General features: G+C 36.1%; 2 protein-coding genes across 2 annotated transcripts; both read right to left on the bottom strand.

Moving 5' to 3' along the window:
- Nucleotides 1-7,361: 7,361 nt before the first annotated feature.
- On the bottom strand, nucleotides 7,362-12,017 carry LOC132550378 (uncharacterized). The gene is made up of 3 exons (XM_060214437.1): nucleotides 11,744-12,017; nucleotides 7,867-8,606; nucleotides 7,362-7,671 (listed from the first exon to the last, which is right to left on the bottom strand). The coding sequence occupies exons 1-2, from the start codon at nucleotides 11,963-11,965 to the stop codon at nucleotides 8,181-8,183; spliced, it is 648 nt and encodes a 215-aa protein (XP_060070420.1). The 5' UTR covers nucleotides 11,966-12,017; the 3' UTR covers nucleotides 7,362-7,671; nucleotides 7,867-8,180.
- Nucleotides 12,018-48,684: 36,667 nt separating this feature from the next.
- LOC132550380 (rho GTPase-activating protein syd-1-like) lies at nucleotides 48,685-137,837 on the bottom strand. The gene is made up of 6 exons (XM_060214440.1): nucleotides 137,763-137,837; nucleotides 99,566-101,141; nucleotides 58,667-59,797; nucleotides 51,204-51,364; nucleotides 49,921-50,122; nucleotides 48,685-48,785 (listed from the first exon to the last, which is right to left on the bottom strand). The coding sequence occupies exons 1-6, from the start codon at nucleotides 137,835-137,837 to the stop codon at nucleotides 48,685-48,687; spliced, it is 3,246 nt and encodes a 1,081-aa protein (XP_060070423.1).
- Between the last annotated feature and the right edge of the window lie 6,342 nt (nucleotides 137,838-144,179).

Genomic DNA, 144,179 nt, shown 5'->3' with positions numbered 1-144,179 from the left:
AAAGATGTTCTTATTATACTCGCCTTCATTGATACTAAAACTGAAATCAATTATCGTATGTTCGAAATAACCATCAGAGTTAAATTGTATTTTTTAAAATTATAACCATAAGAAGAGAAATGGTCTGGAAAGGTTATCGATTTTTATAAAGCTGTTACCACTTATGTACATATAGGTTAAACTTGATCGTGCAGGAGGTCTCGTTCTCAAATACACTATCTACGTAGGTGGAAATAAACCCGAAAACATCGTCAATATCGTGAGTTGGCAAATCTTTATCAAAATAAACAGGAATTGATGAATTCGGTTTTAATATCATACTGTGTTTGTTTTGAACTGGTAGTTACATTTCTACAATTGTACTCGGTGACATTTTAAGGACGAGTGAGAGAATGTGTATCCAAATTTCATGTAATGCCAAAGAACTCAGTTGTTTATCATTACTAAACATAACTACTAACTCCCTTTTTCAAAATGCATATTTTAATGTGTTTAAGTGAGATAAGGATGAATATTCCACAAACGGACATTTAAATGTTGCACTTACGTAAATAAAAAGTAACAGGATTGTAAAACATAATCAACATCTCATTCAGTTTCTGTTTATCTACACTGTCCCGTCCGACACTTCCAAGCATCGAGCACTCGAGGTAGAAGTAGAGGACAGACTTGGATTTTCTATACCGAAAATAACGAAAAGGTGAACGTTCGGTAAACGTTTCAACTATGAAATATGCAGGATGACGTCTCGGGCAAGATTATTTCATTCGTTTAGCTTCAAGCGAAACAAACTATTCAATTTCGCATCTAAAAGCATTTTTGTAGGTTATACTTTAGCAAGAAATGGTTAGAAGATTGTAATGAAAAGGAATACACTGCTGTACATAAATACACGTGAAAGTTAAATGGTAACAAAATTAATTAATAAATTATGTAAATGTCATATATTAACATGATAATGTTGGTAAAACATTATGATATTGAGTCATGTATTAATTAGTCAGCTGTTTGTTTTTTATAATGTTCATTTCATGAGTCAACACGTGCACCAGATCACACAGTAAAACATTTCATTAATTTTGAACGTCCGTTTGATTATCGGAGCATTCTTAATTCAATTAATATATTTATTTATTTAAACTGCTCTTCACAGCCAAGAAGAAAGCGCTACTGTTTAATGATTTATTCAAGTTATTTATTTAATTGCATGAAGATACAACTAATTAATAGATAAGTTTAGTGTAATAACGTCCGTGCCATAGATATGTGTGAATAATTATCTGTTATCTTGTCAAAAGTATACAAAGGATAAACAAATGAATAGCACCATTCGATACAAACTTAGAATTAGATAGAATAGAGACAAGCGATGAATAAAACGGTTCGTTCGTCTAGATATAGCAAATGATGCTATGAGCTTCATTTTTAAAACTGTATGAAATCAAAATTGATCAAAGGAAATGTCAAAATCTAGACAATAAATTTCCAAATTTTCATATATCTGACAGTTTTCAAAGAATGTCAAGTACATATGTATATTCTGAACCGTGCGGCTATTCAAATAAGCGCGGCATGTAGGTTACGGCAAACCTCGGGGAATAGACTTACATATGTATTATGTATTATCAATGACTGTACATTATGTATATCATCTATACATGATAAATTACTTTCCAAATCGTACTTTCCATAACGTAAGTTTCTACAAAGTTTTCCATTTTGTCAAGTCACATGGTAATTGTACAACAGCAAACTAACCAAAATGTTGCATTTCCAAGATTAAAGTATAAAAGATCGCAGTGGTATGATGTAAACGTCTCATTTTTTCTCAGTACGTCCATACAGCACTCTAGTTTACAAATAAAGCTGACGTAATCAACTACAACCAAGCTCTCTCTCATTCTGGTACTCTAGACGTCAATATTCTACATATCTATTCAGTCACATTTCATATAAATATATCTGTAGTATCAGCTACAATAATATGTTATATATATATATAAAACAAAAACAAAAAACTGCCACTTTAGCCTGTAATATGTTTAGGATTTTTATCGATAATCTCTCACCCACAAGACACTCCTTCTCATATACTTTTTAATCCGTAAAACTATTAATCCCCCTAAGTTGAGTAACCTTAATAATCCTGGTATAATCTTAGCTACAACATTACACCGGGGACGTTTAAGTCGTAACATTACATACTTAACATTCTTAGCGAGGAATGCTTTAATAGCAGAATTGATGTCGTGTAACATATGTGTTACAAATCATCGCACTGTGTTATATGAGTAATCTATCATACAAAATATTCCTTATTAACGTCTCCAGTCGGGGCTATGTGTCTGGCCTTATATAATAGTCAAGATATTTGGTTCCGATTTTATGTCAGATGTAAAAATCAATGTCTCAACATCAGACCTTATCAACAAAACATTATACAAGCTCCTTTCCTTATTACTCATAAGAAACGTTATGATATTTAAGTGCATTATAACAAAGGAAATGAGATAAAAATATCCATGTGACAAGGTAAAATAGCAAAAATAGTAATAGTGTACCAGTACAGTAGGGAAATGGGTTGTTCCTGACAGGTAAGCGTTACCTGCAGTTCTTGTCACGTAAATCGGGATGTTTTCTGTAGAAAACACTGGATAGTCATTATGATAATGATAAAAGCAGGATTCTTCTACTCAGAAGTTACATTGTACATCTTGTCAGGGTTATAAAAGGTGTTATACATCATGTATGTGTTATGTATGTGTTATGTATCATGTATGTGTTATGTATCGTGTATGTCTTATGTATCATGTATGTGTTATGTATCATGTATGTGTCATGTATGTGTAATGTGTTATGCATTATGTATGTGTTATGTATCATGTATGTGTTATGTATCATGTATGTGTAATGTGTTATGCATTATGTATGTGTTATATATCATGTATGTGTTATGTATCGTGTATGTGTTATGTATCGTGTATGTGTTATGTATGTGTTATGCATTATGTATGTGTTATGTATCGTGTATGTGTTATGTATCATGTATGTGTCATGTATGTGTAATGTGTTATGTATGTGTTATGCATTATGTATGTGTTATGTATCGTGTATGTGTTATGTATCATGTATGTGTCATGTATGTGTAATGTGTTATGTATGTGTTATGCATTATGTATGTGTTATATGTCATGTATGTGTTATGTATCATGTATGTATTATGCATTATGTGTAATATTATATGTTTTATATCAGCTATGTAATATTTGCACACTTTGAATCCATGTATATATTCAAACATCACCCATGTATTCATAACACTGAACAAACAATTTGTAGTGATAATCACGAAATACGAACTGTTCGTCCCCGTTACGGACATCAATACCTGTGTATGGTAATGTGATTATACAATAAAACCCTTTTCTACCTGTATTTATGTTACTGGTATATGAATAGAATTAGAAAATAAAGAAAATGTATACGTTCATACGTTAATTTGTTTCTCAAACAGTTTTATACCTTATAATTATTGGAAACCACCTGTCTGTTGCGACTGATATTTTTTCTAACTTGACTGTGTAGGACACTGTACCGCGTTGACAGAAACGTCGGCTAAAACTTTGCTTTTTCATCGCCAGATTACAATACAAAACATTTGAGTGACACATATCACAGTACAAAGTAATAAAACACAGGTTATCTTTACAGATATATAAGTGATATCTAGCCGATATCGGCATTGCAGACACTGTTATTAAAGTACGATATTTAAACAGATTAGTGTAGTAATGTTACCTTATCAGATACGTAAAAGCGAACGCCGGTATCAAAGTATTACAAAACTGTCTTAGCTAATAAAACCTGAATATCCGGTATTTGCATTAACAATAAAAAAAATCAAATGAATTCAAAAGAGGAAAATTCGGTTAAACGGATGTAATTTCACTTCTTATATCATTAAAAATCTGTACAGTCACAGAGAAAATGAACCTCGTCTTAAATTTGATCAAAATTACAAATATTATACAGGCTCGATATGTCTCTATGGAAAGGGGCAGACAACTTGTCCGGGGTCGGGATAAGGCACTTCTGTAACATCTTTGTATAGTGGACGTAACATAATGATCGGGAAGGAAATCTTTCTTAAAGCTTCGATCAGTTTGTAATTTGTTGCCATTCGTTCCTTTATCTAAAATTAAACAAGGATTCATCATGTATACATAGGTCGCTACGTAACAAGAAAAAGTCGAGACATGTCTTTGTACAGGTGTGTAGTCATTACTACAGAATTATAATGAAGACAGACAGTTGTACCATTGTGTCATGGTTTTGATGATAAGAGACAACTTGTGTCGTCTTAACTCTATTTACTTTTCCTCTGTATTTACATATCCTTTCAATATATGTGATACATCAGAGAAGGATTTGCCTGAGGTAAATATTTGAGACATTCCAGTAATTGGTTTTTCGATCGGACAACCTTTATTGTTAGTGGAATAAATGTTTTGTTACGTCAGTTTTCTAAAGGTGCGAAAGTTTTACCTGTAACGTAATAAAGACAGGTATATATTATACAGGTAAGATTTGTTTATGAAATACCTACTTGATCTACAAGGTATAGGGCCAATATATTTGTTGATGTGAGCTTAACCTGTAAATATTTAATTACGTATATGTGACAACGAGGTGTTATCTTTTATGAAGTACAAATGACATTTACTCAACCCTCAGTAGAAAAGGCAGCTGTTATCACTAATTAAGTAGAAATTCCATTATCTCAAAATTAAATAATGGGACAGGTAGTACCATCCCAGCCGCTACTGAATGTATTAAGTATTTCTCTCCGGCAGACGACACATTCCGCGGGAAAGGGATTGCCGAGAGTAGGTTTAGTGAAACCTCACATTACACGGATGATATCATTGTGGGTAATTGTGTAGAACTTTTGAACAGACAAGTGCAAATTAAGGCACACATTTCACCCGCAAACAGGAAACTTAAAACCAACAAATATTTGTAATTTTAGATAAATTTCATAGAAGTCACGACGAACCTTCCTTTTTTCAAGTGAACGACGGGGTTTGCCTTTGAGGCAAACATATATCGATAAACCTTCAAACAGGACGGAAAGAATTTGTCATTAAAATTTACATAGAACCATGAAATTTAAAACAGAACACACATGTATATTCATGTTTGTGTTTCCAGAGAAGGCCATCAACTGATACCGTTTTATACAATAGTGAAGTATATCCAAAAGATCAGTTTGTCCGCTGGTTTTATACACGTACTTTAAAAGTGGCGTGTTCTTACTTCTTCTCTTTTTGTTACCTACATCTATTTTCTTTTTTTTGCACCGACAAAAAAGCGATAATTTAACACCAAAAGCAGACACAGATTTCAAATTGTGTTTGCATTGCTGAAGTAGAATCCGCTGATATTGCTGTCTCGTGGGTGATCAAAGCATATTTTGTCTGGTTTTACTCGTCTGTATCAAAGTTTAGTGTATGTTGACGGGATGTGTAACGTAGGGGAAGTGTTTTCGATTGGATTAACAGATATGTAAATATTTCTCGTCCTGTTGATAATTTACTTAACTGTTTCCGTTTTATTCAGTCCTTTAAGATGTAACTGTCACGTCAAAATGTTCCGGACGCTTCGTTAGATGCTAATGAAGTACCATAAAATATTTAACGTTTACATTATGTCCTTTTAATAAGGATGAAAATATACGATTTCTTTAGGAAGTCTTACAAGTTACGATGAAAAATTGAGGAGTGAATTTCTTAATCTATGACAATGATGATACAGAATTGCCGGACATCTCCGTTCGATAATGTTATTTAAAATTGCGTCTGATGGTTATCAAAGCATGCATGCACTTCTCAAAACTGCATATCATGATCGAGTGATATTACATGTGTGAATTAAAAAAAATACAACCAGCTCATGAATTGTTATTGCATAATAACGTTTGATAAACACTTTCTTGTGTAAAAAAATTGATAAGATCTTATCTCATGCAAATAGAAAGACGACTATTATAATTTTCAAGGATGAATCATCAAGACCGAAAGTTGTACAATAAACATCAGGTGCACCTGCAAGCGGATGTCGTGAAAATGCACTGCACGAGTTGTCATAGACTCCAAAGAAAAATTATTTCACCCTAAAAAAATATAATAATGATAATTACGACCTTCTGTCAGCGTTATAATGTGTGTATCCAAATGAAATGTCCTTTATAACCACTCTGATATCCGCTGACAAGTAATTCTCGAGTGGAATCATTTCTAAAGCTATATTTTATTCTACCGAGTCAGAAATGTGAAACTAATTTTCGACGGTTAATTTGAAATTCACAATTATGGTTTACTGCAGAATGATTTTTTCTTTGGTTAGTAAACCATGTACAGGTAAGCCTCCTGGAGATGCGTTAGACCGGTTTAGGACAGTTGATCTTATCGAGTGATAGTATGTGTGCTTGTCTGAACAAAAATACTGAAGTTGTTTTATATGTTGTAATATCGTCATTTCTCAATAGTTTTCTGGTGTTTGAAGATTTTTTCTAGAAGAACAGTATTATATATATATATATATATATCGTTCAGAGCAAGTAATGTGTGATGTTGAGGTGTCGGCCGAGAGCCATCATCTCCCTAGGACATGGCCATTAATTATTGTATACATTCTAGTCCAGGGGAGCCAAATATGTCATCGAGGTTAACGTTTAAAGGTCAACTACCTGTGTGATATCTAGTATAGATTCATTACTACATACACATATTGCTAAACAAAGCACTATATGATACATGTAAGATTTTATAACAGATCTTAAAACTAACATTCAAACAACTTATTTCAAAACTGTCTAGTATTAAAAACTAAAATCCTGCTCAGCGTTGACGCATCAATTTTGCGGATTTTTCGAGTTTGGCAAAATAAGAAATGAAGTAAATCTGGTTTTGTGAACAGAAAAAAAATGCATCGTACATGGTGATTGGTTTAACTTGGAACTAAATTCCTTAATATGTGTAAAGTCACCATGTATCGTAATATAGATATATACACGTGACATTGTACACAATTATATCATATGTTATGTGCCCTAAGTGCAAACTGACACACCAATGTATTGTTTAATGGAAGTTGTGTTTTAAGGAACCATTATCGTGTATCTTTTTACAAATATTAACATAATTTACTTACATTATTTGTAGTAAAAACAATTAAGACAAAATGTAAAGTTATTTATAGTTTATTTCAATAAATAAAAATGTCATCGGCTTGTAACATAACAAAGACTAGTGTAATTTATCATAATTTAACAAGAACACATTTTCAAATCCATGTCTCAAATAATATTGCTAAGAATCTTTCCATGAAAGCCATTGTCATTGATTACATATTAAATGTATAGCACCGTAGTTTATGTAAATTGTCTTTTACAAAATGTTGTGAAGTCCACAGACAATGTTACTGTCACAATAAGTGGTCCGAAGAAATCGTAACCATGCTTCTGGAAGAGTCATTTTTGATCAGTTGCTTGGAATGGAGATCTAAACGTATCGTTATCATTGGTTGATTGGTATGCCATTGTAAAAGCGCCATTTCCATTGGACGATCGTCACAGCTAGATGACCAATCAGAAAGATGTTAACTTCATAACTGCAAATACAAAAAGAGAAGTATTGTTAGAAATGATTATGAGATCAGATGAAGTTACTTTTTTTCTGGAACACATTTATTTATCAATTTATTTATTTGTTTATTTATTTATTTAAGCACTAATTTAATCATTGTTACAATTCTAACATGAATTAAAGAATCCGTGTAGACAGGTTTGATGAAATCAATATGTACCTCATTACTCTTTGAGAAGAACACCGTCGTCTGGGTGACGTACGTCCGGTCAGGCGATATTTGTGTTAAATTGATTCAAGTTGTTGTTCTGCTAAATGTGTAACATTTAGTTTTTCAAGACTATCATGTTCTTCGTCTTTAATCTTTGTGTACTTTGGATTTCAGCGATACATTATGAATCACAATGTTTGTCTATTGATAGCACTTTCGTCGTTGCGGTACCGTCCCAATATTGCGTCGTGTCCGATATCGTGTATGTCGGTCAAGGCCAGAAACGGAAGTACCCGAGGTTTGTCTAGCATTATGACCTTGACCTATATCGTGACTTCTATATCTGTCTGGTAACAGTCCGACTCGTCATAGCCGGAGTCTATAGAACTCTGTGCACCGTGAATAATCTGAGGCTTTTTCACATCCGCTTGAGATTCACTGGAACAACCGTCCTTCACTCGTAAACATTCCATCCCGCGCACTCTGCTGGTGAGATTGGTGTTGCGTTTGCCATTGTCACTGACAGTCAAGCATGTGTATTTCATGTTGGATGGTTTATGTAGCTCTTCATCTGAATCATATAAGTCCATATCAGAAAAGGAATCACGACTTCCTTCCAAATCCTCATTACTTTGACAAAGAGATTCCTTACTAACGCCATATAGTCGCCTCGACTTGATATCCTCTATTGTCTCGTTCAAGGTCAGCAGCTGTTTCATCAAGGACAAATCCTGGTCCATAAGAGAAGCCTGGAAATAAAGAATTCATTTTATAATTTCTTGTTATTTATTTCTGAGTCACTTCAGTGTTTGTATCATTTAAGAAAGAAATATTACGTGACAATGTAATTACCACCAATTTGACTACAGTATTAAAAGTTCATTACCAAAGGTCAGTCTCGTTCCCATACGACAACATTTGAAATAGAATAGGATGGGAACGAGGATGAGTAATCAGATGATGGCCACCCCCTACTTCGCTTTTAGTACTTAATGACACAGACTAACAGAATCAGCGAAAAGACTGATGCCGCATTGATAGAAGATGGATCTACCATGATTCGGCAAAATAAACAAGATTTTAATGACTTTAGCCTCCTACAGTAAGTCGTATAAAGCATTATCGTCGTAAGCATAAAACTCATTCCATCTGCGCGGTATTTAAACTCGAATCTGTTGTGATTCGTCTAGAATAAACAACAATATGTCTGTGTATACCTCCCACCTATATAGAGGTTTAATCTCATTATACTTGTTCACTCGAGTTTGAAGATTCTGATAACGAAGGTATACTGTTGACATGGACGGTCTAAACGCATTCCAATGCTCAGACCAAGCGTTGATGGTTTAAAACATGTATTTGTAAGCGATTTTATTGGCGTAATCTACATAATATTTCAATCACGCTAACACAACCTGTGGTTTGGAGGGCCCCCTGCTAAGAAGCAACAAATGAATTATTGTATACACAGTGAGCCTTATCAAAGTAAAGAATCCCAAGTGCTCGTGTTATATCTCGGAAGTGGGTTTGTTTAGTGTGATAACTACTGCAATAGGATAATACAATAAGTCTTTCAGTAGAGTTCTCTCGCCAACACCACAGGACTAGATTTTTCATATAAATGTAGTCAAGTTCGTTTTGTTTTGTTTTAATTGCAAACAATTGAATTCGCGTTTCAAATAATCAAGAATTTTAATGTTGTTCACGTGACTGGATAAGCATTCAAGGTATTACCTTTATGACCTTGCACCGGGAAAGACAAATCACGGAATTCAAGATTTAAAATAGCCCCGAAAGTGATAATAAAACTTTATATCTAAACTTGGGAGGAAGTTTTTATGGTGTCCACCTGTGGCTCGCGTGATGTGGGTATCGGGAAGCGACAGGTATACCGTAGAGCGTCACACTGACAATAATAGATACCCGTCCTATCGTATGTCACAAGATGCAACATGGCATAAAATTGAATCAGCTTTATTTCTTTACGTAGAAGATAATTTGACGTGACGGGATGGAGGTTTTCACACCAGTCTGAAAAGCCATGCAAAGAATTTCCCAATTTATTTTCAAGTGAATCTAAATGCAAATAGCGTGACTTTAGAACAAGGCCACCTGCCAACCAATAGGATGTACACCATATCCTGTATATATATCCAATATATCCTAAAATCGGTCGGGTAGACAAAATCGAGAACATCTGTTTGCAACTAAAGATAGATTAAAGAGATGGAATATTTGTTAGCGCTCACGCGTGCAAGATTAAAACATTAGTGTCCGTGCTATAGAATATCATCTAATCTCAAAAAATCACCACGAAACAGGCAATGACATGAACACCTGCTTGACCAGTGGGACAAGCATTGCACACCTGGACATTTGCATGAAATCGCAATCAGACCTCAGACAGGTAACAAGACAACCCAGGCATTATCTGATTGTCTCATCTCCATAACATCGTCAGGTTGTCGCGGTGGCTATATCACCTGTAGCGGTATAGGTCCACGTAATTATATAATATCCTAGATAGAAGTTTGGATTAATTATCGGCCAGCGCCTTGCGGACTTAGGACAAGTAGCCGAGGGAAATGTACGACATATTGTTCTTCCTACCAAAGTCGTAAAGCTTACTTTCGACAGGGAAATGTGGATTTAATCCCATCGTTAGTGTCGAGGCTATTAAGACCGCACTTGTTTATGATTATTGTTACATGTTTACTAATAATAGGTCTAACTTTTAATGTGTTTGTGTACAGGAATGTGAAATAACACACAAATCTCGTCTCGACAGGTTTTAAGACCTAGTTTCTACAGAGTTGACTGTTAACCGTTAATGTCCATACCATTTAAACCAAAACTAATATTTACCAAACTTAGACTAGAATTAAAACGTCACACACCAAGAAGAACAAACAAAACAAATAACTATATATACCAAATCGATTCAAAGACTTGCTAAATTGATATTTCGCCAAAAACGTGCATTTTTTTCTCGTTACCTGCATACAGAAACGGATTATGACTATACTGTATTGGTCAAACGAGACCTTTTGATAACAGATTGTGAAGGAAGTTTGAGTTTTTGTTATTTGAGTAATAGGACAGATGTTGTTTACAATATCTACACGTATTAACCCTCAGCTTTGATCAAGTTTGATTTTCAGTGAAATATTTTATCAGTAAATCACTATAACAAGATAGGAACATATACGTCATTTTGACGGCAGGTCTCAAAAAATTTATTTCAATCCTGCTCATTATCAACCAGGTCATGTGCTGAACGTACTTAGTGTATGTTTCAGTGGCACTGTTAGAGGCAGATGTTTAACATGAGTTAAGGATCAAATGAAAAAAATATCGGTATAGCTATTTTGGGAAACTCATTTTTGTAACATAATATCTAAATTTAAATAGACGATTGTTAGTTATGTGTTCGTAAATAGATATTTATCATCAAATATACAGGTATTCCCGTCTTTGATTTGATATCGTACAAAGGCTCGACGAGAACACAACACACTTCAGACAGATATAATATTTCAAAGATCTAAATATAATGATGTTTATACACGACCAGTAAAACGACAGATAATCGTGTGACATCTGTATTCAATATAACATCACAAATAAATCTGGTCTATATTATAAGATCAAATTTAAACCGAGATTTTAATCTTTTTTTTTTCTAAATTCAGATATAAAAATGTTTTTTGTATCAAAGAACTTTTTCACCGATTGAATTTGAAGAATCAATGGGTACAAATCTCATTAATAACGAGGAAAATTTTGTTTCTTAAAATTAAACGACTCTTTTAACATAAGTACAGACCTTAAGCAGTGTTAGTACTTGAAAAAAACGGATGAATATGATATTATATAAAATGCTCACCATTTCTCGCCTGAGTTTGTCCATCGCAGACTCTATGGGCGACGACGGTTGCTGTGACTGTGGTCTCCGTTGTTTCATGGCACGATCTGATTTTGTTCTGATTTGATCTTTCAGAACTTCTGTTGCTTTCACTCGCTTGATATAAAACTCCCTACACGCATTGGAGAATTCTATAGAAGCTGTATATTTGTCCGAACTGGACATGGCCACGGATCCTTCCATGACTGTTATGTCCGAAGTTTGATTCAAACTGTCCAGAAAAAAGCACTGTCACCACGTTAAAGTCCCAACAATTGAAATTGATGAGTCACAGATATCTATCAGAGATATATCAACAACTTATATCCAAAGGCAAGTGTTGGAGATTCCCAACTAAGATTGTCCTACTCTGTTAATAGGAAACTGTTCACGGTTGAGCAACTTCTCTTTGAAAAGGTAGACCAGCACTCTGTTGGACTGCTAAAATGTATCTGAGGCCTTTCTATACTCTGTCCTTCTTATATACCGTGTGTATATACACGGTAACACTTACACATCGTATATATATACGGACAGGGAATGTCACCTATGCTATAAATGAATATTGACCCCGTGACAAAACGACGATCGCTGATTGGTTGAAATAGTTTTACTTGAACGTAACGTTAAGTATGCGTTAAGTGTCAAACTGTACATAGTATTTAGCACTAGTTTGGTTGAATTTGCCTTTAGCCTGTATAACATACCGGACATTTTGCCTTTGTAATATAAACTATCTTTAATTAACAGGTACAATACAGGTGTGTTGGACATAGACACCAGTGAAAAAAGTCACTCAACTTTAATTGTATATCAATGTAGTGTCAAAGCTTTGAAGTTTCTGTGAACAAACGCCAAACTTTGATGTAGAATCTACTTGATTTAAATATTCTCTGTAAAAGTAACCGAAATTCTTACTTTAAAAATCAAAGGATTAGGTAATTTACATACATATTGTATACACAAATGTTACATGATATCCGTAGCATTTTCATTCTGAAAAGCATAAAACACCATGAAATGGTTACTAGGAGACAGAAAAAAGTGGACATTTTACCACATGCACGAGAACATAATTTTCTGTAACAATATGTTTACAATATAGTTTAAACGTACAGAAAGTCGATGAAGTTATTTGCAACTTCAGGTAAAAAGTGTACCATGAATATAAAAAGCCATTTTAGAGACCAATGCTTTAGCAATAAAATTTAGACGCTATGTTACATGAATCATATTTAGATACAAAATATAGATGTTTGTCTGTTTTATCTAAAAAAAAAAAGAAAAGATATTAGAAATATTTGGAATTGCATTTATCATTCCTATCGTTTATCTCTGATCTTTATGCTGACTTTTAAATGTGATTCCGAGATAAACAGAATACAGAACAGACAGCAGACAGTGTCAGAATCTGTATAATTGTTATGTCACTTAATATCGTACAAACTTTAAACAGTGCGTCTTATATCGTGGTCTTATCGTGTGAAGTGTCCCCACTTAGCTCTCACACCGATATCATCAGAGACACATCCGATATAACATTGCCGAGATATTTATAAAGTTTATTACTACCATTTCCTGTAACGGGGTATGATTCGTGATTTACGGTTCCGTTTTCACGCGCCATCGATATGCATCCTATTATTCGTGTGCAAGTCGTGCATGACAAACGACAGAGCGTAGCCGAGATGAAATCCAAAAATGTATTGGACATTTGAATATTTCATGAGAGATGTTGAATTGATTGACAGTAATTTCTAACAATTCACAACTCAGGTAGTGCATGCACGTATGATACATTGATTTTCTCCCAAGACATCTACATACGAGTCAACGAGGCTCTCTTCTTGACAAAAAAAAAAAAAAAAAAATGCGGACTTCAATTTTCTGACTTGGAGACTTTTTAAACGGTGAAGATCTATATATCTTAATCCCGATGTCGGTAGTATCACACATTACACAAATAACACATCTTAATAAAGCATTATTTACAACATTGGTCAAATTAATAGAATCCGACTTATTCAAAACTATTTATAATTTCTATCCCTTAAATACACAGTCATCAACTGATGTGAAAACTTGTAGAATGAGACTAAGATTGTCATTTCAACAGGAACTGAATTTATTTGTCAATGATTGACAGTTGTGAAGATAATTAATCGTTTTTCAATTTATCCGATGTTTCTATTTATATTGCGTGACTTGCTTTTTTCACAGAAATATATACATGTACCAAATTAAAATGTTACTATAAGTGTATTAGTTGAAATATAAAATAACAATGAAAACTTCATGTTTAGAATTACATATGTATATAATAAAAAATTAGTCTGGCAGGTTTGCTTTAATGTTCATAATTGATTAATCTGGATCAATTTGAACTAATTGTTAATGCCATATTTTTCTGAAATAAATTGAAAAGTATTTAAACCCAAAGACTGCATGGCTGACGAGCATATATATATATATATTCGTATATAGTACTCCATGTTTTGACACCAGTGATGAAACAGAAAACATATCTGCAGATAAAGTTAAGTTAGCTTGAAATGAAACCTTCAATGATTTTCACTGCGTACAAAAGAATGGTTGTAAGTTGGAGAGAGATTATTTGTATAGACTCATGTGTTATTTAGTTCTAAAAGCATTTGTAAAATTGGAGATCGTTAAGTATCATTATCTCAGTGTAAGTGTACCTTTAATACAAAGCAGGTGATATTTATCACAAGTCGGTCTTAACATCATAACAGTTTATATACGGAAGTTAGTGTTGAAAAATAGGATACAAGTGTTAAAATACCTGCATACGATACCAATTTAGACATATTTTTTGAAATGTCAAATTATACAAAATGTACAGACAGTGTCATAAGTATATAATTAGTCGTCCCGATTTTTGTATCGCCTCTCAATATGAATGGGTGTTACGCATAACCACAAACACGTATGTAATACTAACAGCATATTCTCATGTCTGGGACAATTACACGAGCATTCTGCCAACAATTCGGCCGACTCAAGTCTATACCACTAATTCAGCAGGTCCCTTGTGTTTGTGACGTGTCAGATTAATGGTTAGAGCAATATGAATGAATCATGAATGCACCCTGTTGAAAACCGTGTGAATTTCCGATAAATCCTTAAACAATTGATTTCTTGTGTCATGTGCCTAATAATAGCTTCCATTCAATATGGAATAAAAACAACATAATTAAAAATATAGTAAGCTCGTGCGAGTATTATTGATAATCGTTGAAGCGAGAAAAGTAACTGTGCCTCTTGTTTTTGTATAGGTATTGTTGTCAGGACGCACCTTTCTATCACATATACTTTCTACTTATGTGTATTTTTTTCCTGATCAGACAAATTTGGAGTATAATATTAATGTCCAACTATTAAGTACATTTGTGTATGAATCACAGATAGACTTGGAGGTGACATACAGGCCCTTTGTACAGGTTCAATGACCTAGGAAGTGTTACAATAGTGACCTTTGTATATACATTATTGGACAAAGGTTGGCAAAAAGAAATCAATGTCCCCATTTTGGACCGACTGTTGAGTATACTGTGAAGTACAGACAAAGGTTACTATCTTCTCATTGTTTCAATAGATATGAAAAACATAACAATGTACCGATACATCTACCCCTCCCCCCTTCCCCAGTACATCATCGGGAACTATTAATAAAACTTTAACCCCTAGAAATCAATTATCAATCTCTGTCATTCGCCTACACGGACATTTATATTGAATCTACAACATTCAGACGCCCCTTCCTCATTCTTTTCCCTGTCATAGCGGTTTATCGAGATACAAACATGTAGGAAATTTCCAATCATTCCGATCCACCGTTGGTGGGAAGTTAATACTTGTCAAGTGACGTCATTTTTTATATTTCTTTTTCTTTTAATGAATACAAGATATACATGTAAGTTAACAATATCTAATAGACTGAAGGTATATATCAGCTTAATTTCTGTGATTTGTTTTTATAAGTCGGTTAGTTGTAGAAACAAAGAAACGCGATAAACCTGTACAGTTTTTACCGAGTTTGTCCATCAAACTAATATTTGTAGAGGTATACTGGGATAATTGCTGATGTTATTACCCAAAATCTCTCTGTTGTTTATTTATTTACTTAAAATCCGGTTATACTACTTAAACGATTTACCATAACTACCAAATATTGTTTTAGTATGTACACAGCTTTTCATTCAAATCGACAGTAACAGTTTGATACGAAAGGTAAACACATTTTTATAGCTCATGGGATTATCGTATTTGTTGTGTTATTTTACTATGTATAAAACAGGACGCCATATTACCGGTCTATGCTGGTGATGATATCATACTAAATTTACCTTGAGGCAGTGAAAATTTTCATTGATCATCTTTCCATATGTTACCTATATCATGAGTCACATAACGACATCCTGTTACAGCTAGTAATACTACTTCAAGATGTATCGACATGATCATACAACCACACAATGTACTTTAAATATCATTCTCACACCCCTCCATCGTCCACCCATCAGTCACAAACAGAAACTTACACAGGCTTTATACGGCCGATGTGATTTGATCTTGCTTATCGATGCTAACAGCCAACTTAAATTTTCTTTCAAATCCCATATATCTCCTTCCTTAATTTCGCATTCCTCCAAATGTATTACTGATAACCCATATCGCTATAAACATCTGATTTATCTTAACATATTCCATATATTTCTGCTCTTTGGTGTGGCCACACCAGCCAGCTAACCCTACAACAAAAATGGGATCTTTAATTTTCCTTTCCTTTATGGTTACATACCATTTGCCACTGATTCGCTATCCCAGGGTCTTCAGACGGATAGGCTGCTGAACAGATCGTTCGCAATCGTCGCCAAGTTGATGCCAAACTATGCATTCGACATTTTACACCATGGCAGGTACTATATTGGACTAAAGAAACACTTACCCCTCCGGAGCAAAAGGTTGCGTAATATTTTCTATATCGCCATCGTTTTCGGTTTTTTTTTCTTCTAGATCTATGTTTAAGTTTTAATATTGTTTTTACTCATTTAAGCTAGTTTTATACAGGTTTTCCGAGTTTGCCTTGTATCTTAAGCTTCTCCCCACATCCAGACCCAGACTTTGATATAGTGCCGATCATACAAAATTTACATGTTTCACACACATACTGTAACTAAACTGTATAAAATAATGCTGGTCACTTTCATATCTAAATAGCAAGCTGTAAAATACAAGCACATTATGATAAATCTAAAACTTGCCCAGATAAACAAACTATGACCATTTTTTGTCATAAGCCAAGGAATCTACAGTACCCACTACGCGTAAGAACCCTGTGGATAACTGTTAAACTTTATAAATTAATCATTGGTTTGTGTTCATTCGAATGTACCAGTAAATTGTCTCCAGGTTGATTCATATGATTCACTCTTTTCTTTCTAAACGGACATGTCAGATAAATTCTGACTAATTCTGGGTGATCATTATGAAATGATTACATTTCAAATAAAAATGCCAACAATTGCAGTCTTCTTCACCAAAAATGCGTCATAACATTTCTTTATGATTGATGTATTTACAAATGTCAAGTGAAATAAACTGAAGTATTACAACGTATCGAAACATTACCATATTGATACGGTATCGATTGTAGATTGTTGATGATATTCAACAAAATCGATCAAATATTGATTGACATACCATTTTCTTATACAGGTCACTTTTCAGTCAAATTTGAAATTTTAACCGTTTTTATGAGGTTTTAAGATCCAAAACATGAAAGTTTTGATACTAGACAGGAGAAAATATTACAATTTCAACTAATTTTTTATGTTGACTTTTTTTTTTCAAGTTGCATACAGTGTAAATTAACCTTGCATTATATCAATACAATTTTTCTTTGTAAGCTATACATTAGAAACTGCCTTTGTTATAAAAATTCCAAGAATTTTGAAGTGTATCTTTATATAGTATCGTGTTGTGGACATTTTTCATTCGCCTATCTATAAAATTTATCTATGGACGGGAAATTCCTATCTACCTGTATTATTACACCATATGTCATCGCTGCGACGATGACTCATTACCCGGTGGTATTATCCCACCCTGTGATCCGGTTTAACGATAACCCTTAATTAGTGTACACTCGCTAAGATTTATCATAGATAGGGGCCGTAACTCCAGACACGTGGGTTTGCACTTAAATATTTATCTTCACCTGTTTGTTTATGAGTAATAACGTTTGTTTACTCCTAGATAGAACTTTATCATTAATACGCGCCCGTGTTTTTGTTGATTATGAAATCGTATCATAATGTTCATCATACGATGAAGATCAATTTCTGTTTTGATGATGAAATATTGACTAAGGGAACAAAATTTGATAAGTTGAATTTTGATATAGAAGTATATGAAGTTGCTTTCTATTTTACGACAGACCTCGGTTTAATTTACTACCTAAGATAAGGTTATAAATCTATGTCTATAGAAAATTAACGTGTGTCATAATCTCCTTTACATATTGAACCTGTATAAAAGATGACATGCACGTAAGAAAAGGAATATTGAAGATGCTTTGTGATAGCCATTGTTAACTTAGGTCTCACTCAAACAATCCGTCTTATTTATTCGCTATACTCTTTTTCTGTCGTCAGTAAAGTTCAACCTTTGGTTGTGTCGATTTTTGCCCCTTTTCCCATTTTACATATCCATCTTCCCTTCCTGTCAACTCTCTTTTTTCTCCATTGTACTGTTGACTCCATCCTTTACCATGACTTTTTTCTTCCCTTCAGTCTCTCACTCTTTCTCTCTCCCTCACCCCTTTCATTTTTCCCTACCACTGTTCCGAGTAACACTTTTGAAACCATTATTATCACAGGTTGATGTAAAACTCTCATTTAAACCCCATAACACTTCAATTTATCACTCATATCTACGATAATTTTGTTGCTTTATCAACATTCACTAAATATTGGTCCATACTTTGAAGTCAATTGGTTTAAATGGACATCTATAACTACTGTAAATTACATACCAGAATATTCACCTCAATTATAGACACATGTTCGTAAATAATCTAAACTTTATACATGTGAATCATAATTGACCTTGACTTCTTGTCAACATATTTATATCGTCAAAATTTACAAACATTTGGCTCCAGTGTGTATTTCCTGTTTTACCTTGACAAACACAAAGAAAAATATCTTTAGACATTATGATATCACAGACGAAATGAATGCGGTGACTTCAGAACTTTGATGGGCACATTTAATACGTAATTTATTACATAATTTAAAATCAACCCAACGGTAATGAGATCATAAATCTCCGTTAGATATGAAGGATGATATCTTACACATGATACAATAATAACCAAAAAATATTAATAAATCTACTTGTTGAATAATAAGATGTAGGTTTGTTAACGGTAATTTAATCAAAGAGGTAGGAAAACAAATACTTTTGCGTCTCAGAATGTAAACTACGTGTGTTTCGCAATAATTATCATATTTCGATATTTAAATGGCTATCTATACAAACGAAATCATGCCATTCAGCGGTGGTGAAAAAGTGTACCGGAAGTGTATTGATGTAACGTCACCACATGTGGCACCGCCAAGTTATATATAACCTCTGGTATCCCGTTTATTAAGCATTAACGTATCTGTTACAAATACCTCACATGACTAGGACCATGCTAATATTAATTCTAAAACGTTAAAACAAAATCTGAGGCATAGTGTTGTTTGCTATCTCTTAAATTAAAAAAAATGGATGCATTTTACATGAAATTAGTAATATAAGAAGACATTTTGGATAAACTGCCACGAAATCTTCAGGTATAAAGACCGATAGCAATGTGGATCTCTATTTTCCGTTCTGGAATATATCTCATTATAAAAGGATGCAATTTATCAACTATGAACTGTCCATTTTACCCAAGGGTCTAGAAACTGATATTTTTGGAAAGGAAACGTTTAAATTTCGATTGATAATTGAAACATTAAAAGCTCTTCATCAGGTCATAAAATACAATATATATATTGATTTAGTATAAGTATCTAGACATATTTTTTTATATTTAATCAAATTTCATTTTAGAAGAAAACCTATTGCCCGGAGTTAAGATTTTCCATCGGTCGAAACTAGGCGCCAGTATTTTGACACGATAAATATCGTAGCAAATTCACTACCTATCCACTTTTTCAAACCAATTTTCGTTTTTTTTTCACGCCATCATAATTATTTGATAACTGCGTGTCAATATTTGTGTCATCCATTTTAAAGGTAATCGATTTCAATCGTGATGTCTCTGGTCTATCCGTCAATCAAAAGTCTCATGTACCTGGTACATGTTCGTGTGGTCCAGTTTCACCTCGGGGTTAAAAATAAATCTACCACAGACAGTTTATAATAAAGTATGGTAAGTTTGTGAAAACTGACAGTAGCGAGATTACGCTGATTTTGATGATGTTATCGATGTTATCATCTCGGTTGATTAACCTGCCGTGTCTACATTGTCAAAGCTGTGAAAAAAACATACAAAAAGACCATCAAGGAACGTTGATATCATTAAAAAAAAATAATTTGATATTTTGAAACAATATATGTGTCGTTTTCTGTGGATACAGCTGTCAGATTTCTCGGTACATGTACTATTGTTTACATGTTTATCGTTACTCATTCATCAACTTCATCCTTTCCTGATTTCCTCATCTGTGTATTCAATAAAACTGATATTCACGGATTTCCTCATTCCTATCATTGACGTCATCTCTACATTTCATCTCTTCGTACCTATCATAAAGTTGCTAGTACTGTTTGATATTTTTAGAGTATGATAACTTAATTCCTGTTCTAAATAAAAACAGATTCATTAGCTAACTGCAATCAATAATTATTAGTTAAATAGACTGTACCAAGACTAAAAATAAATTCAGAGAATACATTTACAATACCATAAAAGGAAGCTTTCTAATAGGTATTAAAGCTCGCTCAGCAACTATCACAGGTTAGTCTCTCAAACAGAAAAGGGAACAACACACGTTGTAATAAAAAGTACAATGTAATAAGTTTGATAAATATTAAAGCAAATTAATCTCAATTCAAACGTTCTTCTTACAGCGAAAAATGAACAGATAGTGTGAACAGGATGTACAGGCATTATATATGTCACCATTTCCAGAAATGTTTCTTCATTGAAATGGTTGCGTTTCGTTATTAAAGTGAAACTATTTCTTTATTGAAATGGTTCTGTTTCTTCATTGAAATGGTCCTGATTCTTTATTGAAATGGTCCTGTTTCTTTATTGAAATGGTCCTGTTTCTTTATTGAAATGGTCCTGTTTCTTTATTGAAATGGTTCTGTTTCTTTATTGAAATGGTCCTGTTTCTTTATTGAAATGGTTCTGTTTCTTCATTGACTGTTTAATTGTTAGTGTTTATTCAAACGTTACAAGACAACCACATCGATGGGTCCAATCTGACCGAGTTGAAAAATTTGCGGTATTTGAGCCTAAGGTACATTGAAATGCCTGATACACATAATAGAGGACAGGAAGAACTATCTACATGTGTATCAATCGAGTTAATTTGTGTATCATATTATTTATCTACGTCATATATCAAATTATCAAACCAAATCTCGAATGACCGGATGTGGACAACACTGAGGAGAACTGTAACAATCACGATATCAGATCATTGGTGACAGCCCGGAATTCGTCAGAAATTCCACTCAAACGCGTTATGTAACGAACTCATAGCATACTTCTTCATTTTCTTTTTGATAAAATTTAATTTTAATTGTAGTACATTCTCAATCGGTTTGGACCAGGTACTTGTGGCATAAAATGCATTTCTCTGCACGTTGGACTCTCAGGGTTTTTTTCAATGAAAAATATATCATTTGACCTCAGAATGGTCACATGATAGGGAACAAAAAGAAGAAATTGTATTGATACAATAAAACGCTTCCTTTGAAGTCCGAAGAACAAACAATATTTGTGTAAAGACGCATCCCCCTACCCCGGAACACAGGCAAGTATTGATCTGAGTTGACAAGAAGGAAGTTCAGCTGATTAACTGTTCATTGTGAGATTGTGGTCAACGATCGTAGCTAGTGGTCGGACACCTATCTACGGGTGATAGATGTACAGACAGTTTTATGAATAAATCAACCTTATCCGCCCACCATGTACGGTCTATTTGATCGTCCTTCCGATACTTACTCCTCTGAAGAGGTGATAGACACGTGCTAATGACCTAAAGGACCCACAAGTAGACTGGAAAAAGTCAAACACCAGCTTAACCCCAAAACATGGACATTTTCAACATGCCCGATTTCGTTATATTTAATGCCAAAAAATTACGTGAGAACATTTAAAATGTAAATATGAAAATTCTTCAATATTATTTTATGTTTTATTGACGTGAAAAGTGTCATACTCACGCTTAGAGTCATTTTTTCAGCTGACAATATGGCTAATGAAAGGGGTGACGAAACGACAGCCTGTAGTACTGCTTAATTGTAATCTTCACACCTTTTGTAAGTAGCAACATATTTTCATGGCATCATGTATTGCAATTACACTCATTTAATACCGTGTCATGATGTTATCGAAAGTGTGTCGTATTGTACAAATGATAAAGATAACCAGACCTGCGCTTCACCTGTCGAGATTGATATAACCCCCCTTAGGTCACAAAAGTCGGGTAACTCACATCGGGTGGATGTCACGTCGGTTCAGGCTTGTCAGAGAGAAAATGTCAATGACTGCAAACACCTGCGGAAAGCAGAAGAAGATCGAGTGTCCTCCAGCGACGAATCGCGGACATAATGATCTCCGTAACCCGAGACATGTCTGCAAAATTGGATTCTGGCAATTCTGTTTGTCACCCAGGATTATCTCCCTTGATAATGCTACATGTATTTACAATCACAGTCACTGTAAGTATGCTTTGAAAAAAAGACTGGTCATAGAAAGGACACTGACTTTGATTTCAATATACATGAATAAAAACAACATTGTATCAAATTTTAAAAAAAACAGATACCATATCCCCTTAAGGTAAATACCTTTAATACGAGTACCGAATCAGGAGCCGTGTGTAATTTAAAACTACCACAGACGCCGAAATTATATTCTGTGTTGTATATTTATTATTCGGAAAAGGTCGAAAGTTCGTATAATTTTATCTGATGTCGATTCCCTACATAGGGTCATGTAGCTTCTGAGAATGCTATACTCCAATGACCTATAGGTCTTTTTAAACTTATACCGTTCCTGTCTGTGTTCGGCAAACTGGGAAGAGAAACGGTCGATGTTGACCTTCTGCATGACATTTTACACCAGTTGCCATGAGTAGCATTCGACGGGCCTCCCGAATGTTAATCATTGAAGTAGCTACCAGCTATTAAAATTGAATTTTATATCATACAAAGTTTTATTGGTGTTTTTAACAATCTCTCTCGGCGGCTTGTTAAACTTGGTACATAAGATGGATATAAAATCAAAGTTAGCTTACATTTAGGATTTCAATGAAATGATATAATTAAATGTAAGAATCTTATGTTTTACTTCAAATGTATCAGTGTAACGTTAGCATTTTTATAAGATTTTTTATTTAATACTTTTGTCACAGTCAACTCGTGCTGATCGAATGAGAACAATGCACTCTGTAAAACAATACATTGGTAACAAAATAAATGCATCGATTTTGAAGAAAATATTGACAATGATGTATATACGATGATGGACTCATTATTGGCAGTGATTAAAAATTGATTAACTACATAAGTTTGGTAGATGTTTAACACCTGACAGATCAGCAGATATGTCGTGAGTACTGTGGCATCAGCACAATGTGTCATTCATGAACAGTTGCTGATGATCTTGCAATTTTAAGAAAACGTCGTTATTGTCTGCACAAAATCTACATACATTTAATTTGTTTTATGTCAATTAATAACATTACCTCTACAGTTGAGTCTATCTATTGTTCAGTACACTGTCCTGATTCGTTTTTCAGATGACATGATCACACTACAATCGTCTATACTTTTACTATGTGTAGAACGCTCTTTAAGCGGTTTAACATCTTATTGACGATATCGTAGTCATCATTTATATTTATTTATTCTCTATGACCGTACATCCTAAAATACCTTGCAGGTTACAACATATATCTGACGACATAGCGTTAAACAACCATCCTTATTTCATCACTCTAACTGCTGCCGAAACTGGTCGGGTGGCGCAGTGGTAACGCACTCGCCTTTCACCTAGCCGACCGGGGTTCGATTCCCGGAACGGACGTGAAAAGGTAAGGGGTCACCTGCCATCTGGGTTTTCCCCGGGTACTCCGGTTTCCTCCCACAATAAGATCCCTCGCGCGCTTACATCCGGGCCAACAAGAGTGATTAGCATAAGTTAACATAACTTGTTTCGCAATTGTTGTAAAATAAATAAAGTTTATATCAAACTACAAAAGAGGAATGCTCTAATATTCAATTTAATTACATTAATAAGAGTAGAGAATTAGTTTAGAAATTAAGACCACAGATGTTAATGTGTTTACTCGTCAATTCATACATAACAGACTAAGAAATTTATTAAATTTTTGTTTTATTTTCATTTTTTAATGTTTATTATAATTTTAGGACGTGTTAAATCAAAATCTGAGAACGGAACATTCTGTAGGTGTTCGGCATGATGTACCAACGTGTTTATTCGGTGGATACGCAATGCTTTCAGAAATTATATTCATATTACTATGACTTCAAATGTTTATATGTATGACGTTACGTACAGGTAAACATAGGTACCTTTATGTTACTATGAATGGTGAGGGCATTACGTAGGGAAATCGTGAGACAGATTGTACAATGTTATCGAGGTTCGTATCAGTATTACCACAGACAGCAATGGTTCGAGCTGTCATAAAAACAGGTCAACTTCAAAAGCTTTTTCAAAAACGACTCAAAGAAACTAATTCGAAATAAATGCATGAAAAAGTGTCTAATTGAGCAAAAAGCATTTCATTTGTAAGTGTTGAAACTTAGCGCCAGGTCGGTCTCGAACGACACGCGTTGACCGAAGTTACCTTGTAAGTTAAAGAAAAGGAACAAAAACAACTAACCCCACGCTGAGAATTTATCTGTTTTAAAAATCCATTCTAAACAAAGACGATACCATCCTCTTAGTAGGAGTTGGTAGTAATTTAAGATTTCACGGCAGTTTTGCTTTCAAGAGTAACAGACAGTAAAAAACAGTAAGTAATTTGTCGTTCCGGTCCGGTACCATGTCTTTTGTTAGTTGTCGCCATCCACTATCGCTAGTCGTCTGCAAGGTGTGAATTTGTCATAAAGGACGATCAAGAGATTGATTTTATATCGATAACGATTGAAAAGTACAAAAAATAAAAACATGTTTATTATACGTAACAGGTAACTTGTTAAGAACCCTATTTTAAACATGGGTTACACAACTTAATATCACATTAATGATAACCTCGGCGGCTTCATCAAAAAGGTCAGGGAATTCATTTAATGTGCGAATATCTGTAAATAATTGGTCTGCTTTTGTTAATTATGATAATTGAAAATGTAAAATGACGTAAAGTACATCTACGAGACGTTATTAGTGCTGTATAGATTTTTCTCCTCAGTGCTCTTTAAAGGATAAGTGCCATCTACCTACCGGCTTCCTGGCAGCGCATAATTGTTCATAGTTGTTAGTGGGGGCGCGAAGCTTTTATTTCTTTTAGAAAAAATAAGATCAGAAGGAAAATTATTTCAAAAGATTTAATGATATAGCAAAACCACAAAAAGATGAAAAAAATATTTCATGATTTTCAAGTTCACATGCATGGCATCATATGTGATAATTCGACAGGAGTGATTTGACATTATCCAAGGCCACCAAACAACAACTTAGGGAAAATAGCAACGAGTTTCGGCTCTAGATAGTAAGAAATTTGCACAAAATTATCAACTGACTAGATAAAATGTCTTATTGAATTTCGGCCCTTAAAGGGAACACAAAGAAAACAGTAATACATACGATATACAAAGATTAGCCGGAGAAGAAATATCACGGACATGTACATAGAGGTATTAATTATATAACTACAATACAAGAAAGATGTGCATTGTATGTTTCTTATATGGTCTACTTTCATTGGGATTTTCACAAATTATGTTAGTTGCATTATATACATAAATAGATGATAAAGTCACGCGTTTATTTTATATATAAAGTTAGAAAACCGTTTAAAAATAGAATTATCTGAATTTTTCATCAACCAAAATAAATTTGTCCTCTGTTCAAAACATAGAAACATTTTAGCCTTTCAGGTTACACGTGTGAAACATCTCTTGTCTTTATACAAAATAACAGTAACCAACATTTATAATAATAAGATATACATAAGTTGTTAGAAACCTGATTTCGTATTACAACGTCCAATCGGAGGGTGACAAAGATTAGAAAAAACTGTCTACATCACTACAACTCTGGTTCAGTACTCAATACAACTCTGGTTCAGTACTCACTACAACTCTGGTTCAGTACTCAATACAACTCTGATTCAGTACTTACTACAACTCTGGTTCAGTACTCACTACAACTCTGGTTCAGTACTCACTACAACTCTGGTTCAGTACTCACTACAACTCTGGTTCAGTACTCACTACAACTCTGGTTCAGTACTCACTACAACTCTGGTTCAGTACTCACTACAACTCTGGTTTAGTACTCAATACAACTCTGGTTCAGTACTCACTACAACTCTGGTTCAGTACTCACTACAACTCTGGTTTAGTACTCAATACAACTCTGGTTCAGTACTCACTACAACTCTGGTTCAGTACTCACTACAACTCTGGTTCAGTACTCACTACAACTCTGGTTCAGTACTCAATTCTGTGCCACAACTCTGGTTCAGTATTCACTACAACTCTGTGCCAATACTCATTACAACTCTGGTTCAGTACTCACTACAACTCTGGTTCAGTACTCACTACAACTCTGGTTCAGTACTCAATACAACTCTGGTTCAGTACTCACTCATACTCACTACTACAACTCTGGTTCAGTATTCACTACAACTCTGTGCCAATACTCATTACAACTCTGGTTCAGTACTCACTACAACTCTGGTTCAGTACTCACTACAACTCTGGTTCAGTACTCACTACAACTCTGGTTCAGTACTCACTACAACTCTGGTTCAGTACTCACTACAACTCTGGTTCAGTACTCACTACAACTCTGTGCCAATACTCACTACAACTCTGGTTCAGTACTCACTACAACTCTGTGCCAATACTCATTACAACTCTGGTTCAGTACTCACTACAACTCTGGTTCAGTACTCACTACAACTCTGGTTCAGTACTCACTACAACTCTGGTTCAGTACTCACTACAACTCTGGTTTAGTACTCACTACAACTCTGGTTCAGTACTCACTACAACTCTGGTTTAGTACTCACTACAACTCTGGTTCAGTACTCACTACAACTCTGGTTCAGTACTCACTACAACTCTGTAGGGTTAGGAAACAAAACGGGAAGTGTCAACAAGAATAGAGCTATTGGATGAGTAAACCATTTCCATGTCGCTTAAGCAGAGGACATAAAACATTTATTACACAGAAGACCTATATTACTGGTTCCTCGCTGTATAATGTAATCCTATTGCTATTCGCCATATACACCATTGGTCCAGTATAACCAATGGGATCTGCTTACACTAGCTACATCAAAACATCTCTTGTCGAACTTGTCCAAATAAATTTGAATAAATAAAGGACAAGAAGTCCGATGAAGCGGAAGTGTTGTGATTTAATATGTAGATGTGCAAAAATTATATTCCTGTTATAGATGTGTTCTAATGTATTACGAATATTATGTCATTTAATTAAAACATCAAATGTGCGTGTCCAATTATGTTTTACAACACCACACAGTATGCATGTACATAATTTCATATCGACATAATAAAGAATTTTAAAAAATGAATAAAGTAGAACGAAAATTTTGTGTAGATCCATGAATATACATGCAGTTCAAAAACTTTGATTGTTTCAAATCTTACAAAACGTGCAAATGAAAAAGTAATGTCTAATAAAGAAAGATGATTTTAAAGGTTTGTGACATGGGGATTATATAAAGTAAATGATAAAAATTGATCATTAATCTCCTAGTCAATTCTTCGAACGCATGTGGAAAAGTAAGTGAAAACCCCATTTGGTTTCTACCCGGGTACTCCGGTTTCCTCCCACAGTAAGTCCCCTCGCACGCTTCCATCCGGGACAATAAGAGTGATTAATATAAGTTGGAAAAACTTGTTTCACAATTGTTGTAAAATAAATTAAAGTTTATTTATATAAGAAGTGAGGGGTTACTTGCCCGAACACGTGGGCTTTCTCCGGGTATGCCGGTTTCCTACCACAGTAAGACTCATCGCGCACTTCGTTACGGACAATAAGATAAGCGTGGTTGGATATCTTGTTTCACAATTGTTGTAAAATGTTTGAAGTTCATATTATGATGTAGAAAGGATAACAGTGACGGTACCTACTAGAATATTATGACTACTGTATAGAATATGATGATCTACATAGTGAGAGGTCTGGTCAAATCATCAAATGTTTGACTTGTGATTCACAGCAGTTTTGTTTCTCTACTTGATGTCACTCCACGATTAAGACAAAAGACACGGGAACTGGTTCAAACATCTCAAATTCATTTATATGATATGGAATAATTCTTAATGTTTTTGAATCCTTTTTTTATTGCACCTGTGACATGCACTTACCATCTGCTATTTAACGGATTTGTACTCTAGATTATAAACTTTGTCAGACATGTACACCAATGATAAAGTGAGCTCTTTATTATAAAGGTTCCGTCTAATCACGATTTAAGGAAATTCAATTAGATATTTGATTAATTAAAAGTCACAAAATGTTCCTGGACGATTTTCATACCTCTAGTACTCATTATAGAGTCTAGTGACATGAACACACTTGGTTAAATGGGGTAAATAGGTTTGAAATAGTAATCAATTTCAGATGCTTAATTTCCCCCGTGTAAATGTATATGTTTTTCAAATAAATCTACAACAATTGTAATATAAGGGTTCACTATTTGTCACGATTTTGTCTAAATGATTCTAATTACAAGCGATCAATTGTTTTAGTCCATAAATTATTATTTTTTTCTTGTGTTTCGTTTTTTAATTCATTTTTATTAATAATAACGCAGATTTCCTCAAAGTGATTTGCTTTTATTAAAGATAATTAATTGATTTTATTTTTTAGATCATGATTCACTAAATTATTTATCATAATTAGAAATAATTAGTGATGGCAGATTTGTAAAAAAGATAATCAATCACTACACGGTGAATATCGTTTTTCTTGTTCTTTTTTAAAGTTCGTTTTGATTGATATTCAGCGTGGACCTTTTGTCGTCCATCATGGTGGCATTTAGGTGTGAATGTCAGCCACAATGACGTCATAACCTGTACAACAATTTAACAAGATGGAAGTGCCCTGTTGGTCATTTGATGAATTATTACCGTTATTACGTTATAGTCGCTCTAGTCTCGTTATATACACGTCTGTGCTATGATAAATATGCAAATTAACAATCACAGGTAACATACCTCACATTTATGTTTGCCGCATAATACAGATTTCCTTATATGAATTAGTATTCTACTGATTACTACCAAATATGGAAATCCGTACCATGAAATCGTAACAAAAATAACAAAACAGATATGAATGATGTTTTACTAACATGCAATCAATATTTTCATGCTCCATAAATTGTTTCTTCCACATAATGAATAACAAAAGGCCACATCTAGTGATGGAAAAGTTGTACAATAACCTATCATATTTGTGAAGCCTTTAAGTTTTGAGTTTAAAAAATGACATTTTATTTCAATCATGATTGAGGTTACTTATTCAATAGTATTCTTTTTTTTTTTGCTGATTTGTTATTTCATATTCTGTATCATAAATCAGTGTACTTGAATTGAAGACGTTTTGTTATAAAATGGATGTTCAAATTCTAGGATTTTAGATACAAGACTTGACCATGAATCGCTCATCGAAACATGATAATGCTGAAAAATGTAGGAGTGACATAACTTTAAATTGCTAATTAGACACTAATTATAGATTCATCCTCGCTGTGATTTATATAAATGTACCTATACAGGTAAAATAATGTGCATGTACTGATGAAATCTCCGCTAAACAGTAGATAAAGCGCCACAGAGTTCAGGTCGAAATTACCATACTGAGGTCATACTAACATATCAACAAAAAGACGGTGACAAAGTACTTTTTTTTTACTTCAGCCATATTTAGATTAATCGGCGAAAATCGCTAGTTTTTCACACAGAAAAATGTTTCTTAAACATTCCGTACTATATATACATGTAAATTTACATGAAATTCGTTTTTGTAATGAATAAGCCTAAACGCCCATTGTGTGGGTTGATAAACACCCGGTACTCTGACCTTTTTGCTCTTTTCGACGTTAAAACCAAAATAGTGCCAGAGATATGATATGGCAAATGATTGGTTTATATACACATGGATCTAAAGTTTCACTTTAAAACATACATTGCACGAAATGCATGTTCAACAATGTTTTTTTTTTATTTTGTTTTTAATGCCTTATATAGCTACTTGAAAAAAATGTAACCATTGAACACAAGGCTGTATGAAAAGCATGGCGATTTCAATTTTCGCTAAAAACTGGTTCTTAACTGGATAAAATCCTTGCAAGCTGGTACATGTCTCGGATGATTAGATAGGTAAGGGCTGGCTCCCGATATTATACTTTCCGAGAGGTTGATGACGACGACGACGGTAAAGACTTACGATTGCTATCATCATCTCGTTAGAGACAATTCAGTTACCATGTCCGATATAACGTGTTGTGTTCTTTATTATCAGGACTGGTGACTTTATTGCTGCTTGTTCAGCGATCCTTTCCGACACCTTTCTGTGGAGTAGACAATATGACAGAGTATTCTATATCTTTGTGGCTATATGTGATGCATGACATGATGTAGTGATATAAATGATGTTATTAGTATCAATTATCTATGCCCTGCTTCAGACATTTCTCATACAATGTGGCCTTTCTTATGTAAAGTACTGCACGCTAGTACTTCAATCAGGCAGCCTTTACCCGCTCTCCTTTACCTCCACTCTAAGCCATAGTGGTGCTCAATTTGGAACATTTAGGCGTGGGTATATTCCCTATAACCGTTCTCATATACCACCACTATAAGCCATAGTGATGTTCAATTTGGAACATTTAGGCGTGGGTATATTCCCTACAGCCGTTCTCATACCACCACTATAAGCTATGGTGATGCACAATTTGGAAGATTTAGGCGTAGGTATATTCCCTACAGCCGTTCTCATATACCACCACTATAAGCTATGGTGATGCTCAATTTGGAACATTTAGGCGTGGGTATATTCCCTACAGCCGTTCTCATACCACCACTATAAGCTATGGTGATGCACAATTTGGAACATTTAGGCGTGGGTATATTCCCTGCAGCCGTTCTCATATACCACCACTATAAGCTATGGTGATGCACAATTTGGAACATTTAGGCGTGGGTATATTCCCTATAGCCGTTCTCATATACCACCACTATAAGCTATGGTGATGCACAATTTGGAAGATTTAGGCGTGGGTATATTCCCTACAGCCGTTCTCATACCACCACTATAAGCTATGGTGATGCACAATTTGGAAGATTTAGGCGTGGGTATATTCCCTACAGCCGTTCTCATACCACCACTATAAGCTATGGTGATGCACAATTTGGAAGATTTAGACATGGATAACACGCGTTTTACTCGAATCGCAACTATAACTAAAAATAGGTACATTTTTTTCTATCGTCTTTATATCATTAACTTATAAAAGCGAATTAATGGAGGCTATCTGTAAGCCTTAAAATATCAACTATCTTTTCTAAAGAGAATACTTGCACGATAATTCCCTTTGACACCATGATTAACTGCCTGACTTAATACTTAGTGGTACGAAATTCATTGTATTGTAGGTTATCGACCTCCAAATCTTGTTTCGACATTTCTTTCGATCATTTTTATTTACCTCAATCGCCTACTAGGTTTCAAAATTGAGGTTTTAACATCACTGTTGAGTCCTTGAGGTAAAAAGTAGTTGTATGACGCAATTTGATTCATTGTTCGGCTCTATTGTATTGTTTTTAAAAAATCCAATATACACTTTGTTTATTTTCGAACGTATATGTTTCGTAAGAGGCTTAAAAAGATGAACCAAACCCTGGTGATGCTGAAATAAGTGTGATGTAATATTTGGGAGTGACATCCTTTACCTGTTGATTAGACATTACTTATATATTCATACTCACCTGTGATATATGAAAACGTACCTTTATTACCAGGTAAGATAATGAGATTGTACTTATGAAACCCCTCATTAGCTGATACAGAATTTTTAGGTCTATTCTAACAAAATAGACTGCCTCATAATTTTATGTACATAATCTACCATTTTCAGATTTATTTTTTTCAAATTTCTATTTTTACGCGCTGAAAATAATACTTGTGGTACTAAATAAAACTTCATCTCAACATAAAAATATTTGTTTATCATGAATAATACATGTAGATATATGATATAGTAGGATGATTATTATGTGGGTAGTTGAATACCCAGTACTGTGACCTTTCTGTTCCACAGACTGGCTTCGAATTTTACTGTGATAAATGAGATAGTTAGATGTAGACGCATGTTGCATATATACAACGTACAGATACTGAAACACGTAAATCTGGACCCTGTCGTTCAGTTGAAAGTCTATCTGTATATTCATCAGAAGAGAGTTTAATTTAGACGTATAACACATATTTCCGTCCAATTAGTCTTGATTTCGTTCAGTGAAGAAACAGTTTTCCGTTATTCCACCGCATGTTGTTAGAGGAGATTGATGTGGCAGCGACGGAAAACGTCTCTCTGATGTCTTTTGTTCAGAGAACGTTTTTAGATCGCTCTGTGTCGGAAGAGTTGACAAATGCATGGTAGCTTGCCGCAAAAGCTTTTTTTTAAAACTACTTCAGAAGCACGGAAGATTGATTTGCTACTCAATTGCAAAGCTCCATATACTTCTATCATCGTTACGAAGACAACAGTCCTCATATGACCTCGACTGTTGGTGTCTCCCTATACACCCGTCCTCATATGACCCCGACTGTTGGTGTCTCCCTTTACACCCGTCCTCATATGACCCCGACTGTTGGTGTCTCCCTTTACACCCGTCCTCATCTTATCCTGGCTGTTGGTGTCTCCCTTTACAACCGTCCTCATATGATCCTGGCTGTTGGTGTCTCCCTTTACACCCGTCCTCATATGACCCCGACTGTTGGTGTCTCCCTTTACGCCCGTACTCATATGACCCCGACTGTTGGTGTCTCCCTTTACACCCGTCCTCATATGATCCTGGCTGTTGGTGTCACCCTTTACACCCGTCCTCATATGACCCCGACTGTTGGTGTCTCCCTTTACACCCGTCCTCATCTTATCCTGGCTGTTGGTGTCTCCCTTTACACCCGTCCTCATATGACCCCGACTGTTGGTGTCTCCCTTTACGCCCATCCTCATATGACCCCGACTGTTGGTGTCTCCCTTTACATCCGTCCTCATATGACCCCGACTGTTGGTGTCTCCCTTTACACCCGTCCTCATATGACCCCGACTGTTGGTGTCTCCCTTTACACCCGTCCTCATCTTATCCTGGCTGTTGGTGTCTCCCTATACACCCGTCCTCATATGACCCCGAGTGTTGGTGTCTCACTTTACACCCGTCCTCATATGACCCCGACTGTTGGTGTCTCCCTTTACACCCGTCCTCATATGACCCCGACTGTTGGTGTCTCCCTTTACACCCGTCCTCATATGATCCTGGCTGTTGGTGTCTCCCTTTACACCCGTCTTCATATGACCCCGAGTGTTGGTGTCTCCCTTTATACCCGTCCTCATATGACCCCGACTGCAGGTGTTTCCCTTTACACCCGTCCTCATATGACCCCGACTGTTGGTGTCTCCCTTTACACCCGTCCTCATATGACCCCGACTGTTGGTGTCTCCCTTTACACCCGTCCTCATCTTATCCTGGCTGTTGGTGTCTCCCTATACACCCGTCCTCATATGACCCCGAGTGTTGGTGTCTCCCTTTACACCCGTCCTCATATAACCCCGACTGTTGGTGTCTCCCTTTACACCCGTCCTCATATGATCGTGGCTGTTGGTGTCTCCCTTTACACCCGTCCTCATATGACCCCGACTGTTGGTGTCTCCCTTTACACCCGTCCTCATATGACCCAGACTGTTGACGTTTCCCTTTACACCCGTCCTCATATGACTCAGACTGTTGGCGTTTCCCTTTACACCCCTACCTTATATTACCCTGGCTGTATGTGTCTTCCTATACACACACCACCGGTCCTCATATAATCATGTCTATTATGTCTCGCTGGTCACCCATCTACATATGACTCTGGCTGTGGGTGTCACGTTAGAAAGACTCCATCGGTCTTCATATTACCCTGGCTGTTGGTGTCTCCAAACGCACCCGTCCTCATATTACCCCAGCTGTTGGTGTCTCCCTGGACACCCGTCCTCATATGACCCTTGCTGTTGATGTCTCCCTAGAATCACACCACAGGTTCTCATATCACCCTTGGCTGTTTGTGTCTCCATAGACACCCGACCTTATATGACTCTGGCCGTTTAAGTCTCCCTTTTATATGCAATGGTCCTCATATGACCGTGACTGTTTTAGGGACGAGAAGCATCAAACAAAACGACTATTTTCTTTTTTATGTGATAGGTCATTTCTCTTTATTTCTCACTCTCGAGCAATTGCTAGAATATGAGATGTCTTGCTATGCTACCCTTTTCTGCATCATAAAAGTCAGTATGATAACACTTAAGTCAGATATTTACTGTAGCAGCACATCAACATCTTTCCATAAACAGAAAATGGAATCTACTATGTACACACTTTGTTTAGGTGCGTGGTTTGGAAAAGGAGTTATCTTTTACACGGGTCAAAGTTCTTTATTTCATCGTATTTACCTCATACACATTCGTTTTTCGTTCTGGAAACTGTTCAGTAATTATTGAAGTTGATAGTCTTACGATGACAGCGACGACGGAGGCAAAGACGACGATGATAGTGATGATGAGGGGGTATAACACCAAAAGTTCTATATAAGTTCTCTATAGAAGGTAGATTGCTGAATTGATAAGTACAGAAGATTTGAAGTGATCAAAAGTAAGTGTTCCTGTCTTGCATTTTTTCAAAGGGTTTCTAGATCCTTACGGACATAGAAATACACACTCTTGTCATATGTTATCCCTACATACATCCGATTTTCGGCCGAAGTCGACAGGCAGTATGTAATTTTACCTATCATATACCTACCTGTGTTAAGTCTGGTCGCATTCAAATAGAAAGTACAACATACTTTAATCTAATTTTAAATGAACTTTACAAAAATATCCGTAACCTCCAAAAACATGTAGGAATTTAAGAAGGCATGTCAACTAACCTTGTGTAAACTTTCTGAACATGTCTCTATTTAGTGAGAATTTTTTAGATATTTAAGTAAGTCAGATCCCATGCCGAGATTCTTTACTATGATAAGAGGTATTAAAATTCGATGTCTGTATGTCTGATAGGAGCACTAATCTTATCAGTGATATTTCTAAAATATATCTTATCCCGCAATACCTGGGTATATTGTGTTATGATTGTGTGAATCACGACAGGTAGGATTCACATTTAGAAACATCACAATAGGTACATGTAATTTTCACACCGGGTGATTATAGAAGATGATAAAGCACGAATTCACGGTCGACCTAGATGAGATAGCGTTTTCGTTTTATTTATAGGCAAATTAAATATAAGTCATACCTCATATTTAATGGTGTACATTTATAAGGAACACACAAATTAGTGTTTACGTATAAATGTAAATGTTGTCACCTCCCAAAAGAGGTCAGTATACAGAAACGTTGGTAAAATGTACACAGTTACTGACCAGCCACAAAAGGTTAGCGAACTTCATAGAATCAGTCACAGCCCTCGTACAGTGTATTTATTGTAGAATTATATATATATATTCTATTGCTTTGAGATTATGCCAGAGTGAATACTATCACATTATATAAAAAAAATAACATAACGCGATAACATCGCTATCGGTGTGAACGTTCCCAGTCATCGTAGTGGGATTTAAAACGTAAACGAACAGGTTAACGATTAGATACGTCATCATAAAAACTACCCCAAAATGTCGTTATATTAACAAAGCCTTGATTCAAACTCAAAGGCAAGTAAACGAGAGCAAAATTAGATAAAAACAATTTAAACGTATAAGGATACCCTTGAAAACGTACATACAGAATAGATCAATTGTTACGGAATGGTAAGCGTCGCATGCTTCATCGACGACACCCGCCATGTAAATCTCGTTCAATCCAAAGAAGTAAAGTCACGTTCACCAATACAAATTTAAGAACAAAGCCAACAACAAAGCTACCAGCAGACATTCCAAAAAGCAACGAGCATTGGACGCAAGGGAATAGAATATTTCCCTTTCATGGTGGGAACCGAAAAATTCCCCGCAGTTCTTATCAATCTACATTTCTTGAATCTCGAGAACTTCTGTTTTGTAGTGTATGTTGGCTTTATCTTCGACACTCCAGATGTACAACCACTTTTGCTCTCTGTGCCACTGGAACATTGCTTAGCAAAATTGAAGGCATGAGGGAAGTTATTTGATTGGCCTAGAACGGCTTTCAGGAGAAAAAAATCAGACTAATCACTGAATGGTTTGTTCTTTTGAATATTACAAAAGAGAGACATCCAACTAAGTTAGTTCAAAATACTCTTGTGCGACCTCGGGATTCGTCTGATGTACATGAAAGAATGAAACTAGCCGTTTTATCGTCTTTTCCACAAGGTGTCGCTCACAGGACCTTCAATTTTGCCATGAAATGTTCCAGGGGTGCAGAGAGCGATTATGAGTGTAACCCCTGGAGTACTGAGTATAGTAGGGTGTCATCTCACAACGTCTTTAAATATCGCATTGTAACATGTAACAATGGTATGTTGGGAAAGCAGGGATGCAACTATCTAGAAAAAGACATTCCACTTTAAGAAAATAAGCAGTTTAAGATGTTTTCAGCATTATAGAAAAATCGAATTAATTAAAGCCTGGTAGGTAAAATTTTGTGTTGTGTTCACGGCTTACCTAGCCGACACTCAGTCTCATGCAGTGGCCGTAACACCCGCAAGAACAGTCGAAACAAACCAAAACAAATAACACATAATTTGGTTATGTAATCGCACACGTCAGAGTGTGCATATCGCCAAATAACTAGAAAGAACTCCGTCATATTTATGTTTAGATATCTGTAAACAGGTACATAAAGATTAATAAATAAAAGTCTGTGTCGTTTCTAACGCATCTTTTTATAGGTAATCTTTTTATTATTTTAAGTTATACAATTATCGGTATTATTTAATGTTTCTGTTATAAAGATAATATATAAAATGCATGTGAAAGCATTTAGATTTAATATCAATTAAATATGTTGTTTACCTGAGATGTTTATTGCAAGTCATGTCAAAAATTACATTTCCAGTAAATATATATTCACTCCATGTCTAAATTAGCCTCTGTGAGACTGTTTTATATCAATTTATATCATAAATATGTATATTAGTGTCATTCAGATCCAATTTTAGGCTTCCATAACTGGCTAAATGTGCAAATGTCAGACCCACACGACTACATAAACACTTTTGCTTCAGATGGTCTTTTTAGCAAAATCATTCAGTCATCAAACCCTTGATGTAAGGATGATTATGCAAAGTTGATAATTATATTAAGGTAAGATAGCGTGTAATTATGCCCTTTTTTATTTATTTGTTTAGGTATGATGCATCATGCTGTGATATTAACCTACCTTATGGGAAAATTGTCTGTCTAGAGGTTGTTTGATATACACACAAATTTATATATACACAATCGCTACCTCTATTCAATTTTTAATGTATGGTTTCCCTATATTGTATATATAGGTTCTGACTGATAATGTTTCGTCCTTCACGTGAAATTTGGAGTCCTTTTTATAAAAAAAAATGTTGTTTATATACATACATTTGTAATCTTTTTGCAGTAATCGATATTTATCTGCTATCATCATAAAAAACAGGACTCTTTTCTGTCTACTTTAAGGTATTCCATGTATAATTTCAATGTATAATGCAAACGATGGGGAAACAGGAAAAGGAGGGAGTGTTGTACCTGTAAGTTTTAAACATTTATAGCCAGGCAAACATCCTCGCAAGCGTGATTTTTGTAGTCTAAATGAACATCAGCACGAAAGATTAAACGTTAATTTTTCAACTTTACCTTTCATCATTGTGTTAATAAGACAAAAGACAAAGACAAAATAGTATAGGGTTGTGAAGGGGAAATTGGGGTGGGGTTAGGGGCTGGAGGTGTGACTGCAACAATTAAATACATTAGCCATATATCTTTTTAGATGGTTCAAATATCAATTAAAGTTTGTTTTATTAATAAAACAAATACAAAGAAGTTTTTGTACTGTAACTTTAGCTATTTAGTGTAAGACCACAACTTATCACAAAATATGCAATCAGTAGAAAGAGTTGCAGTGCAGGATGACTAACTAGTCTAGAATGACGAAACAGTTGTATGATGTGATTTAATTTATTGCTTGGCTCTACTGTTCCTTAATTTGTATTTAACAGAAACAGAAATAAAGTTATTAACACATCAAAGACTGGTGTCAATTGATTAAAGATTTGAGCAATAAGGGCATACACTTACATAGAAATAACTTACTTATAATCAAGTAAGAAATGTCAGGTCCTCAAATGAGAACTAGGTATACAAAAACGGAACCAACAGGCAAATTAACGGACATAAAACACATCCAGCATCATATAGCACATTTTTTTTTCTCAATGAGCGACCGTAAAATCTGAATATTTCACACATTTAAAGCGGCATTGAAAGAAAAGGAACAATCTTAGTTTATCAGCCTCTAATTTGGTTGTTTTATGTTGTAACTTGAGTTTTTTCGATGAAAAAAAATATTAAGGAGTAATTTCACTGCAATGTGTATTTTTTCGAAACAATAATAAGTAGAGCAAAAACGGATGTATGCTTGTTACAGTGTATATAAGTTTCTATCATTACAAGGTCTGAATGAGCAAAGGATGGATTGCACCCATACTACTGTCGACTGGTACAACGTTTGCTGTGATATTGATATCGACTTCACTGAAAGTGACGATGACGAAAATGGAGAGTCAAGAAGGGAAGTAGAAATGACGAATCTAAATTTGGAAAAAGAAAGTAAAAGTAGAAAGCGTTGTAGAGTATGGGTATTTGATGGAATTAAAAGAGAGTCAAAATCGTACTGTATGACAACAGTTGTTGACAGAAGTGCAGCAACATATATACAATTTATCTAGAATCAAAGCGTATGAAACCTAGATAAAGGATTTTAGCTGACTACTGGAAAACATGCTGTTCAATGGATAAATCATTGTGTAGAATTCAAATGTTAAGAAACTGGTGTTTGTACAAATACCATTGATAATGGATTGGGAATTCGTGTCAAGTCCCTGTGGTACAATATAGATATACGTTGAGTTTAAATTTCGTGGTTTTACAAAAAAGTACATTTTGTTGATACCTAATTTCATGGTTAAATCCACTTGTGCTATAATTCACCCCGATTTTTATATGCATTTTTCATCTAATAGTTTTATTATTCGTGGATTAAGGGTAAATAGTTACCATGAATTCAACGAAAATAAAGTCCCAACTAAACATAATGATTTTACAGTTTTTTACATCTATAACCAAAATATTTCAACTTTGAGGAACCTCGATAAAAGGTTTTTGTACCAAGATTGTTCAAACTCCACGTGACGCTATTGCAGAAAATTTCGGTTTTGTACGCATTACGTAAACTCCATTAGAGCAAAAGCGTCTGATGTTCTACCAGAGAGAGATTTATTTGCGTACAATTCTATTTTTATCAGCAATATGATTTTTTTAAAATCTGGATGGATGTGAATCTGTCAGCGATAACACTCCGTTAAAAACAGCAGGAAAGATTTATAAGTAAAAGTAGTAAAGTTCAATACTTCCCAGAATTTTGCGCCTATCTTTACGTTTATTGTGTTATTAAGCTCTCATACTTGTCGAGGAGTGCGCTCTCGTTTGCAAAATCTCGAATTTAATATGAAATAATGCATCTCTAAAAATTACCATTATGCAACAAAACTATATGCGTCAATAAAATCGCATAAACCGTATCTAATATTAAATCTACGCTAAAATGTGCTATTCACTTGTGGGTCTTTCGTACGAATTTTTCACACATTTGCTTCTCCGTTACTGTATTAAGTTATGTTTCGCCCATTAGCACATTACCTTTGCAGCAGGTAACCTCTTAAAGAAATGTTTCAAGGTGAACAGGTAGTCTAAAGTTGATCGTTATTGTATTTGTGTTTCCTTTTACCAACCCATTTCCTAAACAGCAGTAATTTCATTATTCACATATACCTAACTATTACTCAGTAAAGATGAAGCAAATTGCACTGACGATATGACACTAAAAGCATAAAGACATCAGCCAAAAACCAGAATGTTATGCATGAATAATGTGACACACGAAGAACATCGTGACATCAAGTCGACATTGTTATCACCTTTGAGATGACAACTATATAAACTGCTGTTTTGCTAGCATTCCTACATCAACATGTATGTTAATCCAAGTGCAAGACCGTGTTTATTACCCTGTATTGCGACGCATACAATAATATTTATACTAGGAAATATCGAGGACTCTATGAAATATTGACAATGACAGACAATACAAAGAAACATTTTATACACGATGAAATTGTAATCACAGAAGGACGAAATTGATTGATCACACGACTAAATATACCACAATGTCGACACACAAGGACCATATTTGAAATTTCTCACATCATCGACGCTTCGGCCAGAATATGAACAAAAAACAAGAATCCCAGCGGCCTTCACACGGTCACTTGAGACAAGCAATATTGACTATAAAGGTTAAAGGGTAGTTATCAAATGTCATAAAACAGAAATTGTAACATGCATATCATTAAAACTGGCATCCTGTATGAATAATTATAACAAAGTTATTTCAGTGGGGAATAGTCAACGTTGTGCTCAAAAATTCTATTTTTTCTATGAAAACAGTTAAGCTGTCATCCTTCGTTCATAATTCTAACCAAGTTTGAAATTTTTTCAATGGAAATTAAACAAATTATGCTCAAAAATCTAGTTTTCCTATAAACTACAGTAAACTTAACCCCCTCCCCACGGGGAAATGTGAGACGCTGTGGCGATGAAATTCATAATTTTGGTTAAGCAGCTTAAGCTGCTTCCATACATGAAGAGCGTTTGATTCTACCATATATCGGGGTTAAAAAGAAGATTTTTGAAATTTAAGTCAATTTGACCCCTTTTGGCCCTGCTCCTCAGTCCCCTGTAGGGCTGGGACTGTATAATTCATCATTTTGGTTTATCATAGGACAGGGAAGGTTTCTGCAGAATTTTATTGAAATCGGATCAGGAGTTTTTGAGAAGAAGTTGAAAATGTTAAAAGTTGTTTACGGACGTACGACGTCGCATGAAGGTGATAGAAAAAAACCGGCATGTCAACAAAATCTTCAAACGAGTCGTGTCGTTAATATCCAATTCCATCCACGTATAAGACAAAATTAGGTCAGCCTGGAAAGGTGCACAGTTTGTTCCCAAAGATATGCTAACCAGCTATTCTGATTTTTTATGATTTAGTCTTCCGTGTATTTTTTCTTTGATTTGGGAATAATTTTCAAAAAACAAGCTTATGTATACTGATAACCATATATTTGTACCACCGATCATCTTTGTTTGGAAGAAAATCTCGAACATGACAACAAATATGTTTTTCAGTTGAGAACGGGAAATGGGAGGTTACTTCATACAAGGACAAAATAAACAACTGCGCCTATAAACCGGAACAAATTATTTCAGAACAAGATGAAAATATACAACCATGTCAACAAACGAAGCCAAAATACACCACAATGCAGCGTAAATACAACAGGCGAAATATACCACAACGCCAACACACGCGGACAAAATATACCACAATGTCAACCCAAGTTTCAGGGATGTTACAGCCTCATCTGAACAATGTTTCAATTTCCACTTGGGATTGCCAGCGATTAACCACACAATACTTAAGCAAATGTGAAGTGTTTACATATATAACATTGTGAAACTTCCATGTACACTTTTGTTAACAAATATGGAGCAATCAAAGGACAATAGGGATGATAGGATTGTCGTAAAACAATATACAATTGTTGCCTACAAACCACCACCGTGAACATATTTCATAATGTTTGTTGTCGTTACAAACAAGAATCTCCGATTGCATCAGAAGAAACAAGCCTTAGATACCTTTAAGTGTGTGTGTATCATACCAATCAGAAAGAGATTATAATTTTCAACAGAAAAAGTTCGTGAAGAATGCTAAATTTTCGTACCGGACATTGACAATGTCCGTTTTTGTGGTCAGCGATGTGTCATAACACTTTATCGGTAGTATTAAGATAGTGTTGTATAATGTGTGAATGTACTCATAGTATTATCTGTTTCCGATAGTTTAAATGGACGAGTCGGTCTGTTTCACAAAACCGCTAATGCAATGTGGTTTTTTGTCACAAGATGAGGAACACGATCAGAGTTATTTCCCTTCGACGAAGTCATTCGCGGTAGCCTCTATCATTTTGTTTCTAAATGCGACTTAATTCCAAGTCTGTATTAATCATGTCCGGAAAATCAATGCAATGATAACATTTGAACCCCCTTCTACCCCGCCCCACGAAAATAAAAATCATGATGACAACAATTAGTCAGATATGGCATTGTCGGGACAATAAATGCCGGAAGCAATGAGCTATCAATTAGTGGTTAGGCTATCACTGCAGACCTACCAACTGGAAGATGTGTCGTGGCTCAGAGTTCAAACATTCGGGAATTGTTGGAACGACCTGGTGACGAAATAGACTGACAATCAAACAAAGCATCAAAGATGTATTCAGGAAAGCAAACGGAAAACGATAATTTGTATGGTATGGCCCAGTGTAAATAGGGTATGTTTAAAGAGTAGTTAATCACTTCCATAAATAAGAAAACACTTCCACTTTGACAAAAATATTAATTCTCCTTTATTTGTTCAACTTATCGATATAAATCTATCTAAACCAGACTGTAATTAATTACAATAGACAATATGTACATTATGGTATTGAATTACATAAGTAAATTCAAATTATATATTACTTCAGAAATTCTATAAACCATACATGCAAAACGTCTCTAGTCGACATAAGTCACATCCAGGCCGGATAGGTCGGCGTCAAAGGGGTGCATGTCATTTCTGGAACTGATTGGTGATGTTGTGAGGGTATAATATGTTAGGGGGAGGGGTTACTATAAATTGATGTCATTGACAACAAATATTCTCATTCCATCAATGGACGATGACAGATAACGAAACATGGCATTTAAAAAGTCAATGCCGCATGCAAATATTGAAAAGAAACAAAAGATATTTTATTGGTAACTGTAATCATTTTAGATATAACCATTGATATTTAAACAGTATATAACCACATCAGAAAATCGGATTGTTTTGAGTAAAAACTTATTTCAAAGAAACTCGGTCAATGTTTAAAATTCTAGTTGATAATTATTACATGATAATATTCAGCATATATGCAAAAGTCATGATATTTTCGAACGTTATCAATATCAAATCATTCATTCCACACAAGTAAACAATTATCCTTATGTATGAGGTATACTACTCACTAATGTCTTATATAATGTGGTATTACATTTGGCCCTCACAAACACAAAAAAATCTTTCATTTGGTTTTTTTTATTCGTCAAGGTACTGCCTTTTATCAGAACTTTACCCTTGAATGAAAACGTCCATATAATCAACATCTATTTCTTTTTTTTTCTTTTTTTTTCTTCATTTTTCATTTTTCGACTTGACATCTTCGTTATCAAATCGTCATTGCCAAATCACAAATCTCTGTCTGCTTTCAAGAATTATTTTCAAATCTAGCGTTGGAATCTGAAATATTTTAATACATTTTAAACATAGCAAAACGCTTTAGATTGAATGTGATTTCTTTTGAAAGTGATAAACTATGTTTATACAGTATTAGAGTCAACATGAACGTGGTTTCCTTAATCAACCTTTATCATATTTTTTCCATGCTTTTCGTATCCATTGCTATATCATCCAATGTTCCAACCATATATTTCACACACAGTCTCACGAAGACTTATTACAACAAAATTACAGGTAATGTTCCACATCCTTTATATCTGAATCAATCACTACATATTTTAAAAACATATAAGTAAATAAACGACTACTTTATGTCATGGAAATTCTCAAGGTGTTCTGAATGGATTCATAGGAACAGGATGTGTCCATTCGGAATGATATGTGTACATAAAATATGCATGATTACGACAATTAAGTCCGAGAAACTGCCAAGCTACAATATCAATGTACTGTGTATGTAAATATTGGGTTGTAAATATTATGAATAACTTATGTGTAACAATTCTTTATACATAAACTATGGCATCTTGTTACTATATCAACTAAATAACGATTGAAAGATATTCGTCTGATAGATAATTGGTTTGTAACGTTAATAGATGTCCATGAAGACATAGAATTAACACCTTTGGCGACTATTTCGAACATTCAGAATAGACCATAGGCTTTTTGTTAAGTCGATGTACCTGATTTCACAGTAAGGCAAATCATATGACCATTTTCATCATAAAAACAACCGATCAAAATTTCACACAAAATATTTTCCTCGCGGAAATAAATCTATTAAAAATGCGAGCGACCAGTTACTGAATTTCTAGAACAGTTTCCGGATTAGCCCGATCATTAAATATTTAATACATTTGTATTTCATAAAAGAAAATTCAAAGGTATTGATTTGTAATTATCAATTTACCAGTAAGATTTAAATGTATATTCACTTTTCGTTATCACCAAGAATATTTTTCAATGATATTGTAGATGGCTTAAAGATATTGATATTATCAATGACAATTTAGATTGCAAACAAATCCAAAATGTTACAGAATATATTGCACTTATGAGTATATTTGATTTGAAATGATAAATCACAAACACTCCTTGAGAAGGAAGTGTGTACTTCATAGCAGGTGCGTCAAAAAGTCACATTGGCAAAGGAATGGCATGATAGACTAAAATATCTACTAATATCACACTACATCCACAGCTATTTCAACATATCACTATGACAAGATACATAGGTAATAAATAAAAGTATGAAATATTTTTGGCAGCTTAATACGTACATAGTAAGCTGTTGTTATATTTATTTTCTGTTTAATTCTAAGATTTGTGTATCTATTTAAAGGTTATGAGGGTATCTTCTAATATATTTTTTGAAAATCGGTAACAATTGGTATTTGTATATTAAACTGAAGGAATACCCAGGAATGTGATTGGATATAACATATTTCTGTATTAAATATCAATATAACCATGTTCATTTGCATGATGAGTTTTCATATAACAATATCAAATTGACTAGTATTTATATAACAATATTAAATTCCATATAGCATATTTCATACTATCTAATTGAATACTAAGTGTTGTACAATGTATTTGAATATTTAATATATATTAAACAATATTCATTTAATATTTGATTTCATTAAAATCCTTCTCATATTAACATAATTTATACTTTATCTTCTGTTGTTAACATGACAATATCAATGACTTAAGTACTTTTCAGGGATAAATATTTCATAAGCTGTTTGATAAATCCACAACTCATTTAATCTATAAACAATATCAAGCTCTATCAAGTGTTTGGAAACGTTCATATATCTTGTAACAAATATAACTTCCACAAAAAATCACATATAGGCGTTAACTGTCTAAATGAATAGATGTAAAGATATTTTGATAAACAATGAGCAATTTGATTTAAAAAAACAGCTCCTGAGTTAACCAAGATAAGTCGTTCAAAATGACAGGTATATAGGTTTAAATATTATTATGATTTTTCTTTAATTTCATAAATCTACCATATTTCAATATAATATACCAGTACTAAGATAACGACATCACAAAATACGGGAATATCAATAATATTCTTTATTAACAAAATACACATATACAGCGAACTAAACTAAATCTGTAAAGATTATCTCCCTTCCTATGTCAGAAAAGTTGTCGATTTTTTTATTAACTGCTTTAGGTTCGACTGCTTTTTTCTATTCTAAAAAACAAAACAAAAAAATTTTGATTTGCTATTGGCATTATGTAGTAAGACATATCATCTTTATGAAAGTAAAACATATGTATTTGGAAAAAATAGGTTCCAAAATCAAAGAGTAAATTTACTTAAATTCAGGAGAGTCCCAAACCAAGATGTTATGTATCTCAAAACGACTTGGATTTGCTGTGTTCCTAACTTAAACTTTTACATTCGATCATTTAAAACAATCATAAATTATTGAACAAGTCAGAATGACATTTCCCGTAAACAGGATATTTAGAATATTTATGCTAATCACGTTATTGGCAAAATATCGAAAAAATCGAGAGAAAAAAAAATCATTTTTTTAAAAAGAACACAATCAATATTCTATGTATGGAGAGGAAAATAAATCCATCAAGAAAGAGCTGTCCACTAAACAACTGCCTGACATCAATATTTACTTGTCTTTGTGTCAAAGAATTCATGAATGAGCAAAAAAGTAACAGAGATATTTAATTAAAACATACAATAACTAAAGTCAATAACATTCACCTATAACACATCAATATATTAAGTGTGTGCAAATAAATCCTATGGCCAATTTTTTTTCAATAATACGCGGCTTTGTTCGTTAGCTCTTACTTAATGAGTATTAATCTCGTATCACAACAACTGTAACAGAAAAAAAAAACAAAAAATAAATGAAATAAATTTAGTTAAGCAAGTAACTGATAAATATACGTATCACTTAAGACAAACAAAACATTAATAGTTTGTTATAATATGTAAATAATAATAAAAAAATGAAAACATATTTATTAAGGCAGCACGCAATCGAATAAGACTTTAAAGAACTAAGTCCAGATTTGCATTGGTTACATTTGATTGAGGACGGAAAAGCCACGCCAACATTTCCCGCCAAAAGAAGAGTGGGAATAGACAACAGGCTATTTATAGCAACACAAATCTATAAACATGTCGTATTATATGTATATAAATAGGATGAAATCGATTTCCGAAGCAGACACAACCATGCTCTTAGTATTCATTAGATATAAAGATAGATCACATACTCTAGACAGTGTTACTAACTGAGATTGATAAAATCGATAAATGGATACTGAAAATGAGTTAAATCTCGAGAGTTTTTATTTTCGTGTACTATTCAATAACTATTACTTGGGATTTAAGTTTGGAACGCCTACCAGATATCTCCTCAATCATTCTTAAATCATCATTCACACAATTTAAATAATGTCGAACGGAATTCGTGAAACATGAATGCTTTGCAAATCCCACAAATGTACAGTAAATAGTTGGTCCCTCGATATAAGAACAGATAAGTATATAAAACGTAACAGATCTTATATATAATAGGGAATCTGTAATATACTATACACAGCATCTCTTTGGTAAAAATATTGCTAATTTATTTACAAGTGACTTTTTAAAAAGACGTAAAACTGGTTTTATAATTCTTCTTACACGGACAACATCCATTCAGCTCTCCTTCCAGAAAACTCTTACACATAGTTCTCAATCTTTCCAGTGACTGGGTTGGCAAGATGGCCTGTATACAATACACTAAAGCCTTGCTACCCGCGAGACTTTGTAAACCAGATTTGACGAGTTAGTGTACATGCGCTGTTTAAAGACGAATTCGTCTCTGAAGACACAATAAAACGACCAGATTTATGGCTAACTATCAAGACAAATGATGAGTTGGATGACTGCTTGCACCAGTAAGATATACACAGCTGGTCAATTCGTCCTTTGGACACAGGAACACACAAGGGAAATCGGTCAATTATCAGCGTAGACATCCGGTTGTCAGGACGCTGATTGGAAAGATCTGGGCATATGCGTCGACCCATTCCTCGACTGTTGGATATGCTTCAGGAACAGACACTCCTCTCAACACTAAATGTTTGCCTGAAGAGTGCAGTCAACAGCTCTATACTTTGACCGTATCAAGTCCTTTTACAGCCGAATTGCTTGAACGTGATTTTTACGAAATAGAACTACAAATGTAGATCCATTCATAAATCAAACAGAGAAAAAAATACCCCTTTGGACAGATGATTTCTAAGATGAAGATAGCTTTCAAAACGTAAAATGACCTATCAAGATTGTGATCGTAGATTCATTATCATAGTCAGATCCGATTTCAAAGGTTGTAGTGTATGTAGCATTCCTTCGTTTATTGAAAGGTTATCTTTAAACAGGTCACACTGAACTTTTGGTAGCTGATTGTAATTTCACTTGTGTTAAATATTGTCAAAGTGGTGTGTTGTACTTCCATTATTGACTTTTGGCCTCTGATTTGGATTTGACTGCTGTTACTTGCCCTTTGAACTCTGCTAAGCTTGACCAGATGGTTCTGTCTGGGATTTTGATTCTGTTCTCGGTTCTTCAGGTGTAGGCGTTTGGTTGTCAGCACCGTTTTCAAGCTTGACCATCTCTAGAAAAAACAGTAGAAACATTCTTCCATCAACAAACACAAGCAGGAATGTTTATCATGTACTTAACGTTTCATCTGTACTGATTCATAGGATACAGTCATATGCCATTATCAAACGTGTCATGACTGACACCATTATAAGTAACATTGCATTTAATTGGGAAAAGAGCGCCGAAGATGAAATCCATGATGTAAGTAGAATACATTTAGATTGAGTTATATAAAAAATCGTTCGTTAAGTAAATCTTTTGACATATTACGATAATAATCTCTAGTGTAGATCTTATATGCGTAAGTACAAATTGTTTGATTTGTCACTCCACTACTGAGTAGTCAAAATAATAAAAAGACCCGGATTGAACACATTATCCGTTCAGATTTCAGCATTGATAATAACATATATAAAACATACATAGTAAGTAAACAGGATACTACATTTCAGGTGAAGGAAATTCAACATGACAGTTTTCACTCTACCTCACGAGATGGCAAAAAGAAGTAATTTCAAGTTCATCAAATGGCAAAAAGAAAGAATTTCAAGTTCATCAAGTGGCAAAAAGAAAGAATTTCAAGTTCATCAAATGGTAAAAAAAAAGAATTTCAAGTTCATCAAATGGCAAAAAGAAAGAATTTCAAGTTTATCAAATGGCAAAAAGAAAGAATTTCAAGTTCATCAAATGGAAAAAAAAAAAGAATTTCAAGTTCATCAAATGGAAAAAAAAAGAATTTCAAGTTCATCAAATGGCAAAAAAAAAGAATTTCAAGTTCATCAAATGGCAAAAAGAAAGAATTTCAAGTTCATCAAATGGCAAAAAAAAAGAATTTCAAGTTCATCAAATGGCAAAAAAAAAAAGAATTTCAAGTTCATCAAATGGCAAAAAGAAAGAATTTCAAGTTCATCAAATGAATCTCTAGAAAGAGCTAAAGCAAGATTATTTATATGTATATACCAGTAAATTAAAGATTGTTCTGAAGTCTTATACAAAGTAATATCAATAACCGTTCACTATCAGCAGAATGGGACCAACGTGATATTCTGTGTTGATAAGTTTAAAACTTGAATCAATCTACAGTTCTATCTAAATTATCCTGAATTAGACTCACAATGACCCGGTCTGATATATTTATGACTTACCGTAGTTTTCGGGCCATATATCGAGAAGGTATTTTAGAACCTCGATGTGCTTTTTAAAGTCGAGAGTTTCAGAGGAGGAGGCTGGGGATGGACAGAGAAGGACGGGACCAAAACAGCCCGCCAGGCTGTCTACCGTCATCTTGTTCTTATCAGCCTTGGATGCAATCTTCTTTAGATGATTTAGCACCGCAGCCATGGTTTCCTGTCGAAAAGGAAAGTTTTCTCAATTATGTGTGAAGTGCTATTCTGGTGATTTTTTTTTATCTTCAGGCGGTATCCCTTTTAGTTGCTAATGGTTTCATCAGTAACAAGATGTGGGAGGCCTGCTCTACGCTTTCCAGAACAACTGGAGCAAAGTGCCTTTCTCAAGGACAAAACTGCGACAGCACAGGATGGTCCCTGATTTTAGCTTCATAGAAATTTAAAAAAAAAAGCGCCCGTGTCTATGATTTTCACCTGAGGTTTCATATCCGATGCTGTAGCGACTGATCTTTATTGCGGCCTCATTTTTATGATGCAAAACGTATTTGTGAGAGAACTACTCTTACACTGATAACTAAATTAAAGAAATGGCTTCAATCAATTCATTTTATTAATCATTAGTTTCAGCAGAGCCTGAGGTGCTTACAATTTCAATATTGGTAAATCTTTAAAATTACTTTTAGCATTTCACAAAGATTTTTTTATGAATGTTTAATCACTGCTTGTCACAAAGATGTGTGTGTGTGTAGATCAATATTACCTATGTTAACGTCACGATCAATGCACAAAAGGCACACAAAAAATCGAATGAGGGGAAATCAAAATTGACCCAAGGAAGATGTCAAAAACAAGGTTGGAAGGGCAATACCCCCATAATTCAATAAATTTCACAATTACTTTATGTCAGATAATTTCAAAAGAACATCAAGAACATGTGTATGAAACAATATGTGGCATGTAGGTTACAGGAATCCTGGGAGAACGAAAGTCCACCAGTAGCAATTACCACCTGCAATCTTGATATGTGATGTCACGGAACGAAATTCCATATAGTCGAATATCCAATACAGGACCTCGTGAATGTGCTTGGTTCGATAATTTTTTTTATATAATACTAGGAAGCGGAGTTAATACCTCTAATACCAAATATAACAGACATATAAACATGTATCCACAAATACAAATTTATTACAGACATTATTACCCTGATGCATGATATAATTGGTTGTAATGGCGTGGGAAGACAGGTGGTAGTCCCCGTAATAATTGACGAGAAGGAAAATGACAACGAGGAAGATTACCTGATTGGCTTTTGGAAGGCACTCCAGTATACTAAGCATGAGTTTGGCGCTTCCATCCGGGTCGCTAGGCAACCGTACACTAAGGGCGTCGAGCAACATTTGGTACAGCGCGTTGGTGAAAAGAGGTTCTGGAAGTTCTCGTAAGTAGTCCTTCATGACACCTACAATATACAGCGTAAAACTAGATTATATTACTTCACTTGCTTCCATTAGTGCAAATTGTCCCTTTAGCCTTATGTTAGAACGTCCACCTGTAAAGTGAGAGATTCAAGCCCCAAAGTAGGCAGACTTTATCGTCAGACTATTATAAATTTGGTGCCGTTGAACATTCCAAAGCTACAGTAAACTTTGAAACTTCGATTTACCTGACGAAACTGTGATGCATTTTATTTTTAGAGGCGACGATTTTGTGAACTTTGTGACGGGGAAAGTCGTGAAAAGTAAAGAGTACATGTCGTTCGATGAGCAAACAAGAATGTCCAATATGTCTAAAGATAGTTGTTAGTGCAAGACTAGCGCAGACTTGACGCTTTTTCGACTCCCTTCTCAAATACAAATGTATTACTTTATCACATCAATGTATAGCCTTCAATATTGATACAAAAAATCGCCCTTCGCATGTTTATTGATTTGTAATAGTTTTGAAACGTGTTCTTACCATTGTTATAAAATCACAAGGACGAAAATGATCCCTAAAATGATGAATCTCGCTGAAATATATTGTGCTGGAAATAACGATACCGTAAACATGACTGACGTCACCAAGAAAGAATTAGTGATTATGATAGTACATATTACCAGGACAAAACTAATAACAATGTCACGAAGGCAGAAAAATGCTACGTGGTAGACAGTATTAAAATTAACCTGTTCGTAGTAAGAAGAAATTAAAGTCACCACGATCGTAGTACATGGCAAGTTACTGTAACCTAATGTTACCATAAAACTTCAAATAAATTCAATTTACTGCAACCTTAGTACTAGGGTAGCTACCACAATAGCAATACTATCCATGTCTCTAAGACTTCAGTAGGAACACTTGCGTGACTTATTGTAATATACAAGGAAATGCCTCTTCGGTTTGGACTACGGAAGAAAATCGTCCCACAAGTCTAGTCAAATAAACATTACATCCAAAGCATTCAACAATATCATAATATAATGATCATCAAAAACATCGGCAAAGATTCCATTTATATCTCTGCTATTACGGTGAAGTGTTTAACAGTATACCAACTGGCACTAAATATACACATCGAAAACAGAAAGCATATCAAGCTTGATTGAAACATTATTATATATTATTACAGGGTATATACCGCGCATGTTGTGGTTTAAACAAACTGAAGTAAACAATATCAATACTGCGTTTGAATGTTTCGAATATTTTGACATGGCTGTTCTTTATCCCCATTATACTGGCAGGAAAGTCAGGACTACCGACTTGAAATTGTGCTCATTTTTAAAAAGTGCAAGATCAGCAGTTTTATCGAACAAACGCATGTGCATGTACAATTATTCCCCCCGGGGACCGCGTTTTTAAATATTGCTGATAACATTTCGTGTGTAATATCAATTTATTACAGATTAAAACACAATTTCCCATAAAAATGTTTTATTTTTTCCAGGAATTGAAATCAGGACTGGTTTTGAACAGGCACTGCTAAACTGTGTCTTCAGAAGCAGTACAAGTGAACACAACAATATCGTTGATGTTATCGTTGCATGTCAGTTCTGCCAATAACGTATGCATTCACATATAGATGACATAAAAACAAGTTGAATATTAAACAATATTTTGGTTAAACTGGGCCTCATTTCATATATACTTTTCAGTGAAATAGCACACGTAGTTTCGAGCGCAGAGGAATTTGCACGCGTGCACAACAAGAAGTCATGAAGTGTACATTTCTTGAAATAAGGAGATATATAGTGTGCTTTCAAGTGTGCGATGTATTCAGCAAGGTGTATGTACGCGTGCGACACGTGGGTGTGTACGAGTGCGCATATAATGAAAAATAACAATAAATGTTGGCACCTCCAACAACTTTGCACGAAGCTTGTATCGATTGTGCTGCCCCCATCTATCACAGACAAAGTCTGACATCGGCTAAGGTAACCGTCTGGGTACCGGCTTCTCACAAAAATAAATATCTCAATATCATATTATCAATTCTCCAACGAAAAAGACCTCAGAAGCCTCATTAAATATATTTATTTCTATAGAAAGTTGACAGATTCGAAATCGCGCATGCAGGTTGATGTTTCAAATAAATTTTGGACTGAAAAGAAAGAACTGCAGGTAATAAATTTTAGTTAACACGGTATTAGGCTCGCTAGCACTAAGCAGACCTGCTCTGCCAGCGTCAGGGCCAGGGCGTGCTAGTGCCGTCATGTATTGCCAACCGCTCCGGAGCCGTGTTATGCAACAACTGGAGCTGGCGATGACTCATTGTCGTTGGTGTCTGGAGCTGGCCGACAGTCACTTGTCCCGGGTATTGTATGTCACAAGTATTAAGTATTATCGGTAATCAGTCGATAATATTGTCTGTAGCTATAATTTATAATGCAAATCCGTAAATGGATACCAGTCTCCATAGTTTTGTCAAAAATATCACCTCCATGAGTGTTTATTAATCTCCGACAGAGTCTATTGTATATCTTCAGTATTGTCTGTCGTACATCTTCGTTATTGCCTGTCATCATCCTATGATATTGTCTGCCATCAGACTTCGGAACTCCCTGTCGTATATATTCGATATTGTCTGCCATCAGCCTTCGGCACTGTCTGTCGTATATATTCGGTTTTGTCAGCCATCAGCCTTCGGCACTGTCTGTCGTAAAAATTCGGTTTTGTCAGCCATCAGCCTCCGGCACTCTCTGTCGTATATATTCGATATTGTCTACCCTCAGCCTTCGGCACTGTCTGTCGTATACATTCGGTATTGTCTGCCATCATCCTTCAGCACTGCCTGTCTTATATATTCGATATTGTCTGCCATCAGCCTCCGGCACTCTCTGTCGTATATGTTCGATATTGTCTGCCACCAGCCTTCGGCACTGTCTGTCGTATATATTCGATATTGTCTGCCACCAGCCTTCGGCAATGTCTGTCATACATATTCGGTATTGTCAGTCATCAGCCTTCGGCACTCTCTTTCGTATATATTCGGTATTGTCTCTCATCTACTTTCGGCACTCTCTGTTGTATATACTCGGTATTGTCTCTCATCAACCTTCGGCACTCTCTGTCGTATATATTCGGTATTGTCAGCAATTAGCCTTCGGCACTCTCTGTCGTATATATTCGGTATTGTCTCTCATCAGCCTTCGGCAATGTCTGTCATACATATTCGGTATTGTCAGCCATCAGAATTCGGCACTATCTTTCGTATATATTTGGTATTGTCTGCCATCAGCGTTCAGCACTGTCTGTCGTATATATTCGGTAGTGTCTGTCATCAGCCTCCGTCACTCTCTACTGTATATATTCGGTATTTTCTATCATTAGTTTCTTGTATTATCTATTGTTAATTTCCGATATTATCCGTCGCCTATATCCATTACTGTCTGTAGTCAGTCTCCGTTATTATCCGTCATTTTCCGGTATGATAGGTCGTCAATCTCCGGTGTTTTCTGTCACCAGTCTCCGGTATATCCTGGTATTTTTTGTTTCCAGTCTCCGTACCGTCTCTCACCTGGATTAGTTTCCATATTCGAAGCACACACACACACACACGCGCGCACACACACACACACACACACACACACACACGCGCGCGCGCGCGCGCGCGCGCGCGCGCGCGCGCGCGCGCGCGCGCGCGCGCGCGCGCGCGCGCGCGCGCGCGCGCGCACACACGCACACACACACACGCGCGCGCGCGCGCGCGCGCGCGCGCGCGCGCGCGCGCGCGCGCGCGCGCGCGCGCGCGCGCGCGCGCGCGCGCGCGCGCGCGCGCGCGCGCGCGCGCGCGCGCGCGCGCGCGCGCGCGCGCGCGCGCGCGCGCGCGCGCGCGCGCGCGCGCGCGCGCGCGCGCGCGCGCGCGCGCGCGCGCGCGCGCGCGCGCGCGCGCGCGCGCGCGCGCGCGCGCGCGCGCGCGCGCGCGCGCGCGCGCGCGCGCGCGCGCGCGCGCGCGCGCGCGCGCGCGCGCGCGCGCGCGCGCGCGCGCGCGCGCGCGCGCGCGCGCGCGCGCGCGCGCGCGCGCGCGCGCGCGCGCGCGCGCGCGCGCGCGCGCGCGCGCGCGCGCGCGCGCGCGCGCGCGCGCGCGCGCGCGCGCGCGCGCGCGCGCGCGCGCGCGCGCGCGCGCGCGCGCGCGCGCGCGCGCGCGCGCGCGCGCGCGCGCGCGCGCGCGCGCGCGCGCGCGCGCGCGCGCGCGCGCGCGCGCGCGCGCGCGCGCGCGCGCGCGCGCGCGCGCGCGCGCGCGCGCGCGCGCGCGCGCGGCGCGCGCGCGCGCGCGCGCGCGCGCGCGCGCGCGCGCGCGCGCGCGCGCGCGCGCGCGCGCGCGCGCGCGCGCGCGCGCGCGCGCGCGCGCGCGCGCGCGCGCGCGCGCGCGCGCGCGCGCGCGCGCGCGCGCGCGCGCGCGCGCGCGCGCGCGCGCGCGCGCGCGCGCGCGCGCGCGCGCGCGCGCGCGCGCGCGCGCGCGCGCGCGCGCGCGCGCGCGCGCGCGCGCGCGCGCGCGCGCGCGCGCGCGCGCGCGCGCGCGCGCGGCGCGCGCGCGCGCGCGCGCGCGCGCGCCATCGAGCACGTTTCCTATACAAGTAGTTGATCTTGTATATTTTTTAATGCTTGCTATTTTTTCACACAAACGTTGGGATAGTCAAGATATACTGAATATAGCGCTTAAAACAGCATACAAATTCGATGACGTCACATGTATACGCATCCGACTGACGATTTACTGGGGTTTATCTCATGTAAAAGAACGGTTAGTACAGATCACCTACGATTAAAAACACTTTTGAGAAATTACAGAAGACCTTTCAACGATTTAGTTCCATTTTACAGTATGGGTAAGGATTTTTAAATCAATACAGGTCTCTCTCGTGGTTTATATTATCGTTTGATAAAAGCTTAAATTTCTAAAACAATGAAAGAATATTTTAGCGAGACTTCTTGTATTGTTTTATATAAGATAAGAACTTCCTGTTTCCAGCCCTAAGGTTTTTGCGTATAGGTAACGGGAGTACATTTATGTTCGTTGAAATATCTGTAACCAGTCAGAAATCAAAACGTCAACGACTTTCGTTGAGCAAGATCTCACATCGGTACACACGTTAACGAAGAGGGGAGATTTATATGTAATCGCTATCAGACTTAGCGTTTATGGTATCAAGGAGACATTAGACCGCCATCCTTCCACGAGGGAACAATTCGTCTTCAATTACACGCTTTTATTCTCCGCTGGATATTCAGAGTCAATCGAACACTTGGGCACTATTAAATCAATTTCCATCAGGCGCTCTAAAGCTTTCAAAGTAAACTGACTGGTCAGCAAAAAATTAGAGATGCAAATTTTAGAAGGGAAACGGGTGAGAATACATTGATGTGTAAATAAAAACAAATTTTACACAACTATCTGCCTAACATCAAAGTAGACACAGCTGCACTCTTAGATTTTCCTGATAATGACTAAGGTTTCCATCAAAAGAGACGGCTTTAATATTGATACTTTGCTATGTAAAAGTTTGCCTTGATCAAGTATCTCGTTGGAGTTTCGAGAAAAAATTTTAATTAGCTTCACCTCTACGTGTCATTGTAGCGATACAACACCTTGGGGACTATTTCTGTCGGCGCAGTCTTGAACAAACCATGTGGCCCTTACAGTTTCAAAATGATGCCGCAGATATTGTGTAAAAAGGTAGGCGTTACCGAACGTTTGATGATAGTCATAGGCGCTTCAAAATATGTGTCAACTTATTCAAGGGGACTCAAGTTAGCATCAGGTTTGTTACTGGAATCTCCAGTCTCCAATAATGAATCCGCTACTTATTCATATGGTGTGATTCGTTTTGGAATGTATGTTGGTATTGCTTGATTAAATATTTCTATGATTTTCTGCAGTACTAAAACACCGATTCATGTTTACCTGTAATTGTGATTTTTATTCCTGTTGATAAAAGGCTAACATCGTGTTTCATCTGTACATGTAATTCATCACAGTCGCAATCTGAGCCCGACAGATTTTTATTTAAATATCAAGCCGTCTAGCAAATATTTGAGCCGCAACAGCAGAAAGTAGTTCCTGTATTGACTGATAAAATCACAGACCGACAAATTTAAATAGACACCTACGTGTAATGAGTTCTGGTATAATGAAAATGTTCTTTGTAGAATGAATTATTTCCATTGTTGTCTTTGGCAATGAGCATTCAGTAACGGGCAATATTCTACATTGAATTTATTTAAGCCCTTGAGGCAGGCTAACACAAAAACATGTTATTAGTAACACATTTTGATTAAAATATAACGACTGACGTTGGTTTGATAGATTTCATGGTGTCTTTTGTTGATCCCTACACTGCGCCATCAAAATAAAAAAAGCAAGATTCAATCATATTCAACAAACAATATCTATTTGTCTTATTAAATTAGAATGCCTAAATATAATCGTTTCCATAAGCCCCGAAACGATACTGAACGTATACTTACCCCTAGAGATAATGAAAAAGAAATGATATCCCGATATTTTCTTTATATTTACTATCCAAGCACATTTTTCAATGATGAGGTCTAAGTGATATCCATTATTCATTCCGAAAGTTTTGGCAATCTCGGTTATGTGTAAATGTTTAACTTTTTAAAACGATCTTTCTCCGTAGGGAGCCTATGATAATTCTTTGATATCGGATTTTTGCAAATAACTGCTCCGTGACACTGTTTAATGACTATCGATATTTCTGTTCTTGCACTGACGAAACGCAATATATCTTCACATTTTTTTTTTTTTTTCTAAAAAATAAAAAAAACAAGAGGCCTGCATTGCTCACCTGGCTAATTTAACTATTCAGCCATTTTACTGAAAGTTCCATACTGGATCCTACCCTTGTGGCTAAACAGAGGTCAGATTCAAGATTAACAGTTTAAATAAAAATTATTTCCCATCCTTAAAGAATGCTTCTCATTACATCTCGGTCATTTTCATCATTCCTATAGAAGGAGTAAGATTTTAAAGAACTTGCAAAATTTCCCCTTTTGGACCACGCCCCTCCAGTCCCATTTTATCCAATGATACTTCTGACTAAATTTGAACGACGTCTAATCATTCCTAACGGAGGAGTAGGATTTTAAATAATTTACTCTATTTCCTCTATTGGGCCCCGACCCTCCAGCCACTGAAAACAGAAAAGCAATATTTATACAAACTTGACTCCCCTTTCCCCAAGGTCAAAATCTGTGTCGACGTTCATGACTAGAAAAAAATGACAACTTTTGTCCTTCGATATTTAATTTATACATAGCTCACCTGTAATCACATGAACATCTGATACGTTTTCAGGAGAGAGACTGACCGCCATCACATTCATTTCGAAGGCTTCCCTCAGCTGAGCCTTCCGTCGGGCTGATCCACACAGTCGATGTATCCCTACCACCTCCAGACCACGGCGTTCTATCTCGTCCACACATTTCTGGATCAGAATCGGAACATTCCGTAACGCCGTCTCTCGTTTAATGACTGTTTCCAAGTCGATACCGAACACACCGTTTTTCCGAGCAGAAGAAATTCTTTGAAAGCACACAGCTGGATCACGGTATAGAAAAGTTACATATAATAGACCTTTAGGTTCCATTTTCAATGCGACACTCTTTTTACCACTTCCGGTGATGTAGCTAGGCAGCATCACGGTTCCATGGAAGCAAAGACGATGTTTGAAATTTGGATCCCAATTGTAAATAAGAAATGACACATCTTTAGCGTCCTCGAGTTCAATATCAAATGCTTCATCCCAATCAAAATTAACAGCACCGGTACGTATCATGGTTCTGGCCTTGTTCACGGAATCAACAGAAACAACACAGTAGAGATCCCTAAGGGACATCTTAGAAGATTTTAGACCTTGTCCCGATAAAACGTGAATTCCCAGAATTCCATTTAGACCGGAAGTTCTAGATAATTCTATCCGTCTTCGCATATCTGCCCTGTAGAATTCGAATTCACTATATGCTATTTGAAGAGGTTTTTTAACCAATTGTAAATCTTTAAACCTAGAGGAAGGCCGAGATATAGTCTTGCCATCCCTGTCTATTGTTTTTGCCCTACTTTCAACCGCACTTGAGGTAGATAATGAAGCAGGTAGTCCACCCCGAGAAACCGGATGGTAACCGGGCATAAGTCTTTGGTCATGCGTATGGGAGGTCTCTGTTGTCTCAGCCTCGCCTTGATATGTCCTATACTGATGCAATGCGTCTGCGCTATGTTTGCGCACAAGCTTTGTATGAGCAGGAGTCTGTGTAGATGCTGCCTTACGAGCAAGGGTGGGAGATATAGTTTTGGGTCCCGGGGGTACTGGCGGTTGACGAGGAGTACATATGTAACTGTATTCATCGGAATCACTCGTTGGTACTTTTGGTACTGGCATCTTGGGAGTTTGTACACCTGAAATAACAGACAGGAAATATCAGAAATATTGAATCTTACTATAATTTCTGCCTTCGGAAATCTCGGCACTATATATTCCATACAGCGATTATACCAAATATTGTAGTGCGTTATTAGGAAAAATGTCATGCTTCACATCAGTAACATTTTAAGTACTACTTCGACGCTAAATTTTCATTTTTCAGTTACTGCAGCACTCTCTCTTCTCCTATTTTTCAATTTAATTAATATTATCTGTTAATAGATAGGTCACATATCCGGATTGTCCATTAATAATCAAGTAGAACACGCATATACTGCCTTTCCGTAAGACGACAGCCTCTATTGATGGTGAAGTGACAGCTATAGCAAAGGACGCCCAAGACGCCGTTTTGTCACGTTGTCCTTTGTACACTAGTATAAACCTTAATTATACTAGCAAGGTAAACATATACAACGTCAACGCTTATCGCCCTTGCATAGGTATAAGACACATTCAAGATATGGTTAAAGCATACAAGTTAAACACCTTGACATGTCTACAAAGACGTACAGACCAACATTTATATAGCATCCATGCGTCTCTTGTGGTAAAGACATTTCATTCAGACATATCAAATATACTTTAAAAATTACAAAGTTGAAATTAAAAGTTTTAAAAATACAGGAAGCTAACTTAACATTAGGTGATTGAAGACAGGTGTAGAAAAGCTAGATAGTAACATATGAGAACATGATAACGGTACATGAAAACAAATTTCCAAAGGACATCCAAGGGACTTGACGCTGTACCCAATGTTAATTAAATGTCCAGTAAACGAATGGTTCGAAGGGAGATCCCACAGAAGAATGCTCGGTGTAAGTAAAACTGTTATAAATTTCTATGGTGGCACTCGTTGATAAACGAGGAATTCGAATCACGTGTCTTATTCTTATAATTATTATTGAAAACTAAGTGCACAGCGAGTATTTGTTGCATTGTGGTGTCGGGAGTAAACTATAAAAAGTGTACATAATTGATAGGCAGGTAATTGTACATTATCAATGGGCAGGTGATTGTAATCATGATGTGAATTCGAGCATGATTACTTTTCAAAATCTGGGCTCGAAAAACAGCGTAAGGTCTAGATCTGCAAGCGCGTGTTAGATCTCTTCGTGCTTCATAAAACTAAAATGTGGTAATCCCCGCATCCATGAGACTGCTTAACTGACTTTAAATGGCTAACTGTCGATTGGTCGTTGAATAATATAAAACAGATTTATGACATAAACAGTTCTGAGTCGGCGGCCGAGATGGAATTTTTGCTTTGGTTGCAGTTACAAAATCCCGTAGTAAACTAGCGATGAAGTATTAACGAAGGTTTTATTATGAAGTCAGTTGTTGTTAATTGGAGATTAAGTTTCAGGTACCTAAACTGTCTGTTCCGCTCTACTTTATCGACCATATTTAGATTAGAATCCATTGATCGGGCCACAACAATCAATCAATGCTTCAGACTACCACGATCTCTGAGAGTACCAGAATCTTCTATCTCCAACACCCATTTATGGGGGATATGGAGGAAAAATCATAACTGAAGAAGTATATCTATAATCTGAAAAGGAACTCTTTATTCAGAAACTATAAGTTTAAAAATGTTAATTATAAATAATATGTTTCGTCGTTTAGTATTGGAACAACGAGGTAGTATGAGGTGCCAAGCCAGATGTGTAAATTATCCATGAACGGGTCACACATGTTGTTGTGACCTATCCTGGGTAAAGATATAACTATCTACCTTTTCGTAACTTCATTTCGTTCTGATACAAATAATTATTCCATTTAGCGATATCTGAAGTTATCGAAACTGAATTCTTTGCCATGTTTTTCTATACTTCTGTGCGAACAAGATCGTTTATTATATAAGTGTCTGCTAAAAGTGAAAGCAGATAATATATTTTAAGTGTCTAGCATTTACTCAAATATCAATGCATGAATACAGTTTGTTTTGGTTTTTATGTTAACTCCTATTAACAGCAATGGTCATTGATATACTTTACTGGGCATAACAAAGGAGAGGCAAAGAAAGACAATTTTCGTTTTGAGGACAAAAACTCAAAGACTTCATATTCAAACAATTAGCTTTGGCGCCTGTACTACTAAATGAGGCCGTGTTTTCCAGTGATCCACTTCTCTCCGGGCAAAGGTTCAATATTTTATATAGGATTTTGTTCTATTTCCCAGAAATTCGCCCTAGTTACACCAGATGCCTAAGGTTTAAAATACTATTCAATTCTTTGTCCAAGATATTTATGTTATTCATAACTTCGTAGGAAAATATGACACATATGATTAATGTCTTAATTCTAATTCCTTAATTTGCTTCCGTACTGATGTCACCAGCAAGTATCTCGAAGTTCGCAATAACCGATCCTAATTACTTTTCCCCGTTTGTATCTAATACATTTCTAGTGACCGATGAATACCCTTGTGGAGCCTCGGAGCTTTTGATGACTGGTGAATCACCCGTAATCCATTACATGACATGATGAAGTGCACGTCCTGAGGTGAGAGATTATCCGCGTCGCATGGATTCAGCATCAGATACAGAGGCTGTCAGCAGCTGCATCAGTGTGCTGGAATTTTGACCTTTGACCTCTAGATATCAAATTCGAAACCGTGGGAGAAAGTAGAAATTGCAGTTATGATTCTATGACACACTTCCTGGTTCAGATATAAGCATATGTAATATAAATCAATCGGTACTTAAAATAAATAAAGATTACATTTGTTTGAAATTAATCAGAAGGAGCGTTTCCGCCAAATGATTACTGATATTATTCATTCCATACGGGTTCAGTCCAGATATGGTCAGTTTTCTTGGTAGGAGGTGTCACAACAGGGAGTATTACCAGAAAAAAATCTACAAAGTGTGTTCCATTGATGACAGATTCTTTAGTTTCTACACATTGTAATTCGATGAAGACGTTACATTTTCTCATAGCTGCATACATGTATATCTAAAGGCTTCGTGTGAAGGGTGAATACTCTTTATATAATTAATAACCGTAAAACGTTAATAAGTTTGGATTTCCAAGTTGTCGTGGCTTACTGCTATATTTATCACACACAGATTGCAAATACACTGTGCATATATGTAAAGAATTAATCGAGGTTTCAAGTGTTGTCATTACTTCAACAATAAGATCTTACATCGATAAATCAGAAACACTTCTCTAGCCGTTTCCATCAGCAAATAAATATTTTGCTATGAGTTTACATCGCTTTGCACAGAGGACTTGATGATGGATGAGAGTAGACACAATACATAAAAATAGCAGAAAAAAACATTACATATACTACAGAAACAACAAAACAGCTTTGATATCTGTAATATTCTAAAGTATATTATGCCATACTGTTGCTTCCTGTGCCATCAGGCAGGGTTATACAGGTGAAATTCACAAAATACGAACATGTATTATTTCAGTTTGCTATCCCTTAACGCTTTCATATAAACAGGAAGTGGCACATGTTTCAGCTGGTTTGTGTAACCAGTAATTATCACAAAATGTTTGCAAGCAGGAGTCTGTTTTTTAACTGATCACGACTGACACATTCTAGATGATACAATTTAAAATCCAATTAATATTTGAACATGAAGTATCACTTGTTGCAAGATTGAATGATCCATTTTTTATTTTGGTTTTATTCTTTTTTTTTTTTAGTTCTACTTTTTATTTGAATTATTTAACAAGATCCATCAATCTGTTGACACTACCTGAGTACCGACAACCTTTCCTGCAAGGATATTTTCGAACATTTGTAATTCCTCTACGAGAAATATATATAATACTCATATTCTTTCGTATAATTTGGAAGATAAAACAGAAATATTTTTCAAAATTTCTGGAATTCCTGTACAGCTAAGTACCAATACTTTTTGATTTTCTATCTCTGGAGAAAATAATCCCTAGCTTTCATTATCTGTTCCATGGATAAAAAGGTATCACTGTTTCGTTTTTCATCCCTTCGTGATAAATCAAATATACATATTACCCAACTTCCTTTGTATGGAAAATATAACATATATATGTTTAAAGATACTTTTACAGATTCCACTCGTAAAACTTCACAAGAACATGAATCAAAATAAACGGTTCCCATACTCACCACTAATGATTAAAATCTGCCCGTTCGCAAACAATATCAATGTGATACTCTAGCTAATCTTAATTAATGACGTCATGTTTTCAACTCGTGGCTCTAACAGCCACTGAATACGGTGTCGAGTGAAAGGGAGAAAAAAAAACGCACCGGAAGTGATTTAATTGCGTTGAAAGATTTGAAGAACCGTGATGAAACCCCAAAGGCTTAGTTTAATGTTTCTATAGTAAAAGTCTGACGGCTACAGCTATTTCGAGATTTTCATTACAGACCGTTTCATCTTGCAGTTAAATTTGAATGTTGCTTATTGGTGTCGCTCAGAGGCATTGCACGCCTATGGCTGTTCGGCGACAGCCTCGCTTTAGACATCACTGATTTTGTAAGTAGGCCACAATAAATGACACCGAGATTTCTGTTACGTAATACAAGCAACTTGTATTATTGAATAAATATTTTTACCCGTTAAATTAGTTAGATCTGGTATGTATCCTCGATCAAATTAGCATTTTTTTCTTTCTATTTCTCATTCTTAATCAGACAACTATACAAACTAACAAATACATTATCAAGTACAAAAACATATTACGTTCAATCTGTCGTTATCCTAACAGAACACAGTGATATCGCATAAGAACTTTTCTTTCTAATTTTCAATAACCATTTGTCGCATTTCCGAAGAAAATAACAAAATCAAATGGATTTTAAATGACTTCTACAGATATTAATATCCAGATCACAATATATATATCTTCATGGTTAAAATTGGCCCCAAGTGATCAAATATTTCAGACTATCAGGAAAACCGGACTGTATGACTGTTAAAAGAGGGACCTTTTCATGGTGAAAATTGCGCTTTAAGTATGATAACATATTTAAGAATATCAGGTGGACCCGACTATCGGAATGTTAAAAAGAGAGACCTTTTCCAAGAAAACCGTCGTGTAGGGAAACAGCCCTGTGATATTTCATGAGAACCCATTTAAAAATACGTCCTTGGATGAGAACGTTACAATTTACCAATGATATATTTTTCCAGACATGTACGATCATTTTAGAATTTCACAGACTGCCACGAGATTCTGTACAGGAATTCTAACGAACAAATTAAAGTAACTCTTTTTTTTCCAAAAAATTAAATGCTTCGATTCCTTATCTTAAAACCAATAACACAAAGAAAGAGATTTATAAGTATTGAAACAATCATTTTCTATATTGCAGATGTTGATATAGAAATGCCAAGCGTCTCGGGGGAGACTTACCAAATCAGCAGTGTTGTATCTATCTATCTATCGTATAGGGTATTCCATAGAGAACCTGAGATGTTCGCAAACATCTCGCGCCAAAAAGGCCTTTAAATGTCGACAATATTCTAATGTCTCTAGGTAACCCTTAAAGTTAGAAGGTGTGTGCTTACAATTACAGGCGTACATGTGACCCTCAGAAACTTTTATTTGTTATATCGAGATGGATTCGCCTCTTATTTAATGTGGGCGATTTTAAATGCATATTTAGGAGCATTAAGCCAAATTTTGTTTAAGAAAGAAGACGTTGATATTTTTTGTTTTTGTTTCTGTTTTATTGATTTTAAACAATCTAAATTTTCGATTTACAACTTGCAGAATGGATTTCAAGCCAAAGATCCCGAAGGAGATTATTTAGAAGAGACAGATATGTGATTATCTTGCAGAAAAGAACATAAGTACACGGCGAGGTAAATTAACGCTGTTGGTACGTTCTTTAGATGCCGACAGAGATGTCTTCCCTTGCACACTTAGCCCAAAAATCGTATTACATTCAATGCAAATAAAACATTCTTTCCCAAGAACATTCCGGAAATAAAAATCTCAACAATCAAACTTCAACTTGACATTTTTCCTGTGGCTTGTAAAATGCACTAAGGACGGGCTACGGAATTGCAGATAATATGATAAAACGGTATCGGATATAACAATAATATCCTTAATATGGTCTTGTCCTGATTCCAACGGTCCTCTAAAGACAGTTCATTTGAAATGCTCTTTTAAGTCAGCCATTTTTGTCAGCATTTTCAGGGTAGGGTACTTTATGGACTAAAATGACAACATTTAACCTGAAACTGCAAATACAAGCAAAGGATAATTAGTGTAGCATGTAATAGATTAACTGAATGATGACTACACAAAACTTTTACATTATCCGATCACAAATCTGCATATAACTACATAAAATATCTATCCATGTACGAAATAAAGGAGTTATTGGAACAAAGGAAATATACAAAATTAAGGCAATATTTTGTTAGTAACAATATGCAGATAAAGGATCGTTTGCCTCTAAATGCACAAAAATGTAAAATGATGGACGGTTACTATAGGCAAGAGCTACCACAAGACTATAACCCAGAGATTTATTATCTACGATTATCTGCTTCCGTGACAAGTCTGTCCTACACGGTACACCATTCAACATATTATCCTCATATCCAAGTCTCTCTTCATTGTCATGGGTAATGATTCAAAACCATCAATTGTATCAACGATGTGTCACCACGTCACGTTCAGCCCATAATCGTGTTTGGCGGCTTGTGCGCTCGTGGAATCAATTAATAGCAAGGTGCCCGTTATAATTTGTATTTTCGTCATCTAGTGGGAATGCTATTTTCACAAGAAAGCTTCCACTTTTTTACCATAAAACTTTAGAACAAAGCAATTCAATAACGCTTCATTTAGTAATGGCGTATGGCTGCAAAACTTTGAGTAATGATGTACTAGCCTTCTTGGAACTAAAACAGGGTGATTGGACGCAAAAATGGGTATATTTACAAAGCTTAGATTTACGTCATTACAACACAACACATGTAAACCAAAATAGATATGTAGTTAAATCAAATGTAAATCAGCTCAAAGTCTTAGCACCTCTACCGCTTACGTCATTGCCACCTTGTTGTCACGTCATAGAAACGACCACGTCATTGAAATCGGAGCACAAAGATTAATGTTTTCAACGAATACTAGGTAAATTACATCACCTATTCGGAACAGTATCCTACTGATGTGCTGGTCGTAAATATCACCCGATCGCAGTATTTTAAGTAAATGTAGGTGCACGAGAAACGGGTTTCAGGGTACATTAATGTCAGGCTAAACTATTTGCACAATTCTTTATAATTGAATTAAATTTTGTGCAAAGACTGGTTTAAGAAAATATGACTGAGGATACTCAAAACCAGCAGGCAACAGTCAATATAACACTGGGAATTTGGCAAGATACAATCCACCAAAAGAAAAATAACTATGGTTCGTATTTTCTGGTTTAGAATGAAATCAGGATCACTGACAGGCGAACACACCAATTACTGGAAGTTCTAACTCAATTTCAGAGACATTTCTGTTTTTCAATAAAGAAACTTATCCGAGTTATGTAATGTCGATAGCTTAAATTTCCATGAAAGGTTTTAACTTTTTGTGAAAATTGCAAAAAAAGGATGTTGAGATTTTTAGCATAGGAAACCATTGATTTGCAGCACTGTTCTCTGACACAGAATTAGTGAAGTGTACTGAGACTTGACATATCGATACCTTAGGCATATCACCGCTGCCATTGAGCTGTAAATAGCGTTGATTTCTGGAACCAATACAAAAGAGAAAGAAGGAAGTGCAATCAGGGCGTTTGTTGGGAGATTCCCTGTTCTTACCCAATGGACCTGGGTATCCACAAATGTGGGCTAGTTACTGATAACCACCGCTACAGACGCCATTAAATGATCATAGATGTTGATAGAACGTGAAGCAATATAAAACCAGTCCACCAGATACAAGACCAGAGATTAGTTTAAGCCTGAACAATCTGGAGTAACATTCACTCCCTGGGTAACTTATACCAATCCATATAAATTACTTATACAACGGAGCTTCTACGCATTCCAGTGCCAACATGAAATACGATTTTGTTATACATAGTATACATTTCTTATGAGACACATATCGACAGTAGAGTCATCTTGTGACACCATCAGGAAAAAAGTCCATTTGAGCAGATAGATACTTTCAGTTTGACACGAACTTTTTATAAACCGTGTGTACTTTAATGCTCTCGTTATTGAAAACTTTTCGATCTTCCGTCAACAATATGTGAGATTTCTGAATTATTTAATTACTGAAAGAAACAAACCATTCTCCTATCGTGAGTAAATTTTCCCCCTTGAAAACTTTTTTCTTGGTTATAAACTATATCCCCATGGTAACCTTCCGCCATCAGGAACATGCTCTCACGATTGAAGCCAATAGCTTCTACATCTACCATGAGAATAGAATATCGCATAAAATAGTTTTATGTTTATTAACATCTTTTCTAAATACATTCATTGTCAGTTTATCATCAACATGGGTAAAACTGACGATGCTGAATACTGTAAATCAACTATTTCAGGGATCTGCTTTGCCCGAAAACTTTTAGACTTAATCCCTGTTGTGCCACATTACAACTACATCACACGCACGTACTTCACTTTCAACTATCCTGAGTAATACTGACATTATCTTTTAAATTAATGTTGTATTTCTATTTTTATCAAATATTCTTAACTACATCACCTGAAAATCATCAAAGATGACTTTCGGTTTTGTAATTCATCTAGTTTCACAATAAAACAACTTCAGTTTTCCAGACATGCTTTGGGTTTTTTTCAAGATTTTAAGAAAGAACCCTTACCATTTGTATTTATTTTCCTCTGTAGCAGCACTACAACCACTACAGAAGATATTATCTACCTACCTGTGATTATACAGAAAAAAATGAAGCAAAACTAATCAACATTTTTCTTTCAAATCATTATTATAATCAATGACGTGCTCTTAAACCCTTTCTCTCGTATTCCACCTTAGTTAAGTTTAGTCGATAACACCACTTTTTAAACAAGGAAATATTTATCTTCTCATCATAGTCACGTGTCAGTCAAGTGGTAGCGTTTTTAAATAGTCTCTGAAATGACTATCTTCACACTGAATTTGATAATGTTTTACAGTTCATTAACATATACATCATGTCAAATTCAGCTGTCAGTCATTGTCAGCAATATGCATCAATCCATTAAAACAATGGGTTAACACCAATAGACCCTGTGTAGTCCCTGTGGACCGTGGGACCATTAATGTTCAATGATGCGTTGATAATGTGTAGTGTTAGTATTTACCTGTTCAACATCCATCTAAAACCATTAAATCATGTCTTACCTGGATATTTCATTACAGTAGTCACACTAGATGGAAAAATCGAACTCGTAATACCAGTGTTCGTGCCCAAATTCACGGAAGCAGATGGCTATCTAGCTGGCATCAACAAGATATATGATATGCAATTAGTACGTATTTCAATTGTGAACTTGCTTAATGTATATTGTGATGTGGCCTTTCGCAGGGTTGAATAGGTATGGACCATGTTGGTCGATTGAGACGGGTTAGATATCTCATTAGCACTACGATAACGCCCAAGTTTAGATCTAATCCTGTGGTGACGTCGAGCAATTATGACAAAGCAATATGATGATACACTGTTGAATGAGACCACGAGACCATGTATGGTGAACATGGATATCAATGTCGTTATCACGAAATATATTCTGAAAAATCAAACATTTCCTTGACAATTTAGGAAATATGTGCGACTTAAATACAGTGAACTTATGTGAACTTGAAAGTAGGTCAAGGCCATTTATCTGAGGACACTTCATTATACTCGTTAAACATGAAAGACGATAGAAGACGGAAATTTAACCAAGCCATTAGATCACAGGTACTTCGAACCAGGCAAACTAAAAGCAAGTTAAATACCATTGATTAAGGTACAAGGTTTAATCAATGTGGTGACATCACTCTCGATAATCAGTCAATGAGGGCATTTTCGAGTAAACTTCAATGTCCACATTTAACGAACTTCTAATACAAACACACTTCGATTTAAAACTTGCCAATACAAAAGATGATTATATCTGTGTTTTATGTTAAGAAGAGGTAACCTGACGTTCATATTGTCTAAACAGACAAACCTGTGACAGCAACGTTTCACTTAGCAAACATTGGACTGGAGTAGAAATCTATCACCGGAATCCTTGTTTATTTGTCTAGAGAAGAAAAAAACACTAGTAGGATTGGACATTTTATTTCTTTTTTTAGGATTTTAATTATTTTAAACCTTAAAGTAATATAAGCATGAACTAATACATTCTGTTATAGACTAAATTGAGTATAGATATATTCAGGACTGTGGTGTTATCACACATAACAAATTCTGAAATCCCGGTGATACAAAGGTACATGTACATGGTCACAAGTCGTGCTACACAGTTCATACTTGTGATTCTATTACACGGTACTATGAGCCGGGAAATCAGCAGCTATAAAGTTATATTTATTTGATTAATCAAGTTACCGGTTTATCATGTATTACAAAAACAAAAATATCGGTCAATATTTTTCTACCATGCTAACATAATAGCATTTCTTTCATTCAAAGGAATGAATTCCCAACACTTCGGAAATACTTTTCTGACGTTACATTCGGTACATTTATGTTTAGGTTTCCGTGGTGTGAATGGTGTATTTGATGTTTAATGTGAGCGAGGAACAAGGTATACCATTAGAGCTGTACACTTTAAGCTTTACAATGTATCATATCTTCGTGGTGGGGGTTTTAGGGAGGTATTTGGCGCGAGACAGGACAGCCAATGTCGGATTCTACATCTCTTTTGCGTTAAAAATCAACAAGTATAATAGAGAGTGGGATTAAAATCGATATTGGCTACATGTGTACACGGCATGAATGGGAGAGCCTTTAAATAATGTAGAGGGCGGAAGATCGATGGCGGTGTGTGTTCACGCAGTGACCAATCAAATATCGGCACACATCACTTGGTTTCATTTGATGAATGAATGAATGAATCATCACTGATACAGTTGATATATTTGTGTCTAATAACTACATCACGGACAGTCACCCCGTCCACGGTACGGCCTTCTTCTAGTTCACCATATCTTTATAGTTTTAGGACATACCTTTAATTTAGGTATATTCTGCTACAGGTATTATCTACACATACAGTAAAACAGACGAAACATGCCAGCCATTCCATCAAAACTGTTGTAAAAAACCTATCTCACATCGTAACTGAAATAAACCAGACGGAACGCGATTGTCATCCAATCATGTCTGATGTGAAAAAGACGGAACGCAATTGTCATCCCATCATAACTGGTGTAAAAAAAAAAGACGGAACGCGATTGTCATCAAATCATGAGTGATGTGAAAAACAAGGAATGTGATAGTCATCTCATTATAACTCATGTAAATCAGACGGAGCATGTTAACCATTCCCTAACACCCTATGTAATATAGACGGAGCATGCTAGCCATCCCCTTACACCCTATGTAATATAGACGGAACATGCTAGCCATCCCCTAACACCCTATGTAATATAGACGGAGTATGCTAGCCATCCCTTAACACCCTATGTCATAAAGACGGAGCATGCTAGCCATCCCCTAACACCCTATGTAATATAGACGGAGCATGCTAGCCATCCCTTAACACCCTATGTAATATAGACGGAGCATGCTAGCCATCCCCTAACACCCTATGTAATATAGACGGAGCATGCTAGCCATCCCCTAACACCCTATGTAATATAGACGGAGCATGCTAGCCATCCCCTAACACCCTATGTAATATAGACGGAGCATGCTAGCCATCCCTTAACACCCTATGTAATATAGACGGAGCATGCTAACCATCCCCTAACACCCTATGTAATATAGACGGAGCATGCTAGCCATCCCTTAACACCCTATGTAATATAGACGGAGCATGCTAGCCATCCCATAACAACTTACATGCTAGCTATCCTACTAAGTGTAAAATAGATCATTCTGTTTTGTTTTAATTTTTTGTTGATTTCGCAGCATATGTAATTGATCAGGAATCTTTATAAAGGCTAGTTACTGCTTTTGTCGTAATGTGATATTGAAAGTTCATCAGTTAGATATTTAGAACGCGAATTTATCTACTCCATTTGAAGTAATTGAATGTGTGACTTTTTAACGCATGATGTATCACTATATCTTATGTACCAGAAGACAAAAAATTACGGTTATAAATATTGTACGTAAATTGAACTTTTTGATCTAATGAGATACAAAACATACATGAATTTACGACTGTGATATCTTGACAGATATTTCAAAAAAGACGTCAAACTAAGGGAAATAATATGATTTCTATAAACACGGAATTACTTGCACACAATATATCCCCAATAAAATCAAGTATACCAATCAAAATAGGTATTATTGTATTATTTTCTTCTCTTTACTTAGTGACCTTTCACGAATGATTTTTCTCAGCTTAAAATCCAATTTGCCAAACCATCTTATTTGTCGCCGATTTCCGAGCATGATTAATTACATTTTAAAAAGATAGTTGGAGGTATTGTGGCAGATTAAGTCTTGATTCTGCAGGGTTTCTTATGTTTCATTCAAAACTTGTGTTAAGTTAAAAGGTACATTCAATATAGCATTTGTAGTTCTTCTTTGTCTGTTTAACCGGAAACAAAACGGACGTTATTGACTTTGGAGAACCGCGGCGTGACTTGACTGAGATCATTCGGAATACCCTATGATCATTAGAGATGCTCCGGATACGGAGATGGTCCAGTCTCCAATCTCACTATCATGAAGGGATGCCACACACCTTACTTTGATAAACGTGCTATTAACTGTAAGATGGCACATTTTTCTAATCAATCAACACAGCACGAAATCTCCTCTACCATGTTCGTAATAATCAGTCTATCAACCTTAGAGTCCCCTTTGAAGCCGACATCTAAGTCTGTGCTAAACCGTCTGCAACGAAAAAACCTAAACGTAATCGATGTCCACTAGACATAGGTACATGTAGAGTATCTTGTTAGACTCGAAATGACCTATTTCAGTACTGATATAATCACACGTTTGTTATCTTTTACTCTAACAAAGACCAATGATGTAAATACTTGTGTGAAAAAAGTCACGGATACATCAACAACAATCTCCTGATGTAGCCGACAGACCCACGGACTCTTAAAGATAGTGTTTGTTAGGTCCTTTCGCACTGTTGAACGTACATAGCCTTTAGTATTAGTTGATAATGTATTGCTTTTCGCACCGTTTGACCTTTCATGACCGTTATACATGTGAGCCATTTTTTGTGTATGTTGGATCTCTTCCATATTAATAAAAGTAATATGTCAAGTGACACCCCCTCCCCCCGCATTCAGCTGTTCGAACTCTGGCAATGCATAAATGATAAGCTAAGAGATACATGACATGGGTTATGAATGTCGATTCCAAAAGATCGATATTAAAACGGATTATTTTATATCGGTATCCAATAGTACTCTTTCCAATCGATAATATCGATTTCGTTTGGACTTCCTCGGTGTCCCGTGCAACAAACTGAAACGTTGTATTTGAAAATATCTGGTTTTCGTCATATTGACAAAACATCCATAAATAAACTATAACATACAGTCATTGAAGCGAGATATGGCTAAACGGACAGCGGAAGTAATGGTTCAGTAAACAAACCATAGGAGCTGACACAATTCACTGAGGAAATGACGACTATATAAAAGACCAGCGACATAAGCAGATAAAGGTTTTAGAAGTATAGCTTTCGGACAAAATCATTACATTAAAAATACATAGTCCTATTAGGATATTTTCATAGTACTTGGAAAAAAACGACAAAAATGCTGAAACATTCCCAACATATCATACTATCAGTAACAAATAAGTAATAAAAGTTAAAAATAAGTCACACGACAATTCATTTGTATGCTGTAAAATGGGGTGGGGATGGGGAAGACAACAAAAGAAATGAAGAAACACTCTTATAAACGATTTCGCGTTACCTCAAAAGGGTAACATTGACTTCATCAAAATCATCATCATCTGTGACAAGGAAATCGTATTTCTTTAGCTTTTCGTGTTTTAACTTCAGTTATGTGCTTGATTAGATTTTAGATTAATTTCAAAGTTCATATCTTTAATTTTGATTTGATTGAATTTTCAAAAACTTAACTTTTTATATACAGCTGTAAAATGGTATGCACAGGTTATATAGTAAGTTTCTTGGTCTTAATATGTATGTGACTTCATCAGTATAGAATTGTGAACGACAAATACAGTAAACATGTCACTCTTTAGGGAGAATCTGAGGAAAATGAAATTTTAATCATTACTTTAACGTCGAAATCACACACATGAGCTGGTAGAAGTTCTGAAATATGTTCCTTTGACACCATGAGCGTCAATCTTTAGATCTATTCATTATTACCATTATATCTTTTTTTGTAAATTCTGACGGGAGATACAGAACCAGAACTTTAATGAGACAGAACTGTACACGATATTGATTAAAACCCACATCAATTTAACAAGGACCAGGTGTTGTGTATTAAATACAAACAACTTTCTAATAAATCATTCAATCAAATCTAAGTAATTTAAACAACATCGAAATTGATAATGATATGGAACATTAAAATTTCTGGTTTCTTTAGAAAATTGCTCTCTCTTCGCGCACGGAGCCTACACCTCAATTAATTCTCAGAAAGCCTGTTTCGATATCAGATTAATTTGATATAGCTTCGAGTCATTTGCCAGAGAATGGTTTTCACGTCATACGAAACAGAAGCTCACGTGGTAGATATATAATCAATTTGGCGAGGTACCGGCAGACTGGTGACTCATTGTGGAGCTTCGCACAGGGACAATTTCCAGCTAAACGGTGAAATATATATATATAATACAATATATTTATAACAAGACAGAAAGACATTATCCCGCACTTCGTGTTACATAATATCGGATCTCCTATTGATTACAAACAGTTGAAATCAGTAGGGTGACGGCAAACCATACCGGGCATGGGAAACGCGAGATGTATTTGGAAGCAACCAAATATTGCACCGGAAGTGAGAGTATGGGCTCAAGATGATTGAATGCAATAGACAAGAATTGACGTCATGGTATTGAAAAATCGACCAGAGCGCCACCATACGGAAATAATCAATGCAAACTTCGACAAGAATAGTGAGTTTCAACGTGTCTTAAAACGATAAATAACAAGTTAAAATAGCACCATAAGATTTGTTGGCAGAACAACCGTTCACTACCGAACAAAATCTTGGGGGTCGGTGAATGGGGCGAGGAAGATCCAGGAGAAGAGAAAATATTAAGAGTGCTTTGAAACTCCGTGCTGATAACTTTCTTTCCAAGGAACGATGTAGCAAAACTAAAACGTGGGGGACTGATTTCTGTAAAATCCTGGCTACAATGCCGACTAAGTCAATTAAAGTTGTTGGAAAGAAACAAGTTCATTTATATCCATATGGGCATTCTTTATTCTTGCGAGAAGCCGGTCAGGTTCTCATGAAATAAAGGAAAATTCCCGCTTATGAGACATAATTGACTCCAATGAGGGCAATGTTTCACCATCAGTAGCAGGTACAGTACCTGCCGTGACCGCAGTACAGCAGGATGTGGGTCCGATCCCAGGCGGACGATTGTAACAATAACTCTTTCACCCACTTACTGAAGCAATTATTGTACGCAAGCACAATAACTGTCTGCTTAAAACTTGTTCTTACATTTAGTTCTTTTAAAACCCATCGTGTATTTGGTTAATTAATTTCAGCTCCGGAGAGTACACGCATGCTAACATGTTCGTGTGATTTCTGAATAGTGTGTTTCACATTAACTTGTCTTCGATCCTATTAAAACTCTTTTCATTTTCTTTGTAAATCAAGTAGTTCTTGCGCGATAGAGCTTTCCTGTGTCATTCTACCACAGTGTTTCTTTGTATGTGTGTAACAAAGTAATTACACTTATAATTAAATCGCTCCGATCAGTTTTGTTTATAATTGTCCAATCTTTTTATGTTTTGGACTATGAAAACTTTTTAACTACTTTTATACGCAGTTTTTGAAGAACATTTGTGAAATCAACAATTCTAGAGACGACTTTGGATATTGCAAGCACGGCTAATGCAAGTCAACAGTTTATCCATGCGAAGCATGAGATTGTTCCCGTGAAATATTAGAGACTTCAGGTACATATATAATTTTACTCATGAAATATACAGAATTGAAAGCGTATGTCTGTTGATTTTAAATGTTTTCCAACCAACAAGGTTCGTTTAAGGAATCTTTAAAGACCGTTTGTGAGCTTAATTCGTAGTATTTTTCGTTCCGGAATATGAGCATAAATGTAACGATACAGAAAATTGTACACCATAACGATCTGAAGCCGAAGTCAATACTGGCAGGGACCACTGCTCTCTACCTAGGCGGTGATGTTAGACCGCAGTATGACCAGATAAAGTGCCGTGTCCAGTTTATGACTTTTTAATAAGACATGGAAGTGACTCTACCGCCTTTTGTGACCTTCCAAATCTGCATTTCTCTGGCATTTTAATTTGATATCGCCTTATAGAAAATCATTTTATCGCTGTAACATATTTACATTTCAGATAAATGATAGGAGCATGAATGAATTTCATTTAGTGTCATTATTTCGTTGCACTTTATCCAATGTATTTAAAGGAGCTATTCACCCGTGTGGCTTTCGTACAATCTCCAAGATTGCAGGAAGTAAACACTGTTTTAGTCCCTGAGGTTTTGACTTAACCTGCATACTATGTTTTTATCCGTTCCAACAGTGTCACGTTTCAAAATATCTCTTCAGATTAAGGGGATAGTATGCATAAAAACAAGCATACTATCCCATTCTAAAATAATCTGAGCCTAAAAATGTTGTAATTATCACACTATCAACGAACTTCAACAAAATCCAAGACCTCAACAATTTTATTCGAAACAGTCCCTAACATTGTCTTCGAAATCAAAACACACCTTTACACTAATGATGACGTTGAAGCTGCGCCCACTTTCTAGTCAAGTTGTCGATTGTTTCGTGTCAGGATGTAGGTCGAGGCATATGAAAAAGGCTTTAAATGTTTGTCAGTGTAGATCATCTGTCTAAATTATTGTTTATATTGATTGCTGGTGTAGATACCCTAAATTCGTCATGTCTATCTCTGAATGGTAAAAGTATTTTTTCACTAACGTTGATAAATAAAACAACGGACATCGAAGAGATCATGACAGTAAACTCACCCGTCAGTGCGTTTCTTTTAAATGTGCAATGGTATTTATATATCATTTTCTATAGAATTATCCAGTAAAGGTAGGGAACCATACTATTGTACATTATTAACAGAAATGTATCCCTGTGTCGCCTACTGCAACCGGTATCATCTTTGTCGACATCCTGACATTAGGCCTACCTTCAAACTCACCGGAAGCAGGGAAAAGTGAATCACAATATGTCACAAAGATTATCATTACCGTGCTTTCCACTTCGCATTTCGATGACACATTTAGATATGTCTTTTTAATAGATTTCTCCAATGTCGATGTCGACCATATACCTCAACCGTAAAGATGGCCGCCATATTTGGGGAAATTATGAGTCTATCCAAGATGAGATCATGAAAATTACCCAATGAAAAAACGCGTTACATAACTATTATTTTGGAATTGACTTCTTTTGGATCATCTAATAGCGTGGGACCAAGGTATATCATTACTTTACCTAAAGTTCAATGTAAAACTAAAGATTTATTGTTATTAACACTGAATATTTCATTCAAATCGGAACCATCGTGCTAGAACTAAATTCTAAAATGTTTGTAGAGAAGACATCTGTAGTTTCAACAAACGAAAAATGCCAGTCAGTTCCAACGAGGATCAATATGCTCGCCTATTGTCCTCGTCTAAAACGTGTTTTTTTTACAAGCGAAAACTTTAGTCTCGGACTAAAGTAGCATTTATGTGTTAGATTAGGTAAACATCTAGACATCAACCAACACATTTTCAATGGCGAATATACTACAGAGAAAGGTTAAACACATTGTCAGGTGCAGAAATTCCCACGACCTACAGTTTCAGTGACAAAATAGCGATAGCCTAATACATTGTTATAAGTAGGTAGGAACATTCTTAATATACCGTTAGTGAAGCCGCTTTTCATGTCTACCACAACGTTATTGACGCTTGTCATCGCTGCCACACACTGTTAGTAACGATTTTTACGCCTGCCACACCGCAAGTGACGCTTTCATACGTCTGCAACACCGTAAGTGACGCTTTTATACGCTTGTCACACAGTAAGTGACGCTTTTCATGTCCGTCACACCACACCGTTAGTGACTATTTTCCTGACTGCCACACCGTTATTGACACATATTATCTCTGCAACACCTTTCGTGACGCTTACATGCCTAGCACACCGTTGGTGACGCCTTTTATGTCTGAAACACTGTTTACGACGACGTTTATATTTGTCACACCGTTACATAATGACACATTGTAAAACCACGAATTCAACATTCGCAGTGACGTAAAAAAAATACCAACATGTCAACATAATCATAATCCAAATTTAAATTCAATAAAACTAGGGCAAGATATGAACAAAGGAGAGATTCTATACGGACATTCTTGAAATGGTACAACTAGAATAAGACCAGGTGTTCCGTAACAGTAAACGTCTTTTGCTTCATCGACGACATCCGCCTTGTAAACTTTGGTCAATCCGAGTGAGTAATGTCACGCTCTCATATGAGAAAAAGGTAAAGCTACATTTCAAACAAAGTATTGAACCATACCTCCCATACAGCTAAGACAAAATGCACACCCGCGCCCCCATGCATTGGTGACAAACCATTACAGAAAAAAAACTGTACAGATACGTCTCCTATATTTGTTAAGACATACAGCAGCATTTCAAACACCTCCTACCGTGCCGCCTTTATTTTGGTGAAGGTTAAGCTACGGATCAAACAAACTTTAGAACCACTACTCCTATAACTAAGAACCATCAATTCTAAATATTTGTGACGATGAAGCACGTCTTTGTTTCTCTATCTATAAAATCTCAATCTCTTCTTCAAAGTTCCTCTTCTCTCTGTGCTCTGTTTACCAAACTCTCTCTCTCTCTCTCTCTCTCTCTCTCTCTCTCTCTCTCTCTCTCTCTCTCTCTCTCTCTCTCCCTCCCTCTCTCTCTCTCTCTCTCTCTCTCCCTCCCTCCCTCCCTCAGTCGATATGAGGAAGCCATTCGGCCGGCTGTCTGCTATTTGGAAGCCCGCCCCTGTATGCTCGACCCGTTGTGATCGATGGCATTGGTCCGCCGTCGCCAATGCAACTCCCGATCTTCCGAACTAATAGAATTAGGTCTATCAGATAAATTAGAGTATCTCCGCGGAATGGCGTTAAACCAGGACTTAATCTACACTAATTGGTACTTTGCATACTATAAGGTCACCTTCGTTGTATTATTCAGGTCGCGTGCTGATAAATGTCACACATTGCCGTCGCTATTTGCATATTATGCAGTTCGTTTTTTTCAGCAGACTAAACATAAAACGTTAAATAGAAAAATGGCAGATTATTTTTGCACATTCAGCACAAATCAATCAAAGAGAGATTTCCTCATTAACTCTGGCAGATTATATACATAGTAAGCTGTTTTGCCATGTCTTACAATAACGCCCTCGTGACCGAAACAACGCTTGTTCAAGGGTTTTCAACACAAGAAGTTGAAATCTACAATTGATATTCACAATGACCTGCTTTGCAATTTTGCCATTTTATTTACCACCGTGATCAAAATGTCACCATTTGTTCTTGTAATATGACTGACAGTAATCTAAATACTTAAACTTGATTTTAAGGCATTTTGTGAGATGTCAATTGTTTTTTGTTTTTGGGGTTTTTTTTGGGGGGGGACAAATTATCTTTCGGAGTCTATGAATGCAATTCCAGTTTTTCAGAACGGCTTCCTAATCCGAGTTTTATTTCGTTGTCTCCTAGACTCCTGATGATGTCCGATTGTATCGCCTTCTGCCATCGAATACTTCACGTAGACGTAAAATTGATCAATAGTGTTCTGGAGTAAAGTTGTACTTTAACATATAGTGCTTTAGCAAAGCTTGTATATATCATAACGACGTTCGATATTTGTGCACGGATAGCATTAATGGGCGGTTTATAACACGACCAGGAGTAACCATCTAGCTAATTTCTTCAATGTTTTTATAATATGAAATGCCTCGTAGAACGTGTGATTTTATTCAGGTATACAACTCGAGTGACCATAAAAGGGCATGAATCTGTTTAGAGATCACATGTTCCTTACGTTGGCTCTGCCAATATGGCGTTAAAGCCCATAAAGTACGACTAGCACACCCCAATCTGATTACAAGTGTACAAACACTTCGGCCTGTCTGACGCTCGTAAGCTAGAGTGCTCGTGCGCGAGATTTAGTGTGTGAAAATGGAGATTGAATAATTTATAGTGTAAAAGGTAGTATATGTGTTATAAGAATAGCTTCGCCTGCTCAATTCCAAAGGAGACTCTACTACTAGAAGATGTTTGATATTATTGATCAAACTTCATGCTTGGTACTAAAAAAACAATGTCACTTTGCTGTCTTCTTATAAATCTCTTTTAGATTTTTTATCCCTTTATATGAGAAAGAAATTACATGTAATTGATCGTAAACTGTTTTTTTTTCTGGGTTAGCAGTTTAGATCTTTGTATTTATGTCGTTTTTTTTCAACTTAGATTTGCTGTTACATTGACATCAGGTCTAAGCCGAAGTTTATTTTCAGCTTCTTTTTATCTCCGTATTATTGTTTTTATCTTTTATCCTAAAATATCTGACGTGTTTCAGCTGTTTTATATCATTAATGATCTGCTATACGATATCGGATTATAACTATCCAACAAGAAATCTCGAGTAAAATATTTCCAGTTAACGATATTGCTACTTTCCTAGTATTTTGCTATAAGGCATTGAAACAAAGAAACATCGCGTTTAAGTTTCAATTCAAGGAGATGTCCTCTAAAAACGTTTTAGTGTTAATGAATGATAAAAATTCATTATATACTACAGTGCTTCTGAAGGCAGGAGAGTCGTAAGAAAACTTCAACTCCGTTAAACAATAATAACGGCATTTAATATTTCTCTTTGATTCAATTTTATCCTGCTTTCATATATTTGCTGATCTCGTGTGTAGTAAATTTTTAATCGAATAGGTTTCCATAATGTCTGTTCTTTACAAGAATAAAAAAGCATTAATAGAATGTGTTTGGTTTTGTTTTTTGCAGACCGCTTACGTATTAGAAAAAGAAAACAGTATGCTATCCATATAGCACAAATAACAAATAGGCACATGATTTACACCCAACTTGATCCTTTTTTATTATCATTTGATTATTTTCGTATTTGTTTTAGAATTAAAACTATATTAAGTTGGCACGTTAATCTTGATCGCCGTGTTTGGGAAATTGATTTCTCGTTTGTTTAACATGTCTATCAAGTATCATAACTGATCTTTCACATGTAAACACTATCGCTTACACAATTAATACCGTAAATATCTGTTGCTTGTCGTCCGCGTTAAAACTAAATAGAGTGCTATTAAGCTCCCATAAAAACCTAATGAAGAGTTATCGTTCGTAGTTTTACTGATCGGTGTAATCACTAAGCATATCCTCTAACCAAAGACATAGCTAACATCGTGACATGTAACAATAGACTTGCATTAAGGCCCTACAATTATATCTGTGAGACGCGGACCATCCTTTTGTTGATTTCTACAGCAGCTTTAAACAGGTTCCTTCTCACGGATAAAAAACTTGGTACACAAACCCATAACATACACACAATGATAGAGTGGCTGAAATAGCCAGTGATCGCAAGCTCGCGTCTCTGTAGTAAACTGGTGTTTCTTCATAGCCTTTCTACATATAAAGTTATGCGAATCGAGTGGCATGTTATTGTCTCCTGCACACATGGGTTAATTTTAGATAAAGTTTCTACCCGACCTTGGAGAACACAAAGCCAAATATGTCACCTAAGCGTTGTTCTACATATGTAAATGAATTGGGGTCACTTTTCACAATGAAACATTATAAACAACCTCAATGAGATGTCTACTTATAGGAAGTAAGTTGTTTAATCGTCAATCTACGGAATGTCAGACTGTGAACTCTTGTAAGGAAACATGAAAGTTACTAAGTAAAGAAATCAAACGGAGAAACTCCTTAAAGTGATTCTAAAGTCACTTTTATCCTATATTGTATACTTTTTGATTTCATCTGTTCTCAGTAGGTGTACTTATTAATTAACCTTAGTAAAGGAATTTTCCTGTTAAATAAAAACAGTTCTAAAATAAAACCTAACCTATATCTAAGCCAATCGAAGAAACTTTATGTTCTAAATCCCAGAGCCGGATCACTAAACAAACCCTATATATATCTGTATACATATATATATATATATATTTAACAAAACAAAAATGATAAAATAAAAAAGCATTCTAACGGTTATCGAACACATCTATCTTTATATAAAAAAGATAAAACACGGGCATTCTAATGAGTATCAAACACATCTATCTTAATATTTAAAAAAAAAAAAAAAAAAAAAAAAAAAAAAAAAAAAAAAAAAAAAATTTTTAAAAAAAAAAAAAAAAAAAAAAAAAAAAAAAAAAAAAAAAAAAAAAAAAAAAAAAAAAAAAAAAAAAAAAAAAAAAAAAATAAAAAAAAAAAAAAAAAAAAAAAGGCATTCTAACGAGTATCAAACACATCTATCTTTATATAAAAAGATAAAACACGGGCATTCTAATGAGTATCAAACACATCTATCTTTATATTTAAAAAAAAAATAAAAACGGGCATTCTAACGAGTATCAAACACATCTATCTTTAACAAGTATCAAACACATCTATCTTTATATAAAAAGATAAAACACGGGCATTCTAACGGTTATCGAACACATCTATCTTAATATTTCAAAAAAAATAAGAACCGGCATTCTAACGAGTATCAAACACATCTATCTTCATATAAAAAATAAAACACAGCCATTCTAACGAGTATCAAACACATCTATCTATATATAAAAAATAAAACACAGCCATTCTAACGAGTATCAAACACATCTATCTTCATATAAAAAATAAAACACAGCCATTCTAACGAGTATCAAACACATCTATCTATATATAAAAAATAAAACACAGCCATTCTAACGAGTATCAAACACATCTATTTATGTATAAAAAATAAAACACGGGCATTCTAACGAGTATCAAACACATTTATCTTCATATAAAAAATAAAACACAGCCATTCTAACGAGTATCAAACACATCTATCTATATATAGAAAATAAAACACGGGCATTCTAACGAGTATCGAACACATCTATTTATATATAAAAAATAAAACACAGCCATTCTAACGAGTATCGAACACATCTATTTATATATAAAAAATAAAACACGGGCATTCTAACGAGTATCGAACACATCTATTTACATATAAAAAATAAAACACAGCCATTCTAACGAGTACCAAACACATCTATCTATATATAGAAAATAAAACACAGCCATTCTAACGAGTATCAAACACATCTATCTATACATAGAAAATAAAACACGGGCATTCTAACGAGTATCGAACACATCTATCTTAATATCGCTTAAGTGAAGAAGAAGAAAAATGGGAACATCGAGCATTCATTTTCATATCATATAACGAGCATCGGAACTACCTAACCTCATATCACTCGACGAAACCACCAAGTATACTGGCACTCTATAAGCTGTGGACACCTGTCGGTGTAGGCACGGTATTGGTTAGAAGCCAAGCGATACAGAATCAAATGCAACAGGTACACACGAAGCAAAGTAAATAAGATGACAATTTCATTATCAAAAATGTATTTCTTTAATTGGGCAACCGGGATAAGAAATGAAAAATTGAAATGTTATCAGACAGTAGAATATAGTCGATACGAATACAGGTTGGGCGACAGATAAATAGAATGATAACCTTTATGCTTATATTTACATAAGTATATATATTATTTTGTAATCTGAAACAAAACCATATGTTTGAACTTCCCGCTTTACCAAATTCTGACGTCAACAAGTTGAAATATTAGAACAGCTGAAATAATGTAGTTCCTCGTGTCATCATAAATTACAATCGTATAAAAGAATATGACAACAAATTTTGTTTCATTCTTATTTTGATATCAAATTGAGAACTATCGAAAATTTTAGCAGTATTTTACTTTTTTAAGCAGTTTAATGCGCAGTGATATCTAACCTAGAAGTGATGCGGCTTTCAATCAGCTGTGAACGTCTAGTGTTTCCTCGGGAAAATTCAAGTTTTCTCGTCATGGAGTGGATCGATGTGCTTTTGTTTCTTCTTTTTTTTAAGGAATAACTAGTGCAATTACAAATGAAAGTCTGTGGTGTCAGTAAGTGAAAATGATCACAAAGACATTTTGTTTGTATCGGCTTTCAAATGTGGACTGTCATATCGACGTCTAGCAGACGACATTGACAAAATTTGTAATCTTATGTGTGATGGCGATAATAATAAATTTACTCGTTTCACAATAAATTGGATCTGTGTCATACTTGGCAATGTAATGTTACCTTATTTGTATGATCTGTAGCCCAACAACCTCACATGTCAATACATGTATTGATAACGAAAGTGACCTCAGCAATATGTGGTTATTTGAGAGAAATATATCTGTATTCCTCAACTTACCGAATCACTGTAAGTATATAGTGTCATATACTACTCTGGTTTAACGATGACAAATCGGAGAATACAATTAAGAATATAAATAGTCATAGAAATATCAAACCACTGTGTGGTGTTGTTTAGCAATTTCGACATTTTTTTCGTACGTATTCGACTTCAGCAGTCAGCAGTTTTATAAATGGAAATTCAAACTGATGATCCCTCCATCGGAAAGAATTAAGGAAAACAGTCTTCAACTTTACCGTCTAAATGTAATGGGGTTCTTTTTTCATTATCGAAATATCTAAAAAAAAAAAAAAAAAAACTGCAGTTGAAAGATTTGCCTTTCTTTCTTTAGGAATCGCTTTCAACTGCTATACTTTTATCCCCCAACCCCTCAGCTCGCGATCTTTTTATTCCAGCACACAAGAATCATAGCATGGAAATAACACATTAGAAATCATGGTAAGTCCTATTAAAAGGAGAATTGTAATAGGGAAACCACTAATATACTATCAAATGAAGCGGTTAAGATAATACTTCAGAATGAATCAGGAAAATTTAAAACGACGTAAGATCTAAACTTCAAGAAAAAAAATCCGAGCAAAGAAGAATTGCCTCACTAAGGAAACAGTATTAACTCAACTGTCATATCCTAAAAGTGGAAAATTCTTAATGAGGAAAACAACAGTCATCAAAGTCCCGATAAGAAAATACTCTCGGTAGACCTAAAATTCTTACCACAACAAAGGAAACAGTATTATAACAAAACTTAAAATGATAAAAATAATTTTTTAACGAACGTAAAATAAAACTCATTCTAAATGGCAGTGAGCAGGACTTTAACAATATTCTTTGAAGACATTAATAATCTTAACCAACCTGATCAAATGTAAAACAAATCCTTTAATGAAACCAAACCATATCTGAATACCTTCACGAAGATATCCCATCAACTTCAAATATACATACATCAATTAATGGATTTTTTCTTTTCTCTCTTTGTAAACACCAGCGTGATCTATAAGAAGGAATTAAGGTGCACTTTAATAGTACAAACTTCAAAAGCAAGAACTGGCATTCTTTGGATTTGAAGTATGAATGCTGCTGTCATTGCAGCTGGTCCGAGTTTCTTTGTGTTTTCCCCTTTCTCTGATCTTTTTATAACGTTTCTACAACAATAGATTAAATCATTTCCACTATTTTTTTTCAAAAACTACGTCAGTATACTTGTGATTACAATAATGATAATCAACAACTACACATACAGAAACAGACGTTAGGAAAGATCGCAAGACGTTTATCGACTGATGTGCTTAGGGGTCAGTTGGGGGCGACTCTCCGTTGGTCTGTAGCGAGTAAATCATCAATATTTGATGCCATTGTCAAAGGGCTTCTTATCTTATAAGGAGTTCTACAGTAAGTGTTTCGTAAATTCCTTCTTGATAGACGTTCCACTCATCATATTTACAAAACAAATCATACATCATTAGGCAAAAGTAAAAATTTTGTTCCAGGCGGATTGTTATAATATAGGAAAAATCAAACTATGGCTTATGTGATTAAACCCCAGCTACAGATATGTAATCTCAAAACCATAATTCCCATTACATTATCATCATCCAACAAACACCGTCATTATAAGGCCTTTCCTCATTCGTGCCATCCAACCCCAGACCACAATAATAGTCACTTTTACATAAAGTTATGGCATCATCCGATATACCTCAACCTTAAGCACTTTCTCTATGGCCCTACAAAGACCCCGCTTTTTTCCATTTGCACTACCATACCACATCCCCAAACCATATTTATTTTATATTATCCCACCACAGACATAAAATGTATCACCTTGCATTATCATCTACTATCACAAATCCCAGTCAATGTTGCCTTCACAAAATCGTGCCACAGACTTGCGATAAATTGTGTACGGAACCATTGATTAAACGTGAACCACAAAACATTTCAAGGCATTACAACAGGTTTAAATCACTAATTCGTACTACAATTATTGACATACTACTTCATAGCTGACATTTCTGATCATACGCTTTCAAAATACGAAAAGGTACCAACGTTTGTTGTTATGAATGGTCTTTCCACCAAGACAAAACACTCACAAAGCCCAAAAGCCTTTTAGTGATATCTTCAACATTATCTCGTTATCTCTGTCACTGCCATTTTCTTCACGAACCTTTATACAGAGACAGTAATGTCTTTCTTTCGGTGTAAGACTTTGTCTCATATCGATGTATTAGATGAAGGGTGTGTGTGACTCTGTGTCGAGAGGGGACTTAGAATCTGGTGTGTGGGACTCTGAGTGGGGTGTGGCACTGTAAGGCTGTCAGTTAAATATGGGATTACGAGTCGGATGTATGGGAATATGGGACTATGAATCTGCTGTAGGGATTTTGAGCTAAATTTGAGACTGTGAAGCTGATGTATGGGACTTTGGGTCCGATATGGGACTGTGAGTCGGTTGGTTATGTGTGTTGGACTGCTATCGTCCTTGGGAATCTTTGCTTGATTACATTGTTCCATGTTTAGACCTATCGTTTGTTTACTGTGACTACAAAATATAACACATAAGCACGTGTCAGACTCCATCAAGGGGACTACCTTTATTTGTCTTTAATGTTTGCACCGAGCCCACAACATTTTATCAATTTCAGCAGACAGTCTGCAAGCTGAATTTAATGGAGTTTCAATTGATTTCTTCTAAATCTTTTTTCGAATTAAAATTATATTACCATTCCACTTAGAGGACTCGTACTGCCACAACTTACTGTAATCTTCCAACAGAAATGTACATATATATGTATTATTGTCGGAGATTGAAAGGATCTGAAATAATTTAATCATTACATTCCCTCAAACTCAAATTACAATGTTTAAGCATACATGCACGTCGATAGTCTATTTCAACGCATGCACAGAAAAGAATCAAAACACTTTCAGCATAAACAACTTGTACTAAAGTTCAGATTGAAATAAGCCGTATAATATATAAATTGATCCATGATTTGTGTAATTGAAAATAATGATACGGTTGTATACATTAAGTCGATAACCTCTCTATACATAAACTTTATCCATGCTGCGTTTCTTTCCATTATAATTTAAAACGAGTTCACGTCAAGCTTATTCTGTCGATAGCTGTCAGCAGCAGACATCTTATAGATTTTTGTTTTGTCAGTATGTGTGACTACCATTAAGACACCGCGGAAATGTCAATACTATGGATGGCCTAGAACATAGGTCTTTAATGCTAGAAGCTTACTGTGTGGCCAGCTTCATAAATGTTACCACACTCAATTATAAATAGATAGCGTAAAGAAATTAAATAGAGCGACAATGAGAAACAGAGAACATGCAAGTACTACACTGTACAAAGTTTACTGTTAACCGTACGTTACAGCATTTGACTACAAATTATCTCCAATCTCCATTCTATAGTCAACGGATATTAGACACTTAAATATTATTTTTAAAAATACTACGTTCCTATTTGACGATATCATTCCAATTTCATCCTTTAGGAATATTTGTTCTAATCTTTGATCTTTCACGTGTAGACAATTAGTAACATCAATAATAGACATTATTACGAGAGGTAATAGGTTCTGAAGCCATTTGTAATCGCATTTAAAACGTCAAATCTTAACTCATATCACTTTTCATAAAATCCATTTCATAAAAGGAAGGTTTCTAAGTACTATTTTAAAATGGTTCCAAAATCCATGATAAATTGCAAAGGAGATATGTTACCAGTTACAACAAAGCATAATGTTTTTATATGATGTCACTGAAAAAATGTACAACAAATAACCTAACGTATTGATGAAATTGTCGTTGAACGAATAGGTTTTAATTCCTCAGTTTGCATTTGTGGAATCGTCACGCAGAGATCGATCTAAAAACTTCCCTACACTCACTATTAAAATATATAATCATACTTTTAATAAACACAAATGATAACATCAAATGAAAGAGCCGCTGTAATTTCTTATTAGCTCACTCTCATCTGATCTTTATCATCAAATTCTAATAAAATTGAAGAAATTTTACACATACTTGCGGTAAAATACTGAAAATTTCCGGTAGTGTCACTTATTTCGAACTTGATGTTTCAGTTACTGCACTTGATCGAACCAAATATCACAATATAATTTCTTCAAATTCACTCTCTACGTTTTTATGTTTATTTTTACTGTCAGATTTGTTGAGGTATAGGGAAATCAGTAGGTCTTAAAACTATTCTTTTTAATCTTTCTAAAACCAACACATCACCTTACCATCTAAAACATATGATATTCACATCATATAGTATATTGTTACATGCTACGTAGAATAATGACTGATCCCTAACGTCTTAAATAATTTTATGGAAATCAATCAAATAGCGGGACTTACTTAAGACAAGATTAAGAAAAACAGATATTATTCCGTTTATTAAGATTGTACAAAAAGACCCACACGTGAATGGCACATTGCAATACTAATTTAAAGATAGATACAGCACAGTCAAATTACTATGTATATGGAAAAAACATTTTTAATAATTGAATTGATATTTACACAAGTAAATCAAGAAAAAGGATGAAAGTTGAATAAATTGGCCAATATATATCCAGTGTATATTAATCATTGGCATGCACTTAATGTGTTTATTATTCATCCAAGCTATTACTTGTTGTCTATCAGTAATAACCAATTGTACATATCGCTACCAATAGAAACAGATTAGTTCAGCATTCAAACATATCGATCCGGTCCTTTATCATATCATATAATACACTCAGTACATTAACACCAGGCAGTTTATTGGAAAATTAAGTGGCGACATGTAGTGTTGATATATTCTATCAGAATACGAGGTTATTTGAATACGTCATCCATTGATCAAAGCAATAAAACAAAGATGAGTCAAAATCGATCTGTTTGATTTGTTACACTGCTCTCATGCCAAAATGAAATTGTAACGATTCTGAGAAAGTTTAAGACTTGTTAGCTTTGTGTACATTGAGAAGTATGTCGCCTTGTCAATAAAACACAACATATCTATACTTTAACAATATCACAAATTAAAAACATAATACATCTATACTGACGTTGGTGATTTTCATTATAACATCACAATTTTCTTGGAAAGAAATATGATTTCACTGTGTTTCTAAAGGTATTCTGTAATTTAACCATCCTGTGTAAGGAGGTGACCTTAACATGCGTTGGGCGAGTATCCACAACCACACATCACACGACATGGTCTTCATTTCAATATGATTCATAAAGAGCTGTTCACGGCATTCGTCCAGACTTGTCCCTGCAGTGATGACGGGCACCTGATACCACGGGAGTAATCATTATCACTGAAACTGACATTCTGGATGATCTAGGGGAGGGTTCATAGGCTCAACTGCTCCCTTCCGAGGGAAAAGTGCAAATCTTGTCGTTCTAAGCGGCCTTTATCTCCTAGTGTAATTGAACAACTCGAAGTAATTGCTAAAAAAGGATCATTTGTCCATCTTCTACAATCACACATTTCTAGCAACAAGAAGAACCTTGTACGCGTGTATCTTTAATATGTTTCAGTAGGTTTATTACATATTTATTCACTTCTTAAATGGTAATTCAAACTATAAATCTACGAGAACACCAAACTTTTACAAAACCATTTACAATAAATAGATCCCCAGAGGCTAAGAGAAATGTAAGAGCTTAAAGTCAGTTATTGTTGATCGAAGTCCGTTTCTGATCATCGTGCGCAGCATGAAGGGTTTCGGCGACAGCGACATTATTTAGTTGTGCTGGATTATGAATGATTTAATTAATAAATAAAACTAGTGCAATCCTGAGAATGAATAACCAAACCCGATCCCACTTGGTTCCCCCCTTTTGGACGCATCGATTGTTTTAGTTTCAGTCTCAGTGACCTCAACGACCTCAAATCTGCCATCACCTTCACATACATTTTAAAAGCTAAAAACCTTCATGCACATCTACATAGAGCCCATAGTATTTCAGTTTAAATTTCTGCTGAATAAACCTGCATGCTCATTCTACGCATGGTTACTAACATTTCTTTGTAGTTTCAATGAAATTGATTCACAAGTTTAAGAAGCGTCGTAAAAAGGTTTTCTGTGGCCGGACAGACAAGCTGATTCCAGTTCACCCTTAAAATACATTAAGGAAATAAAACTGTAGTCACCGGGGGCTGCATTTTGATCTATAATTCACAGCAAAAGAATATTTAAATCAATAGAAGTCAATATTTATGTAACAGCTTTATAAGAAAGCATATTGATTATTTAACTCGAGCTTCAGGGTTACTCCCTAAATGGGAGTCATTGACTTTCTTTGAATGGAACTGGAACACTTTTGAAATAAAGCATTTAAGCACGCCTGCTTCCATTAAGTATTATGTTATAGAGGTTATATTTTTTGACATCTGTATCAGCATCAAGGAAAAATCTTTCTTCTGTGACTAAAATTAGGTAAACACTTTATCACATTCAAATCTCGTTTGTACGAGAGAAACTATGAGACATTAACAGCATGGCGCAGAAGATTTCCCCTTTTGTAACTAAAAAAAGATTTCTAGTCGCTCCTTGTGGAATACACGTGGAGAGGTTAACGTTTTTCACTGTTCAACAGACCCTTTGTGTGCTCTGAAAATGGTTTAAATTGGAAATCTTTGAAATGAATCTGAAAGGTATGTGTTCTAAAGGAAAAGGTCAAAATCTACATTTAAACCAAAGTATGTCCGTAAAAAACGATTTAACTGCAATTTTCAAGGTCATATTATAGACTAGGTCGGTCGATATGTACAAGACGCAATAGGCCGTTAATTAAATCTACGCCATTTATAACTCTCACGGGCCCACATCGCGTTCGATTACGTCAACCCCGGATCCACTATATCACTGCTGTAATGTTCCGACGTTGTGCCATGTCGTGATTCGTATCGCACAAAACCGTGGATACATTTCTAATCACACAACCCGTAAGACCTATACTGTGATGCTACAACATACTATGTTTCTGCAATGTGTACAAAGAATCTAAACGATAACCCAACCAGACATAGCAAAGATTTACTCTTCATACCAAGCGATGAGATAAAATCGGTCCTGTTGTATAACAATGTTAGTTAGGGATAGTTTGACGTGAAGACTGAACATTTGAATTTGCAAATGCAAGGAGTCGGCAATGTCACATTACCATGTTCTATCATCACACGTAATTCCGTACGGCCTTAGTGGAGATGAAATGGTCTTCGGTATCTAAATCAGTGTCTAGTAGAACGGGAATCGAACCGCATAATCTACATTTGGCGACCTTTGGGCAAAAGTGAAGGTTTATGAAGGCAAGGAGTGTAACCATGAGACCATTCTGTACTCCTCATTAAGTAATACAATACAGAAACTTTTTGATGATTGATAAGGCTGAACACTGACCTTAAAACAGGGTTATCACCGTACATTATAACATTTTTTATCACACTGAATACTCAGTTTAACATAGCAAGGCGTATGCCAGACCCATTACAAGCAATATCAGTTTCAATACTTTATCATGAAAAGTGATTTGTTATAACACGTCTGGGCTAATGTTACACCACTGATGTAACAGTGTTATTTCTCCTTTACCATTAAAGTCTAGACATTGTCTGATATTTCACAGACACCTTCAATATTATATCACGCCATTTATCACATTTCTCTGGGTTCAACACGCGACAATGATGGTGTCACAGTGATTTGGAGGCATCAACATTAACCACGTCGAGCAAAAACTAATAATAATTGGGTCAATCAGGAAGTATTAACCAAAACATCCATATTAAGCATTTATAGTTAATACCAATCAATCCGTATTTGTCCAATTAAAGTAACGGACATATATCATCAATTTCATTGTTGTCAATAATTTTTTTTAAAAAAAGGATGTGTTTTGAGGCTATTCCTCTTATGTTTTTGAAAAACAATGAGATCAATTCTTTAAAAAAACGTTACCAAAAATTAATTACAATTCGTGAAATGCAGATATATTATTGAAATAGGTTGCTAGGACACTGAAAATCAGATCGAAAATTACAGTCATCGTATTTCGGGTTGGGTAATTAATATCTCTCACTTGGGAAGTAAAATACGATGTAATGTATCAGATCAAGATGACGGTATTTCTTCACTTATCCCAGGGGCTTTAGATGACATGGAAATGCGATACTGCTAACAATCTACATCAGCGTAAATATTTCTTCTGATCATATATCTCCTACATGCATCAAAAATATCGGTATCAGACAGTATCCGACTTAACACGGGATGTGTTGTATGAATCATTTTGAAGCTATATAAAACACCGCAATATGTTCCCAGGGCTGTTGGCAATTACTTACTCACATTCCCCATTGCCATATAACTTAAAGTATTGAATGACAGGTGAATCATTGTAAAATAATAAATTGGAAAAAAAATATTCAAATATCGTTATCTTTTTATAGCGATTTAATGTCAGCCCCGAGGTAAAATGAAGAAAACATATGGATCTCAAGAATTGCAGTTGGGACACTGAATCCACTTGGGAAATGAAAAATCTCTGATGATCTCAATGGTAAAATCAGAACCACTAGCAGGTTCCTGTTTACACTGCTTATATCATACTATGATAAAGATGTCACTAATTCAGGAACGATTTCACATCAGTCGCCTGGTACAATTATGCCGTAGAGCAGGTTGATAAGAATAGTTTAACTATCATCCATAGTAACGATCGCGGCATAATCTTGTAAAGTTTTCTGATTCAGCCTCTAATTGCAGTAATACGGTTTTACTGCCCTATTTTATATTATAACTTTCAGATTCTAATAACGGCATAAACTTGTATATATTGATACATAGATAAAGATAAAGGGCTAGATCACGTCAATATCTCAAAATAATATTCATAATGAATTGGAAGCCATCATCTAAGTGTCTCCAGAAGGTAACTCGAATGACATATTTTTTTAGCTTCTGGAAAGTACATCTCTCATGATATGATGTCGCTATCATAGTATTCGAACAGAACAGAGATGATATAAAGAAGTCTAGAGTCAACTTTTCATCTTACGTTCTGTTTGACAGAAGTGATATACAGAGGTCTTGAGTCAACTTTCGATCTTATGTTCTCTCTGACATATAAAATAGCCAGAGGTGTTGAGTCAACTTTCCATCTTACATTCTCTCTGACAGAAATAATATTTAGAAGTCTTGAGTCAACTTTTCATCTTACGTTCTCTCTGACAGAAATAATATCAAGAAGTCTTGAGTCAACTTTTCATCTTATGTTCTCTCTAACAGAAATAATATCAAGAAGTCTTGAGTCAACTTTTCATCTTATGTTCTCTCTGACAGAAATAATATTTAGAAGTCTTGAGTCAACTTTTCATCTTATGTTCTCTCTAACAGAAATAATATCAAGAAGTCTTGAGTCAACTTTTCATCTGATGTTCTCTCTAACAGAAATAATATCAAGAAGTCTTGAGTCAACTTTTCATCTTATGTTCTCTCTGACAGAAATAATATTTAGAAGTCTTGAGTCAACTTTTCATCTTACATTCTCTCTGACAGAAATAATATTTAGAAGTCTTGAGTCAACTTTCCATCTTACATTCTCTCTGACAGAAATAATATTCAGAGGTCTTGAGTCAACTTTCCATCTTAGATTCTCTCTGACAGAAATAATATTCAGAAGTCTTGAGTCAACATTTCATCTTATGTTCTCTCTAACAGAAATAATATTCAGAAGTCTTGAGTCAACTTTTCATCTTATGTTCTCTCTAACAGAAATAATATTCAGAAGTCTTGAGTCAACTTTTCATCTTACGTTCTCTCTAACAGAAATAATATCAAGAAGTCTTGAGTCAACTTTTCATCTTATGTTCTCTCTAACAGAAATAATATTCAGAAGTCTTGAGTCAACTTTTCATCTTATGTTCTCTCTAACAGAAATAATATTCAGAAGTCTTGAGTCAACTTTTCATCTTATGTTCTCTCTGACAGAAATAATATTCAGAAGTCTTGAGTCAACATTTCATCTTATGTTCTCTCTAACAGAAATAATATTCAGAAGTCTTGAGTCAACTTTTCATCTTACGTTCTCTCTATCAGAAATAATATCAAGAAGTCTTGAGTCAACTTTTCATCTGATGTTCTCTCTAACAGAAATAATATTCAGAAGTCTTGAGTCAACTTTTCATCTGATGTTCTCTCTAACAGAAATAATATTCAGAAGTCTTACGTCAACTTTTCATCTTACGTTCTCCCATGAAGTTGGAAAGCATCTGCATAAGTTCATTGAATCGAATTTTTTAGCAAGAATTGTTTCTTTTTCTACATCAATCGAATAATGCAGATTAACAATACAATTACTTAAGTATTTGATTCCACCTTTTCTCCAATCTAATTATAATTAATAGATCTGTCTAAATCCTGTAAAAGCAAACATTCGAAATACAAATGTGCAGTAGCCAAAATGTTAGAAATGCTATGAATTAAGGCATGTTAAATACAAAGTCGTGCATTGCTAGTAGATTGTGTTAGACAAAAGTAGTACGTTAGTTATAACTATAGCTTGTTAATATGATATAACAAAAGGTAAAGTTATATTATCATGAAGTGACGACGAAAGGGGATGGGGGATTCTGTTGTGTAAAAAACCAAAGTAGTATGTGTAATATATTGGTTCAGCTTCGTGATAGCCAAAAGTGATGGATTCTGGTACAGTCGTTATATCATGCTGTGTGTTATAAAGTACTACAATCAGCGTATATTAGTATGTTATATAATGGTGTGTGTTATAAAGTATTACAATCAGCATATATATTAGTATGTTATATAATGGTGTGTGTTATAAAGTTTTACAATCAGCATATATATTAGTATGTTATATAATGGTGTGTGTTTTTATGATATATATTAGTAACAAAAGGTAATTAGTTATATTAATTGTGTGTGTTATAAAGTATTACAATCAGCATATATTAGTATGTTATATAATGGTGTGTGTTATAAAAACAAAGTATATTGTAATATATAATGGTGTGTGTTATAGTAAAAGTGATATATTAGTATGTTATATAATTGTGTGTGTTATAAAGTATTACAATCAGCGTATATTAGTATGTTATATAATGGTGTGTGTTATAAAGTATTACAATCAGGATATATTAGTATGTTATATAATGGTGTGTGTTATAAAGTTTTACAATCAGCATATATATTAGTATGTTATATAATGGTGTGTGTTATAAAGTTTTACAATCAGCATATATATTAGTATGTTATATAATTGTGTGTGTTATAAAGTATTACAATCAGCAATATTAGTATGTTATATAATGGTGTGTGTTATAAAGTTTTACAATCAGCATATATATTAGTATGTTATATAATTGTGTGTGTTATAAAGTATTACAATCAGCGTATATTAGTATGTTATATAATTGTGTGTGTTATAAAGTATTACAATCAGCATATATTAGTATGTTATATAATGGTGTGTGTTATAAAGTATTACAATCAGCATATATTAGTATGTTATATAATGGTGTGTGTTATAAAGTGTTACAATTAGGATATATTAGTATATTATAAAATGTGTGTTATATAGTGGTGTATATTACATAATATTACAGTAATATGATATGTTATTTTATGTTTTGTTATATAGTGCTACAGTCACAATATTGTAAGTTTTACATAATGGGACAGACACGTAAAAAAGTGTGTTATATCATGGTGCGTATCTTATAGTGTTACAGCCACAATATAATAGCAGGTATATTATAGTGTTACAGGCAAGAGGAATAAGTGTCGTATATCATGGTGCGTCTTATATAGTGTTACAGCCACGATATATTAGTTTTATTATATAGCGATACAATTTCAGCTGTATATGTCATAAAGTGGGCAAAGCACATGACAAGAACAACGATATTGTATCACATATACGAAACTGCTGTACATGTTACAAAGTGGTAGAAGCACCAGATATAAGTATGTCTGATTAAATGGTATAGATATGTGCCAGATGTATAAGTTAACAGTGGCGCGAGCACGTGATAGTAGTGTGTTACATAATAGTACAGACACGTGACAATAGTGTTATATAGCGTTACAGACACGTGATAATAGTGCTATATAGTGTTGCAGACCCGTGAGAGTAGAGTGTTATAGAGTAGTACAGACACGTGACAGTAGAGTGTTATACAGTGTTACAGACACGCGACATCAGTGTTATATAATGGTACAGACACGTGACAGTAGTGTTATATAGTGTTACAGACACGTGACAATAGTGTTATATAGTGTTACAGACACGTGACAATAGAGTGTAATAGAGTAGTACAGACACATGACAATAGAGTGTAATAGAGTAGTACAGACACGTGACAGTAGAGTGTTATAGAGTAGAACAGACACGTGACATTAGAGTATTATATAGTAGTACAGACACGTGACAGTAGAGTGTTATAGAGTAGTACAGACACGTGACAGTAGAACGTAATAGAGTAGTACAGATACGTGACAGTAGAGTGTAATAGAGTAGTACAGACACATGACAGTAGAGTGTTATATAGTGTTACAGACACGTGACAGTAGAGTGTTATAGAGTAGTACAGACACGTGACAGTAGAGTGTAATAGAGTAGTACAGACACGTGACAGTAGAGTGTATTAGAGTAGTACAGACACGTGACAGTAGAGTGTTAAAGAGTAGAACAGACACGTGACAGTAGAGTGTAATATAGTGGTACATACACGTGACAGTAAAGTGTTATATAGTGGTACATACACGTGACAGTAGAGTGTTATATAGTGGTACAGACACATGACAGTAGAGTGTTATAGAGTAGTACTGACACCGTGATAGTAGTGTTATATAGTGGTACAGACACCGTGATAGTAGTGTTATATATTTGTATAGACAAGTGACATTACCATTATAAAGTAGAACAGACACGTGACAGTAGAGTGTTAAAGAGTAATACAGACACGTGACAGTAGAGTGTTATATATAGTACATACACGTGACAGTAGAGTGTTATATAGTGGTGCAGACACCGTGATAGTAGTGTTATATATTTGTGCAGACACGTGACAGAGTTGTGTTATATATATGAACATGCACCTGATAATAATAGGTTGTACAGTGATGGTATTAGTTTTTAAAATGTATATATGAAGATAAACTAGCGGATGCTGATACGTACATTAATAATATGAATTAATATTATTGGTATTTATATCTGTACCTTTACCAGAGTATTATCGATGTTTATATGTGTGGCATTTTAATATCTGTAGTATTGTATAGCGTAGCAGTACCAGAGTATTATCAGTGTGTACGTGGACAATGGTACCAGACTCGTGTAAATGTTCAAACCAGACTACCATTGGTGTACATATGTGTACCGATAACAGACTACCATTGGTGTACATATGTGTACCGATAACAGACTACCATTGGTGTACATATGTGTACCGATAACAGACTACCATTGGTGTACATATGTGTACCGATAACAGACTACCATTGGTGTACATATGTGTACCGATAACTGACTACCATTGGTGTACATATGTGTACCGATAACAGACTACCATTGGTGTACATATGTATACCATTATCAGACTACCATTGGTGTACATACGTGTACCAATACCAGACTACCATTGGTGTACATATGTGTATCGGTACGACATTATCATTAACGTACATATGTGTAACAATACCACACTATCATTGGTGTACATATGTGTATCGGTACAACACTATCGTTGATGTACATATGTGAACCAATACCAGACTACCATTGGTAAATATGTGTACCGATAACAGACTACAATTAGTGTACATATGTGTACCAATACCAGACTATCATTGGCGTACATATGTGTACCATTACCAGACTATCGTTGGCGTACAAATGTGTACCAATACCAGACTACCATTGGTGTACATATGTGTATCGGTACCACACTATCGTTGATGTACATATGTGTACCAATACCAGACTATCATTGGTGTACATATGTGTATCGGTACCACACTATCGTTGATGTACATATGTGTAACATTACCAGACTATCATTAGTGTACATATGTGTACCATTACCAGACTATCATTGATGTACATATGTGTACCAATACCAGACTACCATTGGTGTACATATGTATAACATTACCAGACTATCATGGGTGTACATATGTGTACCATTACCAGACTATCATTGATGTACATATGTGTACCAATACCAGACTGCCATTGGCGTACATATGTATAACATTACCAGACTATCATGGGTGTACATATGTGTACCAATACCAGACTGCCATTGGCGTACATATGTGTATCAATACCAGACTATCATTGGTGTACAAATGTGTAACAATACCAGACTATCATTGATGTACAAATGTGTAACAATACCAGACTATCATTGATGTACAAATGTGTACCGGTACCACACTATTATTGATGCATACCGTTAATTAATGTATCATTGTACATAGGTGCCAGAATAATGTACAATGTATATATGAGTACCAGACAATGATTTTAAATGTGTGATCAGGTACCGGAATGGTATTTGTATACGTCGTTACCAGAATAGTATTTGCGAGTACGAATGCGCTGGTAATATTGGTGAGAATGTGTGTATCGATACCAGAATAGTTTCTATTTGAGCGCGTGTGTGTATCAGTAGCAGAATGGTATTGATGAGTACATGAGTTCCAATATCATTATCGGTTTATGTGTGACTGGTACCAGACTACTATTGTCTATTATTGGTATATGTGTGTACATGGATAGACAGATATGTGGGAAGCATGAATCATCGGTGTGAAGTGTGTGGTGAGCCCTGGAGCCTCGTTACATCAATCGATAATCCTCATTACCTGTTCGTTCCCGTGTAGAGAGTTGGCGCTGGAGTTTACACTGCTCCTGTTGTAACTCGTGTGACAGTGTATTAAACTTCCGTAAGAGTTCCTCTAACTCCGTGCTACTACTAGACGGCAGCTGAGGTATAGAATAAATAGGGTCATCATCACTCATACCACCCGCGTAAGTCTCGTAATCAGACGAGAACCCCCGAGAATCTACCTGACTTCGAGTAGAAGGGGGTGCATATATAACTTCCGAATCAGAATTGTAACACTCTGGAGAACGACTCCGAGGTAAACGGCCATATTTGGCTTTAGAGTGTAACATTTCCCTGAATCCTCCTTGGAATTTCTTGGTCTGATCGTAACCTCGGTGTGATATGTAATCCTGAAGAGGTTGACCACCAGAGTAACTCTCTGATTGGGCTACCCTCTCTACAGCCTCGTACGTCATGTTACTTCTCACAGGCAGATTTGGCTGTGGTGAACCAATGGGAATTGTTTTTGATGGCGATTTGGGGTTTAATTTTCTTGGCATTCCCCCACCATCAGAATACATATACTTAATGTAATCCCTGTCATTTGCACTGCCGTATTGACTAGGGGACAGCGCAGGGCTGAAGTAACTCCCAGCGGCTTCGTAGGCTCCATCTGACATATACCCCCGGTGTCCAACGTAGTGGCTCTTGCCCCCCGAGTCAACACTCCTTGGTAATGACCCCTCACTCGAATGCTCACTGTCTCCATCCTCATTTAGAAGTTTGGCCTCCGCCCTATGCGGACTGATAAATATACTTGCATATTGTGAAGCTGACCTATCAAATCTTGACGTACGCTTCTGTCCTAAGTAATCGGTAGTGTAAGCACCTGAAGAGTATGGCTCAAATATATCCGGACATTTTTCTGTCTCTTCCAAAGCAGTGGCGGAAGATGACCGGCCTTTCTTAAGCACTACCACAGGTGGATGCTCCTCCTGTTCAGTTATAGCTAAAGATGGACATGAAGCATTTTTCTTATTGCAAGTTTTCTTGGTCCTTATTTTGAGTATTAATTTCTTTGGTATGGACATAAGTATTACTACGTCATCAAGGGACATATGACCTACCTCAACCTTGTTCACGGTAAGAATCTCATCCCCTATATGAAGCAGGCCATTGCTTTCGGCAACAGTACCCATTTGTATTCGAGATATAAACACACCATCCTGTCTATCGATACCGTCCCCCTCACGAATATAAAATCCCAAGGTCTGGCCTGGCCGTTTCTTTATCTCCACAGTTTGGACAAGGTACGAGTTATCCATAGCTATGCTTTTTATTCCCATATCGGGGACACATCCATTGGAGGTAGAGTTACGAGATCTCGATCCATTACTTGGTGAGTCCCTGTCTATGCTCCCTTCGCCATCACCTCCGTACGCGCCGGCAGTCTGTGGACTCTGAGGCCGCTGTCGGTGTCGTCTGCTGCCTCTGCTTACAGCGCCACCTGTTAGGCTGACAGTTCGCGCTTTCGTTTGATATAATTTCTCTTCTGTGGAGCGTTTCGTCTGTTTTAGTCTGCCAGTCCCTTGTGCCATTGGATCCTCGTCTTCCTGCAAATAGCAGAGATATTGAATAGCATTCTGGTTTCTCTATAATACAATACTGTGTTAAGGATTGGGTTAACAACGTATTTTTCGATCGATAACCGGAAGAATGAGCCAGAGGGTCGCAGTATCTGCTTTTACCGGGCAAAAGAGTTCCATTCAAGAGGGGATTATGCTGAATCCAGCATTGTCTACTAGCAGTCTGACGAGGTGAACAGACCTCTCTCTCTGACAAGTCGAGGATAACACCAGTGTCGGAGCATGTACGTTAGCATTTAATATTGATGATGAATAGTGGCAAAAGATCGATGAGGGACGTGGAGAAAAATACCAAACTGAAATTGATTCTCGTCTAAGTAAACTCCTAGTATGATATACAATACAATGCTAAGCACATTAAAGGAACATTTGGTTAATGTCTTCACCGGAGACGTTTTACAATTCATCATAGTTGTGTTCTCTGTAATGTTACAGCGAGTGAGAATCCGAATCCCTTTTCAAAGCATCATAACACTTGTTTTCTATTTATTTATTTATTCATTTATTTATTTATTTATTTATTTATTTATCTATTTGAATATTACAAACTCCACACAGGTGAGCATATCATTATCAGGCAGTATTACAAAAGTCACATAAAAGTACCTTTTACAGGTATGTAAAATGTTATCTGATTAGCTTACTTTGGAAACCTTATATATCCATATACATATCTCTGCGAGGCCAATACCTCATGACACGCTAGTAGAATATTCTGTTCTATAGTGTTTAAATATTTAGTTTGTGAAACGGAAGACTGCCGATGGTGATTCGATCAGATAAATTATGTGATTAATTTATTATTCAGATAGATTTATGACGCATAAACGTATCAGCGGCAACAGGATCAGTAACTGACACAACTAACAAGACAAATAGTGTAAATAAACTTAACATAATTTCAATAGTGTCGATAAAAACTCTAATATTTTATTTTTTGTTTGTACATGTCTGCAATAACAAGTCAAAACCAAAACCGATAACACGTGAAAAATTATGAATGAACGATTTTATACAAAAGTCCTGGAAAAAGCATGTGGAGAATATGGACATGTCTACCTGAATGGTAACTCAACGCGTTTATAATATATACAAATACCTTGTTTGATTATGGAGAAGTTTTACGGTCGTCATAATGATTTCAGGGGAAATATTCTATTTCTTTCTGCAATATAAAGTTGGGCGTGTTGGATGCCTTGTGGTCTGCTGTTGTTTAACGTTATGTCCTTTAGTAATGTGACGTTGCTTACTTGGACTAATTAAGATTTACATTACGTTTGTCGTCGATAGTAAATAAAGTTCTCTTCCAGAAAGCCTGGTTTTATTCTCCTTTCACTTTTTCATGGGTCTCTGTGTATTTTTTCAGCATTTTCTTTTTATTTCATCGAATTTGTGTTTGTCATAAGATTTTGTTAATATATCGATATTTTCTTGTTATTTTTTCTAACCTTTCTAGGAAGCAACAAGAATGTTTACACCATCATCAGGTCACTGCGTTCACAGTCATTTTCGCTAATTAGTCCGTTATCGAATATCCCGTAAGGGTTTTCCATGTGCAATAAATATTTGAACGTGATATTTCACAGCATCAGTACCACGAAGGGTTGTACAGAATACTTAAACGTGAAGATCGTTAGTTTTACTATACAGGTAATTAATCTATAAACCTAGTGTATACCTAAAACATCTATCTTCCAGACAATGTGGGTTTCGAATGTCTTCTTACAACTTTCAATTCATGGCTGTAACACTGACGTTCGTCAATGAGACGATACCCGGATAGGGAGGAGTCACAGAGACGGGAAACCAGTCAACCAACCAACCAATCAAACAATAGACTGTAACACCATTAACGTACCCAAGGAGTAAAAAGTGCAAATGATCGAGACTCCACCATGTACATATAGCCATGTCATGTATTCCTTGTGAGACATTTATCCTGGCAAGTTTCATCACACCTTGTTCAGTACCGTGCTGTATAGATAAGGGCCATATGTAGAACGTTTACGTACAAACATATATCTTAGTCTCGTTGTTTCTCATCATTACACAGATAAACGGGGTCAGGTCGCAATAATGCATTTATACTTTAAATAGAAGTATGACGGCTAAATAAACATAGTATTGTAAACAAAGTTTTAACAGTTTTACTGATCTGAAAGCGATCCAAAGATATAACATCGCGATGTTGTATAAAACCGGACTTAACAACGTGCTATATAACACTGATCTGTTTGTGATGTTATATAACACTGATCTGTTTGTGATGTTATATAACACTAATTTGTTTGTGATGTTATAAACACTGATGTTATGTTATATAACACTGATCTGTTTGTGATGTTATATAACACTGATCTGTTTGTGATGTTATATAACACTGATCTGTTTGTGATGTTATATAACACTAATTTGTTTGTGATGTTATAAACACTGATGTTATGTTATATAACACTGATCTGTTTGTGATGTTATATAACACTGATCTGTTTGTGATGTTATATAACACTGATCTGTTTGTGATGTTATATAACACTGATCTGATTGTGATGTTATATAACTCTGATCTGTTTGTGATGTTATATAACACTGATCTGTTTTTCCTGTTACATAACACTGATCTGTTTTTGCTGTTACATAACACTGATCTGTTTGTAATATTATATAACACTGATCTTTTTGTGATGTTATATAACACTGATCAGCTTGTGATGTTATAGAACGACGATGTAATGTTATATAACACTGATCTGTTTGTGATGTTATATAACACTGATCTGTTTGTGATGCTATATAACACTTATGTGATGTTATATAACACCGATCTTTTTGTGATGCTATATAACTCTGATGTGATGTTATATAACACTGATCTGTTTGTGATGTTATATAACACTGATCTGTTTGTGATGTTATATAACACTGATCTGTTTGTGATGTTATATAACACTGATCTGTTTGTGATGTTATATAACACTGATCTGTTTGTGATGTTATATAACACTGATCTGTTCGTGATGTTATATAACACTGATCTGTTTGTGATGTTATATAACACTGATCTGTTTGTGATGTTATAAACACTGACGTTATGTTATATAACACTGATCTGTTTGTGATGATATATAACACTGATCTGTTTGTGATGTTATATAACACTGATGTGATGTTATATAACACTGATCTGTTTGTGATGTTATATAACACTGATCAGCTTGTGATGTTATAGAACGACGATGTAATGTTATATAACACTGATCTGTTTGTGATGCTATATAACACTTATCTGATGTTATATAACACCGATCTTTTTGTGATGCTATATAACTCTGATGTGATGTTATATAACACTGATCTGTTTGTGATGTTATATAACACTGATCTGTTCGTGATGTTATATAACACTGATTTGTTTGTGATGTTATATAACACTGATCTGTTTGTGATGTTATATAACACTGATCTGTTCGTGATGTTATATAACACTGATCTGTTTGTGATGTTATATAACACTGATCTGTTTGTGATGTTATAAACACTGACGTTATGTTATATAACACTGATCTGTTTGTGATGATATATAACACTGATCTGTTTGTTATATTATATAACACTGATCTGTTTGTGATGTTATATAACACTGATCTGCTTTTGCTGTTACATAACACTGATCTGTTTGTGATGTTATATAACACTGATCTTTTTTGTGATGTTATATAACACTGATGTAATGGTATATAACACTGATATTTTTGTGATGTTATATAACAATGATCAACTTGTGATGTTATATAACACCGATCTGTTTGTGATGCTATATAACTCTGATGTGATGCTATATCACACTGATCTGTTTGTGATATTATATAACACTGATCTGTTTGTGATGTTATATAACACTGATGTGATGTTATATAACACTGATCTGTTTGTGATGTTATATAACACTGATCTGTTTGTAATGTTATATAACACTGATCTGTTTGTGATATTATATAACACTGATCTGTTTGTGATGTTATATAACACTGATGTGATGTTATATAACACTGATCTGTTTGTAATGTTATATAACACTGATCTGTTTGTGGTGCTATATATCACTGATCTGTTTGTGATGTTATCAACACTGATCTACTTGTGGTGTTATATAACACTGATCTGTTTGTGATGTTACACAACACTAATCTGTTTGTGATGTTATATAACACTGATCTGTTTGTGATATTATATAACACTGATCTGTTTGTGATGTTATATAACACTGATGTGATGTTATATAACACTGATCTGTTTGTGATGTTATATAACACCGATCTGTTTGTGATGTTATATAACACCGATCTGTTTGTGATGTTATTTAACACTGATCTGTTTGTGATGTTATATAACACTGATCTGTTTGTGATGTTATATAACACTGATCTGTTCGTGATGTTATATAACACTGATCTGTTTGTGATGTTATATAACACTGATCTGTTTGTGATGTTATAAACACTGACGTTATGTTATATAACACTGATCTGTTTGTGATGATATATAACACTGATCTGTTTGTTATATTATATAACACTGATCTGTTTGTGATGTTATATAACACTGATCTGCTTTTGCTGTTACATAACACTGATCTGTTTGTGATGTTATATAACACTGATCTTTTTTGTGATGTTATATAACACTGATGTAATGGTATATAACACTGATATTTTTGTGATGTTATATAACACTGATCAACTTGTGATGTTATATAACACCGATCTGTTTGTGATGCTATATAACTCTGATGTGATGCTATATCACACTGATCTGTTTGTGATATTATATAACACTGATCTGTTTGTGATGTTATATAACACTGATGTGATGTTATATAACACTGATCTGTTTGTGATGTTATATAACACTGATCTGTTTGTAATGTTATATAACACTGATCTGTTTGTGATATTATATAACACTGATCTGTTTGTGATGTTATATAAGACTGATGTGTTGTTATAAAACACTGATCTGTTTGTGATGTTATATAACACTGATTTGGATGTGATGCTATATAACACTGATCTGCTTGTGATATTATATAACACTGATCTGTTTGTGATGTTATATAACTCTGATCTGTTTTTGCTGTTATATAACACTGATCTGTTTGTGATGTTATAAACACTGATGTTATGTTATATAACACTGATCTGTTTGTGATGTTATATAACACCGATCTGTTTGTGATGTTATATAACACCGATCTGTTTGTGATGTTATATAACACTGATCTGTTTGTGATGTTATATAACACTGATCTGTTTGTGATAATATAAACACTGATCTGTTTGTGATGTTATCAACACTGATCTACTTGTGATGTTATATAACACCGATCTGTTTGTGATGTTATATAACACCGATCTGTTTGTGATGTTATATAACACTGATCTGTTTGTGATGTTATATAACACTGATCTGTTTGTGATAATATAAACACTGATCTGTTTGTGATGTTATCAACACTGATCTACTTGTGGTGTTATATAACACTGATCTGTTTGTGATGTTATCAACACTGATCTACTTGTGGTGTTATATAACACTGATCTGTTTGTGATGTTACACAACACTAATCTGTTTGTGATGTTATATAACACCGATCTGTTTGTGATGTTATATAACACTGTGATGTTATATAACACTGATGTGATGTTATATAACACTGATCTGTTTGTGGTGTTATATAACACTGATCTGTTTGTGATGTTATATAACTCTGATCTGTTTGTGATGTTATATAACACTGATCTGTTTGTGATGTTATATAACACTGATCTGTTTGTGATAGTATATAACACTGATCTGTTTGGGATGTTATATAACACTGATGTGATGTTATATAACACTTATCTGTTTGTGATGTTATATAACACTGATCTGTTTGTGATGTTATATAACACTGATCTGTTTGTGATATTATATAACACTGATCTGTTTGTGATGTTATATAACACTGATCTGTTTGTGATGTTATATAACACTGATCTGTTTGTAATGTTATATAACACTGATCTGTTTGTGATGTTATAAACACTGATTTGTTTGTGGTGTTATATAACTCTGATCTGTTTGTGATGTTACACAACACTAATCTGTTTGTGATGTTATATAACACTGATCTGTTTGTGATGTTATATAACACTGATCTGTTTGTGATGTTATATAACACTGATCTGTTTGTGATGTTATATAACACTGATCTGTTTGTGATGTTATATAACACTGATCTGTTTGTAATGTTATATAACACTGATTTGTTTGTGATGTAATATAACACTGATCTGTTTGTGATGTTATATAACACTGATTTGTTTGTGATGTTATAAACACTGACGTTATGTTATATAACACTGATCTGTTTGTGATGATATATAACACTGATCTGTTTGTTATATTATATAACACTGATCTGTTTGTGATGTTATATAACACTGATCTGCTTTTGCTGTTACATAACACTGATCTGTTTGTGATGTTATATAACACTGATCTTTTTTGTGATGTTATATAACACTGATGTAATGGTATATAACACTGATATTTTTGTGATGTTATATAACACTGATCAACTTGTGATGTTATATAACACCGATCTGTTTGTGATGATATATAACTCTGATGTGATGCTATATCACACTGATCTGTTTGTGATATTATATAACACTGATCTGTTTGTGATGTTATATAACACTGATGTGATGTTATATAACACTGATCTGTTTGTGATGTTATATAACACTGATCTGTTTGTAATGTTATATAACACTGATCTGTTTGTGATATTATATAACACTGATCTGTTTGTGATGTTATATAAGACTGATGTGTTGTTATAAAACACTGATCTGTTTGTGATGTTATATAACACTGATTTGTATGTGATGCTATATAACACTGATCTGTTTGTGATGTTATATAACACTGATCTGTTTGTTATGTTATATAACACTGATCTGTTTGTGATGTTATATAACACTGATATGTTTGTGATGTTATATAACACTGATGTATGTTATATAACACTGATCTGTTTGTGATGTTATATAACACCGTCTGTTTATGTGTATATAACACTGATCTGTTTGTGATAATATAAACACTGATCTATGTTATAACACTGATCTACTTGTGATGTTATATAACACCGATCTGTTTGTGATGTTATATAACACCGATCTGTTTGTGATGTTATATAACACTGATCTGTTTGTGATGTTATATAACACTGATCTGTTTGTGATAATATAAACACTGATCTATGTTATAACACTGATCTACTTGTGATGTTATATAACACTGATCTGTTTGTGATGTTATCAACACTGATCTACTTGTGTTGTTATATAACACTGATCTGTTTGTGATGTTACACAACACTGATCTGTTTGTGATGTTATATAACACTGATCTGTTTGTGATGTTATATAACACTGTGATGTTATATAACACTGATGTGATGTTATATAACACTGATCTGTTTGTGGTGTTATATAACACTGATCTGTTTGTGATGTTATATAACACCGATCTGTTTGTGATGTTATATAACACTGATCTGTTTGTGATGTTATATAACACTGATCTGTTTGTGATGTATATAACACTGATCTGTTTGTGATGTTATATAACATCTGTTTGTGATGTGATGTTATATAACACTTATCTGTTTGTGATGTTATATAACACTGATCTGTTTGTGATGTTATATAACACCGATCTGTTTGTGATGTTATTTGACACTGATCTGCTTGTGATGTTATATAACACTGATCTGTTTGTGATGTTATATAACACTGATCTGTTTGTAATGTTATATAACACTGATCTGTTTGTGATGTTATAAACACTGATTTGTTTGTGGTGTTATATAACACTGATCTGTTTGTGATGTTAAAATAACTCTGATCTGTTTGTGATGTTTTATAACACTGATCTGTTTGTGATGTTATAAACACTGATTTGTTTGTGATGTTATATAACACTGATTTGTTTGTGATGTTATATAACACTGATCTGTTTGTGATGTTATATAACACTGATCTGTTTGTGATGTTATATAACACTGATCTGTTTGTGATGTTATATAACACTGATCTGTTTGTAATGTTATATAACACTGATTTGTTTGTGATGTTATATAACACTGATCTGTTTGTGATGTTATATAACACTGATTTGTTTGTGATGTTATATAACACTGATCTGTTTGTGATGTTATAAACACTGATTTGTTTGTGATGTTATATAACACTGATCTGTTTGTGATGTTATATAACACTGATCACTGTTTGTGATGTTATAAACACAGAATTGTAAGAGATGTTATATAACACAGATTTGTGTGATGTTATATAACACTGATCTGTTTGTGATGTTATATAACACTGATCTGTTATATAACACTGATCTGTTTGTGATGTTATATAACACTGATCTGTTTGTGATGTTATCAACACTGATCTACTTGTGGTGCTATATATCACTGATCTGTTTGTGATGTTATCAACACTGATCTACTTGTGGTGTTATATAACACTGATCTGTTTGTGATGTTACACAACACTAATCTGTTTGTGATGTTATATAACACTGATCTGTTTGTGATATTATATAACACTGATCTGTTTGTGATGTTATTATATGTGATGTTACACTGATCTGTTTGTGATGTTATATAACACCGATCTGTTTGTGATGTTATTTAACACTGATCTGTTTGTGATGTTATATAACACTGATCTGTTTGTGATGTTATATAACACTGATCTGTTTGTGATAATATAAACACTGATCTGTTTGTGATGTTATCAACACTGATCTACTTGTGGTGTTATATAACACTAATCTGTTTGTGATGTTATCAACACTGATCTACTTGTGGTGTTATATAACACTGATCTGTTTGTGATGTTACACAACACTAATCTGTTTGTGATGTTATATAACACTGATCTGTTTGTGATGTTATATAACACTGATCTGTTTGTGATGTTATATAACACTGATCTGTTTGTGATGTTATCAACACTGATCTACTTGTGGTGTTATATAACACTGATCTGTTTGTGATGTTACACAACACTGATCTGTTTGTGATGTTATATAACACTGATCTGTTTGTGATGTTATATAACACTGATCTGTTTGTGATATTACATAACACTGATCTGTTTGTGATGTTATATAACACTGATGTGATGTTATATAACACTGATCTGTTTGTGATGTTATATAACACCGATCTGTTTGTGATGTTATATAACACCGATCTGTTTGTGATGTTATTTAACACTGATCTGTTTGTGATGTTATATAACACTGATCTGTTTGTGATGTTATATAACACTGATCTGTTTGTAATGTTATATAACACTGATCTGTTTGTGATGTTATAAACACTGATTTGTTTGTGGTGTTATATAACTCTGATCTGTTTGTGATGTTATATAACACTGATCTGTTTGTGATGCTGTATAACACTGATCTGAGTTTCATCTGATTGAACACAGATCTGATCGCCGCCATGTTTTATAACACGGCTCTGATGGCAATATTGGACATTGTAGTCCTGATATGTAAATACACCAAATGTGCCTCAACAGCGCTGTGAAAATTCAAGCAGAAAAATTGAATTATTTTCCTGCGAAGAAAATCAATAGTTTGGACTGTAGTCACACTTATATTCATTTCTGAAATAGATTTACCAAACTTCACAGCACAGCCTAACCAACAGTTCCTGATGAGAATCACATTTTTTCCCTTTCAAAATCGATTACATTTCCAACGAGTGCACATTTTGTGATTTCGTCATCGTATATTGTTGTGAGGCTGAGCAGACGACACCATTCATCAAACGTCACCATTATATATTTAAATGGGCAATGTCAGATTCGACGCCATTACCAGAACTACTTTAGGAGTTTGAGTCTAGTTATATACAGAACATGTAAATTGCTTTCATAAGCATTTTTTTATTAATGAAACAATGTTTCATGTTTTCCATATTTGAATCATGATATTAATTAGATTTTGTTTAGTTGTTTGTTTGTTTTATCCTTTTGAAACAGCTTATTCTTTACCATCAAATATTTATCAGTTGTTGATCAATCATCCCACAAACACTGTAATATTTATCATAAAAATCTGGTTTCGGTGGTAATCAGAAGAAATATGAATTGACGCGGCATATGATTGAGATGGTCATCAATGGTATGCAAAAGAAAAAATATCAAAACAGAAAAATAAAATTGAATCAAATTTTATAAAGTGCGAGTATGAAAATGATAAAAGCCTTTCCATAGTTTTTCATGGAAAACATCAGAAAACATCCGAATGCTTTTAAATAAAGGTGTTTATTTTGAATACAAACAGTAATAGAAAACTTATTTGCAAACTTTTGAAAGCGTTCGTTTCCAAAACAGTGCAGAATTTGTATATCTGAATGTATTTGATGACGATTCAAATCAACTCCAGAGACCGATCTACGCCCACAGAAATACATTTATATACTTATATACAAACGAAGATTCTGATTCAGTATGAGTTTTATTTCAAAAGAGATCCTTATCGTACACAAGCTTCCAACTTAGGCATGTGCCGACAGTTTTTGATTTCGTTCCCAAAACCCTGTAGAGTGAAAAATATTGGTCCATAAGATAGCTATCACTGGCTTGATTTATGGGAGAAAGCTAGAATTATGAAAGTACATATCACCATCGTGATGAACAAACCAATTTCAGAGATACAGTACCATCTTACATAAGACTGGTCAAAGCTAAACCACTGTAACAAATAGAACGACAGGTAGAGAGAGGTGTTATAACTATGATTGTCCATCACGGTTAAAAGGACCAAAGAAAGGACACAATGCTTGCTCCATTGCCTAGAGTAAATGCCTCCTTTACCTAAGAACTGTGTTACAAAGCACAGAAAATCAAACTTGAAATTTAAAATCTGAAATTTCATGAGTTTTCCAATGAGACAATGATAAATAAATTATAAGCAATTAAACCATTCATCATAAAATTTATAACAATTTCAAATGTCATTTTTTTTCAAAATGTTTAAGTAATGGTTTCAAGCAAATAATGCATCAATTGTGGGATAACTTGCTCCTGGAACTACTCGGACTTAGATTCACTGAATTATAACCGTTTAACAGAATCCATCAATCAGATCTTGTAATGTCTATACTAAACAAGTACCAATATTGATAAGGCTTTGATAGGTCAAATATGATTTAACAAAAACATCTTGTTTGCGTGTACATTTCTTACCCGTGTTTAACAAAAACATGTTGTTTGAGTATACTTTTTTACCCGTGTTTAACAAAAACATGTTGTTTGAGTATACTTTTTTTACCCGTGTTTAACAAAAACATGTTGTTTGAGTATACTTTTTTTACCCGTGTTTAACAAAAACATGTTGTTTGAGTATACTTTTTTTACCCGTGTTTAACAAAAACATGTTGTTTGAGTATACTTTTTTTACCCGTGTTTAACAAAAATATGTTGTTTGAGTATACTTTTTTTAACCGTGTTTAATGAAAACATGTTGTTTGAGTATACTTTTTTGACCCGTGTTTAACAAAAACATGTTGTTTGAGTATACTTTTTTTACCCGTGTTTAACAAAAACATGTTGTTTGAGTATACTTTTTTTACCCGTGTTTAACCAAAATATGTTGTTTGAGTATACTTTTTTTACCCGTGTTTAACAAAAATATGTTGTTTAAGTATACTTTTTTTAACCGTGTTTAACAAAAATATGTTGTTTAAGTATACTTTTTTTACCCGTATTTAACAAAAACATGTTTGAGTATACTTTTTTTACCCGTGTTTAATGAAAACATGTTGTTTGAGTATACTTTTTTGACCCGTGTTTAACAAAAACATGTTGTTTGAGTATACTTTTTTTACCCGTGTTTAACAAAAACATGTTGTTTGAGTATACTTTTTTTACCCGTGTTTAACAAAAACATGTTGTTTGTGTGTACATTTCTTACCCGTGTTTAATAAAAACATGTTGTTTGAGTATACTTTTTTGACCCGTGTTTAACAAAAACATGTTGTTTGAGTATACTTTTTTGACCCGTGTTTAACAAAAACATGTTGTTTGAGTATACTTTTTTTACCCGTGTTTAACAAAAACATGTTGTTTGAGTATACTTTTTTTACCCGTGTTTAACAAAAACATGTTGTTTGAGTATACTTTTTTTACCCGTGTTTAACAAAAATATGTTGTTTAAGTATACTTTTTTTAACCGTGTTTAACAAAAATATGTTGTTTGAGTATACTTTTTTGACCCGTGTTTAACAAAAATATGTTGTTTGAGTATACTTTTTTTACCCGTGTTTAACAAAAATATGTTGTTTAAGTATACTTTTTTTACCCGTATTTAACAAAAACATGTTTGAGTATACTTTTTTTACCCGTGTTTAATGAAAACACGTTGTTTGAGTATACTTTTTTTACCCGTGTTTAACAAAAACATGTTGTTTGTGTGTACATTTCTTACCCGTGTTTAATAAAAACATGTTGTTTGAGTATACTTTTTTGACCCGTGTTTAACAAAAACATGTTGTTTGAGTATACTTTTTTTACCCGTGTTTAACAAAAACATGTTGTTTGAGTATACTTTTTTTAACCGTGTTTAACAAAAATATGTTGTTTGAGTATACTTTTTTGACCCGTGTTTAACAAAAATATGTTGTTTGTATACTTTTTTTACCCGTGTTTAACAAAAATATGTTGTTTAAGTATACTTTTTTTACCCGTATTTAACAAAAACATGTTGTTTGAGTATACTTTTTTTACCCGTGTTTAACAAAAACATGTTGTTTGTGTGTACATTTCTTACCCGTGTTTAACAAAAACATGTTTGAGTATACTTTTTTTACCCGTGTTTTATGAAAACATGTTGTTTGAGTATACTTTTTTTACCCGTGTTTAACAAAAACATGTTTGAGTATACTTTTTTTATCCGTGTTTAATGAAAAAATGTTGTTTGAGTATGATTTATTTAATCGTGATTAACAAAAACATGTTCTTCGAGTATTTTTTTTATCCGTGATGAACAAAAACACTTTGAGTATATTTTTTTATCTATCATGTTTACCATAATTACTTCAGTACAAGATCATATTAAGACGACGTTTACTGAAGTCTGTTAGGGTCATTTAAAACAAAGCACAAACAAAACAAAATATACCCGGCCTTATACTTATAAAACTGAAGACATGGATTTCGAAGACGTTGTTTCAGTCATATAACTAAAACTCCGCTATCACAGTGACGACTCTATGCGCAAAGGTCACAACGAGAGATTATAGCAAAAGATACACGTTATTATGAATGAAAATCAATCAAAACCGAAACTAAAGCAATATTTCTTTTTTTCACAGCCATTTTTCCAATACCGAGACGCCATAAATAAAATCTTACACAATTTTCGCGTTCGTCTGTGGTTTTAACACATCAGATTTATATATCTTTTACATTTTTTCATTGCTCTGGAACACCCGCACTCTATCCTCAAAAGACATTAGTCGAGGACACGCGATCGGACAAATACAGAGTCTGAGATGTAAATAAAGCCTTTTTAGCATGGCTTTGCATATTTACAACCTGTCATTCAATCTACTCGGAACTGTCCTGGAAGGTAAACATTGTGATTGAAATCGTCAACATTTAAACAAGAACACGTATCAATATTATAACTACTGTTAGATTATCATAGTTATTGATATCCGATAGCCTCTGGATAGGACTGTTCACTGCATATTCTATTGATATGGAAATAAGTATTGAGTAAGAGCAAAGTCTTCTCCTACAAAACCAATCATTAATGACTTCAGGACTCTCGAACGAAAGTATGTCAAACACCGTAATGGAATAACGTAGAGGAAGAGAACATTAGAAAGTAAGAAGAGGAAAGGGAGAAACAAGGACGATACAAGTTTATTTCTAGTAATTGAAGCAAAGTTACAATTGTCAAATCCTATAAACTAAACGTCTGACGCAATATTTGTGCCACAATATCGTCTGAAAATTTTCTTGTATAACTAAGTGATATGTTATCATTCACGCGAACAACAGTATCTTTCACGTCATTCAAATGCTTTATTCACACAAAATATCGTTCCTTCTCTGGCTTAGAACGCTAGACTTGGATACTATTGATAGCGACCATGAGAAATCAAGTGAACGTTGAAGAAATCTAAAAACAATTCTGAACAAAAACGTGTACAAGTGCGATTCATTGTAAGGTTAAATGTCTGTACATTTATCGTCTCTATTGTCATCCGTTGATTGTAGGGAATATCGCTATTCCCTTTTGTGCGGATATAACAACCTTCATTTAGTGAAAGTCGTCGGGAGGGTATATTACCACGCTGTGGATACACTCCAATTGGAAAGGAGACCCTAAGATAAATGTACGGACAGTTTGTGAAGCTATGATGTGCAAGCTAGGAATTACTGGAAATCATTCGCTCTAAATATAGCATGGTACCAAAGTAAGACGATCGATATGACGCTACAGAATGGTTTTAATTTTCCGCCAGCTTCTCAGAATGTTGTGTTCCGGGGAAGCTTCATTTCCAGTACTGCACAGGCATTCACCTGAAAGGAAAACGACTGTGATTCGTTTTCTGCATTAACGCGGTGTGTCTCAATTGTATAGCCTCAAAAATGGCAAAGAGAGAAAAAAATTAAAATGGTATTGAAGAAATGTTGGAATTCCAGTCATGTATTTAAAAGGAGTGGTGAGCGTGTTTAAAGTGAAACTGTGTAACAAAGTAAATAATTATTTAAAATCAATTCGGAATTGGGGCAAATTTGATTTGATTTATGCATTTTGGGTTGTGTATTTAATTGCAAAACCAGTTTCAGGGAACAATTCGTCATTTCGAGCCCGCACTCTTGGGGCTAGTCTCAAATCAAAGTTATATGCCTCGACATCTCTACTCCATCCTCTCTCACCATTGTTTTACCCCTCCACATCTCTACTCCATCCTCTCTCACCATTGTTTTACCCCTCCACCTCTCTACTCCATCCTCTCTCACCATTGTTTTACCCCTCCACATCTCTACTCCATCCTCTCTCACCATTGTTTTACCCCTCCACATCTCTAATCCATCCTCTCTCACCAAGGTTTTACACCTCCACATCTCTGCTCCATCCTCTCTCACCAAGGTTTTACCCCTCCACATCTCTACTCCATCCTCTCTCACCAAGGTTTTACCCCTCCACCTCTCTACCCTATCCTCTCTCACCAAGGTTTTACCTCTCCACTTCTCTACCCCATCCTCTCACACTATGGTTTTACCTCTCCACTTCTCTACCCCATCCTCTCACACTATGGTTTTACCTCTCCACTTCTCTACCCCATCCTCTCACACTATGGTTTTACCTCTCCACTTCTCTACCCCATCCTCTCACACTATGGTTTTACCTCTCCACTTCTCTACTCTATCCTCTCTCACCAAACCAAGGGTTTACCTCCTCCACTTCTCTACTCTATCCTCTCTCACCATTGTTTTACCCCTCCACATCTCTACTCCATCCTCTCTCACCAAGGTTTTACCCCTCCACATCTCTACTCCATCCTCTCTCACCAAGGTTTTACCCCTTCATCTCTCTACCCATCCTCTTTCACCTAGGGTTTACCTCCTCCACTTCTCTACCCTATCCTCTACCACCAAGGTTTACCTCCTCCACTTCTCTACCCCATCCTCTCTCAACAAGGTTTTATCTCCTCCACTTCTCTACCCCATCCTCTGTCACCAAGGTTTTACCCCTCCACCTCTCTACCCTATCCTCTCTCACCAAGGTTTTACCTCTCAACTTCTCTACTCCATCCTCTATTACCAAGGTTTACCCGTCCACTGCTCTACCTCATCCTCCCTCACTAAGGTTTTACACCTCCACTTCTCTAGCCCGTCCTCTCTCACCAAGGTTTTACACCTCCACTTCTCTAGCCCGTCCTCCCTCACTAAGGTTTTACACCTCCACTTCTCTAGCCCGTCCTCCCTCACCAAGGTTTTACCTCTCCACTTCTCTATCCCATCCTCTCTCACCAAGGTTCTCACTCTCATCTCCTCTTCTTTAACCTCTTTAACCATGATTATACATTTCACTTCTTTCCCCCGTCCTCTTTAATCGAGGTTATATCCCCTCCACTTCTCTTCTTTATCTCGTTAACTGAGGTTGCTACACCTCCACCAACCAAGATTTCTATCCCTAAGCTTGTCTCCCTCACTTTTTCAAACGAAGGTTCTAATCCTCCACTCTTCTCCCTCATCATCTCTCATCATCTCTCATCATCGTCCTTTTCCTCCACTTGCCTCACTCATGTTCTCTGACGAAAGTTCTACCCCTCCACATGAGGTTCTTTATTAATCCTTTCTCGTAACGGATCTTCCCCTCAACTGAAATATATAATATATAATAAAATCGACCAATCAAACGCGTCCTTTGAAAAATAAAATTACCCCGTTCCTATTTTGGTAATGCCAACAATAATGTCAGTATTTGGCCGAATACCGGCGACAACGGTGAACATTTCACTGGTATTTCGTTGGTACCATTACCATTATAAGCCCTCATCCCCCAGAAACACTGTTACAGGCCCCTGTGGCCACGGATCGATGACATACTGGTGCGTGACATAATGGTACTTTATGTCGCCAATTGACGTAAATGAGTGTAATGACATAATGGTAGATCATGGATGACCTAGAGACCAGCGTCATGTCGTAACAGAAAGTCATGTCGTAAAAATCACGCGCAGAATACAAGGGTTAAACACGTATGGCTGACCTCAAACAAAGAAGAAGTGAAACTATTACTAATTAGTTAGAATTTATGATAGAATTTCATTTCTCTTTTATGTCTTAGTGTAAGCAATTTGTCTTTTCATATGAACAATCTTAATGATAAACATGTGGCTTGATTTCGACAAAGCCAATACTTTTTTTCATCACAATAAAACCTAGCTGCAAACATTTCAGTTATAACATTTTAAAACATTTTTCTCAGTCCGATGGACTAAATTGTCCCACAAAACAGTAGTTGTCCTTTTCATGTCTATGGCAACGCTTTGTATGCTCATTAACAACCAATCAAAAAGTCGTAACATCCTAAAGATCGATACCATGCAAACCGTTATAGAAGTGTAGAACACAGATATCTTTTACTTCAACACAAAAACCTTGAATCCAAAAAGGTTTAATTCTCTCGGTGAAGTGCTCCGTGCAAGTGAAACAATCAATAAGTTCAATTATTTTGTTGTTTATTTTCTCGGCTAATTACATCCAGACATCACCATCGAAACATTAGTACCCGGATGTTCTATTTCTGACAAGCTTAACAACGTCTTTTTAACGAAACACTTTCATTGATGTTAGTCTCATAAATGTAAAACAAGAAACAAAAAAATTGGTAGAATATGGGCACCATCACGTAACTGGAAAAGTGATGTGTGACTTAAAATCTGGAGTAATCAAACGTAATTTCGATGTTCTACAATATTTGATTAAACAACGTGTACATTTGTACTATGGCAACATGGTCAATTTAAGTGTTGACTGCTCTTGCTTTTTAATGGCGTCTGATCTTTCCTTCTGTTTCTATTAAGAAATGAGGCCAGCGGTAGGCTAAAAGACTGTACACGGCGTGTTAAAGGGGTAGAGGACATACATTGTTTTGTATACAGATGCTGACAGAGGAGAGAAGAGGTCAGATCGGTAGTGGTGATAAGAGATGATCCTGACATGAAATTAGAGGCCTGGTCAACCTTTGCGGTACACTATATGTATAACGAAGTACTAGAGTAAAACCTTCTACGACGCACTACATAAATGTTATCACAAGTGGCTTGAATATAACGGACAGTTTTATTATAATTTAGAAGTCTTTCTGACGTTTATGATATCGCTCGTCTATTATACAGACTTCGTAACAAAACAGCTACTGTTTTGACTTTCCCTCACCATTAGGACATTAGACAGCATCTCACAATCCGGACCGCAGACAGAACCTCACTATCCGGACATTAAACAGCCCCTCATAATCCGGACCGTAGACAGAACCTCACTATCCGGACATTAAACAGCCCCTCATAATCCGGACCGTAGACAGAACCTCACTATCCGGACAATGGACAGCATCTCACAATCCGGACCGTAGACAGAACCTCACTATCCGGATATTAGACAGTATTTCACAGTCCGGACCGTAGACAGAACCTCAAAATCCGGACCGTAGACAGAACCTCACTATCCGGACCGTAGACAGCACCTCCACAATCTGGACCGTAGACAGCACCTCACAATCCGGACTGTAGACAGAACCTCACTATCCGAACATTAGACAGACCCTCACTATCCGGCCATTAGACAGCCTCTCAGTGCCCGGATATAAGACAGACCCTCACTCTTCAGACTTCATACTATTGCTATCTACCTGGAGTTAATAATTGAAGATTATCTCTTTACATACGAGAAATAAAGTTCCCTCTCGCTATCCGGAAGGTAGCTCCCACCTCCGGCGTATCCTTCTCCTCTCACTTAAAAGTAGTCCCCTTTCACTCTCTCACTACTGAAATGTACGTAGTCTCCCTTCACTAACGGATTTTGTTCTCACTGTTCGAACTTTAGAATCCATCTTTCTAACACTGACTTTAGACCATCCCCCCATACTACGTGGATTTTAGACTAGGTTTGACTACCCGTTCAGTATCCAAGACCCGCTGCGCTAGAATATCCCACATTTACGCCATAACGTCGATACAAACCGGTCGACAGTCTTTCAGAGATACTTTGGACAGTTAATGAATGTGAAGATGTATTTCTTTGTTTGGGATTTTGGTTCTTTGCAAGGCTACTTAACCCTAAGGTCATTTTTCAAACCCTGATCAATACTGCCTATGTACTTTGGCCGACTGACCACGCCAGTCCCAGTCCTCCAACCACCGCGATTGACCGGCGGTGACAATGTGAGCTGTTTATAACCACCAGAACCAATATAAGGAAATTAATCGCTCTCCTAAGGTCATTATATAGGTCGCCACAGTTCTAGGTCGGTCGTAAACGCCACTCTGATGAATAGGATATCACTTTACATTGGACAGGCACGAATTTCTAGGTCAAGGTTATTACAATGAGGTCAAAGGTCAAAATGTAAAATTCGTTCAACACAGTTGGACAGATATTCAATAAACCATAATGCAGGTCAGGGGCCACATAGAAGTCACTTATAAAGGTCACATATCATCAGTTAGTGAGCTGAATGTCGTAAAATGTGTATCATTAGTTATTTCTGTGGTGCCTTGATCATTACAGTGATCATAAATTGGGACTTTGGTGAACCAACTTTAAGAATTATTTTAAACATGAACCACACAGTTGTGTGGGGATTTTTATCTGTTACGTACATGGTGACTTGGAGAATACACAGGTCTGACGATGTAAAATGTGGAGAATATCACTTCTAAAACACGTATTCATCAAATTTTGCATCCAGGATCCCATTGTCCGAAATATCACAACTGTGTTTCTATACGGTAAATAAATCCGGGTACAACGACACATAACATAAACCTGTTACACTTCGTACAAAAAAGTTAACCCAGTCTGGACTGAGAACAAGCCACTAGACCTTTATCTCGGCCATATTCTTGAAGAGATAAATTCTTTGACGCTAAGTTACAAGATCTTGGTGAAAGCATTATACTATCGTTTCTGGACACATCTACAAAAACAACTGAAGCTAGACCTTCCCTAACACAATAAAACCATTTGCCCTCTTGTCCAGTCCGTCAGATAAACCTAAGGAGTAAATGGCCAACTGAGGTCTCAGAAAGTTAGGGAGAATAAGTAAGCATTGAAAGTCACACGCATTAACGAACTTATATAGATTTCCGATTTTTCATGTCCCTGTGTCTAGGGTTTGTACACACCAGGGTAGCTGAAACCAACCTCTCAAGTCCCTGTGGCGTAAATCGTCAATACTATATCTCCGTGCAAGTATCGATGGAGTTGTTTCAGAAGCTGACAAAGTCATACAAGGTCATCCTAGTTTCGGTCGAACAGAACCGAGCAATCACTGGCTTTTAGGAAAAGGTGCTAAGAGCTCAACGTTCAGTCACCCTAATAAACCACAATTTGTGGTCTCGGAACACTGATATCGGGAGTCGATCGGCCCAAGGCCACTAGCAATGTGAAACTACCAGAGTTGGTACTGCCTTGCACTCCGTAAATGGACTTGACATTTTCCAGCTTGTAAAAATTTAAAATGAAAAGTACACGAATATTACATTAGAATCTGACACTAGGAAATCGGGAAGCAAACAACATCCAACTAATTTACTTCAGTATCTTAGCAATGACATGACATGTTATATTTGGGTTCTCTGTGTAAGAAAAAAAGCCTGACAATTATTTGTTTATTGTGAATGCTATTACATAAAATGCTGCGCTCCTTAAAACGTTCCTCCATCGTTTTATTGCCGAGGTGTGTTAGATCATTCCGATTTATATCTTTGTTTACACACTTTTTATTTAGCTCACGAGAACCTTAAGCATTTAAGGATTAAGAATTTCAAGAATGTTATTGGTCCAAGTAGCACTTAGCTTTACTGTCCAACTTTTGACGCCATGATTGAAAAATAGTTATCAACATACGTGTTCCATAATACGTACCTTTAAATATAAACTTTTTTCGTTTTACAACCACTGCGAATCAAGTTTTACATCAATTGCGAATCAAGCTATTTCAACATATACTAATCACTAGCATGAATGAATGTAAGCACACAAGGGGTTTTACTGTGGAAATCGGAGTACCCCTGCGGGTAGGGAGGAACCCACGTGATCGGGTAGGTGTAGTATTACAGTTTTCCGGTGTGGCCATGGCGATATTTTTGTTCATAAGAGTACTACGTAAAAGGGTTTTATGAGGAAAAAAGGAAAAAAATTCTCGACAAAAGTTGTGTAGTCATGTTGTAGTGCACAAATTGGGGCTTTATATCTTTCAGAATAATAGTTGCAGTGTTGGGCAGTCTTAAATTTGTGCCTAAACACCAAAACCAAACTTTACAGGAATTGAAAATTATTTAGTGTCCACATGTGTTTATATTGTGAAGCCGTTATGAGTTGGAATTTGCTGAAACGTGTGTCATTCTCAGGAAGGGGTAGTTTTGCATTGAAATTTGTGGTATTTTAGCATTTTCTGAATTACTAACCAATATGCTTACCTGCTATACCTGTATACCCCAAGCAAGTCCTAAACTTTCAGAAAAAAGACAAATTCATTAATTCCTGATACCTTACCTTTTCGCGTCCGTTTCAGGAATCGAACTCCGGACGGCTGGTTGAAAGGTGAGTGTGTTATGTATACATTTAGCAGTGTTATTGTTCAAATTTTTTAAGCATGCTAAATTTGTTCTCTCGTGTCAAATGTATTGCTTGGTCATAATTTTAAACTATGATATCTTATAATCCGTTTTATTTCTGTAGATTTATATTGAAGTTGTCGTGAATGTTATTCAGTTACTTTAGGTTCAACTATGAACCATATTACCGTATTCAAAACTATTCCATTTGCATGAAAAAATTAACGCGAAAAGATGTCTTTATCAGAAAGTTCCATGAAGACCCATCATTTCACTGCCATTGCCTGGGTATGTGGCTAGGAAAGTACCTTTTTATTTCACATAGATTTATAATATATGTATTCCAATGAATAGTTGGCCCCACGTGGTGACCATCTATATATATTCTACTGACGATAGCGCGACGTTATGACCAGCTATATAGATGCCAATTTCATTTTAGTTTACATACGAAATAGATACTTACTTCATGAATTAAGGACAAGTAAGAGGTTTTCAAATCGTTTATTATCAGCGTTGCCAAACAACTATTTTCACACAATCCTGATATTATAAACACTTCTCGTTTGTTAGAGAATACTTCACTCAACCCACAATTAGAACTGCTAAGAGAACAGTATAGCTCACAATTCTCTGCAATAAATGAACTCAAACTCTCACATCTCAGCACATTTTCATCACACCAACCTTTGACTATATGACAGAGGGCACTTTTTACTTCATCAACATAGAGATTTCACCAGACAAGTTCCAACTTCACCAATCAATGCTATATTTCTCAGCGGACTTAGTGATAAGTATAACCAATCTTTTACAATAATAAATCCCAGAAGGACCTGAGCGCTCATCACCAGCTCATTGGTTTTACGTAAGATTGATCTCTCGTTTTCTTTGATTTTTTTCAGATATTTGTTTTTAAAATTGTGATTGACTTTAGAGTAAACATGGCAATTCAAAATGGAATGCCATGTAATTCCTGCGATTGGTTCAATAAATTGAATTTGCAAAACAACTAACAAAGGAGAAACTTTGTAAGAAATCTAAGAAATATATTTATATCAGTACTTGTTGAGAAATACGCATATATGCCGTAAATATCAAAATTCAAGATGAATGGCTGTCTGTTGGTCATCTTCTACAAATATAGCTTAATACCAAACTTGCAAATGATGACAAGCAGATCCCTTCTGCTATTTCTTAACAAATAAAAAATAAAAAACAAACAATTTTGACTAACTTTAAGATCTGGTAGGCATATCCATGATAACTATTAAACGAGTGATCAAAGTTTAAAACTCGTTCTTGAGAAACTAAAAAAATCGAAGTTTCAGACAACGTGTGGCCAACTTGATATCGCATCAGCTTTAAAATATGGCATAAAAATTAAGGCTAGTATTTAATCTTACTGGCATTTTCTCGGCTATAATAGCAGCAACGATATTCAAATGTCGATTTCAAAAGGCTGCTCATGCCCATCTCCAACGTCCGATCGGTTTCAGAATGTGACATGCGACAATTACAAGTAGGAATCTGTGCTGACCACGTTTATAAAGTTTCAAAATCAGTCTTTCCAAATACTTCAATTTCTTTACTGATATTCGAAATGGATGCTGGCAGCCATCTTTGATAAAATTCGACAGGACATTCCATGGACGTCGTTGACAACTGATCCCCATACTTATTATGTCCATCAATTCACACATCTCTTCGGCAGGAACGGTGCTGACAAGAACTGTTTATGAAACGGACATAAGGACGGACGAAAGTATAGATAATGGACCAAAGACGATTTGAAATGATCGCCACATCACCTTTATGATAATAGGCTAAGAAAAGACATTAACGGTGTGTTCTGAGAGTTGCAAAACAAATAGTCCACATCCTACCAAACCGCTAGACAGAAAGACTGCATTATCGGAAAACAAGAGACACGACATGTTGTTTTTAAAAGAATTCTTTACTTTGCTAAATAAATCAAATTGTGACATATAATTCTTCAAAAGACAATATTTTTACGTGATTATAAAAAAACGATTCCCTGCGAAACTGAATGTATTTTCCAGAATTTGTGTAGATCCAAACCGAACAATCTATTTGACCCCGCGCCTATCTGTTGTGTTAATGGGTCTCCGGGCTAGACAAAGGTGGCACAATACATCCGTCCCCAACCGAATCTGTCACAATTTGGAGAGAGAAAGTAGAGAATGTGGGTAAGATTGAGTGGGGAGTTGAGAAATGTACAGCAGGGTAGGACGGTGGATAGAGAGTCAAGTGGGGTGATGTAAAAGTAGAAAATATGGGGGAGTGATATGGGTGTGGGCGTGTGATGATGAAACAGGGGAGATAATAAAAAAAGAGAGAAAAAATAATTGTTTAGAAAAACAAAATAATGTATACACATAAGGTTTTAAATATTCAGTTCTAGATTATAAAATATATGTTTATGCATTCAACAACACAAAACCGTAAATTATTATACCTTTATGTACAGCTGAAGAATGTAAAAAGACAAATGAAATCTAAAAATAGCTTTTGTTACTTTACAGTTGTAAAATGGACGCCAGCAGTATCAACGTTACTGCTTGAAATCGACATGGTTTCGTATACTGAATTATATGTTACAGTGTAATAAAAGTTTAAATATCTGAATGTATCCGATCTGGGACTATAATGTCAGAATCTGTACTATAAATGATCATATAGCGCTGTCATAAGTGACAGATGTTAAGTGTTATCATGCACGTGTAAAACTCGAGCGCTCGCGCCATGTATTGACTCTGTATATTGACTTAGTAAGCCGACACTCTATACAAGCGGATCGTTATCAATAATTAATTGAGGACAACTCATTGTATCTAAGGTTTCTACAAATATAACGGGGTGACAATTTTATGTTTGTATTAACAATTATACATTTACACAATGGATGGTTTAGTCTATAGGAATGCTGGGAATGCTCAATCAATATTAACATGGAAAGTGAGAGAGTGATAGTGATCAGAGGGAAGGGCTTATGATAAATCCTTACTACTGAAAGGAATGATAACATCTTTATCACAAGGAGGGGTAATTGTAACATCTTTTATAACAAGGAGGGGGAATGATGACATCCTTATCAAAAGGAGGAGGTATGATAACATCCTTATCACAAGGAGGGGGAATGATAACATCCTTATCACAGGGAAGGGTAATGATAACATCCTTATCACAAGGAGGGGGAATGATAACATCCTTATCACAAGGAGGGGGAATGATAACATCCTTATCACAAGGAGGGGGAATGATAACATCCTTATCACAAGGAGGGGGAATGATAACATCCTTATCACAAGGAGGGGGAATGATGACATCATTATCACAAGGAGGAGGTATGATAACATCCTTATCACAAGGAGGAGGTAATGATGACATCCTTATCACAAGGAGGAGGTATGATAACATCCTTATCACAAGGAGGGGGAATGATGACATCCTTATCACAAGGAGGGGGAATGGGGGAATGATGACATCCTTGTCACAAGGAGGAGGTAATGATAACATCCTTATCACAGGGAGGGGGAATGATAACATCCTTATCACAAGGAGGAGGAATGATGACATCCTTATCACAAGGAGGGGGAATGATGACATCCTTGTCACAAGGAGGAGGCAATGATAACATCCTTATCACAGGGAGGGGGAATGATAACATCCTTATCACAAGGAGGAGGTAATGGTAACATCCTTATCACAAGGAGGGGGAATGATAACATCCTTGTCACAAGGAGGGGGAATGATGACATCCTTATCACAAGGAGGGGGAATGGTGACATCCTTGTCACAAGGAGGAGGTAATGATAACATCCTTATCACAAGGAGGGGGAATGATGACATCCTTGTCACAAGGAGGGGGAATGATAACTTCCTTATCACAAGGAGGAGGTAATGGTAACATCCTTATCACAAGGAGGGGGAATGATAACTTCCTTATCACAAGGAGGGGGAATGATAACATCCTTATCACAAGGAGGGGGAATGATAACATCCTTATCACAGGGAGGGGGAATGATAACTTCCTTATCACAGGGAGGGGGAATGATAACCACATTACTAATGCGAGAGGCAGATACAACATTCTTACAACGAGGAGGGAGTAGTGATAAGGTCTACATCACAAGGAGGGTTAAAAAAAGCATCTTATCACAAGGAGGGGGATGATAACATCCTTATCACAAGGGGGGTACTGATAACATCCTTATCACAAAGAGGGAAAATGATAACATCCTTATCACAAGGGGGGGAGGGGGGGGGGGTAATGAAAACATTCTTATTACAAGGAGGGGGATGATAACATCCTTATCACAAGGAGGGGGAATGAGAACATCTTTATCACAAACAGGGGGAATGATAGCATCCTTATCACAAGGGGGGTACTGATAACATCATTATCACAAGGAGGGGGAATGATAACATCCTTATCACAAGGAGTGGTACTGATCTACACCACGAGGAGGGAGTAGTGATAAGGTCTACACCACGAGGAGGGAGTAGTGATAAGGTCTACACCACGAGGAGGGAGTAGTGATAAGATCTTCACCACGAGGAGGTAGTAGTGATAAGGTCTTCACCACGAGGAGGGAGTAGTGATAAGATCTTCACCACGAGGAGGGAGTAGTGATAAGGTCTACACCACGAGGAGGGTGTAGTGATAAGGTCTACACCACGAGGAGGGAGTAGTGATAAGGTCTACACCACGAGGAGGGTGTAGTGATAAGGTCTACACCACGAGGAGGGAGTAGTGATAAGGTCTACACCACGAGGAGGGTGTAGTGATAAGATCTACACCACGAGGAGAGAGTAGTGATAAGGTCTTCACCACGTGGAGGGAGTAGTGATAAGGTCTTCACCACGAGGAGGGAGTAGTGATAAGGTCTACACCACGAGGAGGGAGTAGTGATAAGATCTACACCACGAGGAGGGAGTAGTGATAAGGTCTACACCACGAGGAGGGAGTAGTGATAAGGTCTACACCACGAGGAGGGTGTAGTGATAAGGTCTACACCACGAGGAGGGTGTAGTGATAAGGTCTACACCACGAGGAGGGAGTAGTGATAAGGTCTACACCACGAGGAGGGTGTAGTGATAAGGTCTACACCACGAGGAGGGTGTAGTGATAAGGTCTACACCACGAGGAGGGAGTAGTGATAAGGTCTACACCACGAGGAGGTAGTAGTGATAAGGTCTACACCACGAGGAGGGAGTAGTGATAAGGTCTACACCACGAGGAGGGTGTAGTGATAAGGTCTACACCACGAGGAGGGTGTAGTGATAAGATCTACACCACGAGGAGGGAGTAGTGATAAGGTCTACACCACGAGGAGGGTGTAGTGATAAGGTCTACACCACGAGGAGGGAGTAGTGATAAGGTCTACACCACGAGGAGGGTGTAGTGATAAGGTCTACACCACGAGGAGGGAGTAGTGATAAGGTCTACACCACGAGGAGGGTGTAGTGATAAGATCTACACCACGAGGAGAGAGTAGTGATAAGGTCTACACCACGAGGAGGGAGTAGTGATAAGGTCTACACCACGAGGAGGGAGTAGTGATAAGGTCTACAGCAAGAGGAGGGAGTACTGATAAGATCTTCACCACGAGGAGAGAGTAGTGATAAGGTCAACACCACGAGGAAGGTGTAGTGATAAGGTCTACACCACGAGGAGGGTGTAGTGATAAGGTCTACACAACGAGGAGGGAGTAGTGATAAGGTCTACACCACGAGGAGGGAGTAGTGATAAGGTCTACACCACGAGGAGGGTGTAGTGATAAGGTCTACACCACGAGGAGGGAGTAGTTATGATGTCTACACCACGAGGAGGGTGTAGTGATAAGGTCTACACCACGAGAAGGGAGTAGTTATGATGTCTACACCACGAGGAGGGTGTACTGATAAGGTCTACACCACGAGGAGGGTGTAGTGATAAGGTCTACACCACGAGGAAGGTGTAGTGATAAGGTCTACACAACGAGGAGGGAGTAGTGATAATGTCTACATCACGAGGAGAGAGTAGTAATAAGGTCTACACCACGAGGAGGGAGTAGTGATAAGGTCTTCACCACGAGGAGGGTGTAGTGATAAGATCTTCACCACGAGGAGGGATACCAGGAGCGGAGTAGCAATATTGTCACACTACCGTCAAATGTGTTGTTATCATAATGACACTGCTATGTTTGCAAATCACTTGTATTGATGTGATTAAATAGTTTGTTAAGGAAGAGAGCATATCTGACAGAGTATATGAAGTATAGGATTAGGAGCTACATGGGGAAAAACGAAATATATCTTGAGTAAATACGCGTGGGATTTCCTCGCAAGTGGAAAATTAAAGGTTCGACACCATCAGCTACAAAAACAGACTGATTTGTCTGAAAACATTACCAACCTTCCAACGCCCACTTTTAATAAATATCATCTCGGGTTTCTCCCTTCCATACAGAATCGCATTAATGACTGGTGTAAAAAATAATAACCTGCCCGGACAGAATAAGTAATCGGTCCAGACTGAGTAATTAATCTGCCTAGGCATAGTTATTGTAAATCTGCCCGTTGGGAACAATTACTATGTCCGGGCAGACAACAGATGAAGGACAAAAGAGAAAAACAGAAATAATCTGTCCGGGTAGATATTTTCCATCCATGTCTCAAATATGCTTCCATAGCTTCAACGTCGTGGCACTGCGTAAAATGCAAGGGATGATGTTTTTTAAAGTTATTTATTGTGTATGTTTTCTGAAATTAGATGTAAAAAATATTTGCTGAACTACGGATATTGCGTCATAAATCCTTCGAAACGGTGAACAGTGGATGATGTTTAATATCGATATAGTGTGATAATCATTAAAACATCACTTTCAATATATTTGGTTTGATTTTACATTAATACTTTATATGGATATCTTGTACACATGATGTAAGGATGGCGTCACCGACTAGATGGATAGTTCTACAGGGAGACGTAAAATCTTCTAAAGCATTCTCCGAATATTCTCACACCGAACAGTATTCATTATATCAACAAGATTGGATATATTGTAATTTCAGGTCTTTTGCTAAAAGACATTTGACTCGTTTTAATATCATTTCCAGACCTTCAAATTCTTTACTGACGTCATCATTAATTAGTTAAAGAATTTAGTAAAGTTTCTTTACAATACTTCATTAAAAGCCGCTTAAAATAAAAAAGTGATATTGTATGGAAAATTTATAATCTGGTGGGAGGAAAAATATGTAAACAACAAAAACATATGAATATACACAGCTATAGCTTATGGGCGAATAGTAAGTCAAGGGAGTTAACTGTAATTAAAAAAGTGTACTATCTAAACAAAATTCAACACCGAGTGAATCTGAATACATAGCACTGTGAATGAATCGAGTTGTAGAACAACTACCGATAGGTAACGATTTTCACCATTTTCCATCGATTTTATCAAAATAAAACTGATTTCAAAAGACTAAAAAGTTGACAATTTACCTCTCTATAAAAATCAAAATTGAATAGACGTTATTGGTTAGATTGATTTTTAAATAATAAAAAATCCAAATATGGTGTTATGTCACAAAACAAGTGTAATTAGGTTTCTTAGTACAACTAACACGCAATTACTTACACATTTTCTACTGTAGCACCCATCACTACCTCATCGCTTACCTCCTCACATCTCCAAACAGACCTACCTCTCAACTGTTCACCTGTACACCAACACTAACCACTCAACATCCCAAACCCGGTCTCTAACTCAACTGACCACTCCACTCTGTCTCCGCTCAACCGGTCACCTCTACATGAAAACGTTCCATTCCGCGTCCTGAACCAAGTCTCCCACTCAACTGACCACCTCATTCGATCTCTTTCTCAACCTCTTGCCTCTACACCTGCCACTACCACCACATACTACGTCAAGATATGGATTTGAAACCTTCTTTGTTACTAGTCAATTAATTCCTTGTTCATTTCAATATGTAATACATTCAAAACAACACTTCCATTTTGTGCTTTAAACTTCTCAGCTTGACAAAATAAACCGCTACACTTGACCTTCTACCTAACCCCTGCATTACTGACTTAAATAGGCCTACTGTCCTACCAACATTTAAGTTATCCTCCTACCCACGCTTCAATGATGAAACATGATTAAACACTCTAAACTATACCTCCTGCCCTACCCACGCACAAGTGATTAAACATCATAAGATATACCTACTGCCTCACTAACGCTTAAGTGAATAACACCCAAACCTTCACCTACTGCCCACCGACGGTTGAGTGATGGACCACGCTTAACCTTACCTGCCGTCTTACCCACGCACAAGTGATTAAACATCATCAGATATACCTACTGCCTTACCCAGGCTTAAGACTTGCTTAAATGACCAACACCATTAACTTTACCTACTGTCCTATCCACATTTCAGTGCTGAAATACGCTTAACTCTACCTTGTGTCCTACCCCCGCTAAAATGATTAAACACCCTATTTTTTTATCTACTGCCCTACACACGCATAAGTGATTGAGCATCATTAAAGTTAGCTACTACGCTATCCACTCATAAGTGATTAAACCTACTGCCCTACTCTCGCTTAAATGACCAACACCATCAATGTTACCTTCTGTCCTATTCCCGCTAAAGTGATTACACACTCTTAACTTTAACTTTTGTCCTACAAACGTACAGGTGATTAAACACCCTGCAATTTATCTACTGTCTTACAACGCTTAAATGAGCAACATCCTTAACTATAACTACTACCCTACCCACGCACAAGTCATTTGACGCCCTTATCATTACCAGCTGTCCTACCCACGCACAAGTCATTTAACGCCCTTAGCTTTACCAGTCGTCCTACCCACGCACAAGCGATTAAACACCCTTAACTATACCTACTGCCCTACTCATGCTTAAATGATCAACACCCGTAACTTACTACTGTCCTACCCACGTTGAAATAAGTAAACACCCTTAACTACCCTACTCAAACTTCCGTGATGAAAACCGCTTAACTTTACTTACTGCCCTACCCACGATTCAGTGATGAAACATGTTTAACTTAACCTAATGCCCTACCCATCCTCAAGTGATTTAACACCCTTGGGTTTACCTACTGCCCTACCCATGTCAAAGTGATTAAACATCCTTACTTTAACCTCCTGCCCAACACACGCTTACGTGATTTATATCCTTACGTTACCTACTGTCCTTCCGACGCTTAAGTGATTAACACCCAAACCTTCACCTACTGCCCATCGACGTTTAAGTGATGGACCACGCTTAACTTTACTTACTGCCCTACCCATGTCAAAGTGATTAAACATCCTTACTTTAACCTCCTGCCCAACCCACGCTTACGTGATTTATATCCTTACGTTACCTACTGTCCTACTCTCGCTTAAATGATCAACACATATAACCTTCACCTACTGCCCATCGACGTTTAAGTGATGGACCACGCTTAACTTTACTTACTGCCCTACCAGCGCACAAGTAATTAAACACCCATAAATTTACCCACTGCCCTATCCACGCATAAGTGATTAAACACCCTTAGCTTTACCTACTGCCCTACTCTCGCTTAAATGATCAACACATATAATTTTTAACTTCTGTCCTACCCCGCTTAAGTGATTAAACACTCTTAACTATAACTACTGTCCTACACGCGTACAAATGATTAAACACCCTACACTTTATCTACTGTCCTACCCACGCTTAACTCATCAACATACTTAACTTACCTACTGTCATACCCCGGCATAAGTGATTAAACACCCTAAGCTTTACCTACTGCCCTACACACGCAAAAGTGATTAAACATCCTTAACTTTACCAACTGCCTTCCCACACACAAGTGATTAAACATCCTTACTTTTACCAACTGCCTTCCCACACACAAGTGATTAAACACCCTTACCTTTACCAACTGCCTTCCCACACACAAGTGATTAAACACCCTTACCTTTACCAACTGCCTTCCCACACACAAGTGATTAAACATCCTTACTTTTACCAACTGCCTTCCCACACACAAGTGATTCAACACCCTTACCTTTACCAACTGCCTTCCCACGCACAAGTGATTATATACACTTCACTTGAACTACCCGCCATACAAACATTTCAGTGATGAAATACACTCAAATTGACCTACTACCAATCCCATTCTTAACAAGTCATATTGCACAACCCACATTTCAGTGACTTAACACTCTTAACTTGGCCCACTACTCTTACCACACTTCAGTGATGAAACATCCTTCACTTGACATACTGCCCTAACCACACTTCAGTGATAAAACACCCTTCACTTGACTTACAATCCTACCCATTCGTCAATGATTAATTATCCTTCACTTCGTTACCCTACCCACACTCCAGTAAGGAAACACTTTTCAATTGACCTACTGCCTTACCCACACTTCAGTGATAAAACACCCTTCACTTGACCTACTGCCTTACCCACACTTCAGTGATAAAACACCCTTCACTTGACCTAACTGCCAATACCCACACACAAGTGATTAAACACCCTTCAATTTACCAACTGCCTTCCCACACACAAGTGATGAAACACCTTTCATTTATCAACTGCCTTCCCACACACAAGTGATTAAACACCCTTCCTTGACCAACTGCCTTCCCACACACAAGTGATTAAACACCTTTCACTTGACCTACTGCCTTACCCACACACAGTGATAAAACACCCTTCACTTGACCTACTACAATACCACACACAAGTGATAAAACACCCTTCAATTTACCTACTGCCTTACCCAGACTTTAGTGATTAAACACCCTTACTTTACCAACTGCCTTCCCACACACAAGTGATTATATACACTTCACTTGACCTATTACACTACCCACACTTCAGTGATAAAACACCCTTCACTTGACCTATTACAATACCCACACTTCAGTGATAAAACACCCTTCATATTGACACAACCCACATTTCAGTGACTTAACACTCTTCACTTGGCCTATTACACTACCACACTTCAGTGATGAAACATCCTTCACTTGACATACTGCCCTACCCACACTTCAGTGATAAAACACCCTTCACTTGACCTACTACCTTACCTACCCATTCAATGATAAATTATCCTTCACTTGACCTATTACACTACCCACACTTTAGTGATAAAACACCCTTCACTTCAGTGATAAAACACCCTTCACTTGACCTATTACACTACCCACACTTCAGTGATAAAACACCCTTCACTTGACCTATTACAATACCCACACTTCAGTGATGAAACACCCTTCAATGACCTACTGCCTTACCCACACTTCAGTCATGAATCACCCTTCATTTCATCAACTGCCCTAACCACATTTCAGTGATGAAACACCCTTCACTTGATCAACTGCCCTAACCACATTTCAGTGATGAAACACCCTTCACTTGACCTACTACACTAACCACACTTTACTGACGAAACACCTTTCACTTGACCTACTGCCCTACCCAAACTTCAGTGATAAAACACCCTTCACTTGACCTATTACAATACCCACACTTCAGTGATAAAACACCCTTCAATTGACCTACTGCCTTACCCAGACTTTAGTGATAAAACACCCTTCACTTGACCTATTACACTACCCACACTTCAGTGATAAAACACCCTTCACTTGACCTACTGCCTTACCCAGACTTTAGTGATAAAGCACCCTTCACTTGACCTACTGCCTTACCCAGACTTTAGTGATAAAACACCCTTCACTTGACCTATTACAATACCCACACTTCAGTGATAAAACACCCTTCACTTGACCTATTACAATACCCACACTTCAGTGATAAAACACCCTTCACTTGACCTACTGCCGTATCCAAACTTCAGTGATAAAACACCCTTCACTTGACCTATTACAATACCCACACTTCAGTGATAAAACACCCTTCACTTGACCTACTGCCTTACCCAAACTTCAGTGATAAAACACCCTTCACTTGACCTATTACACTACCCACACTTTAGTGATAAAACACCCTTCACTTGACCTATTACAATACCCACACCTCAGTGATGAAACACCCTTCACTTGACCTACTGCCCTACCCACACTTCAGTGATAAAACATCCTTCACTTGATCAACTGCCCTACCCACACTTCAGTGATAAAACATCCTTCACTTGATCAACTGCCCTACCCACACTTCAGTGATAAAACACCCTTTACTTGATCAACTGCCCTACCCACACTTCAGTGATGAAACACCCTTCACTTGACCTACTGACCTACCCACACTTCAGTGATAAAACATCCTTCACTTGATCAACTGCCCTACCCACACTTCAGTGATAAAACATCCTTCACTTGATCAACTGCCCTACCCACACTTCAGTGATAAAACACCCTTTACTTGATCAACTGCCCTACCCACACTTCAGTGATGAAACACCCTTCACTTGACCTACTGACCTACCCACATTTCAGTGATGAAAAACCCTTCATTGACCTAATACCCATCCCATCTTCGCTTGGAATGAGTTCCTCCAAAAGCGTCTACAATAATGTGCAATATGGCGGACTGTTATAAATACCTATCTATATTATGTGTTTGTACCTGTATTATATACAAACCAAGGTTACTATGAATTTTACATGAGCCAATGTTATATTATTGCATGTGATGTATTTCAAGAAAATGATGTAGAATTATATATTATTCTTTGTATTTCAGGTCGTTAAATGTAGAATTATATGTAAAGTATATCTTGAAATTCAATAGCATAGGATTTATGTCATATCAGGCAATATGACTCTGTATTAGGCTATTTTAATCTAAAAGAAATGATATCAATAAAAAAATCATAACTATAGTATCTTGTATAATATCCCTGATCACAGATAACACTGATAAAAAACACGTGTATTTGAGATCAGGTGAAATGTACAGTTGGTATGGAAATTACTCAAATTGGTTTGCTAGTGTCTTCGTAAAAAGTGATCAAATCCGGAACCTCCTGACCTTCCCTTCATCGATTAAACGCCTTTAATTCTACCTACTATATATGCAACCCACACGACAGTGATTTAACAACTTTAAATTTGGCTTTCTACCCCCCACCCCTACACACACTCGCTTCAATGACTATCACAGCGTTACATGTCCCAAATACTTCAGACGACAATTCCCAGCCTCTGTATCATTTTTTTCCGCCGCATCGTCTGATCTTTTAAAATCAATTCTGCCTACACTATTTCTACAGTGTCTCTCCTATAAAACTCAAACAACTTCATAAATTCTTTATCACTAAATCTACATTCAATGGCGTTTAATGGCCGTCTTTTTCCCAAGACAGTGTCATTGTTTAACTATAAAGTAGTATGGATATAATGTTAACAGTTGAGATCAAAGACTGACATTGTGACTTGTGCAGTCACAAAATGTTTTTGTATTGAGCATGGAGAAATATTGTTAATTAACTTCCATGAATGCTTCATAGTAAAACATATATGTGGCAAATAACAGACAACGCTTTGACTAAACTTCCAAATGAAAGTTGATAATCTCCTTGATTGTTAGCGATAAAAAATTTCCCATTACAATTTGAGTTGCAAACAAACGTTTCGATCAATATACATTTGTTGTATCATATTTCTATGTAAATGCTTTATATCGAAGGAAAATTATCTTTGATAAAAATATAATTTAATTTTATTATGGTGAATCAAGTTTAGTGAACTGCCGTCTGACAACACAAAATATAAAAAAAAAACAATCAAATGATCACTTTTACATTGCCCCATGGGATCCCTGTTAAAAGTTATTATCATCTCATCCAAAACCCGAAGACGGTAAAACCACACTCTGTATAATCCCTAACATTCTGTTCTTTTGTAAAACTTTTTTATGAAAAAGAGACAGACAACAATCGCGTGTATTTTTCAAGCATTGACAAAAGCATATGTCAGCTATAATTCATCTCTGAAAGATGCTAAAGCTGGAGAGTATTAGGACTAGTCGGAATGGTTGTGCTTCCATCAAGACCACTTTGTTCAAAATCCTAACATTACTACAACATTCTTACATCATAAAAATCTATAATAAACAACAATACTGTCTGTTGAGGACCCGAGTTATACTTAACCCAACAGCTTGACCTATTAGTTATCAATAAACAAGAGTGGATTTAAAAGACGTTACCTTACTTAAATAAAATGACTTCAAACCAAAAGTATACGGTTACTATATATAGACCGAGGTGTAGGTCTCCTCTCAAACTGCTGATCAATGTTCCCAGATATGTATGATTAAGAGTTTAAATGTCTACCTATACAGTGATGAAGGACGTAACTCTTCGCACCTTTACATAATTGATAAATACACACTTCAATACTGACTGTTGCATGCTGTAGGCAAAATAGCATTTATCACACGAGAGTAATCCCATAGCGAATTCTGAAAGGTTCAGAAAATCGAAAATTGCTATACATGAGGTTAAATCTTTTTGTTTTCTTTTCAGCTAAGAAAGTTTGAAGTTATTACTTTAAAAGCGTGTGCAATTTTAACATCTAACCGTATATAGCGTCTCAATTCAATCCGTTGATGATTCCAAACCTGACATTTAACATTGCAATGCATTGTCATTAGTGAAAAGGTCACAGCAGACATCGGATTACAATAAAACGCGACCATATTATAGCACCCTTTGTCACACGACAAGGGGTCAGAAGTTCAGTTATACGTGCCTGCCAATGGATATAAACCTACTTATTATATTAATTAATGTCCATTAGAAGTGACAAACATGAACTCTCAACTACTGGATCACAAGATCAAGATATCACGATAATCACGTGCAGTACTGATTACCAATCAGGTCACTTCTCCTTACTCTCACCATTGAGATGCCATCTAGACTATACAGATGTTCAACATTATTGTCCAATATCGGCTTAACATATCCTAATCTCAATAATTGTGACAGGTATCAGACGATCTCTGCCTTCCAGTTAGCGATACAACTCCCCCATACTGTTGCACTGAGAATCACCACCTACACAACACCTGCTTGCTTGACATCTGTATAGTAGTGTGTATTAATAGATATCATTAAGGGTACATTTACCCGCATGCTTACCTTCTCTCGTCCACAACAAAACATCACAGCGTTCCTCAAATCCAAAACCAAGCTGGTCAACCACGGCAAAATCATGGATAAGTGTTCCAAGCATTTGGTCCTGCAAGCTTTTCATATCTTCCGTAGATTTGATCTGTTAAAATCAACTCCGATAACCAACTCATACATTGTTATAAGAGAAGGCATAGATCAGAAATACAGATAAAGTCATGATAGGGATGGGAAGTCGAGTACCTGCTATTTCTCGTCATGGTGTCGGCGTCCTTGTCCGGCAGGTTGAGGTGTCTGATGGAGTGTCGCCAATGACAGTAGTTCAGCCTCTGTAATATATGACAAGAGACGTACCAGACATTTATCACCATGTGTCACAGCTGTGTATTGGCACCCAGCACAGTGTAAGGTATACGTGTGTACACAACAATGTTGACGGCCGAGGGTGCCTGCTGCAATATCGATGGCGATTGATCACCGTACATATAACAGGAAACACTGTGCCACCATTCACACCGGAGAAGGTCCTCAGATAGAAAGGTCGGCTTGGATAATACAAACCATCGTTACCAATATCCACTTTCCTTCGCGTCAGAACATTTCAACAGAGATGACATTTGTGTTATCGATATCCTTACTCAGACTCTCCATCATCAGCCACAGAAACATTCCCGCCATTTCTCGATCTATTCCGAAGCCGATTGTCGTCTGCCGCCTGAAACCCCAGAGCCCGCGTGCGCTAGTAGGTCGTGCCGGAGTGGACTGTCCACTGTGTGTACGTAACGCCAGGACCTATTGACTGACCGTTGACGCTAGGTGCCTTGGCTTTTCCATGGTTGGTATAGCGACCGTCTACGAATTGCAGCCATTTTAGATGCCTGGCTCAATTTGATAGAAGCGTGCATTCATAAATAAAACATCAGGCGAATCTTTAAGGGCTTTGGCGGAAGTCGTAACTGCACGTTCTATATCCGATTAAGCCCGCCTAGTATCGATATGTACTTGGTGAACGCAAGGTGTCTGTACGGTAAGTAATAGCGCTATACGAAGACTGGGTCCCAGGGTAGCACTGTCTAATGGTCCGGCGTAAAAGATGTACTAAGGAAATACTAAACATTAATAGTACTAACACCAATCACTGTTCCGTGGTAACTCTGGAGAATCAAACTTGGTTGTATAAATGTCAGAACCAACTATCCGTAAGACGGTCGTCAATGTCGTAAAGTTTCTTCAATGCGTTTCATACCTAAAAAGGTGGTGGCGTTGCGATCTTTGGAGGCGTTTTGTATATACGGAGGCGTCGCTTTGGAAATGATGTGCCTGTTGAACGTACTGTACTCTGGAGGTGTTGAGATACTGCCTTTTGATTGGAGGTGTTTCAACCTTTGAAAAGGACGTTACCTTTTGGAAGTGTTCTTCCCTGTAGTCATTAGGTTTATGGCTTGGAGGCGTTGCTCTTATGAGAGTTTATTTTTAGATGCTACCATTTGAGAAATTGTGGAGTTTTATATAGACGTCGTGAGACCTCTGCAGTACTATTACGACGTTTTCCAGATGTCCTTTTGAAGCGTTGTTTGGAGGCGTCGTGACCTTTACGGGTCGAACATTTCAGAGTGACGTGTTAAGGGTTGGTATAGATATCAATGTGATAAGGATATGATGATTTAAAGCATTATACCTGGGTGTTTGGTATTCCGCAGTTCTGGACGTCAGAATTCTCGCCTATGATATCTGTGTATAACGATAAATACTATCATTAACAACTAGCTGTTTGGTTCGATAGTGATAATACGGCATCCAATAGACAATAACTCGATATCGCCATAATTTTGCGTTGGGAAATCTATCTTTCTGGTGTGCTATTATGCGGAAATTCGATTGTACAGTTATTCCATATAAGTACTCGTACAAGACAAACACACACAAATGACACTTTCCTTAATCTTCTCTGTTAGTTCCGGGTAGTGTAGGGTGATTACAGTACGGGTAGCGTTTTGTTACAGACTTTGACTGTTGATGAATCTTTATTCCAAGCCTCTGTGAATAACTTCCCACGGGCGTTCTTCAGTCCTGCGTGTGTTATAATATCCTATCACAATTAGGAGCAATAACATTAGCGTATATCAGACTAGATACAGCGAGAGTAGTGTACCATATGTTGGTACCTACTGGTCAAACAGCCAGCCTTGGTCACCCTAACATGACAGTCAATACTCCGTCCGTGATGTTATCTATTGGCGAAATAACAAATAACGTTATGATGTAATTAACTTCTCGTCATTCCGGGGATGTGATGGCTTTACTAGCATTAACGTCTATAGACATCGTTGTCGCCTTTCGGTCGTTTCGGCTCGGCGTGTTAAAATGCTTCCACAGGAATGTAACAGATAAGATTGGAAACAATGGTATATTAGGTTACTTAAGGTGATTACAACGTAGATTAGGATATGAATAGCATCAGTGTTATAGGTCCCCTGGCCTTACCATTGATAAGACAGCACTACTACTAGTCGTAGTAGCGACTGAGCATCAATGGGTCGAAGTAGGATTCCTCCCTCGCAGATCAATAGCTTATCGGAGTTTCTGGCACCCCTCACAGACTACTAACAACATATCACGTGATCTGCCATAACTGTCCAACATTCTACCAACAGTTCATCATTACTTATTCCCAGCATTGATTATCCGTTTCTATGGTAACCATACATTTAAAAGGCAGCGCGCGTCCTATATGACAGATCATAGATTGGTATCCAGCCGTCAATCGATAAGGAATTAACGTTTTTGCCACCAAAGCGTTTCTCCTCACCTTGACCGCTGGCTATTATGGGGTTTCACTTAGTGGTGCTCACACGTGTGTCCAGTTCGTAATTTACGGTAGAAATGGCGCGAGCGACGGCTGCAAAGAGTGCGAGCATCTCGGGTACGGTTAGCTGGAGAACAGAAATTACTCTTCCTGAAACTGACTGCTATAATCATATTGTCCAGACTAGCATCATTATCGATGAAGTGATGTATGCGGTCAAGCCTTGTGGCACGACAGACCCTTAGCACAACAGAACTGGTATCAAGGTATTGAACAGTTCGCTGATTAACTCTTTGCGTGATTTGACCAATGTGGTAAATATTTATTTCTACGTGTAATCATAGTTATTGGTCGTCTTGGTCAATATTGACCACGTTGAGAGAAAGTACACTAACCGCACAGATGGCGTGAAACTTAATCACCAACAGCTAAACATTCATTTTGAATCATGGCTCTTGACCTTAATCTAAAATTTGATATCATTCGATCGTCGACAATGCGGCATTTTCTGATTTCGAATTTTTATCTGAAAAGTGAATTTTTCTTTGGGTTTTTTTTCTCAATTTTGTTAGTATCCATTCAACATCTGAAAATTATACATCGGTCCGGTCGTGTATGGAAACACATAGGGTAGCTCGTCATGCAGACTACACGAGTTCGAGTCTCCGGTTTGAGTTACTTATCTAATCACGCAGCTTTTTTTAATTGTTACTCAGTTTCCTAAATTTAGATATCTCTGAACACTAACATCCGTGCCAACAAACTTGTATTTTTTTAATTGATCAGTAAAATGCAGAACTTAAAATAGATCTAGACTTCTCGAGAAGATAACAGCTGAACAAAACAGTAAGTAGCAAATCATGTTAATTTTCTCGGGTGTGTATCGAGTTTTAAAGTGGTTTTAGAGGCCTAAAGTTTTCGAGACTTTTCAAGTATGTCCGGAGGGAGGTTAGCAGATTGTTCAATAACTGTACTGTTGAATTGTTAAAACATTTTTTCCATAAACGATAGATCGTGTTAACAGAACAGTCGGCAAGACGCCGAACCGTGACCAGAACTATCTTAATTTGTTAGAATATGGTACGATATATTGGAAGAGTATCGCCATTTATTCTTTCAGACGAAGACTGAAGAGAGTTCATTGTTTCTGACGCAAGGTATTCAGAACTCGGTTTGGATTCGTATACGTTGAATTTGGAAGGATGCTATATCTTACAGTAGAGAAACGGTAAAACAGCCTACCAGTCTATGTTCTCTCACAGAGCACTTCCGTGTATCATGTAAACTTGTTATCGTTTTGCATATAAATCTTATTGTAAGAAAAAGGTACTTCCATTCTCACATGTGACTTCCGGTCACAATTACAGCCTTTACTTCGCTTATGGTCGTTAAACGTAAAACGAATTTTGTCGCAATAGGGCCTTTTTGCTTCTTCAATGAACCGTCTTGTTAAAAGCAATACAATAATTCCGTAACTTACTATTTTTGATATCGATCCATATTTTCAATGTAAATATAATCACGAAGTATTATAAACCCGATCAACGGTATCGGCTATCAAGGAAGGGACATTGTGAAGAGCTGTAGGATAATTGGGCCAGCTACAATCCAGGCAATGATCTCTGTTTTATGATAACATAATTGTCGTTTGTATCACCCGTTTCTCGCGTTGTTACAAGGGCTATTTCGAGATTACCGTGCGATAAACATGCCAGGATAAGGCTCTCATGGTCTCTTACATGTGCATACGCGTCAGTGTTGAGAGGACGGGAACGTGTCACGTTTTATGTTCCAGGCATTCGTAATAAAAAAAATTAGCAAGGACTTCGTCAACACTATTCTCCTTAAAAAGATAATAAATGTTCTTTTGTGGCCCGATTGTATACAGTATAGTTCACAACATTGTAGTAAAGGCATTTGATGTATCACTGTTTAACAAGATACAATACAAACGTGTTTAATGCAGGGAAATTGGCATTCAATGCAATACAACAATTAAGTCATCAAATCTGTTTTGTTTATGACAATCAATTTCTTTCTCGTTAAATCATAGCGTGTTAAATCTATTTTACCACAAATCTGTTTTATTTTGTATTAATGGCGTTTGAAACTTGTTAAAAACCATTTGTGTAAATCTTCTGTTTTTGATTTTGTAACCATGATTCTTCCATAATGAGAATACCCCCTTCGCTTTAAATTGGAAGCAGCCAAATCCAAGTGATACAAAATGTCTTATATCTAAACATTCTAGAGGGGAAGTCTTTTGGATTTAAATATCAGCTGACCTATAGCAGGGTGAAACGCCGCCAGTAAAGTAAAAGTTTAGTATTCGACAACATGTAGTCGTTGGCAGACTTCATACTGACGAAATTGGTTTCTAAATCAAAGCTAGGGCACATTTTTGATTTTTTGATATCCTTTGTTAGTGCCAACACGCCGCGGGGCTAGAATTTCCTGTTGTTGAAAGACTTGCCTTAATTGCCTGAAAATGTTCGCGTGGTTGCAATAGAATATTTCTGAAGTCGCCAATTACTCGTATTTTCAGTTATAATTGTTGACTGTTATTGATATGTCGGTTAGGTCCGTAGATCCGAACCAGTGTAACCCCGACAGAAATCAGACTTATGTACAGGTATACTTGATTTAGACATATATTTTCGTGGTATTTAAATGTCGATTACATGCACGAAGAAAGGTAGAATATTTATAGCTATTCCACTTACCATAAAAATGTCTGTCTGAGCTTCATTCATCATAGCTTAGTGTGTTGACATGTTTTGATGTTCAATAGGACACAGAAGTCTGCGGATTTGTGTAGGTGTTTTGTTTGCTTGCATGCGTTTTATGTATAACGATTTGATATCGATAAGTTAAAACTTCGACCAGGCAAGTCCCAGTAAATCAACGCACAATTAGCCGACATTTTTTGTTCAGCATTGAAACGCGAGTTAACTCAGTCAGCATTTGTCCTCTTCACGAAAGATTAGTGTAGGTTGACATCCGGTTCATCCTCATAATGCTGTCCCCATCTGCTACTGATACACTTACTTCAATCTCGTCCTTTCATATTTTTCCTTCATCACAAAACATCTCCTTATCGTCTGCTATTCCACTTTATTTTTCTCGTAGACTGCTCTAACAGTGTCCCGATGTCCGACAACATGGCAACCCCAGCTTCCTCTACGATCTTGCTTGCGAACAATTCCTTTAGTTTCATTAGTGAATCTTTTCCTCTGGTTCTGCTCACCAACGTAACCTCCACCAACTGACTGGTCTTAGGGACATTAAATTCCTTAGCCGATCATGACAGAGAACGCTGCAGTGTCCATTGATTGCAGCAACAAAACCTTATTTATGAGAATAAGCTATAAGTTCCAAGTTAATGTTATCGTAATATATCCAAACTTAACTTTTTTATCAAAAGGAAAAGGAAAAATGTTAAACGGCCAATTAAACCACTCAAATGTGTAGTCAATCTTTATGCAAAGGCCAATCAAAGGGGCCGAGAAATGTGGGCTTTATAAACGTGTGTGGCCTTTATACAGAAGTTTGGTATGATTTGAAGTTCATTAGAATACGAAACCAGTGACTTTTATAGACAGGTCTTTGTTACATATGTA

Source organism: Ylistrum balloti, unplaced genomic scaffold (genome assembly GCF_031769215.1).
Source record: "Ylistrum balloti isolate Yb309-2 unplaced genomic scaffold, AGI_CSIRO_Ybal_v1 Utg370120, whole genome shotgun sequence".
NCBI lineage: Eukaryota > Metazoa > Mollusca > Bivalvia > Pectinida > Pectinidae > Ylistrum > Ylistrum balloti.
Note: the sequence above shows the minus strand (reverse complement) of the source record. Positions and strands in the feature narration are given on the sequence as shown.

Bases quoted from the DNA above. Each gene is read 5' to 3' on its own strand.
- LOC132550378 (XM_060214437.1), bottom strand. From the start codon at position 11,965: ATGGAAGGATCCGTGGCCATGTCCAGTTCGGACAAATATACAGCTTCT. The intron at 8,607-11,743 runs GTGAGCATTTTA...CTTTATTTCCAG, and splicing joins ACAAACTCAGGCGAGAAATG to GCTTCTCTTATGGACCAGGA.
- LOC132550380 (XM_060214440.1), bottom strand. From the start codon at position 137,837: ATGATTTTGCCGTGGTTGACCAGCTTGGTTTTGGATTTGAGGAACGCT. The intron at 59,798-99,565 runs GTAATGAGGATT...CTGTTATTTCAG, and splicing joins CTCTACACGGGAACGAACAG to GTGTACAAACTCCCAAGATG. The intron at 51,365-58,666 runs GTGAGCTATGTA...TGTATATTGTAG, and splicing joins AGATGTTCATGTGATTACAG to GTGTCATGAAGGACTACTTA.